We start from the raw sequence: 144,179 nt of genomic DNA, 5'->3' as shown, positions 1-144,179 counted from the left end.
TCCTATGTTGGGTGCATAGATATTTACAAGTTTTATGTCCTATTGTTGCATTGTTCCCTTTATCATTATGTAGTGCCCTTGTCTCTTGTTATAGTTTTTGTTTTAAAATCTGTTTTGTCTAATATAAGTATTGCTATTCCAGCTTTCTTTCATTTTCTTTTGCTTGGAGTACCTTTTTTCCACCCCTTCACTTTCAGCTTGTGAGTGTCTTTAGGTGTGTAGTCTGTCTCTTGTATGCAGCATATATATGGGTCTTGTTTTTTATCCATGTAGTAACCCTATGTCTTTTTATTGGAGCATTTAGTCCATTTACATTTAAAGTAGCTATTGATAAGTATGTACTTATTGTCATTTGGTTACTTTTTTTATGGGTGTTTTAATAGTTCTTCTCTGTTCTTTTCTTCTTCTCTTGCTCTCTTCCTTTGTGATTTGATGGCTTTATTTTATGTTTGGGTTTCTTTCTCTTAATTTTTTGCATGTTTATTATAGGTTTCTGGTTTGTGATTACCATTAGGTTCATATACAATAACCTATGTAAATAGCAATCTATATTAATTTGATTATCTCTTAAGTTTGACCTCTTACCAAAAGCCCTACGCTTATACTCCCCTCCACCCATATTTTATGTTTTTGATGTCATATTTAGCTTCTCTTTTGTGTGTGTGTATCCCTTATCCTCTTATCATGGAGATAGATATTTTTAGTACTTTTGTCTTTTGACCTTCACGCTAGCTTTATAGGTGGTTGATTCACTGCCTTATTGTTTATTTGTCTTTACCAGCAATTTTTTTCTTGATTATTTTCTTATCCCTATTTGTGGGCGTTTCTTTTCCACTTAAATAAGTCCCTTTAACATTTCTTGTAAGGCTGGTTTAATAGTGATAAACTCCTGTAGTTTTTCTTGTCTGGAAAACTCCTTATCTCTCCTTCCATTCTGAATGATGACCTTGCCGGGTAGAGTATTCTTGGCTCTAGGTTTTTTCCTTCAGCAGTTTGAATATATCATGCCACCCTCTTCCAGCCTGTAAGGTTTCTGCTGAGAAGTCAGTGATAGCCTTATGGGGTTTCCTTTGTATGTAACTTGTTGCCTTTCTCTTGCGGCTTTTGGGATTCTCACTTTATCTTTAATTCTTGACATTTCAGTTATACTGTGTCTTGGAGTGGGCTTCTTTGGGTTCACCTTGTTTGGTGGTCTCTGTGCTTCCTGCACCTGGATGTTTGTTTTCTTCCTAGGTTAGGGCAGTTTTCAGCTATTATTCCTTCAACTAGGTTCTCTGCCCCTTTGTCTCTCTCTTCCCCTTCTGGAACACTTATAATGTGGAAATTAGTATGCTTGGTGTTGTCCCAGAGGTTCCTTAGACTTTTTAATTCTTTTTTTTAAATTCTTTTTTCTGTGCAGCTTTGGTGATTTCCTCTACTCTTTCATCCATATCACTGATCCATTCTTCTGTGTCATCTCCTCTGCTGTTGATTCCCTCTAGTGAATTTTTCATTTCCATTTTCCAATTCTTTGTTGAAGTTCTCACTGTGTTCATCTATGATTCTCCCAAGATCAGTGAGCATCCTTATGACTATTAGTTTGTACTCTTTATCAGGTTGATCATTTATCTCTGTCTTGTTTAGTTCTTTTTCTGAGGAATGTCCTGTTTCCTTATTTGGAACATATTCCTTTGTCTCCTCATTTTGCCTACTTCTCTGTGCTTATATCTATGTATTAGGTAAATCAGCTACATCTGATCTTGGAAGTGCAGCCTTATGTAAGAGATGTCTTGTGAGGCCCAGCAATGTGCTTCCCTCTAGTCACCTGTTCCAAATGCTCCAGGGGTGTCCACTGTGTGGGCTGTGTGTGCACTTCTGTTGTAGCGGGGTTGCTTTTGCTGAGAGCATATGGGTAGGCTAGGCCGGCCCCCAGGCTGACTGGTTCTAAGGCTCAGCCATGTGTGGCTGCTATGGTCATTTTTGTGTGTGTGTGTGTGGCCCTAAGCTAATATCTGTGGCCAATATTCCTCTTTTTGCTGGAGGAAGATTGTCCCTGAGCTAACATCAGTGCCAATCTTCCTCTATTTTGTACGTGGGACACTGCCATAGCATGGCTTGATGAGCAGTGTGTAGGTCCATGCTCGGGATCTGAACCTGTGAACCCTGGGCCATCGAAGAGGAGTGCATGAACTTAACTACTATGACACCAGGCTGGCCCCTGCTATGGCCATTTTATTGGGCAGGGCAAGCCCCAGCATGGCTGGTTCCGAGGTCTAATAGCACACAACTACTACTGTTTTGCTGTTAAGCGAGTCAGGCCCCCAGTGTGGCTGGTTGCTAGGCTCAGGGGCTCACAATTGCTGCCAGCCTCTGTTGTGGCCTCCTGCAGTGTGTGGCTGTTGTTGCCTCTCTCAGGAGCACAAATGTGTGGGGCTCACCCACGCGCGGCAGCGCACAAACGTTTCAAGCATTGGAAGGTGGGGCAGATCCTCTGTGTGGCTGTTTGAGATGGCCAGCAGCATGAGTCTGCTGCAACTGACATGCTCCACTGCCCACGGGCCCACACACCCTGCCAATGCAGGCCCACCCCACATGCATGCCTTGCTGGGGTGGACCCACTCACCCTGCTGCAGAGGTCTCACACACTCCACCTAAATTTGCCCGTAAGTTCGCCTCAGGCTTGCTGGTAGGGGGGCCAGTCCTTTCGGTGGGCTGCTGCCCTGGCTGAGCTGGATGAAATCAGTGCTCTAGTGGATGGGGCAAACCCCTATGCTAACAGGCTAAAGGAGGGAATCCAATGGTGTCTGCCAGCATCCATGTCAGCATGACTGAACTAGGTCACAATAATGGCTGCCACCAGTGTCTCAGTCCCTGGAGGGTGGGCCTAGCCACCTCTTGCCTCTCTGAGATGTGCTCAGAGCTTAGTAAATGAGTCTCTTTTACCAATGGACTATACACATTTCTTTCTGGTGTTTTGTGTTGGTTTCCAGAACAGGTGAATCTGTGCACAGGCCTTTTAAGAACAAGTTTTTCTTTCTCTGAAGTTTGATAGTTTTTCTGGGGGTATTCCTCATTGGTTTTCAAAGCCTGGTATTATGGGATCTCATCTCAGTTGTGCTGAATCTAAAGGCTGAGATGCTTATTGTGGCGTAGATCCCACATTCAGATTCCCCTGCTCCTCTGGGAAAAGCTTTGTACCTTTCAGATTGCTTCTGGCTGTGAAGCGCCACGGCTAGGTTGTGATTTTTCCCTCAGCAGAGGTGTATTTCTGCCTCTTCCACCCTTGTCAGTGTTGTCTTTTGTTGTGGGGGTTCTTTTTATCCAGTTTCCAGATCTCTGTCAGAGGAAATTGTTCCACAGGTAGTTGTAGATTTGTTGTGTCCGTGGGAGGAGGTGAGTTCAGAGTCCTGCTACACTGCCATCTTCCCAGAATCTCTGATACTAACAAGTTTTAAAAATATTCTTCACACACATCAGGATGACTACTATAAAAACAAAAACAAAACCAAAAAATAACAAGTGTTGGCAAGAATGTGGAGAAATTGGAACTTTTGTGCGCTGTTAATGGGAATATGAAAGGGTGCAGCTGCTATGGAAAACAGTATGTGGTTCCTGAAAAGATTAAAAATAGAATTACCATATGATTGAGCAATTCCGCTTCTGAGTATATATCCGAAAGAATTGAAAGCACATATTTGAAGAGATATTTGTACAGCCATGTTCATAGTGTCACCATTCACAGCAGCCAAAATGTAGAAGCAACCCAAGTGTCCATTGATGGATGAGTGGAAAGACAAAATGTGGTATATACCTAGAATGGAATATTTATTATTCAGCCTTACAAAAGAAGGAAATTCTGACTCATGCTACAACATGGATGAAATTTAAGGACATTACACAAAGTGAAATAAGCCAGTCACAAAAAGACAAATATTGTATGATTCCACTTATGTGAGACATCTAGAGTAGTCAAATTTATAGAGACAGAAAGTAAAATGGCAGTTGTTAGGGCTGGGGTCAGGGAAAATAGAGAACCAGTTTTTAATGGATACCCAGTTTCAGTTTTATGAAATGAAAAAGTTTTAGAGCTTGGTTGCACGACGAAGCAAATATACTTAACACTATTGAACTCTCAAAAATGGTTAAAATGGTAAATTTTATGTTGTGTGCATTTTACCACAATTTTAAAAAAAGGACTCTCCTGAGTGTGGGTGTGTGAGTGCTACAACAATTTTGTGAGATTTGCAGAAAGGGAGAATTGATGCATTTTATCCATGTTCAGAAAGGTTAGCTAACTTGCTGCAAATCAAATGGTGGTAAGTGGGCTGGGATTGAGGGAGAGGATCAGGAATGAATGCTTACAGTGCTCACTGTAGCACTAATAAAAGTATATCGTACAAGTACTTTATGTATGTTAGTCTCCTCTTGTCCTTACAATAATCTTTTGAAATTGAAATTACTATCTCCATTTTAAGAGAAGGTATCTGAGGTTTAGAAGAGGTAAGTAATTTGCCCAAGATCAAAGACCTAGGAAGAAGTGAAAGCTTGAGACTGAGGTCTGCCTGACTTCAAGGCACAGACGGTTCACACTGTTCTAGATTCAATATTGCCAGGATTGGGGTATGACTGATATTGGAGTACAAACCCTGACCCCTTGCCTTAACGGTGGAATGACTATGCAGTACAATCTCTGTTCCAGGACACCCAGCCAGCCAGGGTTCTGGCTACGTTTAGATTTTACCTGAGACAACAGCCCACAGTGTCCTGGGAATCAGACACTAAGAGTGGGACACTGGAGTTGGATCAGCCACTGACTGGCAGTGAGGACCCATCCTTGGTGGTAGGGCAGGTATTGATGCTCCCTGGCATGCTGCAGCAGTGTCATTGCTAAGACGTTGTTAAGACACATGGGGTAGACTGCAGTGGAATACAGGTGGAAGGGATGCACCGCTGTGTGATACCTCTAGCACTGGAAAGGTATGGGGGAGATAGAACATACAAAGACAGTGGAATTGGGTGGAGGTTACTGGGCACTATGGAAGCATGGAAGAAAGAAAATGGCAGGCTCCATTGGTTAATCTGTTTTTAAGGTCAAGTGTGAGAACCAGAGGTCCTCTTTAGCACATTTAAAGATACACCCTCTCCTCTACCCCACAACCCCAATTACCTTCACCCACGGTGTAGAGAAAGCCAAAGCTCAGGAACAGGACTAAATTTTAAGTGACAGACCTTCAGAGGAGGCTGACTTCTCAGCTGAGGCAGGTTTCCTACACCAAGGTCAGGTCCTGATAGGGAAGGAATGCGGCCCTGAAACTTGAGATGGGGTATACGGGTAAAGTCTCCTGAACTTTCTTGCCCATCCTCGTTGGAAGACAGAGGCCCTGCCCGACCCCCCTTTATTTGAAGACTATGGAAAGGCCTCAAATGGGGCAGGTACTTTACAAGACAATGCACACCCTTCTCGAGATCTACCCCTACCTGCCCTCTTGGACATGAGATCAACAGCTAGGATCAAATCTCAGCCAATCCTGACTGTGGAAGGGCAGGGTCTGCTGTAGGAGGGAAGGAATTATCAGCCAAAAGAGCCACAGTGCCTGAGTAACATGTACCAGCAGGAACCAGAGGTGCTTGCTCAGGAGTGGATCCCGGGGATGCTGAAACAAAGGGTAGGCAGAGAAATTCAGGTAAGGGAGAGGTTGTCAACACTGGGATGCTCTTTGGTGACACAGAAACAGCACCCTGGCAAGGGCCTCAGAGGACTGTTTTAATACCCTGCTGGGACAGCTTTTGGAAGTTCGAGAAAGTGATGCCCTCATTAAATGAAGTAGGAGTGTCAGAAATGCGTGGCTGGGATCAGAGCGTCTAATTGCTGTTTGCCTGTAGACCTCACCTGGCAAAACAGGGTGGAAAATTTACTTCTTTAGAGCAAGGACCAGAATTGCTCTTAGGGAGAGAACTGTCTTTAAGTGGAAGGTGAGCGAGGGTGTGGGAAGAGGGCATGGTTCAGTAGAAGCCAAGGAGACAAAAAAGATAGTTAAACTTTCCAGTGGGAATTGACAGATGCACTGGGGAGGTGAGCTGGGAGCTGGGAGAAGGGAGTGAGGAAAGGAGATAGGAGGGCTGGACACATGGCATGCGTCTGATGTCCAGCAGTGGCCGTGGCCTTTACAGGTCCACCAACACATTGATATTAAGCTGTTGTCAAAGCTGCAAAATACATTCCTCTGTCTTTCCTAACTACTAGTTAACATTCTCTGTCAAACACATGTCTTGGAGTGGGCTGTGTTTAGTGGATATTGAGGAAGAAATCTGAATCCCATGTCTGAGCTAACACAGTCCTGAGCAACACAGCTCAGCGGGACAGTCCCCATGCTGAGCTAGTTTAGTGGCAGCAGGATCTTGGAGCTGGAGCTGGAGCTACCTGGAACAGTGCTCCTGGACTTTGCAGGTATCTCTGCAGTGGGGGAGGGTGTGGGTGGAATTTCCATCATCTACTGTAAGGGGGTTTGAGTTCATCTCACCCTTCAGGAATGACCAGACTCTGAGGGCAGTCTTGGTTCTACTATCTGGGGCTTCAGGGAACGGTTCCTGGAGAAATCAATGTCTCATTGGTTCTTTTCTGAAGAACAGATTTGGCTAAGTAGAGGACAATTTGTAAAATGGTGACAGTGTGAGCCAGGTTGCTGAGAGCTGAGAGATCTAACGGAGAGACGGAAGGCAGTATATGTAGGTGTGAGCTTAGCTATGAGCTGTAGCAGGAAAATGGGAGAGAAGCAAATACAAATGATAAACTGACCCTGGTTGGGCAGATCACTTAATTTTTTCCCATTTGTCTTTTATAAAGAGAGAAATTGGCCAGATGATTTCTGAGTTCATCTTAAAAATTCTATAATTCTGTAATTACTTGTATTCTATAATTTAGCATGCAGATACATTTGTATTAAACCTAATGTGGGGGACCGAATGTCTGTCTGCCTCCAAAATTCCTATGTTGAATTCCTAACCCCTAATGTGATGGTATTTGGAGATGGGGCCTTTCGGAGGTGATTAGGTTTAGAGGAGCTCATGAGGGAGGGACCCACATGATGGGATTAGCGTGCTTGTAAGAAGAGGAGGAGAAATCAGAGCACACTTTCTCTCTCTCTCTCTCCTTCTCTCTCTCTTTCTTCCCTCCCCCTACGATGTGAGGACACAGTGAGAAGGCAGCCATCTGAAAACCAGAAAGAGAGCTCTCACCAGGAACTGGACCCTGCCAGACCTTGATCTTGGACTAGCCAGCCTCCAGAACTGAGAGAAAATAAATTTCTGTTGTTTAAGCTGCCCAGTCCATGGTATTTTGTTATGGCAGCCTAAGCTAAGACATCTACCTACCTCTTCTCTTTGCTTCAGATGCCAAGGCAAATCTTCCATGCATTTTCTGCAGCCTATTGGTTAAAAAGTAGATATTGATCCCTCAGTAATATGAGGAAACTTGATGAATAATAACCACTCCTTAGGAGCAGTGTAGCATAGTAAAGAGAGCTCGAGATATGTTATCAGAAAGGACGCTGGCAGATTCATCATCTCTATAACTTCAGTTTGCTCCTCTCTTTAATGGGAGAGTAAGAACTCCTGCCCCACCAGAGGTTTCTGAGATTCAAGCACAGTTATTTGGACTGTAAATGGCAAACACTAGGTACATGATTATGTTTACTACGACTTTTTAAAAACAGAAACTCAAATACTACAAGTTATTTTATAAATGGACAAATAAAAGTGAATTAATTTTCCTCTTGATACTGGCTCAACACAAGGTTGACATAAGGGAAGCAGTATTGTAGAAAAGAAACCATATTGTAACTTTGAATGACCTCTGATTAACTAGCCCAGACACGCTCTGTGGATTTTATGGCCCCTCCCAGCTGCAACAGATCTTTGTTCTTTTGAGTTCCTTAGGAATGTGATGACCCCTGGGCAGAGAGTCTATGTTGATAGCCGTCATCAATGACAACTGAAAGATCAGGGTATATGGCATTGCTCTGGTCTCTGATGCATATCCAGTAAAACAAAAGACTATCAGGAACTAAGGCCAGATGTTGGCCCCCACCCGGAGATCAGATGAATGCCCCCACCCAGAGACCAGCTTCCTCCCCCACCCGGACACCAGCCCCGTATATAACTGGCCTGTAGTCTTTGTTCTGTAAGATGGGTCTTTTGGACATTAGTCGACCATCTTCCCTCTTGCTAGCAAGCTATAATAAAAAAGTCCTTTCTTTCCTACCTCCTTGCCTCTTGATTACTGGCATGTGTTGGGGCAGGGAGACGATCCCCCCTTTTTGGGTGGTAACACTCTCAGATAGCAAGAGAAAATCCCTAAAATCGACTCTATGGTTTCAGTCACTTCCTTATTTTACTCAATTGGATATCTGTCTTGTTTGGATTGTGATTTTTTCTTTCACTGAGTTATTTAATTTTCAGAAATAGGATTAACGTATGGAAATGAATTAAAGCAAAAAATGTACCATCTCTTCATGAGTGACTAGAACACGGCAATTGAAAGAAAAAAATGTGAATGAGTCAGGGAAGAGATAAAAAGAGGGAGGAAATGAAGAGTGACCGGGAACAATGCTGGTCTTGATTACTTACAGTTCTTACAACATGTATTGTTTAACTATCAACTTTGTGAACAGAAAAAGTGGTTAGCAATAATTTTCCCAAGAAGCAATAGCAAGAGGAATGTGGCGTTGAATTTCAGTTAAGAAATCAAGAGCACAAAAAGGCATATTCATACTCAATCAAACTGAGAAATGTCTCACATCTTAGAGTGATTTGAAAGTATCGTGTTCTTGATTCCCCTGCCCCATGGCAACATATTAGTGATAAATGACATCTCTTATTCTGCACCCATTTCCACATTCCCTTAACTCATTTCATTCTGAAATTCATCCCCCACCTCAACTCTCCCTTACTTGTAATTACCAACTACTGTGGAGGTAATGGTCTCAACTTTGCACCATTTATTTACCTTTGCCACAAAACTCAGATGTAAATTAAAGGAGCATCCCTTACATAGCTCCATGCTAGTTTAGCCTTCTTATTATGGTACCGAAAACACCTTACCCTCTCCTCTCCATTTGGGGATAATAGCAAACATTCTGGTTATTATATCTCATTGCTTATGTTATTGTGGTCATATCAATAACAAAGAAATATAGTAGTTGTCAATACCTGGTCTAGGAGACAAATAGAACCTAGTAGACTTAAGAGACACTTTATATAGCATTATATTATAAATACAAAATACATTGGACACATTGAAGCTATATCATGAGTTATAAATTGGTTAATAAAATAACTAAAAGGGATCATGACATATCTTGCACGTTATAGATAAATAGATGTAAAAGTTTTGTTAATAATTATCTAAGCTTGAGAGCTGGGAAGAAAAACATGCAGCAATTTTCAGTCTGTGTATGGAGCTTTTCCAGTGTAAAGCATTGTTATACGTTTTCCCTCACAAAGAAAAAAAAATAAGCACAGGGCTTATTAAGCAAGTGTGCTTTGGCTTTAAAGGGTACAATGGATTACAGATAATTCTGTACCGGCTAGAGAAATATTTTCATTTCCACTATTGCCAAATCGTTTCTTCCCAAGTATGCAGGAAAGCTTTCTGCCTTAGGGACAAACAGTAGAGGAAAGCTGGTCTTGTTCTGATAGACAGGGGTTGGGGATGTGGCAGGGGAGACGGGGTGGGAGGATGAGAAGACTTAACAGGGCGGCCAGGAGCTGAGGCTTCTTTCTTGCACATCTGACTTGCAGATACTCTGTTTGAGATCCAATTAGATGCTAAAACTTCCACTAAAGAACAAGCTAAGAACTAACTATGTCTCCAGCTCAGGTACCAACTCAAGAAGAGAGAACAAATGACCATACTTCCCACGCGTTTTCAGTCACGTGCATACTGAGGACGAAGTCTAAGGTCGTGAAACTCTTTCATTTGAGGACCAGTATTAAGAGATTAGAGGATGGGCAATTTCTCTTTGTCCCTTTGTCCATAAACCCAAATAAATAGGTCCATTTTTTTTTCTTTTCTGTACTTAGTATTAAAGATATGTCAGTTTAGCCCTGAGATGTGCTGATGGAGAACTGATGTAGGCTGTCTGTAACATTTTCAAGTGAACTCAGAGTCAAGTTAGTTATGCTTTCATTTTTGGGGGATACATCATATCTTGTAGGCAGTGGAAATTATCATATTTCATTTTTACTTACCAAATGATTCAGTATTCTTAATATCATTATTCAAAGAGAATTTTGAATCAGGGACAAGTTTTACTATTTTTCTACTCTTATATCTTGGAGAATTTGCAATATAGTGAAGTTGGATGGAATGCCTAAATTCAGAGCAGTGACTGAAAATAAATAGACATAAAAATCACCAACCAAGCATAGAAAACAGAGATCTGCTTAAAGTCTTTGTTTTTACTATATATAATTATGGTTTTAAAAAATTTCTAGAACTTAAAAAAAGTTCTAGTTCATTGCACACAAAAAAGCAGTCAATTTAGTTTACAAGGAAATGGGGAAAACTGCCGAGTTTGAATTTTATTTTTTTTCAGCGTTCAAAGTCATAGAATTTCATCAACTCCTCATTTAACCTTGCATCAAAAAGGAGATAAATTCTTTGGGAAGCAGGTTTTTAGGGATCCCTGAATTATTGCAGAGCTATTTTCTCTCAACATTATTCACTTCCCCAGAATTCATATCCAAATTGTCCACTGTTGGAATTCAGATATTCAGAGTTGACAACAAAGTCTGCCTCCTCTGATGTATGCTTCTCAAGTGCCCTCATATTAATCTTCAAAGAACTGTACCAAAAACTCATTTGGGATGGAAGCTATAGTTTTAAAATAGAAATTGATGAAGAACATAATGTTTTATATTTTGTCTACAGTTAATCATCACTTTTCTCATCACCTACAGGGTTTTAAAAATAATAAGAATAAGAACCAAGCAAAAATAAGAGTATCAAATAACAGGAACATCACTTTAAGCCTCCCCGACTCCTTCACTCTAGATGCGGTGGAGAGTGAGAGATTGCAGTTACTGGAAGACCTGAAGTTTCTGCCTCTTCTTTTTCTTTTTTTTTTATAATTTTATTTATTTATTTTTTCCCGCAAAGCCCCAGTAGATAGCTGCATGTCATAGCTGCACATCCCTCTAGCTGCTGCATGTGGGACGCGGCCCCAGCATGGCGGGAGAAGCGGTGCGTCGGTGCGGGCCGGGACCCGAACCAGGGCGCCAGTAGTGGAGTGTGTGCACTCAACCGCTAAGCCACGGGGCCGGCCCTCTGCCTCCTCTTTCTAAAGTGCTTACTACTTTACTTTAAACTTTGGATCTTGGTTTTAGAAAGCAAAGGATGAAATGTATTGAGCAATGAGTTTCCTCTCCTCCATCTTCCCCGTCTATTGAATTCATCTGATCTCAGGGATATCCTGCAGGGCGGTGGACTTTGGTCAACCTTGCAGCATGACCCCATCAAGCCCACAGGGCTACTCTGTGTGAGACAAATGCTGCTCCCTAAATGTCTCATTTTTTCCATAAACAAAACCCTGATTTTGTATTAAAATTCTCTTTCCCCTGATTTGAATCTTTGTTCTGTCGTTAACTATTTGGGAGACTGTATAGCACAGCAGTTAATAACTCAAATATTAGAGTTAGATAACGGTAGATTTGAATTCAAACTCCCACACTTAATAGTTCTGTGACATTGGACAAGTTTATTCAACTTTTCTGGAGGGGATATTAATAAAATAAATAAAATGGGGATATTAATATTTATCTCATAGGGTTGTTGGGAAAATTAAATTTGCATATTATCTGACATAATTATGTATGTGACATTGGGGAAAGTTTTTTTTCCTTTTTGGTTCTCAATTTTCTTTTCAAAAACCATTGAAATAATGTTGCTAATATTTTATGAGTTTTTGATTTATTGGGAAATCTTTGGGTTACTTTCTAGTGTTTCTGTGGACTATGATTCCAATATGGTGGAGAAGACTGTATTCATTAATTTAATTCAAAGAAAAATGCTTTGGCTTCTGCAATTAATAAGTAAGATTACTATTTGTTTATGAGAGTACATAGGTCTGGTGACATTACTAATATTTTACCATAGGCAAGTTATTTAGCCTTTCTGAGTTTCATCTTCAAAATGGAGATAATAACACCTACGTCACATAGCTGTTTTAAGAGTAGATGAAATAATATCTAGAATGTAATTGACAGTGCCTGATATATACTAATGTCTAATAAATGGTAAGATTGTTGCCAGCCCTGATATCAGTTCCCCTACATTACACCCAGCACATATGGGGTTAAAACCAAAAGCCCTCATCCCCTTTTCCTGCTTGTCTAAGTTACATTCACATGTAAATATTGTTTTTCTACTTTGTATCCCTGAACTTCAGGAGGCAGATAGAAGTTACAAATTGTTAAAAGCCCAGATGGCCTCATGCTGGGCTCACACTGAAGTTTTGGCAACTACCCATTCTTGAGGTTTGCTACAAGGAAACTGATATCCAGACAATATCAAGAAGCCAAAGCTTCCCAGACCCCAACTCCTTGGCTTCCTGGCGCCAGAATCCACCATCCACCACGGAGGCAGACAACCAAGGACACCCACCTGCGGATTCTCTTATCTTGCCATCCTCCTCCCTGCCAGCAGCCTCACAAGGCCAAACACAGGCTGGTGGGAGAGCACCAACCAGCAAGCCCACAGGCTTCCCCTCCCTGCAAGCAGCCACATTCCTCACAACCTTTAAAACCCCTTGCCTCCCCTCTTTCGGGGAGGTGAGACGAATTTGAGGGCTCATTCTCATCTCCTGGCTGATGTCACCTGAAATAAAAACTCTTTCCTTGCCATAAGCCTGGCCTTCCAGTTTTTATTTGGCCCCTCTTGTGTGTCGGGTAAAGCCCCTGTGTTTGTGTCTGGTAACAATATCATTTTCATTATTATTATTGAATGGAAAAAGTCTAAAGGATTTATGACAAGTTATGTGGAGGAAAATGGGTCAGCCTGAAGAATGTAAATGATCAAAAGAAGTCATATAGGCACTCTATGTACAGGTCAGAAATATGCATTGTTCCTTTGGAATATATGAAAATTCCCAACTTCAGGCTGACAGTCCACTTATTTTAAGCAAATTTTGGTGACTCAAAATTCTAGGCAAACAGAAGGTTCACATAACTCTTTGGATTTTGTTATAGTATGTTGGGCCTTTAGTGTTGAAAGAGGAGTAGGCAATTTTTGGCTTAGTGTTTAAGCAACAGACTCTGCTTTTTACGCAGTCACTTGCCTGCTCGGAGCCTGGAGTGTTCTCCGTAATACCGACTCTAAGGGAGGGCTCCCTCCTCCATATTTGAATCACCTCCTGACTAACGCACATTTTCCTACCCTCCTTTGATCCCACACTTCATGCTCGTTGTTTCATTGGCACAGATTCTACCGACATCACTGAAACTTCTCTTTACGTCCCCCTCATTTTCTTTCAGATACCATCTTCATTAAATCCATCTAGAAACCCTGCCCAGTGAACCACAGGACCAACAACAGCCAGATCTGGAAGAGAGAGAGGCAGATCTCCCCTGGATTCTTTGCTGGGTAACCGAAATGAGCAGTATTAATCACTCCCCAAACGAGTGGTAATTTCTTTTACCATAAAATTATTTTTCATGACATAAGCAAAACATGTTTTTGAACAGTCAAGGTTTCACTGGGTTAGTGTTAGATGGTATTTGATTAAGGGACACAAATCCCTGAGTCCTTTGTCGTGGTACATATAATGTTTCCCTTTCATCATTTGTTCTATTTCTGAACATGATTTTTTCCTGAAGCCATTAGCCGAAAATGGAAAAACACCTCTGTCTTAGTCCATTCAGGCTGCTGTAACAAAATAGCACAGACTGGGTAGTTTATAAACAGCAAACATTTATTTGTCACAGTTCTGGACACTGGAAGTCCCAGATCAGAGTGGCAGCCTGATCACGTTCTGGTGAGGGACCTCTTCCTGGTTCACAGGCTGGCATCTTCTTGCTGAGTCCTCACATGGTGGAAGGGGCGAGGGATCTTTTTGGAGCCTCTTTCATAAGAGCACTAATCCCATTCATGAGGACTCCACTCTTGTGACCTGAGCATCTCCCAAAAACCCCACCTCCTAACACCATCACCTTTGGGAGTTAGGATTTCAACATATGAATTTTGGGGGGACACAAACATTCAGGCTTCAGCAACCTCTTAAACCTGTTGCTTTCTACCTAAATTCTTTCCCTGTCTTGTCCTTTTTTATAGAAGGTGTTGCCGCCAGGCAGCAACCAGAGTTCCAGTTCTTAGATGTGCACAGGACCACCCTGTGTTGAGGCATTTCAGGGCCCTGAGTTGTAGCCGTGTAACTGGTTCCCTCCTGGAATGGAGATGGTCATTCTACCATATCCAGTACTTACCCTCAACCCTCTCATCAGAAACCCTGCAGCTTTGTAACTGTAATGTCAGAGCCAAAATAGAATCTTCTATTTTATCTAAAATATTAGATAAGGGTAGATCCCCCTCCTATGGGTAAAAGATATGCTTTATAAAGAATTGAGGACATTGTTCTTCAGTTCTCTTATAGAAAATGATTGCCTGAAGGAAAAAAAAGGAGAGGTTTGAAGGTAATTACTCAAGAAAAGGCTCTCTGTTTTTCCTCCCTGCGACCCTTGGGATGTATTTGGTATTTCTCCACCTCAAATTTCATTCCTTTTGAACGTTTCAGTTCCCATTTCCCTCCCACAATGTAGACAAAAATCTCCATTCATGCTGCTGAAGTATCTTGCACTGAACTGCCTGGATTACAAAAAAGCAAGGCTGTAGCGTGGGTCAGCGCCTGCGCTGTGACCCCAGGAGGGAAGCTGACTGCCGGAATTAGGAAAGGTGTCAGGGAGGGGGTGGCGCGTGAGTTGGGCCTGAAATAAATTTTAGTAGTGGAGCACCTGAGAGTGAGGGGAAAGGAAAAGGTAAGCAGAAGGAACGCAGCAGGAGAGGACGGAAGTCAGGATTTCTGGATGAAAGGACAGAGAGCTGCAGGAGGTGGTTTTGGCCTGGCCCAGGCTTCATGAAAGGCAATTGTGAGAGATATGCTTGTGAAAGAGGACTGTGGACAGGCCCCTGAAGATTCTCCCTGCCAAGCAAAGGAGAGTTAGTGCTTTATTCTGTAGGCACTGGGGAGCTGCTGAAGGGTTCTGAGCAGGGGTGTGATAATAACACAGTCCTCTATAAAAGTGAATTTGGTAGTGGTAGGGAGGATGATTTGGGGAGGAGGAACTGGAGGGGTGGTTACAAAGATATTGCTTTTGTTCAGGTAATAAGAATTGATGGACTCAACCAGGAAAAGGGCAATGGGCATGGAGAGATGGGAATGGCTGTGACAAACACTGCAAACATAGTCTTGTCACCGGTGCATTCCCTAAGCAGCTCAAAGGAAGTGTGAAGATGCTTAACTCTCCCTTGTTGTTGTTTTCAGAGCTATGTCAGGAAGAGATACCAGCATCAACCAGCCTGAACCAGCTCGAGCCCTGCTGCAATGGCAACGCCTGCGCAGGTGACCTGAAGATGACCAGAAGACACCCTTTCCCTCATCTATGCCCTTTTCTTCATCTTAATACTATAATCTGCACCATAGGAGGAGCCTACGCCTCATTAGCATAACATGGGATGTATGTGAGAGCATGTTTTCAGACTGCGCCTGCCCCAGCTAATACCCGCCTCTACATGTGATGACAAAACTTCCCTTTTCAGTATTCATTCCCCACCAGAAATAAGAGGACCTGCTTCCCTTTGTTCAGGGAGCACCGTGACTTTGGAAATGATTCCTCGTGGTCTCCTACTTGCTGTAAATATATTTTACTTTTTGTGACAACTACCTCTGGTGGAGAGTCTGATTTTTAACTCACCAGAGAGTAAACTCATTTTGGTTGGGTAGCAGCCTCATCAGGATGAATTAATTGCATGGGATGTGCATGTGGCAATGAAGAGGAAGAGGAAAAAGGTGAATCCAAGGTTATAAGCCTGGGCAACTGCAAGAATGGTGATCCCGTAAACAGAAACCAGAAAGGCAAGAGCAGTGGGTTTGGGAGTTGAGACACTTGAGAGAGATGTTATGGACACTATGGACAAAGCTTGACAAGTATTTTAGATCACAACAACAACACAACTTCAGCCTAAAGAGAAGAGGGTTCAAGTGCTGTAGAGAGTTGAGAAGAATGAATTAGAAGAAAATGCCCACCTTGCCACATTTGGAAGGAAGGTTAGTTTTTAAATCGTCTCAATCCATTGGGCTCAGCTAGGTAAACTTCTTCCTAGAAAATCTCTTGGGAAACTGTGTTTATAGCTCCTTACATAATCATCAAATATTTACTTTCTGGCAAGGAAATTTTATGCCAAATAAAGATTCCTTATGTTTATTATTATAACTAAGTAAAAATAAATGCCAAACAAGGTGGTTTTTAAAGTTAAAAAAAAATTACAATGAAGAGCTCTTTACTGAGTCCTATTAATATTTTATTGAGGAGAGAGCACTATTTACTTCTGAGTAAGGGTCAATTATCTCTGTCAGGGCAGTTTTTATTGCAAAACAATTAATTTGCTCCTTCCTCCCACTTCCAGGTCTCCCGAGGTCATAATTATAACTCAAAAAACCTGCTATGGAAAACACGTAGATTGCTTTATTTTGTGTTTGTTTTTAAGTTCATTTGAAAAAAAGTCATGCCAAAAAATATTACCAGTTTAGTAGGTAATTTTAACATTAGGCTATTTTTGTAGTCCTCTTTCTAGAGTATTCATTTCCAGGATATGGGAATATGCATAGTTATACACTTAACACCATAACAGGGGCTTCAAATATTTTGCAAAAGTAGTTACTTGTTCAGCACATATTTGGTATCTATGTACCAAATGCTGTGTTAACTGCTTGACAGGAATTCTTTCATTTATGTCTATAACAACTTGCTGAAGTAGGTATGTTACTACCTTTGATCTTCATTATTTGGGGCATCTGTATTTGCAAATTCACCTACTTGGTAAAATTCACTTATAACTCCAAAATCCATACTCGTGGTACCTTCACGGTCACTGGGAGACACGCACACGTGCAAGAGCAGAGAAAAATTTGAGTTGATTGAGGTACACATTCCCAGATAAAGTAGAACCAGCCAACACTCCACCCTCGTGTTTCAGCTCTCATACTGTAAACATGTATCATTTTTGCGATCTATTTAGTGCTACGTTTTTCACATCTTTTTTTGCTTAATGTTGGTGACTTCGTTGTTTAAGAAGTCCCCCAATGGGGAGGCCAGTGGCGTGGTGGTTAAGTTTGGTGTGCTCCACTTTAGCGGCCTGGAGTTTGTGGGTTTGGGTCCCAGGTGCAAACCTACACCACTCATCAAGCCATGCTGTGGAGGCGTCCCACATACAAAAAAATAGAGGAAGGCTGGCACATATGTTAGCTCTGGGCCACTCTTTCTCAAGCAAAAAGAGGAGGATTGGCAACAGGTGCTATCTCAGGGCCAGTCTTCCTCACCAAAAAAAAAATAGGCCCCCAAGCATAGTGCTCAAGTGCTGTCTAGTGTTCCTAAGAGCAAGAAGGCTGTGATGTGCCTTATGGAGAAAATAAGATGAGTTAGATAAGCTTCCTGCAGGCACGAGTTATGGTGCTGTTTGTTGATCGTGAGTTCAGTGTTCATGAGTTAACAATATATGTTAAATAAGGTGTCTTTAAACAGAAACACACATAAAACAAGGTTATGTATTGATGGGTTGATGAAAATATTGTGACTAGAGGCTCGCAGGAGCCTAACCACGTATTTCGCATAGGACCAATGATTCAGTGTTTGCTGATTCAGCATCTGTAGCAACTTTATAGAACATCACTACCGTGAATACAAGAATCAACTAGCATCTCCATTTTTGTAGATGAGGAAGCTGAGACCTCGAGGCACGTGACCAAAGGCTTTCAGAATATAAGTGACGTGACAGAGCTGGGATTCAACTCAGCTCATTTTAATCATTTCAGTTCTCTGTTGCCTCCGAAATTCTAGTGTAAAATTGTTCTTTTGCTCCTTCCCGTAGTCTGTTGTTTATATTTTCTACTTTAGCCATTCGAATTCTGAGAAACATGTCTTCCACTTAGAGTTTGAAACGTCTCATTTCCTGTCTGCACTGGTGCGTAAGGATTGGGGCTGGCCCTTCATAACAGACTGGTGCTGGGTATTCTGGACTTCTCAGCTACCGTGTTACCCACTCCCCTGAGTCCACAGGGCATGAGTTTCTATAGCACCTGGAAGTGTGGGCAATAGGATGTTGAGGGCAGAGGAAAAGTTAGTCCACCTATACGGTCAAAAGAATTGTCAACCTTTATTCTTACCCCCAGGAATTCTGAGCACAGCACCTGCAGGAAACCTAGTGTTATTGCCTACATTTTATTCCCGGGCCAACATTTTATTCCTTGGCTCTTTGCTTCAACCCTCCAGCAACATTAAATACTCATCCAAAACTTCCTGAAAAAACGAATCTGTTTTCAACTGCTTAAGGGAACTGAAGCATTATAACTTGTTAACACAAAAGTGTTAGAAATTGCACACATTTCTGCTTAACACAATACAAAGTCAACACACATACGTTAATTTGCAAGCCTTTGCTCTCCCAGAGCTCTGAGCTTCCAATAACTGATATCTACACTCCCAAATTTACTTTGTTGTTTTGGAAAGTACTTTTTTCTGAATATAAAACTAACAACTATTTATTGTAAATTATTTGGAAAATATAGACAAGCAAAGAGAAGGCTAGAGAAGGTAGTTAGTTCCATCACTCACATATAATCCCTCTTAGTGTTTGGGTGTGTGCCCTTTTAGTTTTTCTCGCTTACAGTTTAGATGGTACAAAATGCTGCATTCCAAGCTTTTTCACTTAATGTTATACTATAAATGTTTTTCTACTTGTTGAGATATAGTTATTACTATCAAATGATAGCAAAATATTCTAGTGTATGGTTTCACCACAAATTATTTAAAGATTTTGTATAGCTGTATATTCAGGTTGTTTGCTTATTTTTTTATACTATAAAACAACTCCACAATATGAATCCTTGTAGCAAAATCCTTGCTCAAATCTCTATTTTCTTTGGAAAAATTATTAGAAATGAAACTGGTAGATCAACAATATGCACATTTTTGAGGCCTTTGATGGATTTGCACCCAGCTGCAGTGTAAATATTGGTTAGCATCCAAACATCTTTTACTCTTGAACTGACTTTCCTGCGTGCCAGCAAACGTATTAGTGGTATAGCGGACAGGCAGGGTGAGGCTTAGAGAAATATACTTCAAGGACAGTGTTTTAGAAGAAAAATCACTACTTTTTAAATCTTCCAAGTATTGATGGCAGAAAGATATGGGCAACCTGCAGCTAGAATGAATGTGTGTCTGTCTGTGGGGGCTCTGTTTGCTTGGTAGCAGTCATAAGGGGCCCATTTTTTCCCTCAGAGAGTTCCAGTCCATCCTGATTTAGGAGGATTACTTGAACTTGCCTCGAATAGCTGCTGTGATGGGATAGTGACTGTTGACCACCTTACAATGATTTTCTACTCAGATCCTGCCAGTTCTCGTTTCACTGGCCAAATTCCCAAACAATACCCATCTACAGCTTGGAACAAAGTAATTTTTGCAGGTGTAGCTGCTGCAGGGTAGAGCTCCATTGGGTGAGTTTTCCTTGGTGATGAAAAAAGAATCATTTAGTACAGAAAGTCTGTATCTGCAGCTGCAAGTATCTATTTTCATCTCTTGGAAAGATAACGTTGTGTCATCAGTGTACAATATCATTGGCTAACTTGTCACCATTATGTCTAGAGAAAACACCACCATCACCATCACCACATCAGAGAGAGTAATTAATGATCAATTCTTATGACAAGATACACGTAGTTTACATCTAGCAATAAAGACACGGTCAGGACCACTCAACTCCCCCTCCCATGGTGTAAGTGTGAAATGAATTAGATCCTGTAAAGTGTAACACACGGTTTATATGTCAGACCAAAATTTCTTTTTGGAATCTGAACAAATCAGATGGCATAGAGCATTAGGATTCTTCCCTTTCACCAAGGCAACTTTTATTGTGCACAGTTATAGTTCATGCGTGCCCAGATCTGTCACAACGACAAGAATTTGGTCCTTCCTTTGTCTTCTGAGTAGCTGGTGGTGGCAACAAATGGTATTTACTTCCAGAACTGTGCTTGCAACTAAAACTCACTTATGCATTGGCAGGCAATTCAAATGCTGGTTGTCAGAGCGGGCAAAATTGTGTGGTAGGCTGTCTTTGAGGCCCCTACCACCCCTTCTTGTATACTTTCTTCATTTTCTTTGCTTCCCACTTCCTCTCTTGCAACCTGGGTCACAGAGAAGGATCTGCTAAACAAATTTTCACTAAGATGATAATAATGTATGTTACTCCTCCTAGGAATATTTTAATTTTAAAGTAGGCCCACAAGACGAGGATGCCCTTATCCGAAAGGTAGTTAATTTCCAATGCGTGCTTCACTGCCGTTGCCATATGTATGTACATGTTTATAGAGATGTATATTTATTTTGGTGGTAAGAGGGTGAGAAATGTCAGAATCAAGAGTAGGAGAATATATCTCTCTAATGGAGTTGTTTTTATTTGGCCCGAGGGATAGTTGATTAATCTGACAAATTGTCAATGTAAACAGCCATGTGGTTGTTGAAAGAGTTATTCCTTTTCATTTATAGTTCTGTATACCCCATCCGTTCTCCTACTATTACAGGAGCAGAATTTAGAAGCTATAAAGATTTGATTACTATTAAAATCACTGACTATTTTCCTGCATTGTTAAAAAAATTCTTCATGGTTCATTTCAGCAAATTTCTGCTTGATTATACTGGAAATGTTTCTGCAGCTCGTTGTTTTCTCTTTGAATTAGGAAAAAATTTGCTACAATTCCTAGTTGCTAGTGGAACATACAGGATTTTAGGAGCGGTACAGAAGAGAAACGTACCTGGTCCTCTGTTTACACTCCAGCCCTTTCTGTTCTTTTAGAATTCAAATTTCTTTTTAGGTACATATATCTACTCGTAAAAGGTAAGGAAAGATTGAAGAGACTGTATTCAAATAAACAGGAGCTTTTCTAGCGTGATTTTATGGTACATATCTTTTAAATTATTTTATGCTTTTTTATTAAGAAGAAAATTGTACTTTATCCTTTTGGTAATACACAGTATACATTCGAATCTACAGGAAGCATTTCATATGTTTTTGCCTTTAGTTTTGTTTAGAGGAGTAAACTCTCAAAAAATAGTTAAGAATAATTTCTTTGTTCTTTTAGGACAGTTGTTAGCACATATTGCACAGAAAAAGCTGCATAAGCATTTTCATTTTGTCACCCAATTTTTAATGACTTTCTTTTATTTCAATGTACCAGGAGCTTTTCTTTGGGTGGATCAAACTACAAGGGTTCTTCATCAATATGAGAAAATAGTTCAGTGCCACAAAACAGAACGTGCTTTGTAGCTTTCGTTGAGTTTATCTACACAATTCAGTGGCTACAATCCAGGTAATGTAATAAATATCACACAACAAGACCAAGACTCTGGTCAAAAGTTCTTAGTTTCTTAGCCTGTTTCTGAAGAATTCATTTAATTTCTCAAGTTGCAACAAATGTTGCTCTGATGTTTCTTTGATTTATTCTCTCCAAATACCAATAGCATTCATCGTATGGAGTTCTATTAACACATTGGCATTCCGTTGTTTTCTAAAATGAATCATAGCATTTAGAAAGGGCATTAACATCACCACCACCACCATCACTACCAAAGTCAACATCTTGATTCTGGCTTGGGTTGAAGTAAATTCATCTTTCTGGGATTTCACAGAGCAAAGGTGGAGTGAGGAGGTATCTCCCAGTCATGCTGTGGTTTATTAAAGACATGGATCCACAGAGGATTGAACTTGCAGCACTTCAAAAATGGGTCAGGCCAGCCAAATTAATAATTAATTAGCAAAAGAAGTTCACCATTGAAATTGATGGGAAACTCATTGGAATTTGTTCCTGGATCTGTCCAGGTAAAAAGCTATGCTCTGTTTAGAAAAAGACCTTAAGTGCTGATCAAATGTCAGTCCTTGAGGGATTAGGGCCTTATCTTGTAGCGCCATAAAGGGATTAAAGAAAGCATATGATGAGATTTCTGGAGAAAGCGTATAGTATTCATTTAGTGAGAAAAATGAAAGAAACAAATGTAGATATATGAATGTTTTATAATGCAGAACTCAACCAATTCAGTTACAATTTTCATGCTTACATCCCCAGGATTTGGGCACTCATCAATCCAAGAAGTATACGATGAGTGCCTACCATGTGCCTGGTGTTGGGCTAACAGTTGGAGATAAAAGGTGAACGAAAATCTCTGTATTGAAGTAGCTTCCAGCCTTGTGGGAAGATAAGACTTCACCTAAGTAACTATGGAAATTAAAAGAGGCATGAAAATTGCTGTGGTATCATTATGGACTAACTCCAGCCTGGGGAAAGTTGGGAAAAGCTTTGCAAAAGAGATGACATTTGTTGGAGCTGAGTCTTAATGAGCAGGAGTTGGCCAGGTGGAGAAGAGAGGAGGCGTCACAGGCAGAGTGAACAGCACGTTCAAAGGCATAAAGCAGAGCTTCTCAAAGTCCATCAGAAGCACCTGGAGGTGCTTTCTCAATGCAGATTCCAGGGCTCATGTAGATATATTTGGAATCAGAATCTCTGTGGGTAGGACCTGAGAATTTACATTTTGGCAAGCATTTAAATGTATTCTTAATGCACTCTACAGTTTGAGAGTCATTGGCATGAAGAAAGACAAGAATTTCTGTATTTTCCCCCAAAAAAGGCAATCGTACAATGGAATGTAGAGATTCTGCAGGATTTCAGGGACTATGGTAGACTGAGTTGTTCCCATATTTGTAAAAGTTTTAGGGATCTGGTGGTCAGTGATGTGCCCGGACATCCCCTCCAAAGTACTGCATCTTACTTTCTACAACAAAGAAGGAATCATAATGCCTGTTGGGCCTCTTTGGGTTTTAGAAGCAGCGTATTCCACAGCTGGGTATACTGCTCCAGCTCCAAGGGAGGGGAGCAAAAGGTGACCTATCAGCTTTGAATGCGGCTAGAGTAGGAAAGGTCTCTGCAGCAAGTGTTGGATGTATGAGCAATAGGAAAAGATGCCATCAGTGTGGAATTTGTGGCAAGCCTCAGTGGGAGAACCACAAAACAGGTCCCTGGAGTTCTGGAGAAATGCCATTTCACCAGCACCATAGAATTATATGGTTTTTGAAAAACATCTCCTGGTGTGTTACTGGGCTCTGCTAGAGACAGAATGACTGACTATGAAATACCAGTGACCACTCAGCTAGATCTGTCCATCATGAGCTGTGCAGACCTAGTAAATCATAAGGTCAGGCTGGCCCAGCAACAAGCATAAGATGAAATGGGTACATCCAGGATTGAGCATGAGCGGCACCAGTGGGCACAAGCAAATTACATGAACAGCAGTCCAGATCCCAACGCATCCACAACTGTTGTACGGTCCTCCCTTGGCTTACACTTACGGCTGTATAGGGGATCCTACAGGAAGAAGAAAAAACGCAAGCTTGCTTTATAGAGGGTGAGCTTGGTATATGGGGGCAAACTGCAAATGGATGGTGCAGCCTCACTCAGAGGGGGCCTCAACAGAGTGTGGTGAGAGAAAATCCTCCCACGGGGCCGTGCACTTGGTCAGCCACTTTATAATGAAAGAGAAGTGGCCTATGGTTAGGAAATAATGAGAATCATGGGAAATAGTGACTGGCTTGGCCAGCTGGTCAGGAGTCTAGAAGGAAAAAGATTGGAAGACCATAGATGCATATGGATGGACTATGGAGTGGGCCTGAATGTGAAGACCTTTGTATCACACGTTAACACTCATGGGAGTATCCATAGAAGAGGCACTAAACAACTGAGCAGACAGAATGACCCAGCCAGTTGTTATCTGCCAGCATCTATGATTAATCACCCTGGTGCTGACATGATGAGCCCATGAATGCAGTGGCTATGGCGAGGATGCATGGGCCCAACAGCATGGACTCCATTTACCAAGACCCATATAGCTATTGCTGCCACAGAATGTCTAAAGTCTGAGAGATTGAACACAATACTTAGAATTGGTGAAACTTTTCACAGGTTGAGCTGCCAACCTGGACAAATCCAGTTTTGGTCCTAGCAGGAATATGATGTGTCTTAGAATTCTTTTGGTTGTCTTTAGACAGTTAGTAAATTGACATGTATTGAAGAGGTCAGCTTTAATACCACTAAAAAAGCATCACAGAAATCTCCTACCAGAAAAGGTGGAGGGCTCATGCTAAGTGCTATGGGTGAGAAGTTAAATTTCTTTAAAACTCCACTTCTTCATCTTTTAAATCAAATGTATCTCAATTACTGTAGGAAAACTCAAAAGCATTAATATTACTTTTTATCAGTTCACAGTATCTTGTAATAATGAGTTAAAATCTCATAGGCTATGCTTTAAAAGACTTTTATTCGAGAGGAAAAAAAAGTGCTGTTTCACAGAAGCCATTGGTCATATAAAAGATCAATTCTATAGCTGGGAAAACATAAGAACATACATTTGTAATGTCTGTAATCTGTCAAGATGGTGAATACATAAAAGTCTAGCTTTTGAGAAATCTATTCTTTGCAGCAGAGTAATTCCAACTGGGAAAAGTAATCCTTGAACCAGTTAAGGAATTATCTGGAGTTTCAGCATCCAGATAAAGACTGTTTATTTGGGATAAACTTGCTTTGGGGTTTTAAGATTTGTAAAACTTTGCCCTGCCTTGTATTTTGAACTTTATTAAAGTGACTGACAGCCAAAAAATTCTCTACGTGATTGTCATAGAGAGACAGCATCTTATATTGAAATCTTGGGAGGTAGTGTAGCTACAACATATGACAAAGGCTTCTCATGTTTTCTATGGTAGAAAATGATCATCTTCTAATACTGTAAGCTAATGGCAGAAGAGGTGTCTACTCTTTCCCCAGGCAACTGGAAGAGAACAACTGAACTCTGAATGCCCAATAAATGATCCAATGGCAAATGGCACATTAAAGAGAACAAGAATTGCCTCAGGCCTTTTCCAAATACTAACTGTGCCTTTAGGAGATCTCTGGTTTTAGAGATTTCAGGAGCAAAATCATCAATTTTTCTCAGGTTGAATTAATGGTTTAAAATTGAGCTGTGTCATATTAGGAACTTACATCTTTGCTTTAGGGAAAACTGAGGTTAACATTTCCTGGGGTTCCAATGCCCTTCTCAAAGTCTTGTACACCTGCCTGCCAGTTCCACGTCTCAGCACGCTCTCAGCTCTCGAACTGTGCTACCCGCTGTGCCCTAAATTCTCCCTGTGTCCTACTGCTTCCAAGTCTTTGCTCTGTTGGAAACCCCCTGTCATCCCTGCCTCCTGAAATCCTACCCATTCTTTAAGGTTAGTTCAAATATCACCTCCTTGAAGAAACGTTCTCTGATCCCCACAATTGCCATCAGTCTCTTCTTGCTAAGATCACTCAGAGCACACAGACCTTACCACATTCGGTTGTGTTAACAAAACCTATTTAGTACACGTGTCTCTCCTCCACATTGCAAGCTGAGGCCAGGACTGCCTCCCCTCTCCTCTCTTCCCCTTCCCTCCCCTGCTATGCACACAGCCTGTGCAGACCTGTGTTTCCTGGATGACAAGACTTAACACAGATCCTTGCCACTGAGGGTTTAATTGTCTGTCCCCCACCCCGACCCCCCATCCCTCAGCTAGACTGTAAACTCGGGGAGGGGTGGTTGTTCTAGAAATATCTTGAGAACCATTGTATCCAGTGTCCAAATCATTTGAAGAACGCCTGACCCACAGAGAGTATTTGACATATATTTGTTGTTGCTTTATCCTTGTATAATTTCTTTCATAGTGCATCAACGTTAACAAATTATTTTCATTTGGGTCAAATTGAATTTATTAATAAATCTTTCCAATCTGTCAAGTGCTTTTGGAAGTGAAATAATATAATTATTGTCTAAGCTCAGTTCAGTTCCTCCAAAGCATAGTTCAGGCACTGTTATTAATGACTTAAGAAATGCTTTGGAAGATTACCAGACTGTTTATATAGTTGAGATTGAACTTCTGGAGGCACTTGGCCTCTCTTAAGTCAGGAAAAGCCACAATGTATGATTAAAAGGAAGGTACACAAATGAACACAGGGTACATTTCTAACGTTGCAACTTTTCCTTTAACAAAGGGATCATTGGAAAACAACTTGTAATCCAATATATATTCCCATAAATGCTCAACGTGTAAAAATAAGGAATTGTAGCAATAATTCCTCATTGTAGCAAAAATAAGGAATTGTGAAAAGTATCATATGCTAAACTAAATAAATTAGAATTGTGTAAAATTTATACCTGTGGTTTTCTAATTTTGTAATTTGTAATAAAGCTGTTGGGATTTGGTACAAGAGTTGGCAAAATGTGTTAGTCCAATCACTGCTGCACCAACTAAATAGCTGTTCTGCAGAGGAAAAGGGAATTTGGGAATCCTTCAACTGAATGGCAGGAGTGTGGGGCATTCCATGTCCTTGGCCACAGTGAAACCCTGTACCCAAGCTTAGAAACTGTTTCCATAGAATAACACTAAATCTTAGAACTTCTCAGATGTGCAAAGCCTAGTTTAAACAACAACATGAATGACACAAACTGGGGGAAAAGGCTGTTACTTTCTCTAAAATAGGCCTTTTCATGGACATGAAATAGGTGATTTTTTTTCCTAAGTTAAAATTTAGTTCATTTTAATTTAAGGTTGCTATTTGTTCCTAATACTTGTTCAACATCCTCCCAGCTGCATAACATCTTTAGAATGTTCTTAGAAATCAAAGATCCAGACTTCTTAACTCTAGTGAAAAGACACAAATGCAGAGATTTTCCATGCCCAAGTACATATTTTGAATTCTGGAGGGGGAGCCCCACAGGCTTCCCCTTTCTAATTCCTTCGTAATCACTCCTTACACTTTCCAAGACAAGAACAACGAGGTTGAAGTGCCATAGGGCTAGTAGTGTGAATTTATTTTGCTTTATTTATTTACTTGGAGTTAGAGCCATTGGGGGAAAGGAAAAATTGACTCTATGCTCTCTGTGAGAATGACAAAACACAAAAGCGAGTATTGTACTTGCTTCCTTCTCTCCTCAACAATCTAACAATACCATCCTCTCCGGCCTTGCACAGGCTTTTTCACTTTCTCTCATATCTCTCTGTGTCTTGGCCCATTTTTCCAAACCCTCTCCTTTTCAACTTTGGAGCCATTATAACTCTTTCGACTGGTCCTTAAATAATTTTGTGCATATTAAAAATGCTTGAATACATCCTAACTTGATGAATATCTTCCTTATTGTAGTTATAGAATAGCAGTTACAAGTGGGGTTTCTGGGGTCAGACTGCATAGATTCAAAACCTGATCCCACTACATACTGGCTGTGTGACTTATGACAAGTTACTTAACCTCTCTAAGCTTCTGTTTCATCATCTCTAAAATGGAGACAATAATCAAACCTGTCTCTTAGGGATGTTATGAAGATAAATGAGATTATGTTTGTAAATAGCTTAGCACAGTGTCTGCCAGATAGCTAGTGCTCCATAAATGTTAGCTTCTGTTTATATGTGGGTTACCATTACTGCACAATCTTCTAATTTTTAAAATTCTATTGGGAATATCATCCTATTCAGTCCTTCATTATAATCATAACTGGGTCATCCTAAGTTGTTCCTGCCGGAGAGGTGCTTCAGGCCTCAAGTTACAGAGCACTGATATTAATTCATTTCTTTTTAATTTATCAAGGGACTTCCACTAGCTACGAATTTAGCAGAGCCCAGAGTCTCCCTGTGTGTCCTTGAGCGGAGATGTAGGAGACCAAGTACATAGGGAAAAAAATACTAATTGCTTAACCTTTCAGCTGTTCATTTTCTTGTTTTTCAAAAAGGCTCTTAGCATCCAGCAAGAGCCAGGAAAAATGTTGTTTTACGTTGGAACTTGATTTAATATGTTCTGGACATAAAACTTTCACTTTCAGCCCCATCAAGTCCAAAATGCATGAAATACAACCTGTAACGTATTTAGTGAGTGGCACGTGGCCCAGAGGTCAAAGGCAATCTGGCACTAGGGGAAATCTGGTTTTGTCCAAAAGTTGCTCTTGCCGGTTGACTTTAGACTGGATGTGCTTGATTGTCACCTTGGTTCTGGGAAGGCAGGAACAGGGAGACTAATGTTGGTCCCTTTGGAGCAGCGAGAGAAAAAGCCTGTCCTGATTCTCTGTATCTCAGACTGAAGCGGCTGTAGCTGAGGCCACAGCTCCCAGTGGGTCCATGCAGAAGGGACAACGGGGGTGCAGCCTACGGTGCTGGGGGGGCACACGCTCTGTCAGTGCTCAGGGGACAGGGTGTGGCCAATCCCACTGCAGGGTTCGGGTCCTGTTTGGTGAGAGTGGGGAGAAAAGTGCTACTTCCAATTTATTCAGGGGGAAAATTGTTTCTCTGCCTTGCTTTTCTCTGTTTCAACTCATTACCTTTCATTGTAGTTAAGACTCATCAAGGGGTAAAATCTATAGAATCTTAAAAGCTATTTATTACAGAATATAATCTAAGGATAAATTCTCTTTTTCTCCACTGTATCTTTACTCAGAAAAAAGTACACATAATGTATTTAAGTTGAAATGGATTTTTGCAGCTGAAATCATAATTCTGATACTAAATAGTTGTTTTAGTTTGGTCCCTTAGTATTTCTGGATGTGTGCTTCCTCAGACATAAAATGAGGGATGTGGAATACATGAGCTATAAAGCCCCTGTCAGATTTAAAAACTTCATGGTTCTGCTAGAGGGTTAATTTATAAAGAAATATGCTGCCCCCCCAGTCAGTTCCAGATAATGCCCTATTTTTCACAAACATTGCTGATATAGCATCTATTTTCAGTTTCCAATGAAATGGAGAAGAATGTGACCCATTTAAAAGCTAGCTCATGAGAGAATATTATCCACCAGTTATCAATCCTCTGTTTAATTTTCTTGATAAGGACTGTATGATAGGAACATTTCTTTGCTGCAAAACTAATAGCAGCCTAGACTATATTTGATAATACTGTACATGCACTCTGTAATAGCTTTGAAAAGTTATTTCATATTTGTTGCCAATTCAATTTGGATGAGTCGAGAAAAAGGAGAAAATTCACTTTTGTGCTCATCTGTCCTGAACTGCTGAACAGTTAAAAAGATATATGGTTTCTCCAGATCATTAGAAACTATAACTGTTAATTTCAATGTGGATTGCTATTGTGTTTATGATCCAGAAATGATTGCTATTGAGATCATAAGAAATTTCTTTTTTAGTTTTAAGAAAATATTCTTGTGTTCATATACATGCTTTCGTGAAATAAGTTAAGGATATATACTAAGAAAGATGGGAGAGTAACTGAATAATTGGAAAGCAGCATTATTTGAATGAATAACTTAGTTCCTGGATGTAGTTTCCTAAATTTCTTCTATCTAACAACAATCTGGCTAATATCTATCTATTGATGATAGTTAAAAGAGAGTGTAAAAATTTGTTTCCTTACAGAGGGAAAAGATTGGACATATTAGGTAACTGATGTCACCAGTTCCTCGTCTTTATATTCAATTTTAGTAACAAAGTTCCTACTCTTGGGTTAGAGGCCAACACCAGATTACATTTTTAAGGATATGTTAACTTCTAAATGCATAACAAAAAAAATACCACAAGATGATAGTACATTAGTCAATAGATATTCTGCACACAGAGAACCTTAAGAATTGCTTTTTAAAAATGAAAATCAACTCATCAATACCAACGGTATTATTCTTAATTCTTTCTAATTTCTGATACCCTGTCCAGGTACACTCCTCACATACACAGACACAGACACTCATACATATACACACATACACATCACATACATGCACACAGACACACCGGCACACATGTGGATACACTAATCACACACACACACACACACACACACACACACTCCTTGAATTGTTGACGGTGGGAAAGGAGGACACGCCCTGCAGAGGCAGAAGTGTCAGGTAAACACATCAGTGAAAGGACTGAGCGGGGCTTGGAAACCAAGCCATGGCCGGGAGCATGGTGTGTGCTGCGCCCTCATCTTCGAAGGCAGCTGTAGAAATAGGTGCTCAGGATTGGGGAGAGCAACATGGGGGTACCAACCAGGGAACATCCTCAGTAGGCTGCTCATGGACGATGCCTCTGCCTCCAGCTCACTTTTGAAAACAGCTATACAGAGAGAGAGAGATGGTGGAGAGTGAAAGAGGGAAGAAAAAGACAGAAGTCAGATGGAGGGTGAGGGAGAGAGAAAGATTGAGGGAGGGGAGAAAGGCACCCAAAGCATTGATATCAGCTAAGTGGAGGGTGACTATGCATCCTGGTTTTCCTCTTGTCCACGTATAATTAGAAAGAGGGTCCCTTCACTTGAAGAGTGTCCCAATATGGATGATAAATTGTTACCCTATATACGTGCCCCAAATGCCGGTAGCATAACTAATGATAGGTCACCAGTCCTGGGACTCTAAAGGGTCAAGTGGTGCAGCCAGGGAAGGAAAAGTGCTGAGCATGTGCAGATAACTTGCACAAAAAGAAAGAAAATGTCACTGCATTTTTCTTATATATTTGTATAATTTGATCGATAGACTTCTTGCCGCTTAGATATGCAGAGAAGTGTTTTGTATCAAAAATTATGATCTTAAAGTTAGATAAGACTTTTCCCTCATATAATTGCTGACATTGCCTCTGTCTTCCTTCTGTCTCAAAGATAGTCCCGATGGTCTTCATACTCTTGTGTTAGTTATCCCCTTCTCTTGAGTGTAGACTCGCTTCTAGTGAACAGAATGGGGCAGAGGTGATGGGATACTTCTTTCAAGATTAAGTTATACAAAGACCCTGGGTTCATCTTGATTCTCTCTCTCTTTTTCTTCCTCGGAAACCTGCAGCCATGTCATGAGCTGCCCTATGGAGAGGCCCACAGCGAAAGGAACTAATGTCTCAGGCCGACAGTTACCAAGGACTGAGGCTGCCAACAGCTGCATGAGTGAGCTTGAAAGCAGATCCTGCCCAGTGGAGCCTTGAGACGACAGCAGCCCAGCCCACACCTTGACTGCAGTCTTGTGAGAGACAGAGGTGACCATCCAAGCCGCACCCAGACCCCTGACCCACAGAAACCCTTAGATGAAAAACGTTTTTTTAAGCTCCTATCTTTTGGAGTAATTTATCACACAGCAACAGATAACTAAAACAAGCACCATGTTTGTGCTCTTACAGGGTTCATGGACTGGCTTCCCTCCCTCCCACTGACCAAACCCGACTAAAGCAAAATCCTACAGCTGGCTGTCAAAGAGCATCAACTGAATGCCTACTGTTTAGTAAGAGGGCAGGAATTCAAAAGAATTTATCAGGGGAATGTCCACAGTGACAGGATTTGTACGCAGGAGAGGCTTCATCCTGGTGAATTTACCCAGGGCAGACTTTGGCTTAGCATGTATAAAATCTAGTGAAACTTCTGTTGGACTTGTTACACATTTCACTTTGCTGGTTTTAAAGCACAGCTTACCTATTCCAGAGGTGACCATTTCCCTTTTTGATAAGGGCTCTTCTCCAGTTTCATTCACTCTTGAGAGGCAACAAGACATGGTGGTTCAGAGCTTGGCTCTGGATCTCAACCTCCTGGCTTCCGGTTCTGGCTTTCATGTTTACCAGCTGTGTGACCTTGGACAATTTGCTCCACCTCTCTGTGCATCCCTTTACTGAAAAAAAATTGGATAATAATAATTTTTACTGTGCACCAATGAACATGTATTTATAAGGACTAGAAATGGTTGACTGTTTTAGGATGCCAAGCAATCAGGAACACATGGAGGGCAGTCCCGCAGGGTGCTTGGGCACAAGGAAGTCATTGTGTGCAAAGTGCTGACAGAGTGAGCACTCTGTGACTTCAGCTACGGTATCACCATATCATTTGGCACAAATATAAAGCAATCATTTTTTAAATCAAAATGCTTTCTCCAGCTGGGACTACTTTCTCTAAGTTTTTGGAATTTGCCACTACTTATGAAATAACCCACTGGCTTAGAGAGTGGTCCATGTCTCAGATTCCTCAAAAGAAATAAGACCTCCCTGGGCAAAGCCTTTAGAAGTCATTTGTATTCAAAGAGTGGGGATAAGTCTTGAAATACTCCAAGAAAAGAGAAAATGCCTATTTAATAGGTGAGATGAGGACACTACAGGATGGTTTATGGAACTTTGGAAGAACTGCAATTTGTAAAATAAGTGAGGCTATCGTGGAAAAGTCAGTTCTGTTAGTCAAAGAAGGATGTGATTTAAATTTCAGTTTTCCATATAGAGGAGATGAATATGTATCCAGTGATGGTGCACAGATATTCACAATGACCTCGTTTCATAGATGTTATTAATAACAGTAGTTTTCAGTGGACTAAGGAACATGTATGTATAGGATGCTTTGTTTATAAAGGCCTAGAAATGGATTATCTGCTTTGGAATTAAAACCCACCCACCCATATCACAACTTTCACAAGAGGCTTGGGTGTACTGCTCCCAGACTTCTTTCTTTCTTCTTGGTTCCATGATTCTACCCCCGCTCTCTGATTTCCTGCTTGCTGCCTTCTCTGATCTATCCAGTCTTTCCCACAGCTGACTCCCTTGCTCCATGCGCATGCTTAAAACAGGATGTGGAGGCGCTAGAGGGTATTGGTTGGAGCCACAAATACCTATGCTGGTGATGAGAATGTGAAGTCTGCCCATAAGTTTCCCACAAGTGCAGGAGTAGACATGGAAAAAAAAATCTATGAATGAATATATATATAAACCTACAGCAGGTCCTAGACCCTCGAAGTGTGGTCCTTGGACCACCAGCATTGGCATCACCTGGGAGCTTGTTAGAAATGGAGAATACCAGACCCAAAAGCCGATCTACTAAATACAGATCTGCTTTTTAACAAGATCCCAGGGATTTTTAGGAACACTAAAGTTTCAGGAGCACTTCCTGAGGAACATATTTGGTTAAAACTCAGGTTCTTATAGCAGTGTGGCATAGCGGTAAAAGCATGGAACCTGAGGCTAGAACGCCTAGCTTCAAATCTCGTCTCCACCACCTACTCTCTGAATCATACAACTATCTTAACCTCAAGACTCAGTTTTCTCATTTGTAAAATGGGAATGATAACAGTACTACCTCACTGGATTGTTAATTAAATGAACAATGGTAGAATGCTTAGAACAGTGACTGGCACATGGCAATTAAGTGCCATATAAGTATTGGTTAGACACGTTTTTCTAAAGCTTAGTGTAATATGATAAAAATGCTCTAGAACTTCTTTAAACAGTAAATTTATGGAATGATTCCCAAGGCCTACTTGACCACTTTCTCCACGTTCTCACCTACTACTTCCTTACTGCCTCTTCTGCGCTGCATCTGAGCCTTGCACATATTTCTACTCCATTCTTATTACTCTTCAATGTAATTATCTGTTTATTGCTCCGCCTTCCACACCAGACTCTGAGCCCTTGGAAACAAGCACTGTCTCTTAGTCTTTTTGGTATCCCTCCAGAGTCTGGCACAAGTAGGTGATCAACAAATGCTTTTAAAATGAATGAATAGAGGTTTGATTGATCACTACTTCCTAATCTTTCTCAAGGCCCAGGCATTTCTTCGTTTTTCTCATGCATTTTTCTCCTTATATCATTTTAACTCCATCAACAGATATTTATGGAGAACCCATTGTATGTAGCTGTATATATTTCTTGGTTTACTAAGTACATTCTCACATCATTTATATCATATTTGAAAGTGGTGCCTGGTAGTCCTGATAATGCAAAACCCAGCAGATTTCTATAACATGGTTATTCCAGGGAGGAATTTCTGCTCTAGGTAAGTTTAAGCCCCGTGTCCTTCACTAACAGCAGGATGTGACTTCATCCAGTGTTAGTCCCTTTGGACACATGTTACAGCATCTATTATGCACCTAGTTATTTGGTCCTAATTAAGGCATACGATCCTATCTTTGAATACTCAACAAAATAGTAGCAAACCAAATCCAGCAATATACAAAAATGATTATATACCATGAGAAAGCAAGATTTATTCCAGGAGTGCAAGGGTGGTTTAACATCAGAAAATCAATTAATGTAATACACTATATTAATAGAATAGAAGACAAAAACTACATGATCATCTCAATAGACACAGAAAAATATCTGACAAAATCTACCATCCTGTTATGATAAAAACACTCAACAAACTGGAATAGAAGGGAACTTCCTCAAACTGATAAAGAGAATCTGCAAAAAACTGTCAACAAGAATCACACTAAATGGTGAAGACTGAATGCTTTCTCCTTAAGACTGGGAACAAGGCAAGGACACCCACTCTCACTACTTCTATTCAACATCACACTGGAGGTTCTCCCAGGCAGGGAGGATGGGGGTGACTGCTAATGTGTGCAAGGTTTCTTTTTGAGACGCCAAAAATATTCTCAACTTAGATTATGGTGGTGGTTGCACAACTCTGTAAATACACTAAAAACCATTGAATTGTACACTTTAAACAGGTAAACTTTACCTTATTTAAATTATATTTCAACATAACTGTTAAAAAGTCATTACAATACAAAATGACAAATGGCAAATATTATAATAGCTGCTAATCTTTTTCTAAGCACTGAGGGTGTGCTGGGCAGTGCATAAAACTCTTTAAATACATTATCTCTGTAATCACATATAAGGTAAATGTTGCCATTACATTTTACAGTGTTTTACAGATGGGGAAACTGAGGCTTAGAACGTTCAAGTAATCCGCCAAGGTTACACAGCTGGCAAGTCATGGAGCTGGAATTCAGCTCTAAATTCTACCAGGCTACAATGTACAGTGAGCGCAAAGAGGAAGGATCTTCCAAATTCTACTGTTACTGAACTCATGCTCTGATTATGAACCATTTATGCCATTACTATTCTACGGACTTATACAGGCCAGTTCCCTTGGTATGAAGTGAGGGACTAGACTTGGAAGAGGGGGCTCATCTGAGTCATAAAAGATTCTAGAAGCGGGCTGAGCTGAGACACGGATTCAGGCATGGTGAGATCACATACCCTCTCATTCACCTACAGCAATGATAACAATACTCTACCCAAGCAATCATCAGCACACACATGCATAACAGTAAGACCATTCACTTCCTTCCACTCCTGGGAAAACAACACAGAGAGGGATTTGTAGCCTCACATTCTACCTCTTGCAAAGCAACCTAGCCCATGGAGAGTGAGCATTCGTAAAGAAGGGATAGGACTATAGCAGGTGGAAAGGGACCATGGGAGGAGGTCTTCCCTTGTGTTACAAAAAGGCGAGAGACTCAATGAGCACTGAAGCACGCACTACTTCTGGTCTCTTCTTCCATGGAGGCAAAGGGGAAATCTTTCACCCTCACTCACTCTCTCTAGCCTCCCTTCTGTGACCTGTCTTTACTCTCAGGGCCCTTGGACATTTCTTTTAATGTGTTTAAAAACACTGAAGGTGAAAATAGGGAGGACAGGGTGAGAAATCCGAGTTTGCTGGGCTCACCACCACCCACAGCTGCACAGGAATGTGGCCTCCTGTGGAGCTAGGACGTTACTACTGGCCCCCCAGGGCCCTGAATAGGTTTCTTTTGAAAATTCCTATTAGTGTTTTTTAATTACAAAAGTAAGTCATCTTGTTTTTATAAATTTAATCCTCAATTTCACCTACCTGTTTATTTCAGAGCAATTTCCCCATTGTTCTACTCTGGGAAAAACTTAAGTCAACTTCAGGCACTTGAAGATAGCTGTCTATGAGACATCTAAAAGGGAAAACAGAATAAGCTGAGAATAATTTTTAAATGATTCTAAAAAACAAGTGCATGGAGTCTTGCACATATCTTTCGTAAGAGGCAGGGAGTCACAGAAACAAATAACACAAAAATTGTGACGTGCATGAAATCAGCACTACCAGCTACTGAAGACTTTCTCTGCCAGCAAGTTAGGTGACTTCAGAGCAGGCTTACGGGGAGCCAAGGAAGCTTGGACCCAGGGGTCCTCACCTGCACGGGGTCCTTTTCAAGGCACCTAAAGGGGCTATAACAATTTTATATTCTTCATTTTATAGTCTTTCGAGGAGAGTAATGTTATTGAAATATATCATTACATAAAGAAGAGTGGACAATTTTGCATTATTCTTCCAAAAGACGATACCCCACTCTCAGATGTATAAGTTTCAGGCCCCATAACATCTGCGTCAGCCTCTGCTTGACCTTGCTGCCAGAGAGAAATTCTTTCCCTCCTTCCTGTCTCCCATCGCAACCATGGAAGTGGATCCTGCTCACCAAAAGCCTCCCTGAGTTCTGAGTGGTTTTGGTATCCAGTTTACACTTTGACAAAGACATAAAAGATATGACACTCAGGCTGGCAAAATGTGCTCAAATTCTCAACATTAAACTTAAAAGGCATTAATGTCTAGGAAAAAATCTAGCATTTGAGTTATAAAATAAAAGGTACAGGATTCGGGAAACTTGGCTAGAGTATCACCTGTGAAGAAAAGAAGTGAGTGTTTTGTTTCACCATAAGCTCAATGTGTCAGTAGTGCTAATGAGGTTATTAGAAAGCCCTAGAATTATGAGAGGTGGAGTAGACAAGCATAGAAGGGTCCACTGTGCTCAGATCACATTTTGTCTATCATACTGTGTTCTGGAAATCCTATTACAGGAGTGTTAAAGTATAGTTTTCAAAAAGGTAAAATCACAAAAATAAAATGAACATGTCAAATATTTTATTTAACTCATTAATTAAATCCACTTAAAATGAGATTTTGACTTACAGAGAGATATATTCTCTGCCAGACAGAATTCGTTTGCATTGCCATGAACAGGAATCATTTGCATTGCTATGGGCATACAACATTTGCATTGTTACTCATTTTCTGTAACTTAAACTCTATCTTTACAGATTTGTAAAATAGCTTAGTCAATCAAAGGCATTCGGAAGTGCACGCCCCTATAGAATTAGATCATCCCAGAAGGTCGGTAACAATGCCCTGAGCTCCACCGAAAGGACATCAGAAATCACTTTGGCCCATTTCTAGTACTTGGACCATTTTTCCTACATGAGGGATATTACCAAACAGGACAAAGTTTAACAGAGAGTAACCATGAAAACAGAAGCTCTTAAAATCACACATTATGTGAACAAATGAGGGTACCAGGGATATTTTCAGCCTAGCAAAGACAAGACACGTTGTTGACACTAATTCAAGTTATAAAATACTGAAGAATTGTCATGATACAAAGGGTTGTCCTTATTCTGTGTAGTTCTGGAGGTCAGAACCAGGATAAAGGAAAAAAAAATGAAAAGAAAAACAAAACAGGAAGTTACAGCAGAGCAGATCTGCATTCTATATACGAAAGATCTGTTCAGAAATGAAAGTAATGATTTTTGGGGTCCTCATCAATGAAAATAATCAAGCAGAAGTTATATAATTTTCTGTAGGAATTTTGTGGAGCAAATTTTTACATTTTTAAGGAGTTTGCTTGAGAGCAGTGTTAGCCTAGAAGTTAGCCAGTGTTATGCTAGAAATATAATGCAACCCTATGTAATTTAAAATTTTCTTATAGCCAGATTTTTTAAAAAAAGAAACAGTTTAAATTGATTTTAATAATATACTTTGTTTAACCTGATGTATCCAAATCATTATTTCAACATGTAATCAATATAAAAATCTTAATGAAATCTTTTATTTATTTATTTTTTGTACTAAGTTTTCTGAAATCCAGTGCGTATTTTACACTTACCAGCATGTCTCAGTTTGAACTGTCCACATTTCAAATGTCCAACAACAATTTGTAGCTAATAATTATCTTATTGGACAGTACAGGTCTGGACCACTGCTTCTCAAACTTTAGCCTGGAGGACCTGTTACAACGTGATTGCTGGGCTGCAGCTCCCGAAGTTTCTGATTCAGTGAGTCTGGAGTGGAGCCCAGGAATTTGGATTTCTAATAATTTATCAGATGAAGCTGATACTGCTCTTCCAGAGACTACACCTTAAAAACCACTGGTTTAGTCAAACCTAAGATCTTTTCACATAAGGTGAGAAATGCTTCTCTTGACAATGGGTATACATTTTGAACATTTGTCTCTTATTTTTGTGAGAGAATGGTCTTTGTGCAGTAAAATGGAAACTTTCTGGGTTGACTCCAAATGGTTCTGCCTTTCTCAGTCTTTATTGAAAGTTTCCTCTATTATATCGTTTTCTCATTCTTGATTCCTGAAGTTTTATTTGCATTTGGCTTTCGACAGAAGTACTTTTACAAATTTCACTGAGAATATACAAACATTAATGTAAGAGTAAGTCAAAGGTGGAGTCTAAGTGTCTTGTGTTCTCGTAAAGGGCATTCAGCGACGGGACACCATTTCCCAATGTATTAGACGTCAGAGGCATAAATATCCCTGTTTTTCTTTTGTAACATATCCATGGGCTATTGAACCCACGAATTTATTTAAATCTTTCTCGAAACCATGAATTTGTCAAACTATATGATAATTTTTTGAAGAAAGTAGACCTTTTTATTTTTCCTAAAATTACATCTTTTAATCTCCAAGAGGAGCTTTCTTAGATTTATTATTCCAAAACTTGGCAAACGCACCTATATCTAATTTACTGAGACTACATCATTTCCCAACTAGAAACGTGTCTAGATATCTCTTCGGGGACTTTAGTTGGAGTCTTATGCATTGGTGCTTATCCATCGGCTATATCCATCTATATGCATGAGGAATTCCTTTTTTAACATATGCTATCAAAAGCCACATTTCTTGCACAAGTTTTTTGGTTTGTTCTCTTAAAAACTATCAGTTAGTACCAAAGCTGTTATGAAAAGAAAAAAAAAAGAGGGAGAATTGCATTTCAGTCTACTGGAAAAGGAGACAGGCCTGGAAAGTCTTGGTAGCCAAGAAGACAAAAGCTTCTTCTCAGTAGATACAAATTAATACAGATCTTTATTTTCATGTAACCAAGAAACAAAAGCTTTTTCTCCTTCTTAGGAAGTTCTGGAATACAGCAGGGGCCATTTTCTCGCAATCATCACAAACGCGCAAGGTTTCCATCAACTCCAACTATAAATAGGCTTGGATGTGCTTGCCGGTCAGGAACACCAGGTTCCCATCAGGCTTCTGTTACAGAAGGGAAGCGTATTCAAGCTGGGATGAGTCTCAAGGAGGACAAGAATCAATGGTTTAGAAACATAAAATAAAAACAGTTTCAAAATGTAAATTGAAATTTTACAAAGCTTTCCATAAAAAAGAATTAATTCAGATGTATTACGGCTCAGAGATGCCATGTAAGAATAGGATTTGGACCTTAAAGTATGTAGCGTATGAAACAATATATTTCAGTTATTTTGGCTTGGAAGTGTTCTAAATCATTCTCAGCAGAGCCAGAATTTTCATTTTAGAGTCAAACTTATCGAATTTCCAAAACATTTGTTAAAGATTATTTAAAAAAAAAAAGATTAAAATCTGGTCATGTGAATTAGTCAACAAGAAATTTTTGAGAACCTACTGTGAGCCTGACTCTTACTAGGTCGTGGGGACTCAAAGATGAACAAAATGAAGCCACTGTGAGCTTATGCTCAAGCACTAGAGAAAGACATGTACGCAATGATTATGGTGCAAATGCTTTGAGAAGAGCACCTGCTTTTGTGGGAGTTGGGGAAGGCTTCATAGGGAAAAAGAATTTGAGCAGACTTTTGCAGGCAGTAAGGGGCTAATGGGGGCTGATGAGGGGGGAACACGAAGAGGAGAGAGAGGTGCTTTTCGTTTGGGTGGGAGGAACACCATATGCAATACATATAATTGGAAATACACCGTATATCTGCAGACCAGAAAGTATCTTGTGTTGCAGGAGTTATAGAAGAGACTGATTCAACCCAATTGAGACAGACCCTGTGTGGAGCGCATGGAAGTTTTGAGAGCACAAAGTTTTCAGAGCACATTCAAGATGGAAAGAATCTAGAGGATGGGAGAACAGTAAGCAGGCAAATACAGCATCCTGACACTCTTCTGTGTATGACAATGTAAACTGTATAAAACAGATGGTGAAACTACTAGAGTCATTGCTGAAAGTGTTTGGATTTTCACTGCGTCATGAATATCTAGGATAACCCCATCAATTCCGAGGGAACTCTTATGGAGCTCCTACTAAGAGAATCCCAGAAAGTGTGTTGTCAGAGAGAAACTTGGAAACCTGGGGAGCAAAAATTAGAAGAGAAGAGAGAAGATTGCTAGAGTTCTAGGTTGGGAATTTCTAGCTGAAGAGAAATGTTGAAAGACTACCAGAGTGGAAAAAATGTCAAGCATCAAAAAGAAACCTGAAGCTTGATTCCAGTCTTTGCTTTCCATCAACTAGGGGTGTAAACTTGTGGGAATCACTTAACCTCTCTGAACTCTGCCTTTAAAATAAAGAGATCTGCAAGATCTCTTCTGTTAGGAAAAGTCATGAAAGACATTTGATATGAGCAAAAGAGATTCCTGGGTGTCCTTTCAGTGGAAATCTGGGGTTGTCCAAGGGACCCTCGCAGGAGAGTCTGATTCTTTGGGGCTGTAAATCTTTGATTGTTTTTGACTGATCTATTTTGCAACTGTGTTGAGATAGAAAGGTGCCTTAAAGTAATTAGTTTATAAATTTATTGAGCTGCTACTATTGGCTGGGAACCTACTAGATCCTAGTAATGCAAAGATAGATAGATGAGATAGGTTTTCAATTAATTCCTAGCCTAGAAGAAGAGACACATACACTCACTGATATTGACTCTTCCTTTACCTGTGCTCCTACAAGCTCCCCCACCCTCAAACCACCCATGAATAGGGAATAGGTCAAAGAAGGAATGTTATGCAAAAAGACATGGTGGGCATGAAAAGAACCTGAGTATTTTGTAGTTAATGATAAGTTTTGTGTGGTTAGAGTTTTAGGTTAATTACGGAGAGTGAATTTAATGAGGTGAAGTAGTAAGATTTGGTCAACTTTTTAAGGGCCTTGCATTCCATACTAAAGGAAGTGGATCTTATGTACTGTATGCAGCAGGAAGTCATCAGGGATTTTTAAGTAGAAAAGAGACAGGATATTATCTTTACCATTGATATGGAAAATTAGCAATAGAGGAGAGAGAGTCGGGGCAGAATTGCCCAGGTGAATGCTGACAGATTTTTGAACCATGACAGTAGCTGTGGGGATGAAAAGGAAGGCAGGAGTTGAGAGACATGTTTTGAAATGGAATTAACAGGACTGAATTAGAGAGGAATATTGGAGTTGTGAGAAGCAAAGTAGTGCAGGTTGATTCCAAGCTTTCTACATTGGATGAATGGTGGCTTCCCTAGTTGTGACAAGGAATGTAAGAAAAGTGAGATGGTGAGGGCAGGTGGGGCGAGTTGGGAATGAATTTAGTTGTAGACGAGATTTGGGAAGTAATGCAACAATGATTATGAAGCTAATTTATATTTGTATAATTATTTACAATTTTCAAAAACTTTCATATGTATTAACTTTTTTTTTTACAATTGTGAGTTGATGTTTTTATAGTATCATATTTTTACCTTTGATACAGAATAGAATGCTACTCTTGTCAACGTCATTAACATATGAATGTGGATAAAGCAACGTCTATGAACGTGAATGTGTGTGGCTCTTTATACAGTGAAGGCACACAGGTTGCCCTTTGGTTTACAAGCAGAGCTTTTGTAAATCAGGCTTTCCCTGTCGATGGCTCTCTGGGAAGCCCAAAATCTCCTCACCTGTGGGATCTTTTCCAATGGTCATACCATGATTCATAAAGCCCGTTTCTTAAGGTCATTACTTGAGGCATTCTGAGTGTGGGTACACTATTTTCAATATTGTAAGCTCCTTGAGGACAAAGACCATTTTTACTCATCATGGTATCCGCAGCCTTTAGGACAGTATCTACCACAGAGTACTTAATCAATAAATGTTGCTTGGATGAATGGATGTATGTATGAAAGAGCACGTTCAAGGGATGAAAGCTTAGGTAGAGCACTACAGTTGCGGTACGGACAGACTGCCTGAAAGAACCTTAGGACTTGGTGTTTGTATTCTCATTGTTTCCTTGAGGGTAGTTCACACGTGACTTGGTCTTTTGAAAGTGCATAAGAAGTGGGACAGGAAGTGCGCAGAAAGTTCACATCTCAAACAATCTTCTTGCTTTTTTCCCATGACCTCAGCTCCTCTGGTGGACTTGCTGATTACTTCTCTGGTAACTGAAATATAAATATCATCTCCCTATCTATGTGATCATTGGTTAAAGAGGGTTATGGATAACTAGTCCAGAATACATGTAGTTGTCTAAAACCAAATGATCTTGAAGTGAGATATCTAGAGTTACCTGCTGATTACCAGCAGGTCCTATTTTTACCTATGGTCTCAAAGGGATATGGTCAAGTTAGTAGGACACTCAATACATTTGAAATCCTTAAGTGATGGATTGTTACCATATTGTTTTACATTCTTTGAGCAGTCTCACAAATGAGCAAATCATAAAGACTTTCCTGAATACAATAATCATAATAAGAATAACGTGGACAGTATCCAAACTAATAATGATAATGATCAAATTAACTCAAATGTAAAATGATCTAAGAAAATATGCAGGTCATATACACCAAATATCAGCTTCTTGTAATTACAACAATAATTACATTATTTGAGTGCTTATTACATGCCAGATGCAATCAGTTTTGCTACAATGTGACACATGCATTCCTAACAACCACTGTGCTATGCAAAATTAGCAATAACAATCACAGGGCTTATGGAGAAAATGGGTTTAGGGGCACAATAACTCAAAACCTTCATCAGTTACACATTAAAAAAACCAAAAGAACCTAATGAAATGGTGACAATTTTTTTACACATGTTCAAAAGTCAAGAAATGCATAAATGTTGAAATAATTATGGCATTTTAACTTGGAAAAAACCTGATGTTTGCTTGTGGAAGTGGGTGTTAGAAGTTGCAGCTTGTGAATTACTGTGAAGGGGTGGAAGGTGGGTCACCGGAAATCTGACGGAGAGTTGTAACATCGACGAGGATGGCTCGGCTCCTAACACATGGTGGACTGAGGTCACTGGTGGATGTTTGAGATGTGTGCACATGTGCATTCTGTGTATTTCCTACCCAACTCAGTTCAACTGGGTGAGGTTTCTTCATTGGTCTAGTGTTTTCAGAGACAAAAGTGACAGGAGCAAACTGGAAAGTCTTGTTGTGCTCAAATTGTTCCCTCATGTATCACCTGCATGGGAAAAAATTTGCATTTTCAAATAAATATTCCAGTAGAACTGACTGTTCTAGTTTAAGTGCTTAATCTCTATTAACTCATTTAATCCTCCCAACACCTTTTTGGTTTGGTACTATTATTATCCTCATTTTACTGATGAAGAAATAGTTGGGTAGCAAGTAGATGATAAGGAAAGTAGAGCCAATAATGACATGTAGTCCGTGGAAGCCTGTAGCTAATAGAAGCAAAGAGAGGTTAAATAACTTGATCATGATCAAAACTTATTAAGCGACAAAGCCATGGTACTATATTGTCTTTTAACATATTATATCATGCTAATGATGATAATACATTTAATAAGATGTTTCCATCAGACTTTTGAAGAGGACCACTTTAAATAATTCTTAATATCTGATAATTATTGCTTCTCACCTCAATCTCTCTTGTTGTAGTTTTAGTCTTTTTTTCTGTTCTCCCCCTTGTCAAGGTGGGGAAGATCAAGCCAAAATGTTATATGTTACTGCCCCTTAAATAATTAAGGCCCAGTTGAAACTAGTGCAGTCAGTCTTGTTTAGTGCTTAGTATGTGCCCAGCACCAAGCTAGGCTTTCTCTTCTATCATTGATAATTATGCTAAAAGCAATATTCAGTGACACCGAATCAATGGGGTTCCAATCATAATGTAAACATGCTGTGCTCCATTAGCGTTAAAAATGTTTATTGCTTTGTGTATTTCATTAGTGTCCCCGGTTCCTCCTCATTGCACAAACTTTTTATGGAATAGAAATATTTAATGTAAAACATCTTGAATGTTTTCTGTGTTTGAGGACCAGCATTTTAGATTGCTAAGTAGGCACTTAACAATTCATATCCCATGGAGAGTTGGTGGCAAAATGGATGGATGAATAATTAATGACACTTTGAATGGGCTTTTTGGTACAACAGGGGCTAAAACCCGACTCTGAGGTGAGGGGTGGGGAAGGGTCACAGAATGAGCGTTGGCTGTAGAGTTGGTTATACCTGGTTCTAATCTTAACTCCTCCACTTGTTAGCTGTGTGATTATGGGTGAAGTACTTAACTCTCTGAGTTTCAGTTGCTTCCTCTGCAAAAAAAATACCTTTTGTCATATTATTATGAATTAATGAGCTAAATCACATTATACATATAATACATAATAGGGGAATCACCAGCAAATGAGAGAAGACTCTGCAGTCCATCAAGACACCAAATCTTGGATTGTTAGTCTGAGCGGGACAAGCCTGAGATGGAAGAAAAGCTGAGGTCTGGGAGAGGGGTTCCACAGGGCATCAAAGCTAGAGAATGGGCCAAAACAAACAGAGGCCAGAAGGACAGAGAGGGGGAGGTCAGACCTGGAGAAAGCAGAAGTGGACCAAGGCACGGCTGCAGAGTAGGGCTGATTTAGGAGCAAATCTTTTCAATATGAGATTCCAGCCACTGATTCCCTTTTCTGTACCTAAGCAGAGTCTTAAAGTTATACAAAGAATGTGCAACACAAAGAGTGAATCTTAATGTAAACTTTGGAATTTAGTTAATAATAATGTATCATGGGGCCGGCCCTGTGATGTAGTGGTTAAGTTTGTGTGCTCTGCTTTGGCAGCCTGGGGTTTGCAGGTTCAGATCCCGGGTGCGGACCTACACACCACTTATCAAGCCATGCTATGGCGGGTCCCACATATAAAGTAGAGGAAGACAGGCACAGATGTTAGCCCAGGGCCAATATTTCTCAGCAAAAAGAGGAGGATTGGCATCAGATGTTAGCTCAGGGCTAATCTTCCTCACCAAAAAAAAAAAAAAGTATCATTGATTGTAATAAATGTACCACACAAACTCAAGATGTTAATAATAGAGGAAACTGGGCTGAGGTGCGGGGTGTATGGCAACTGTCTGTACTTTCTGCTCAATTTTTCTGCAATAAAAAACTCCTCAAAAAAAAAAGTCTATTAATTAAAAAAGTTTCAATGTTGTATGTCTCTTTTTCCAACTTGGCTTCCTTTACCCTTTCCTTTTATTTTATTTTTATTTTTTTGCTGAGGAAGTTTTGCCCTGAGATAACATCCTCTGCCAATCTTCCTCTTCTTTTATGTGAGCTGCCACCACAGCACAGCCGCTGACAGACCAGTGGTGTAGGTCCACGCCCGGGAACTGAACCTGGGCCACCAAAGCAGAGCGCGCTGAACTTAACCACTAGGCAACCAGGGCTGGCCCTTACCCTTCCATTTTAGACCCTTCTGGCCCCAGCCGTCAAGACTTGTCCAGCATATCTTCCAATTTGCCCAGCGGCAGGACACAATAGGGCTGGAGTGTGCATTTAAGTTGGTGTCAACAGTGTTCCCACAACTCATGGTCTCCTGGTGGTGGAGACAGGGCTCTGAAGGCAGTAGGTTTGGTGGTTCAGAGCACGGGTTCTGGAGAGAGACAGACCTCAGCTCACTTACCACCTCTGCGGCTGTGGCCAGGTCTGATCTTTGGTTTTTTCATCTGAAAATGGGATGATATTATTAAGGCTCTTACGAGAATTAAAGGAAATAATCTATGGGAGATGCTTGGTGTAGTATCTGGTACATAGTAAGTGCTTGTTTCAGTTTCTATGCTGCATAATAAACCACTCCAAAGCTTAGTGGTTTAAAACAATGATGTATGATTTATGGTGATTCCATGGGCCAGGAATTCAGGCAGGACTCAGATGGGCAATTTTTATGCTCTGCATACTGTCAGCTGGGACCACGCACTGGCTGCATCCGGCTGGTGGCTAAGCTGGACTGGAAGGTCCGAGAGGGCTTTACTCACTCATCTGTGCCTCTGTGCTCCTGTGTGTGTCACCACGTGGCTAGCCTGGGCTTCCTCATACACAGCAGGCTCACAGTAGTAGGGTTTACATGATGACTGGTTTCTGAGAGCAAAAGAGGAATTGGCCAACCCTCTTAAAAGCTAAGCCCGAAACTGGCACAGGGTCACTCCACCACAGTCTATTGGACAAAGCAAGTCACAAAGTCAGCCCTCATTCAAGGGGAGGGGAAGTACCCGTCCCCCCCGAAAGGAAGGGCAACATGTGCCTACAAGAGGGCAGGAATTATGGCAGCCATCTTTGGAGAAAACCACAGTGCTCAGTTACGATGTTCCTGTGAAGTGGTTTGCCATCCTGCACAACAGGCATTCCTGCATCTCCTACAGCCAACGGCAGGCTGTAGGGAGGAGCGAGGTGTTCCAGTTGCTGCTGGAACGGGAGCACAGATGTGGCCAAGGGGCCATTGCATCTTCTCTTAATGTCAAAAAGGACTGAATACCTTTTCGGTATTGTTGTTCTGTCAACAGTACGAGCTCATCTAAGCACATCTATTTTATTTCATGTCACAAGATTATTTTGAATCTTGTTTCAAAAAAATCATTAGAACAAATATAGACATACTATTTAAATGTGTCATTTCGTACTTCTATTCATACTATAGAAAAAGAAAATAATCTTGATCAAAAGGTGAACCCAGGGGCTGGCCAGTGGTATAGTGGTTAAGTTCGCGCACTCCGCTTCAGCGGCCTGGGGTTCGCAGGTTCGGATCCTGGGCGTGGACCTATGCACCGCTTATCAAGCCATGCTGTGGTAGGCATACCACATAAAGTGGAGGAAGGTAGGTACAGATGTTAGCTCAGGGACAATCTTCCTCGGGAAAAAGAGGGGGATTGGCAGTGGATGTTAGCTCAGGGCTAATCTTCCTCACACACACACACACAAAAGGTGAACCCACATTGCCTTCTGTATTCGAGTTTTTGTTGTTTTTCCTTTCAACTGGTATGTCCTTCTTACCTCCTTTCCTCCTCCCTCTGTGGGCAAACGGGCACTTATCTTTCAAGACCCACTCACATGTCACTTCATGAAGCCCATATTGACACACCTGCCAACAAGTAAACTTGATCACTCTCTTTTTTGTGGTCCCACTGCACCTTGAAAGCTTCTACCTTAGTAATCAGAACTTTTATTGCACTAATATATTGATAAAGGCTGATCAGATCACTGTATGGCTGGTGGTACAAGGAAACTAATTCCTGAGTGCCTATCATGTGCTACATGGTAGGAATAAGATGAACTCGTGCTCTTGGAGAGCTCACTGTCTATCGAAGGAGAAGGTCATAAAAATACATACTTAAAGCACAGTTTTCATTCCAGGGCTAGAGATCTGTACAGGGTACTACGGAAGCATTTTAACCACTTGAGTAGGGGTTTCATTTGGAAGAATACTAGCAAGGGTCCCTAGAGAAGGGAGATTTCAGAGTGATCAATATAATGATCCCAAACATCACAACTTTAGCTGCTGTTATTTTGGTGCTGAAGTAGACGTAGGGTCCCCGGCATAATGGGTGTGATCTCAGAGAAGTGAAGAGAGCTATGGCCCATGTCTTCTTAGAAGAGACAGGGATTTTCTACAGATAACGGCTTTTCACTGAGTGGTGGGATTGTGAGGATCCTAGTTAGGGCCAGGGCTTCTAAGAAATTTGCAAGGTGTTGATAAGGGCACTGTTTTAGACTGTTTAGTTTCCTTGCAGGCCAGAGAGGTACTTTTGATTTGAATAGAAAAGACATGCAAGAAAAGCATTTGAGCAAATGAAAATACCCTTGAACTCACCTTTACCTGATGGGCTACTGTAACAGTCGGCTTTTGCTAGCATATGCCGCTGTAACAAACGACTCCCAAATCCCAGTCGCTTATAAAACAAAGGTTTATTTCTCACTGACATTACATGTCGACTTCTGGTTGGCTGTGGCTGTGATCTATGGGTCTTCTTCATTCCAGAATCCAGACTGAAGGAGTGGTCCCTTTCTTGGACGGGGTAATTTTGGGCAGAGGGACAAAAATTATGGTGGAACCACATTCCTAAAGCTTCTACTATGAAGTGGTGCATGCACTTCTACTCATATTTAATTGGTCAAAGCAGTGAGGTATAATCTCACAGAGAGGGGCAGCAAATGACAGGAACAATAATACAATTCACCACAGCTACTGAACTCCAAGACTAAAAGCTGATGGTTCTGAAGACAAAAGACCATGAAGAGGTCAAACAAAAGTAGGCTTATAAATGTAACTTCAAGCAGGCAAAATATAAGGTTAATCTGTTGAAGAAAGAAATATGAACGAAAGAATCAGGACTTCTTGCCTTATAAATAAAGATTAAAACTTTCAGAAATCAAAATGTATATAATGAGGAAAATTTTGACGTCTTTACTGACAAAACAAAAATCAGAATAATAAACTAAACAACATGAGAAGTGTCTTACTTCAGACACGAGCCCACTGAAGCACACAGTTTTTGAGTAATCTAGATAGGTTTTGGCAGGTCACAGAAGATACTTCGAGGAGAAAATGGATCTACAACGAGCACTTCCATTATTCAGCATCATTGCTCATACCTGGAATGCTATTCGCTCACTCATTGTTCACCAAAATCCTATTCGTCTTTTTTGGTTTGCCTCAAATGACATTTTTTCCAAGAAACTTTCCTTGATCATTCCCATGTGTATGAACTGCGTCTTTGTTAGATATAATGGTACTTGTATCTCTATTTAACATATTGCCTTTATTATAGTTAATATAATTTACTTTTCCTCCAAGAGAACTGTAAATTCCTTGCAGGTAGAAACGGTGTTTTATTCATTTTGGGGTCTCCCACAGTGCTTAGTGTGGAGCAGTGCACGTAAAGGAACACAATTCATTGTTGTTGAAGTTCAGAAATTTACAATCTGGTTAGAAGCTATTTAACACGAATATTTAGCTCTATCCTTGGTGTTTACAGAGCATAAGTTCGCACAAGAAGAAGGTAATAATTGTTTATGAGTACTCTAGGGCCAGAACTCACCAATCCAATCAGAAAGCTTGGTAAGGTAGGCAGAGGGTGAGAAAAGATTGGGAGGAGAGAGCTGTGTAGGTACAGGATGCTGTGAAGCAATCTTAATATCTCTTTGTTCTTTTGACTTCTAGACTAGCCTGTCCCTTTTAGCTATTTCTATTTATATTCTTTTAGTAGCAAATAGTAATTAGTTATACAGGCCTTAGTTTTAATAAATGGTTCTACTGATGTGATTTGACCTCAGCTATGCAAACACTTCAAGTGAGTAATATAAATTTAATTTAAGGAATCAAGTATGATATTAGGTTGAAATGCATTAAAAATTATATAGAGGGATATGTGGAGTACTTATGTTCATAATATAGAACATGAATATTTTTAGATTCTCTGATATTAGATTTAGACGTGCTTGTTCTATTTTGTAAATCAAAGAAATTGGCCTATATCTTTGATCTGTGTGTTTAGGTTTTATGGTGACAGATACCTTATAACAACTAGAAATAGAAATTCCATCTTTAGTGATAATATAGTACAGGGACCGGAGAAGAGAAGGTCTTAAGGTGCTGTTAATTAGCAGAAATCTGAAGCACACAGTCTCAAAGCAATTAAGGCTGTTAATTGAATATCTGGATGCAGAGTGGAACGGCTCATGTGTTGCTGGACAGGGTATGCTAGGCTTGCAGAGAGGAGTTACATTATACACACGATGTTGAAATATCAGAAAGAACAAATATGGGTAAACATGTTTGTCTAGTAGTTAACTGCATTTATGAATGGTGATATATTGTTGGCTATAATGAAAATTGTCTGTTAGCTGCAAAATTCAATATTAACAATTCAATCTTTCAGCCTATCTGCTATAAATAAGACATACCATTTACTCACGGAAAACTGAGTTTTTTGCCATGGTGATTTTGCTGTCCTCTGGTTTGGTAAACATCACTATAATTCATGTGATACTTTAAATGCAATTGGTGGTCACACAATGACTATGATGCAGCATCTCGGTACATCCGGCGGCAGAGAGAAATGAATACTGCTGATGAGCTCAGGGTGGGAAAATGATTTTATTAAGGAAACTTCCACGGGATCCATTAGCTGCAGTATGTGATTAATGTGTGAACATACTTCTAAAAAGAAAGTTTAATAAGATTTCAAGATTGAGAAAAAGTTTTCAAGAAAGGAAAAAGAAATGAAATGCTCCTTTTAGAAGAACTTCAGTGGGAAGTGGTTAATATTTTGGGTAGTGTTTATTATTTTTAATAGCTATAACTTTAGGGTAGACTTCTGCTTCTGTCAAGCCCAGGCTTACTAACATGCAGAGGAGAGAGGCTATCTACCCAAGAAAATCCAGAAGGCAGTGAGTGAAGAATGAATTGTCTCTCTCAGACTGTGGCTCAGTCCTCTGAATGACAGACTTTCTGGTCTCTGCGATAAGGGGAAAGAGAAATTACACGAATTACATGAAATGCACAGGTTATCCTCAAAGCTAAAGTTGACCAATAGTTTTCACCTATCTTGTTAAATGTTCCAAAATGTGGCAGATTGATAGGTTTGAGTTTTTTTCCTCCTCTTTCAGTCCCAATCCACTTTCTGGAGAAATTTCTAACAGCCTGTGAAGTGGCTTTTTAAAAAAAAAAAGTGGAGGGCTGAGCAGGTAGTGAAGGCTAGGAGCACAGAACCTGAAAGTCCCCAAACTCAGCATCTCCATCCTTATACAGAAATTAAGCATTCACAAGGATGGTATGATTTAGGAGTCCGCTACTCAAACTGCTAACAGACATTTTGGTGCATGCACAGATCATATAAAATAAATTTTACTTAAGGTCCAAATCTGGGCTTACTGCTAACAGACATTTTGGTGCATGCACAGATCATATAAAAATAAATTTTACTTAAGGTCCAAATCTGGGCTTCTTATGCACACATACTTTCCAAAACTGTGGAATTAACCTGCTTAGGGGTTATTGGTTAAAGCTTTCAAAAACGGTTGGAATAGGGGGCTGAAGTCATTAACACTGGATTGGCAAGTATGTTTAAGAGGTAATAATACGACCGCTTTGGATCAGGAAAGTTCCTGTTTGTTATGCAATGTGTGCATTTCATTATTTACATGATTCCACTAGCCGATCGGGAGCTGTGTACACAGCAAGCTGCGCCTGCAGCAGCACCCGAGTCTGAAACCAAAACCAAACACGCTTTCTTTATTGCCTTTCATAACTCTTTTGCCTTTGAAATAATATTTTTTCATGGAAAATTTTTCCCGAATTATACTTACTTCTCTAGATTACAACGAATTTTTTCTTAAATGTTTTTAGGAACTACAGGTTTCTTGGAAATTTTTCTATACTCGTTTCCACTGTGCTCCGAGGACGAATCAAAAAGCAAATACTACTCAGTAAAGAAGATTCCTAGCGGGGAAACTTCATCTTGTTAGGGCGTCTCCCAGCCCTCTCTTTTCTCCTACCCAAGACAATCCCTCTCTTCCCTTCCCACCCTCTCTCCTTCTTTTTGGTATTTCCTGGAGTAAGGATGAAAATAAATAAGAGTAGACAGGCCTTGGCCTGGCCCCTGCTCACAGGGGTGCCGAGGTGACCTTAGGCGACTCGCGAGGTTCCAGACGGCAGCGCCGGAGGCCGAGCAGGAGCAGCCCGTGTGGGAGGGCTGGACGGGGAGTCTACCCATCCGTAAGGGCGGGGGTCTTTCTGCCGCTTCCGTGGCTTCGGCAGGAGCCCCCGGGCCTTTTCCTGCTGCCCAAGCCCTGGCCCCCCGGCCGTCGAGCGAAGGGGGCGGATCCTCCGGCGCCGGACACGCCCCGGCCGGGTTTATAAGCCGCCGGGCTGGCGCTCCCCGAGCTGCAGCTTCTCGCGCGCTGCGCCGGCTCTCGGGACACGCGCCCCGCCCGAAAACTCCGGCCCAGCGCCGCTCGCACGCGCGCTCACACCCACCTGCCTTTCGCCACACGCGCTCACACTCGCGCGCTCGCACCCCCACGCGCTCACACTCACACGCGCACTGTCACACGCTCACCCTCCACTCCGACGCGCTCACACTTAGACACGCGCGCTGACACTCCCACGCGCTCCCACGCCCACTCCAGCCCGCTTGCCCTGAAGAGGCGCAGGCCCCGCCGGCCAGAGCGCCCAGGGGACCCACGGTCTTCCCATGGCTGACCTGAGCTTCATCGAAGACTCCGTCGCCTTCCCGGAGAAGGAGGACGATGAGGAGGAAGAGGAAGAGGGTGTGGAGTGGGGCTACGAAGAAGGTAACTGGCCGCGTGTCCAGGTGGCCGGGGTGCCGGGATGGCGCGTCGGGATGCCGCGCGCCGCGTGTGTGTCCCGTCTGCACCCGCGTCCCCTCCTTCCCACGTGGGCTCTGTCGCTTTCCCAGTCCCCTGGCCAGTTTCAGGGCACAAGGCGCTCCAGGGAGAGCGGGCGTGCCCGCCCCTGCGCTCGCGTGGGGAGCCTGGCCTTCCTGCCGGGCAGCAGTTGGCACCTGCCGCCTTCCGGAGGGCGAGCTTTAAAGCCGCGGCTGTGACATTTCTCTCTTCCAAGTAGCTAAGAAGAGTGGCGTTACGTTTTACTGAACACATTGAGAATACCGTGTTAGTGAAACCATTAGTTTCTCGCTTGCAATGAGGGCCCTGAGGGGAGAGAGTATTTCTGCCTCTTCTCTTTTCCTGAAGGATACGAACAAGGCTCAACTTCTAAACATGTCCTCAATTTCAGGCTGAATCAGTGGGCTTGGCGAGAAGGGGGCTGACTTTTGAAAAAGTTTAGTTTCCTAAATTTATCCCTGGGTGTGTAGGTCTCCTAATGGAGCTGACCACTATTGCTGATGCTGACTACATATACTGAAAGAAATGTGTAATATATAATTTTAATTATAAAAATATGGAAGAGTATATATGTATGAATACATAGGTATGTGTATATTCACATGCACACTTGAAAATACCGCATTTGCACTTCTGATAAGAACTGTTTATTCACTAGCATCAGATTTATGGTTTTTGGCTCTCACCAGGCATTTTGAGAGTTACAGCTATTTTCCAAGTACTGCACATAATTGGGCTAATGAGCAGAGGAAATTTTTGTGGCGTTATTTTTTTTCCTAATCACTTAAAGATGACCTAAATTTCCTAGGATCATAATTATTACATCTATGTGGACAAATACAGACAGAATATTTTGTTAGTCCAGGATTTTATATGTGGTGTTTGATAACATTAGATCATTGAAAATATGAATGTAAAATTCACACACATTTACCATATTTCTTCTATATAGAGGCAGTCATAACCCTCTTAATAATGTCCAGGGTCATAACAGTGTTTAAACCAGTTTTTAGGTGTTAAATTTCACTGTAACATATTTTTAACCTGTTCTAAATTTGCTTCATTTTGTCCTTAGGTGTTGAGTGGGGCTTGGTGTTTCCTGATGCTAATGGGGAATACCAGTCTCCCATTAACCTAAACTCAAGAGAAGCTAGATATGACCCCTCCCTGCTGGATGTCCGCCTGTCGCCAAATTACGTGGTCTGCCGAGACTGCGAAGTCACCAATGATGGACACACCATTCAGGTTATCCTGAAGTCAAAATCAGGTATTTTAGAAGACGCTTGTGTGTGCTCTTGTAAACTAGAAGTCATCTTGGAGCTAGTGAACTCTCGTTTAGCTTGTATGACCTTAAAGGTAGGCATGACCTAGCTCTATTGTCAGGATACCTTTATATATTATAAAGTGTAGTGTTTGGAATTATTTTCTGAAACATTGTTGAAAGGATAAAAAGATGAAATTATGAAGATGTCAGTTTGGTTGTTCTGTGTTGTATGATGTTACTGGAACAATCTGAGTTGGTCAGCATATACTTTGTGGAATTGGAGAAAAGGTATACACAGGTGCACCAATCAGCATTTTGTCCTAAATTGTTGATGAGCTTAAATCATTTACGTAATCATAATTCTCTGTTTTACTGCATTGTAAAACTAAAGATTAGGATTTATTGACATAATCTGGCATTCAAGGTAGACTTTTCAAATTAATTTTCTCTACTCTGTTAATATGACAAGGAGAATTTTAACTAATATCAATCAAAAACATCCTCTAAATTCAGCAAAAGACTTAAATAGCAAACAAAGCTCTTGCTTTTATTTATTTATTTTGTAACTCCCCTCCTCCCCTCTGAACCTATTTGAGATGGATCTGAAATGTGTTGTGGAAAAGATGTTGGGTAATTATCAAGGAAATTGGTTTTTGGCTTAAATGGATGGGAGAGGAAAGCAGAAGTTTAAAAATTAGCGTTGATATCATGCTTTTCATAGTGAATAATAACTATATTTCCCTCTTGGAAAGAATGTAAAATTAGAGTATGTTGAAATATTAGGAAGTGCTTAATAATCAGAGACTGTGCTCAAATTAATTCTGAATCGATAATCAAACTGTAAAATCTTTAGGTTTGTTGTTGTGAATGTTCCTGAGCTTCAATTTAGAAGCTATGAGATAGTCATAGATTCGTGTAGTCTTCCCTGCTCGTCTGAGTTTAGTGAAAAAATGGGCATCACCCCAAACAGATTCTAGGTTTTATATGTACTTAGTCAGAGTCAGCTTCAGGTATACATTTAAACTTAAATGGGAATTTTTTTTTGGGGGGTTATCTATGATGGGACATTATATATTACTTTTTAAATATGTAGTAAAATTATTGAATGCTGACTTCTGGAATATAAAAAACATGTGTTGGTGTGTTGACATGCTTTTGTACTTCTGGAAATAAAATATTTATATATCTATACAACAGAAGTGCATTTCCCATCAGGCACCATGGTGAGTGAGTGTTGGTTGTATACAAATGGATAAGACGGTTCTTGAGGATTCATAGTTTAGTGAAAACACAATCCTTTAAAGTGTTAGTGTGAACATGCTGTGGTAAGTGTTAAAAGTATTATGGGAACATAGAGGTGTGACTGAATACAAATACTGTAGTTAAGACAGTGTGTGTCCATTCTTTTTTTTTTTGGTGAGGAAGATCAGCCCTGAGCTAACATCCATGCTAATCCTCCTCTTTTTGCTGAGGAAGACCGGCTCTGAGCTAACATCCATTGCCAATCTTCTTCCTTTTTTTGTTTTTTTCCCCCCCAAAGCCCCAGTAGATAGTTGTATGTCACAGTTGCACATCCTTGTAGTTGCTGTGTGTGGGACGCAGCCTCAGCATGGCCAGAGAAGCGGTGCGTTGGTGCGCGCCGGGGGATCTGAACCTGGGCCGCCAGTCGCGGAGCGCGCGCACTTAACCGCTAAGCCACGGGGCCGGCCCCAGTGTGTGTCCATTCTTGATCTAAGGTCATATTTACTCGATCAAATTGAATTTAACATTTTCTTCTGGTACCTTCCCAAACATTCACAATTTTCCTTGGCCCCCTACTTTACCCCAACGTCGAGACTATCAAGCAATGTCTCTACCCCCTACCCATGAGGTAAGTTTCTTCCTTACGTAATTTTTTTTTGCTCTTTGATTCTTCTCCATCCTCTATGCTGACCATAGGGGATGAGCTGTCTGTCTTTCTATCGAGGCCTAATTTGGTTTTGTTTTTTTTTTTTGTGAAGAAGATCAGCCCTGAGCTAACATCCATGCCAATCCTCCTCTTTTTGCTGAGGAAGACCGGCTCTGAGCTAACATCTATTGCCAGTCCTCCTCCATTTTTCCCCCAAAGCCCCAGTAGATAGTTGTATGTCATAGTTGCACATCCTTCTAGTTGCTGTATGTGGGACGCGGCCTCAGCATGGCTGGAGAAGCAGTGTGTCGGTGTGTGCTCGGGATCCGAACCTGGGCTGCCAGCAGCAGAGTGCGCGCACTTAACCGCTAAGCCACAGGGGCTGGCCCCATCGAGGCCTAATTTGGATACACATGCCCCAGACCCCTTGCCCCTGCCACCTCGGAAACCTTGCTCCTTCAAATGCCCCGTCTCCTTTCTGCCACTAAATAATTTCTTCTCTATCGTTTCTTCCCTTTCAAAATTTCTCCAAACTTAAAAATATGTAATAAAAAGTACCATGTCTGGACCAGTTTATTCTTTTTTCTAGGATATTTAAGCTTCTCGAAGGAATAGTCTGCAAGGCCTGAACACCCTGTCGTTCATTTATTTAATTCAAGTTTTATCTTTATCAAAATAGAATATAAACATACTTTAAACTGTTGACTAGTACTGTATTTCTTTCTGCCTCTGGTTATACGCCACCCCCTCCCCACCTAAAACTTTTTGCCCTGATAACAGTCACTTTCAAGTCTTAGCTGTTTCTTCTGCTGTCACCTCCATACTTCTTAATAACATGTTTATACTGTCATGCTTTGATAATTAAGATATCTATGAATTCCCTACTATGAACTATGAGGCTAGTTCTCTTATTACCCTGCCCCATCCTGGTTTTGCTCCCTTATTATTGTCCCTGTGTACTTAAATTATAATTTTTATGTAAATTAATACTCAGTGTTTTTATTATTATGACTAGGTAACTGTTGTTTCTGGCTGAGATGATATTCTATTTCCTATACTGGATAAAATGTTGTTTTTTTTTCCCCCCTAGAGTTAATGTATTTTTGTTTATTTACTTTTTGATTTATCTCTCATGATTTCATTTCCAAACTCTCTGGTGGATGGCAAATCTTCTCCTAGTGCATTCAAACACATTTTGTTGTACTTCCTTCCCTCTTGTCCATCCTTGTCCTTCCCTCTTCCTCTTGGAGGCATCGCTTCCCTTTCTTCTGCCCTGGTCTGGACTGCTTGCTCTAGGCTTACTGTGCAGCGTTGCCTGCAGCTCCCTGGACCTTGAGCCTAGGAAGTCCCTTTGCTTGTTTCTTGTGTCTAATTCCATGTTTCCTGGATGCTGTGACACCCTCTTGTGGGGTTGTTCCTTCAGGGAGTTTCTTGCTTTATTCTCTTCTACAGTTCATCTTCCGGTAGCTTCCTGAGAAGAAGGGAATGTGAGGGAACCTGTTCGGATACCTTGTGTGTCTGCGAGCATCTTTATCTTTAGTACGCTCAGACTTGTTTGGAGTTTGCCTGGGTGGAGCAGTCCAGGCTGGAAGTATTCTCCCTCAGATATTGGGTGTCATTGCTGTGTTACCTCCTGGCTTCCGGTGTTGTGGTTGAACAGTTTAGCAAACAAATCTAATGCCATCCTGCTTTCCACCCTCCCTCCCTCTTTAGTGTCGTGCGACCTTTTTCTTTTTCTTTCTCTGGAAGCTTTTACAGTTTCCTCTTTATTGCCATCGCTTTGACAGTTTGCAGCCTATGCCTTGGCGTGGGTCTTTTTGTACTCTCTGTGCTGGGTACTTGCTGGGCCTTTTCAATCAGGATAATCGTGTCTTTTATTTCTCAGAAACTTTCTTACATTATTTTATTGATAAGTTTTCTGTTTTTCTTTTTTCTTCTTTCAGTAATTCTTGTTTTCTCTTTGTCTTTTTCTTCTACTTTCTTTATATTTCCTCAACTTATATCTTTCAGACTTTCTATTGAACTTTTAACTTCTGCTCTTATATTTTTAATTTGTAAAAAATTGTGCTTATTCTATGATTTTTTTTTAATTTTTAAAATACAGCATCCAGTATTTAGCTCATGAATTTAGAATCTTTCCTCATTCTTTTCTGTACTGCTTTTTTTTCTGTTTCCTGCATGCCTCTGTTTATTCTGGGTTCCTCCTTCTATTTGTTTTGGCCTCTCTCTTTTATATTGGAGGGTCTCCTCAAATGTCTAGTGGTCCTTGGCTCTTTGTTTATATTTAGGAATGGGTTGAAAAGCGAATTAGAAGCTCTGTGCACATGGGCAGGGATTGAGGTCTGGTAGACTTCTCAGGCATGTGATCAGGCATGGACCTGGCCATATTGTTGGATTTCCTAGGTTTTATCAATTTCTTTGGGGAAGGAGGTGTGGGGCGCACACCTGGCTGTCAGCAGCTGGTTGTGGGCCACAGGCCAACAGAGTGGTACATTTGTTACAGTTGGTGAACCTACGTTGATGGACATGTCATCATCACCTAAAGTCCATAGTTTACATGAGGGTCGTTCTTGATGTTGTACATTCTGTGTGTTTGAACAAATACATAATGACATGTGTTCACCATTATAGTGTCATACAGAGTAATTGCACTGCCCTAAACATCCTCTGTGTTCCACCTGTTCATCCCTCCCTCCCTGCCAACCTCTGGCAGTCACTGGTCTTTTTATTGTCTCTATAGTTTTGCCTTTTCCAGAATGTCGTATAGTTGGAATCATACATTTTGTGTAGCCTTTTCAGATTGGCTTCTTTCACTTAGTAATATGCATGTAAGTTTCCTTCGATGCTGTCTTTTTAAATAAAAAATTCATAGAAATTAAAGTTCACTTCATATACACCACTCTATTGAAACCTTAGGCTTCACGGAGGCTGCTTGGTTTTTTTCTTTCTTTCCGGTTTTTTTTTTTTTTTTTGCTTTGTTTATATTAAAAAATAAGGAAGTGCCAAAAAGAGTTACAACAACTGTAGCATGATTTAGATGCTTAACCTTATTAAATGAAAGCTTTTAACATAATCCTAATGATATAGTTCTTATATATAATTCCATCTGGATACATTGCCTTGATTTAAATTTGAGCCATGTCATGAGCATGCCCCTTCTACCCCCATCCCTCTGCTAGAAATTTCCAAACCAAGGTCATTGATGATCTTCTCAACCCACAATCAAACAGGCATTTTAAAATTCTTAAAATACTTTAATTCTGCTGCATTTGCAATGGAAACTCTCTCTCCTGTTGGTCTCAGTGACACATCACCTCCTAATGTTTCTTCTTAGTTTTGACTGCCTTATCTCTGTCTGCTGTTCTCCCTTATCCTTAAATAAGGGGATTTCTCGGGGTTTCCCCCTCAACCCTCTTCTCTTGTACTATATGCACCCCGTAGGCAGTGCACCCATACAGCCTACATGCTGCTTTGTTCAGTGTCCTGTTTTCCAACAAGACAGCAAATGAATTGAGGAGAGGGCTGGAGTCATAGACTCACTGAGTGGAATGGGCCCCTGGACAGCGCTAGTCCAGTCTCCCATCTCTGACCCTCTGGCAACTGGCTGGGTGGCCTCAGCTTCTACAGCTCAGTAAAAGCAATTCATTCCTCACTGAGGAAATCCATTTTGCTTTTGAGTAATTCCAAAGATCAAAAAGTTCTGTAATCTCTTTCATTGTTTCCGTTTTGGGATTCTGGACCTGTGCAATACAAATATAATTGTACTTTCACATGACATTTTTTAAAATAATGGCTACTGTCATCATATCATGAAGTTGCTATTTTTCCTTTCAGGCATACTTAGTACCTTCAGCTGTTCCTCATATGGTAGTCCTTCATTCATCAATACTTATTTATTGATCATTTACTATAGAAGTTATAAACTCACTTGTCTCTGAGAGCCAGGCAGGTACTATAAATGGAGGGCAGCCAGGAGAGTAAAACTTGTAACTAGCTACTGACCCTCTACTTTATCTGAAGTGTTGGGAGGCAGTAGGGACTAGTGGGGATTGTGGGAAGTCAGCAAAGTTTGCCAGATGTTTAATGTGTCAGGAGAAGCTGGAGGTGTGGACGTGTGAACCAAACACACACATTCACTGGTTTTATCTGCAAGGTGCAGTTGGCAGTCTTTGTTTTACCTTATGCAAAGTGTTACATGCTTCGGATCAGGTAAATATAAATCAGACTCAAAGCCTGCCCTCAAGGAGGTTATAAAGGTAGGTTGTGAAAGATGGGTATACAGAGAGAGATTATTTTTGGCTGAAATAATTAGGGAAGGATTTGTGGAGGAAGTATTAATTGCAGTTACCATTGCAGTGTGGATAGCATTTGGATTGGGAAGATTGGGATGTGTAGGAAGAGAGGGCAGTGTGCAAAAAAGACATGGATATGGGAAGGTCTAGAGATCGTATGAGGAAAAGTAAATCCTTAAGTATATCTGGAAGAAAAGATTCATTCATGTTAAATGAGGTTAATAGAGAATATAATGGAGAGGCTATTTTGGAGCAAATTCATGAGGGATCTTGAACCAAGTCTAGAGTATAACCTTTTTTTTTCTGTAGGATAAAGTCATAATTAGCATGTTGCTTTAGGAAAACTGACCTGGCCATACTGAATAAGATGGGATCTGAGAGAGCTTGGGAGCCAGTTTGAAGGTTATTGCAAGAGGTTCAGTTAACCAAGACTGCGGCTGTTGTGTTGGCAGTGTCAGTGGAAAGGAAGGGATGACAGAGAGAGATTTCTGAGATGCTGTCTACGGAACTTCAGTGATTGATTATGTGCAGCAGGGCAAAGGAGAGAATTGTCGGAGGGATAGGCTGACGTGGAGCCCCTGTGACTGGATCACATTTTGGATCCTGTTACCCTTCCTCAACCTCTCTGAGCATATTTCACGGTGGCAGAGTGCAAACTACAGTGGAGTTGAGCCAAGCATCACATTCCATTGTGACCTGACCAGACTGTCGGTCCTGTTATGTCCTTAAGCATGGAGAATTTTATTAAGGCTGTCACATATATCCTCTAATTTCTCTCTAGGACACGTAAATCACTGTACCACAAGAATCTGAACGTTTTAGTGTACACAGGCAAATTAAAATCGAACATACAGTGGTGTAAAGAGTAGCTGAAGTATAAAAATGTAATTATTGATTTCTAGCCTGAGTGGTTTGATACTTAAGTTGTGAAAAAGTGTGAGACTGCCCAAGCTTGTGCAATAGAATGTCATTCCATCTGATGACAAGCAGTGTGTTAGAGGTAATGACATTTTTAATGGACCATCAGTAGGGGAGAAATTGCTAATCAGGATAAGTTATTTGTGCCCTTCACTGTAACTTATTATAGAAATCTTAATTAGAAGATTTTACTTCTGGGTCTTTTATAATTCTCAATATTAAATTCAGGCTAGGTTGTTATTATTATTAATCATACTTTTTTTTTCAAAAACATGACAACGTTTTGTAGTGCTTCTTAGCAACCCTGCTAATTTAAAGACAAAGTTGTCAGAAATATCTTAAAATTATTTTCACTTAAGAAGAGGCTCTAAATTGTTTATTTATATGAAATGTCAGGGTTGAATTTCTCTATGATTGTATTTATTATTAGCTAACTTTGGGGGACTTGAATTACCTGGAAGGTTGCCTTAATCTGCTTCACTTTGCTTGTGTAGACTCAGCTTCACTGGCCTTCTCTCCATACTGTTGATGGCATCTCTGCCCTTAAGAGCTGATGATATTTATTCTTTATTATGAAATAAAGCTGTAAGTTAAAAGCTAAGACAGTGAAAGGTATTGATGTTTGCTTTTAAGACTTCGAATGTTAAAAAAGAACTAATTAATACTATTTTGGGAATGTTTTATGAGTACATTTGGGATTCTTTAAAAGTTAAACTGAGGTTATAAAGTCTTTAAACCTAACGAGAATGAACTGTTTGGGCCTTTGGATCCTCTTGGGGACACATCAGGGCCCCCTAGCGTTGGCTTCCCTCCACGTTGGAGACGTGGCTCTAGTGGGCTCTGTCTTCTGGCCTTGCTGTCTCTGCCTGGGCTATGACAGCAGCTTTCTAACTGGTTACGCTTGCCCTTTGCTGGTCCACCGTCCGTGCAGACATGGGGGTAATATTTCAAAATGCAGAGCCAGCCCTGATGGCCTAGTCGTTAAAGTTTGATATGCTCCGCATAGGCGGCCTGGGTTTGGTTCCTGGGTGCAGAACCACACCACTCATCTGTCAGTAGTCATGATGTGGCAGCGGCTCACATACGAGAACTAGAAGGACTTACAACTAGGATATACAACTATGTACTGGGGCTTTGGGGAGGGAAAAAAAAAAAAAAGAGAGAAAGATTAGCAACAGATGTTAGCTCAGGGTGAATCTTTCCCAGCAAAAACAAAAAGAATGAGGGCAAATTAGATATTAAAAAAAATAAAATGCAAAAATATTAATCCCCAACTTAAAATCTATCAATGATTCCTTCCACAATAAACGCTAGCCCCTAAGCATAGGCTGTAGGTGCCCTCCTGAAGCTCACGTCTTGAAGCCTGCCTTTGGCCAATGGTAACCTCTAACTTTATTCTCTTAGAACACACTCAGGCTGTTTCGTATTTCTGAGCCTTTCTCAGCCTCTTCTCTCTTCTTGGAATGTACTTTCTTCTTCTCTTAGTTTATTCTTCAAGATTCTGCTTAGCTATCATCTCCTCCAAAAGTCTTGCCTGGCTTTCTGATGCCCCCTTGCTTTTGTCTTGGCCTTTGCTGAGTGCCTTCCTGGTGCCTTGTGCACCTTCCCTTACTACTTCCGGTGCAATCTATTTCAACACTTAAGTTTAGTTCCGTAAGCCCTGAGAGTGCCTTGCCAGCGTTGAGACAAGTTATGTCCTTCTTTTTATGTACTCAGAGGTCAGCACAGTGCTGGGCAGGGAGTCCATCTCAAAACGTGTGTGTCGAACTCAGATGAAATGAGGGAGAATAAACCTTGATCAACAGCCTTTGAACTTCTAGCAAATTTGTTTTCTGCAAAGGACTATAGAAGCTTAGATAGATTTAGGTAAGTGTATATATATCATGCCTTCATGGGGTTTTCAAATTTTGCAGAAGCTTCCGCAAGGAGCTCTTTTTATGTCTCGTAAGCATAATGGCCATGCCTGTTAGAGAGCATTAAAGAAAGTGGAGGCAGTAGCAATGGCATCAGTTTATTTTATATTCTTTTCACAAGTTTTTTATTCTGAGGAAGTGCAGCATGTCATTGGTAAGAGTTTCATGTTTCATTGCAATCTTATTGAACATAATGACCTCACAACTAGTAAACCTGCCATCCAGTGACAAAATATCGCTCAGCAAAATTCGATATTCATAAATGTAGGAAATATGTACCCATTTTGGTATGACTGGTTTCCTTATTTAAAAAAAATCTGTAAAAAGGGAGAATAATGCCTTAAGAGGACGTTGCCAAATGGGTAAAACAGAGCTACTATTTATTTTTAGTCTATAAACACAATCATTCTTGGGGGATGAACAGGTAATGCTCTTACCTGGCACTTCATAAAATTCTGAATTCAGTATTTTGCCATGTTTTATGGCTTTGCACAGCCGTGTGATTTTAGTGTGGCTTAACTTTGGATTATTCATCTGCAGCAGAACTGAAAGGCTCCCAGAGTTTAATTCCTGACTGAAAGCTGCCTCTTTGTCACCTGTCTCTGGGGACCAGGCCTGGGCAAAATGCTTCCCTTCTTTGTGCTCCTTTTCAACCTGATAGAATGTGAGCTACATGAGGATCTTGTTTCGTTGTAATTGTATTGAACGTGATGATATCACAGCTAACAAACCTGCCACGTAGTGACCAAATATCACTCAGCAGAAATTTGATCTTCATAAATATATGAATTTACATTTCATCCTAATAGAATGTAAGATCTGTGAGACCAGGGAATTTTGTCTGTTCTGTCAAAATCATTGTATCTTAAGCACTTAATACAGTGCCTGGTACAGTGTAGGGGATCAAAAAGTGTTTGTTGAAAGGATGAGTAAATGGACCCCTGTGGGCCCCCATGGGCCTCTCTATCAAACAGATCTGTGCAGTTTGAATTTCCAGGACATTTGAAATATAAGCTCAATCCCCTAGTTTTAAACTAAAGGCTTCATTCCTGTTAAAGAAATATTGGGCGTGGATCAAGTCGGGGGTATATTTTTGAATTATGGATCTCTTTTTGGTCTCCTGAAATCGCTATCAATATCAATTGTATCATCCATTTCTATAAGAAAGTACCGGTGGACTCTCAGTATAGTTTCAGAAACACTGTGTGTATGTGTGTGTACTGAGTGTACATGATGAAGAGGTTTTGGGGAAAGGTTTTTTTCCAATCCTCTTTCCCATTTCACATGTGCTTTATTTCACAGTACTTCTTTCTTTTTCCTTAGCAATGTGAAGCTAAGCCTCCTCCAAGACAATTTTTTGCCTTCTTTTAAAAGTAGGGTGTTAGAGAACCTCGGGTCAGGTTACACTGCACGTGTGAGGGGCGTGTTTTCTGGTTCTGATGATGCAGACTGCGGAGGTGGGGTACATGGTGGGTAGACTAGGCTTCTTTCCTGGTTTTTCTGAAGACCATATTTGGACAGCCAAGGGAAAGGCACAAGTTTTGAGGTTATTCAGAAACTGTGATACTCTGGTTGGAATAAGTCGTACCTTCTTTAGTCCACAACATGGATGGTTATTGAAGATGCAATGAGCCTGCACTGCAGTTCTGGATATCTGTAACTCTTTTTGACCCATGAATTAAAAAAAATTCTTTTTATTGTCGTGGGAAAGAAGATGAGGTGTAGGAGGGACTGTGGTTTAGAAATTGAGGCTTCAAGAACTCACTGTTTTTTAGTTCATGCTCACAGATACTGAAATTTGGGTTTCCTTGTCCCTGTCTCCCCCTGGGATGTGGGTCAGAAGTTTGGATTTCCAGGCTCCTGGAGCTTGCTCGCTGGGTGACTAGGAGAGGTCATGTTTACCCCTCTCAGCCACACTCTTCTCAGAACCCTGTCGATGGGGATGATAACACTGACCTCAGCAGATTTGTTGTGAGACTTAAATAAGACCAAGCATGAGGAGGAACGTTAAAATCGTGTGAGATAATATTATCCTAGGGGCCATGGGTCTCATCCCCCTCTCCCCCTCGACGTGAGGCACTTGAAAAATTAAAATTGCTTTCTGCTACTGATGTTCTTTTTCTTCTTCATTTGAGCTGGTAGAAAGCTTAAAACCAAATTTATAGGGCACTTTTAGCAAGGACTGCATCACACTCATTTTGTGCGAGTGTCTCACTTCTCCATCTGTTTTCTGCCTTTCTCTCTGTTTTCCCTTTGCTCTTCTTTCTAATTGTTGCTTTCGGGGTGTATTGTATGAATCTTGATGTAAGCAGCCTTAAATTCTTTTTGGAACAAGTTATTAGATGAAGAACCAAGCAAACAAATAAATATCGCTGCTCCAATTCCCTTTCTTCTCCTTTGAGTCTTAGAATAAGGATGGAGAATGAAACTCTTCCTCAGGAGAGCAGCTTCGGTGCTGTTCCTTCTTCCACAACGGCACCCAAGTGTCTTTCAAAGAGACCACTTCTGGGGAATGGGGGTGAATTTTGTCAGCTCCTTGACTGCAATAACCTCTGATTCTTAGCTGATACCATTTAGAATTAACAATTTTTATAGGAAAAATACAAACAACCTTTGTGTTGAAGTTTATTTATAGTAAACTTTATTTCAAGTTTTTACAGGTGATATCAGGGAATGTTTAACTAGAGAAAATACTTTGTTGCTTCAAGACAGGCTCTTATACAAATGTATTTTTTATCATCCTTTAGAATACCCTTGTCTGGGACATAAAAAAAAGTTCTGGGTCATATCTGGAAATGAGAAATAGAGACAGGGCCCTGTAGAACTTATGTTAATATTTTAAGTATTGTTAATATTTTATCACAATTTTATTTTGTTTGCATTGTATGTGCCACTGAATGGTAAATTGCTTTTTAAGTGTGATTTCATTGTTGAAAAATCAGAGTGGCTTAATAATAATTCTCTTCATGGATAATTTTGTTAGCTTACACCTATTCCCTAAATTGAAAGCCTGCTGGTTCAAATGGATGATCTGTAAACAAGGTTTAATTTATTCATAGGTCTATAGCAAATTATTGGTCAGTCTGAGACTCAACCACATTCCTGTCACCTGATCAGTACAGGGAGCATAGCTACTGCATTTGTATTCTTTGTCTACTCCTATACCTGAAACACACAAGAGGTTAACATGTACATATCATTACCAACTATTTCAGAGTTTTTGAACTCCTGTTGTATCTGAATGGCCAGTGCAAGAATTTCAGCCAAACCAAGATAGTGTAAATCCATCTCACAGTTGTGTTATATTTCTCATTTTGGCTACATGAATTTAATCTACAGAGCTCACGAGAGCTTTTTGGCAAAAAGCTTCCCCAAAGTTTATAATGTTGTGCTGATGAATATTTTTGAGATGTAATTAAATAGAATTTGTTTTCTTTTTTCAGTTCTATTGGGAGGTCCACTGCCTCAAGGGCATGAATTTGAACTGTATGAAGTTAGATTTCATTGGGGAAGAGAAAACCAGCGTGGTTCTGAGCACACGGTTAATTTCAAAGCTTTTCCCATGGAGGTAAGAATAACAGATCATCTCATGAAACTCTTGTTGTTTGTATAAAGTATTCAGTGTTTTACTGAAAATGGTTTAGTTTAAAAGTAGATGGATAGCTCTTGAATTTTATCACTTTATATTAAAATAAAAAAGTGCTTAATGAAATGTGAGGTTGGGGCAGCAAATGAAGCTTCCCGTCGACTTTAGTGGGCTTGGAGAATGCACATGGGCTGTTGGCCATAGGGGTACTCTATGCTATTAAGTGTCATCCTAGTATTATTACTGTTATAGAAATTCTGCTGCCTCTGCAAATTCAGTAGGTCACTTTTGTAGATGCTATGAGTAGATAATAAGCTGAAAACAAATAACTTTTGGAAAAACCTCAACAATAATTAAAAGTCTAGTTTAGCTCTGATTAAAATTGGTAGGTTGGTTTTATTCATCCCAAGCAATTAGAGAGAGAGAGAGATTTCTAGAAAGTCATTCTTTTGTCTGAAGAATTCCCTCCCCCATTATCTTCTTAGTCAACTCCTGCTCTTTCTTTAATATCTAGTTGAAGTGTCATTTCCTCCATGGGACTTTTTCTGAGTTCCTTCTTTAAGCAGAATTCATCTCTCGCTCTTCTGTGCTCCCAGTGTAGTTGGTAGTTTGCTGCCATGGCACTGATCTCATGGATTGTAACCTTAGGGTCTAAAGTATCTTTCTCACTAATTGTCGGCTCCTTTTATGGACTGAAGTGTTTGTGTCGCCCCTAAATTCATATGTTGAAACTCTACCCTGCAATGTGATGGTTTTAGAAGGTGGGGCCTTTGGGACGTGTTGAGGATTAGATGAGATCGTGAGGGTGGAGCCCTCATGAATGGAGTTAGTGCTCTTGGAACAATCCAGAGAGAGCTTGATTCTCTGCTCTCTGCCATATGAGGATGCAAGGAGAAAACAGCCATCACAGCCAGGAAGTGGCTTCTCACCAGACACCAGGTCTGCCGACACCTTGATGCTGGGCTTCCCAGCCTCCAGACCTGTGAGAAATAAGTGTTTGTTGTTTGAGGCACCCAGTCTGCAGTAATTTGCTACAGCAGCCCAAGCTGCCCAAGACAAGTCCTGAAGACAGAGTCTCCCTCATCCTCCTTTTCACTCACATCATTTAGTCCGCTGCTGGGTACATCACAGGCAAACAATCCGTGGTGGGGAGATTGAGGAGACGTCCTTGGTGGCCCAGGCCTTGTTTATATTTCCTTCTGTAAGGACCTGCCGTTCTCTCCAGGAAATAGCCCTTCAGTGGTATGTAACCTTATATTTTTGTGGCTTCTGGAATGCCAGTCCTCTTTCCTTGTCGTTCTCAACTGCACATATAGTTAGTTAAGTATGGATTGCTCATGGCCAATACCTCATCCAGTCCTGCCTCAGCGACTGCAAAGCACTACTGTATAATCTATATAAATGATATACGTGCCTTCAAGAATGAAGTTAGAGAAAGTACTTCTCAACATTCCTTTAATTATAATTTTTAACAAAGTCCTTTTCAAAGCTCAGGATATCCCTTTCATTAAAAAAGACTCAGGTCTTAAAAATGAAATATTAAATGATTTAAGAATGGAGGGAAAAAAGCCGAATGGCAGTGTGTTGAAGAGTATAGGAGGTAGGTGATAGGACAATGAGAGAAGACAGCTTCCTTCGCCTTGATGGGGAAGGTTGGGTTTTCAAACGTTAACTTTCTACGAGCTTTTTTCTCAATGCCTGCAGACATTGTCTCACTTCTACAGCCTTAAAACAATTCTGCCTTGTCACCTCTGGCTACTGCCATGTTCTTACCCAACCTGAGAGGGAAAAGTTCACACCACAATACATCGAAGAAGAGAGAGGACAGGAAACAAACAATCCAGAACAATTAAATCCACTGGGTGGTGGAGGGCAAAGTGAGAGGCAGGAAAAGCATTCGCCCTGCCTTCTTTGGGTTTGAAAGGCCATTTCATCATTTTGTCAACCAGCCCTGAAAGGCGTACTCTAATAATCAAAAATTTTAGGGACAACTGGAAATAATTGGATAGGCAACAACTTCTGGATGGGAATTCAGCGGCTTTGCTGTGAGACACAGAATTTACTGCCTTGGGAGCGTTTAATGAGATTAGGTGAGCCAGTGATGTGTGCTCTTTGCTCTGCAGTCAAATAGAATTTCCGGACCAAATGTTCAGATTGGTCCTGCTACTTGGTGGCGTTTTAACTGCTCTGGTCCGTTAAGCACAGGTAATGGTTTGTTTTGAGTGAAGGGTAAATTCTCGTAGTGAGTCTTTGTTTCTGCAGAAATGTTTATATTTAGGATAATGGAATTACTGACTGTAATTTTTCCAAAATAGGTGATGAATGATATTTATATTCTTGGTTATCCCAGATTATCCCTGATCCAATCCTAGAGAAAATACTTGTATCAGGCATCTGATGTTTGTTTAGTGCTCCATCCTGTTGAGCGCATGAATGCTGTGGGTGTGCAGAATTAGAGGGAGATGTCTGCAAGCCAGGTTTTTAATTTTTTTAAAATGGAGGCTGTGAATAGTGAGCTGGGTTTTAAGGAGGAGAGGTGAAAGAGAGAAGAGAGGGCTCCACATGGACTAGTCCAGGAGTGGGAGTGAGATGCTAATGTGGAGTTAGGTAGATAACTTGCCACTAATCCTCTGGTCCTGAGCTGCCATCAAGGGCCACCTTGAACACAAGGGCATGGCCAACAGGACAGAGGCAAGTGAGGGGACCAGGGAACCTGTTGGGTACATAATTAAAAAAATATTTTTTTGAGGACGCTTTCCATATTTTGTTTACATTTTACAACTAACTTTAATCTCCAAATCACATATGTCTATATATTTCCTTTTTGTTGATTTCACTTAAATGGATGGTTTATTAAACAAACACCGTAAACAGATATTTACCATGTCTGTTACATGTAATGCAGGAATGGCTTTTAATGGAAATTCATCAACCTCCCCTCTTGACTTGTAAATGCAGACATAAAAACAATCCTGAATATATTGCTGATACTGCTAGTAGCCAGCAACCACATTGCTTCAAAAATTAACACCATTCGGGCCTTTTAACAATTTAAACTGCAGCTCTCTTGCTAAGCAAGATGAATAAAGCATACCATTTCTGTTTTTCCTTCTTGAGATTTTTAGTTTTCAGAAATACGCCTGTTTCCATGGCTATCTGACATTTCTCGCCATGCTTTCTTCTTGTAAACCTGAATTCTATTATGAATACTCCAGGTTTATGCTTACATGATAGTGCTTAACAAGAGAAAAAAAAATTGTGCTGCATTTTTCTTCCTGTTCTCTGAAAACATAATGGTTTGCATGTCTTAACTATATTCTTAGAAATTTCTGGGTCACGTCTATCAGCTGGAGTTCTTTTACTTAAAGTGTGAGTATTTTGCATTGTGATGTTTAATCAAGACAGCACTTGAATGGAAGGTTGTTGATTTAAGACAAGTTTGAGATCCAAACAAATTAATTCCTATATGTTTGTCCTTCTGGTGGCTGTGGAAACTTCATATTTTCTTTCAATGTCATTAGATGTCTTAGCTCTTGGAGTCCATCTTTGAAGCTGTATGAATTTTGCCATTTTACTAACTCTGGTATATGCCATGTGTCCACTATTCCAGTAGAATTATTTATTCCATTCATATTAATTTTTGTTACAAATCTAACGGATGGAGGAACTTCTAGGTATTTAGGTTCACATTCAACTTTCAGGCTCTATATTCTCTTTTCATCATTTGTCTGTGGAGACTGTTATCTTCTTTGCCACTTCAAGTTAGCCTAACTCTGTGGTCTGTATAACTCTTGGTAAATATCATTAATCTTTACACATGAATCGCTACTTTCATACTTCTATGGGAGAGTATCCCAGGCATTTAGATTTTATGCTGGATCAGTAAAATTAAAAAAAAATTAGAGGATGGGGAGACCAACAGCATGGCTAAGTTTTACTTTTTCCAGATAAGAACATTACTAACTGTCTTATTGCCTGAGCAGCTATTGCTCTGTGTGCTCCGAAAGGGCTCATTGATAATTGCGCCACATGCCAGCTGTTTATGGAAAGTTGAGTACATTAGGTAAATAGAAAAAAAAAAACTGAGTTTCATTGTGCAGAGCAAGATTCTTTAATTGTAAAGAGTCCAGGCCTTGGTTGCAAAATAGGCCAATAAAACATTATGAAGAATATATCTCATAATATAGTGCCAATCCTGAACATTATATCCCATCCCTCCAGTACCCCAGGTCTCCAGGTACCCTACATTTTTTCTTTTCTTTTCAGACAAGTAGTAATGTCTACTACTTAAGTGTTCTTTTAGTAAAAATGACCTGGCTTTTGGGGTTGCTGCCTCCCTAGTTATTTGCATATTCACCTGACAGAAAGACATTTATTTTTATTCATTTATTTTACTACTCTGAAGAGATAGCAGGAGTAATTTGCCTGTTGTTAGTGAAATGATGATCTTTTCAAGTTATTTTACTTCCATGAAGGAGAGCTTCATGTTTGTGAATCTCTTCCAAAATGGACACTTCCATTGACTTTCCAAGGAAATGTAATAGGATGACTTCAGTGAGACAGAACATGATGAGGATTACACATATAAGATATGTAATTAAAGAATTTATTTTTAAAAGGAACTTTAGAGACCAACTGGTCCAAACTCCTGTTTAACGTAGCGGAACTCTGAGGCTCTGAAAAGTTAAGGATCACAGGGCAACTTATAGGAAACCATAATGTATGGCCTGGATGAAGAAGAGTGTATTTAAGTTCAATATTCCATTTAAGAAAGAATTATCCTTTGCTATTGGTCTTTTCTCTAATGGTTTAGATTGAAAGAGACAACACAACAGTCTTTCACCTTCCAAAGCCAATTCTTACTGGGAAAATCAACTCTAGCTTGAGATTTTGTTTGCAACGATAGTTAGTACTTTGGATTGAGGTTGCTTTATGGGAAGAAAAGAAAGCTTGCCATTAAGAGGTGTTAAGACTGATACTAAAGGAAACAATTTGAAATTTGAGTGTTCGCTTCTCTGGGAAGTTTTGTTATTTTGACCAGAAAAAGGAACATCTTATCTCTAAATATAATGATTTATTATGGTTATTATGATTTGGCATCCTGGACTCTTCCATAGCGCTAGCAGATTGAGCATCACAGATAAATAGATGAAGGAATTTGAACCTTGTGCTACGGTCTCTTCAGTGGTCATTATTGCAGAAACTCCCTTGCACAGTGGATTAAAATAAATAAAAACAAATTTTATGTTTCCTGAATTCTAATGAACACTTGCATTTTTACTCCATAAAATTCATGGTTCCCGCTTTGATTCAGCATGTTTATTTTTTCATTTATTAAAATGTATTTAGTGCAGAAACCTCACAGTTCACTGAGTAGAAAATAAATTAGTGTTGAACAAACAGAAATGTTCTTTCAGCCGTACCACATGATGTGGCGTGATTCCCACTTAGAAAGAGAAGTGTGTAAGGCAACCTGACCTTTGAGTAGTCACTTTGAACCTACCTTTGATTTTGCATTTGTAAGTATTTCTTTTAATGGACTATTCTTTGTCATTGTTTGAAGATGTATAAAAGGTTTTTTGGCGAACTAAATTTGAAAGAAGCATTTATATTGTAGCTGATTTTATGATATAAGACAAATTTGTACAAAATGAAAAATTAGTACCTATAAATGAATATGATATATAATTAATTTGTAGGTGGTTATAGACTTGCTGCAGATAGAAAATATTTTAAATTGGGTTCTAACTGATCTAAATTTACAGTAAAATACATCTCCTCTTAGTATGCCTTCAGATAATAAAGAGACTGATTTAAATATATAGTCCATAACCAAGTGTCCATCTTTAAAATAACTCATTTCTACCCATTCATCCATTCGTCCATCTGTCCGTGCATCCATCCATCCATCCATCCCTCCAATCAACAAGTATTTCTTGGGAACCTACTGTTTGGGCGTTGGGCTAGGTGCTGGGGCCACAGCAGTGAGTGCAGTAGAGAACTCATAGAGCTTTAATTACATTGGAGTAGTTCAAATGCAGGGTGTGATTTGTCTCCTCCCCCCTTAAATTGATGAGTGTTTAGAAGATATAATTGAGTGTTTCTGTGGCACTGAAAGGGCCTCACTCCCTCTACCCCGTCTGTGCAGTATGTAAATTTGGCCATTAGAAGCTAATTAGAGGAAGATTTTGAAGACATTTATGAGAAAGCAAATGTGTTATTTGACGTGTAAGTGATTGTCAACCAAACAAAATATTTAGTATGTGAAAGGCACTGTGCTAGATATAACCTTGTTACAAAATTAGAATCAGTGAGACACAGGATGGGAAAGCTTTGCTGGTGAGGAAGAGTTAAGAAGGGTCTAGGTTCTGGGAAGCTGCCAGAGAACATGGGACCAGTGCTGTTGCGGCGATGAACAGGGGACTGACTGTGTGGGAGGGAGTCAGATGGGTGTAGTTGAAAGAGTTTAGGATCCGGAGTCAGAAAAACCAGGATTTAAATCTGAGCTCTGCAACCTTGGGCGGGCTAGGAAAGCTCTCACAGCCTTTATGTTCCTGTCTATAAAAAGGGCTAGAAACTAGCTCAGAGGCTGACAGAGAGTAAACCCTTCAGTATGTATTTCCCATTATTAGGAAAAGATGGGAGGAAATCAAACAGGCGATGTGGTTATGATGATAAAAATCTAGTGAAAATATCCTCAGGGGGAATTTTGTTACTACAAACAAGAAATGCAGAGAATATGAATGGAGAAAAAAGTTTGAAGTCTTTTTTGTTTTTCTTTAAGACTCCTTTAGTTGAGTATATTTTCATTTACAAATCTAGTCGATATGACATTTTCTGGTTATTTTTCCTGACACATCTTTTTATGATTATTATGCATGCATATGCAGTAGAATTTATATTATCAGCTTATTTCATAGTGAAAATCAAGTAAATATTTCCTGGGTGAGATAGTTGATTAAGAGTAAGATAAAACTTCTAAATGAATAGAAGGTTGTTAAGAAATTTTTTTACTCCGTAAGATCTTAACCAGTATAAAAACTGTCTGTCTGTTTGTCTGTCTATCTACCTATCTATCTGTCTGTATTTGTATTTAAGAATGACAATTTAAAATGGCACAGTGATGTTAGTAAGGTAATTGTGCCCTGGCCACTGCTTTGCTGTGCTTGAATACATTTTTTGTTTTAGCTTCTTAGAGCTCAACACAACACAAACTCCTTATGGAATATTAAAACATCATACCATGCATCCTATGGGAAACTGGACTTTTTGGTGCCGTGGTTCCCTAGAAGGCAGCTTGCTCTGCTGATGTAAATTATTAGTCGGGGAGAGCTACACTCTGATTCATTCACCATGGCATTTGCTATTGGACTTCGTGTAGTTGTCTGAACCTCAGTTCTTTCATTGGTCCTTAAAGCTAATACAGTTGTACTCACCCTTATGAAATTTAGAGAGAGGCTATAAAAATTGATAGTGTAATATTATAGGAGGTACTTAGACTGAATATCTCATATAGTGGTGGAAAATATTGTTATTAAACACAATCTGATATTCACTTAAAGTGCTTTATAAAAGCATTTTAAGGGCATAATTAGCTGTATTGGATGTAAATGTTGTAACTTAGGACAATATAGTTGTTTTGTGTTTTTTAAGAAGCCTTGAAAAGGATAGAAAACAAGAAATCCAGATTTTAAACTGTTGAATATAAACATTAAGTATAGAAGGAAGACATTTACGCTTGTAAGACCTGATAAAATGAAAGATGGACCTTTTTGCATCAATTAATGTTTCCCTTAGGAACGCAAAGGCAAGTACATTCTCTAAACCCAGCTTAACGAATCACTTAGAGCTCTGGGTGAGAGAGTTTATTCAGTGGAACCAATTTATTTGATTTCAGAATTAATGCACTTCCCATGCATATTCCTTGGTGAGCTTTATAAATTTGTGAGTTCTCTGAGGAGATCCCATAACGAGATCCCATAACGAGATCCCTTCTCCCTAGCCTGAGTTCTGAACAAATTAGGAAACAAGGCATTATTAGAGACGTCAGGTGGAGAACAAAACATCACCTCTATTGTGGAGAGAACTACATAGGAGACATAGAGTGAGAGAGGAAAGGGTCTGCCTACTCGGTTATGGGCAGTGGGGGGAGAGGAGAGGGAAAGGGGATGAGGTCCTAGGTAAGGTTTATTAGCCTGCTCTCTAAGGGCAGCTCAAATTTCAAAAGAAGAAAAAAAGAGGGAGGAGTTAGTTGAAGGAATGGAGGGGAAGGCTTATCTTGTTTAGGGAAAATCCCTCTTTATAGGAACCAGGAACAGGGAACAGGCATTTCCTGTTAATAAGACCAACTCTTCAAAATTCTCCTACGTACCCTTTAAAATTCTATGGCACAGGACACTAGCAGGAGACCAAGCACATCTGGGAATCAGTGAAGGAAGTCCCGTTTCCTTTTATTGCAGGTTTTTGTTCTGCATCTGTTTACCATCTGGGACCACGTCCCTTTTTGCTTGCTGCTCCATTGTACCTAAGATCGTCACAGTTTTCCACTTTCTAGAAGGAGTTGAGGGGTGGGGTGAATAAAGATTTTGAAGCATGTGTAGGATTTAATTTTTTCCTTTTTTCTAATTTACTTGGATGGGTTTTTGCCCAATTTACCCTCTCGGCTTAGGCCAATTGTTTAAACCAAAGATACAACTGAGTGTGGTTTAGGGATGTTTCACTTGTCAAAAATTCTGGCCTGGGTCCAGGGCTTAAATCATCAATCCTATTACGAATTTGGGTTGTATGGCCCTGGAAATATTTTGCAATAATTTTTAAAAACAAATATCCTTATTCTCCTTGTTATGGAGAACAAATATTGTAGATTTTTATCAGCGGCCATTGTTCCTAATTAACTTATCAGCCCTGACATGCCTTAACTGTGTTCCCAATCTTGCTGTTTTCTGATTAATCTAGAGCTTGACTGTATTCAAGAGCTTGACTATGTTCCGTCAGTGGCTTGGTTCACAGTGGAATAAAGCCTGTACCATTAGTAATGTCTGTTACCTTTTCCTCAGCTGAGCTCCAGTGGGCTGCTTTCTTTGTAGCTCTCTCTCTTCCAGAGGCTGTTTTCCCCGTGAGCAAATGAGAAAAGAAAGATTACTGAATTTTGAGTCTGTTAGAGAGGCAAGATGGAGTGGTGGATTCCGTTCAGTTAACAAACCTTTGTTAAATATCTGTATTTAAAGGCAAACCCTGTAAGAAATCCAAAATGTAGGAAAACAGCATTTGTTTCTAATGATTCCACAGTCTGGTTGGAAGAAGTGGAATTAAGACAAACGTGAAAAGATAATGATCGGAAAGTTAAGTGACAGTGTAAATCAATTAAAAACACACTTAGGAAGCAACTACTGTGTATTTGCTTCTGTGGTTGGTGCTGAGCATTTGTCAATAAATGAGAAATAATCTAGATCTAGAAGAAGTTCACATTCCCAGTGGGGTAACAGACCTATTAAAAAATGGCTATTGTACGTGAAAAAGCTTTTAGAGGACGAAATATAAAGGGAAACACATCACAGAATAATTGATTTCTACTGGGCTCAAGAAAACTGTGGAAAGGAGTGGATGTTGGAGCTGGGCCTTGATGATTGAGTAGGAGTTTGCTGGATAAAAATGACGTGGAAAAAGAAGAGCTGGATGCGAGAAAGTGGTACGGGACAAATGGATAGGGCTTGATGAGGAATGAGAAAAGGCCAGTATGATGCTGAGAGATGGAACTTGAGTAATTGGAATAGTGATGGGACAATTAGTAGGAAACAAAGGGAGTCAGAAAGTGAGGTACCATGGTGGGGAGAAGCTGATGAATTGGGATTAATAAATGATACTATTTTAACAAGCGTCACTTTACGCAATTACTATCCATATTGTTTTTAATCCCAGAACACTCTCAAATTAGTTAAAAAACAACAGTAGTTGGGGTTGCAGTTCTTTGAAAAGTTGTGAAGATGCCCTTAGCTATAGGGAGAGTGAAGAGATAAAAATATTTGAAGCCTTATATAATTTGAGTCTTAATTAGAGCAATGCTAATCTTTCTCCACACAACAGAGGAGTGAATTAAACTAAGGATTAACTAGATTTTAGTTTTTATTTATTGTTAATTGGAGTTGATTTGTGTTCTCAAGGGAAAACGTTTTCCACTGTGGAATTTTCATGCCCTTGTTTTAGTCTAGTGGTCTGAATTTATTCGTCTTCACAGGGTAATGTGAATTTCTGCCTGGGTTTCCTAGACAACACCCCGCAGAACCTCTCCTCTTGGGTGTTGTTTTTTGAGGGGATTTTTCTTGATATCTGTACTCCTTGGACTTGCTACAGCTTGCTCTTGTCAATTGCTGTTCCCAGAGTGTCTCTCTTCAGTCACACCCTTCCCGTGGCCCATGTATTTTTCAACATAGATGTCCATATCCTGTCAGTGTGCCTGATGGCTCTCATAAGTTTCTGTATGTTCAAGATTAAAGAAAGTGGCAGAAATAGAAAAGATAATGACTGTGAAAGCAACAAATGAAGATACATCAAATTACATGGATATTTACATTTACAAATAGCTTAATTTTATAATGTAGAGACTTTATTTTGAATTTAGTATGAAATCCGTATTTGTGCAAGTAACACAGAATTTGATTTTAGATTATTAGAATTTGTCATATTGGCATCATGGATCCGGGTGAGCTAAAAGCCTCCGGAGAGCTAGACTTCTGGCTTCTTGACTCTGGTTACATTTGAGCCCGCTCTGTGAGAAGAATATCCCTTGGTTGTTTGAGTCTAATGTCAGAAACATGTAGGTTGTATCTCATATTGAACAAATATTGAATCCTGTGGGGACAAAGATTTGAGAGAATGGCAGATGACTTTGCCTTCCTCTCCCTCTTTTTGGGGGACTTTGGGAAGATAGTAGGTGTGAAATTGGGCTGATCAAAGACTATTATTTTTTTGGAATGATATTCAGTAAGCAGGCACGTAGTGTTATGCTTGTCACAAATGGATGGAGATTTTGAGCGGGAGCCTTGGGGGCTCTGTGTGTTGTGACATGACATGGGGATGCCAGGAGGGAGAGAATTGCAGGAAGGATGTCAAGGTCAACCGTGGTCATGCTGAATTGCAGATTGGTAGAGATTTTTATGTAATTAAACTGAAAGATAGATTCTAGGAATTTTCATGTTTGTATATTTGGTTTGACTGCTAATAGAATTTCAGTTCCTGGGCTATAGTAGGCTTTAAATAAATATAAACAAGTGGGTGAAAGAATAGATGGGAAAGTTCTAGGCATAATACCAGGTGCTGAGGATGTCAGTGGAACGGAGATGTCCTTCTCCCACCTGGGGGACTTTGTCTGGAATATTCTCCCCCTAGAGAGCCACACGGCTTGCTCCTTCAGCACCTTTGGGTCTCTATTCAAATGTCAAATAATCAGTGAGGCTAACTGCTTGCAGTCCATGTCTCTCTTGTCTAATTTTTCTCCATAGCATTTCATAGCAATTTAATAAATATATATATAGTTATTTATACATATGTACTGTCTGTGTATAAACATATAAATATAGCATATAAATAGATTTTATAGTAATCTATTCTAGCTAGAGTTTAGGAATTAAGTAGCTGGAGATAAATTTAGAATGGCAGGCTGGGGACAAAGAATGGAAGCTCTTGAATGTTAGGTTTCCATCAAGAGGCTTTTCGTTGGACAGATGTATGATGTATATGTAGTATTTTACTAAGAGAAATGGGGATCACTGTTCTGTATTTCACAGTTATGAATTTTTCATTCATTCACAAAATATCTATTGAGCACCTGCTATGTATGTTCCAGGCAGTTTTAGGTACTGGGAACACACCAATAACAAAATATGCAAAAACCGCTTCCCTTCTAAAACTTTCCTTCTAGTGAAATGGAATCAACTTCGTTGATCAGAAGAGGTGATGCCCTTTAAAAAATCATTTTAAAAACCAGGCATGATGTTCAGATGATGTCAACTGGGATGATGGCCTTGACAGAGAAAAAGATGGGAGTGTTAGAAACCATGTGGGGGGAGAAATTCAGAGCTTCCTGAGGGCTTTGATTGTTTGGAGATTTTGGGAAAAGAGGAGTCTGACTCCTCTGGCATTGAGCCTCGGTAACTGGAAGAATAGTGGAGCTCTTAAGGAATGCCAGAAGGGAGGCTGTTTTGGTGGAAAATTGTGGTGTATACTTTGATATGTTTTGGATTTGATGGTTCCCATTTGTCCAAGTGGAAATGCCCAGGAAGGGGCTGGAAATGCAGATCTGTAACTCAGAAGAGAGGTCACAGACCAGGATTTATTGCAGCACCTGATGTTATTTACTTATGTGTCTATTTAAACCTGGCTCTAGGTAAATGAGTTAATAAAAGAGCACACAGTATCTTTTCTGCATCCAGTGTCATGGGATAACTGTCGCAATTTAATTTGGTATCCCATCACCAATGCTTATCGCTGTCACAGGAATATGTAATGTTCCTGACTAAGCCTGATCATGCAGTGTTTTACCAAGGGGAAATTATATTCCTGATCCTAGATAATGGCTATTTTATGCCCTTAGTTTACATATTATGATTGCAGCTATAATAGTAACATGTTATCCTTATCCACATCAATAGTTAATCCATTCTTGAAATTTACTAAGCTACCCACCTCAATAATAAACTAATAATAAAATCCACTGCTTATTATTAAGAAATATTAATGTGAATATAAGAGATTTAGGATTAGATTTATACTCCTAAGATTGCCTTAGCTGATTGTACATTTTATGCTCATTGATAACTGCTTTACATTCTGCGTGTCTTTATTTCTCAGAGCATTATAAAATAATACAGAAAATGCCTCATAGAATATTTCTGTGAAAAGCTCTGTATCAGAGCAAAAAGCTTGACTCACTTTTGTCTATTCTTAGATACAACTTTATTTTCAAGAAATGTTACATTTTGTCTATCAGAAGCCCAAATTTGGATTGTAATTAAATTTGTCTTTTATTCATTGTTATTTACGCTATGCGTACCTCTAAAAGATTTTATTTAAGAAACTAATGGAATGGTTTTGCTTAGCATCCTACATCTCTTTTATAGGAGTGCCTTGGTTTCAGGCAAGTAATGGAAGACACAAGCAAGAAATAATAGGAAATTTTTCTTATTATTGCAAGACACATTACAAGAAGCCCCAAAGGGCAGTTCTAGGCTTGGTTAATTCAGCTGCTCAGCTGTATTTCCAAGGGCCAGTTTCTTTCTGTTTTTCTGCTAAGCCACTTCAGGAGTTTGGCTTTTTTCTTTTGATTAGCTCACTCATGGTTGCAAGATGGCTGTATCACCTCTAAGCATCAAATCCTCACAAATTAATGGTTAAAGGTTGTAAGAGGAGAGACTTTATTCTGTGGCATTAAAAAAATAGCTTTATTGAGATATAATTTACATACCATAACATTCACCCATTTAAAGTGTGCAAATCAATGGCTTTAGTATATTTAGAGTGTTGTGCAACCATCACCGTAATTTAATTTTAGAACACTTTCATCACCCCAAAAAGAAACAAGTTATTCCCCAGCCCCTCTGCCCCCAGCCTTGGGCAACCACTAATCTGCTTCCTGTCTCTATAGGTTTTCCTATTCTAGACATATCATATAAACAGAATTATGCAATATGGGGTCTGTTGTGACTGCCTTCTTTGACTTAGCATAAAGTTTTCAGTGTTCATTCATCCATGTTGTAACTGGTATCAGTACTTCATTACTTTTTATTGCTGGAGGGTATTGCATTTGGATGTATATCCAACATGTATGGATATACAATGTTTTGTAAATCTACTCATCAGTTGATGGATATTTGGTTTGTTTCCACTTTTGGCTATTATGAATAATGTGTACATTACAAACATTTGAGTACAAGTTTTTGTGTGGACGTATATTTTCATTTCTCTTGAGTATATATGTAGGTGTGGAATTGCTGGGTCTATGGCAACCCTTTATTTAATATTTTAGGAATTGCCAATTTGTTTTCCAAAGTGGCTGCTCCATTTTACAATCCCACCAGCAGTGTATGAGGGTCCCAATTTTTCCACATCTTGGCCCATACTTGTTATTGTCTATCTTTTTGATTATAGCCATTCTAGTGGTTTTGAAGTAGTATCTCATTATGGTTTTGATTTGCATTTTCCTGATGAATAATCATGTTGAGCATCTTTTCATGTGCTTATTGGCTGTTCATGTATCTTTCTATTCAAATGTTTTGCTCGTTTAAAAAATTGAGTTATTTGTCTTATTATTGAGTTGTATGAATTCTTTGTCTATTCTAGATACAAGTACTTTATCAGACACGATTTGAAAATACTTTCCATCATTCTGTGGGTTGTCTCTTCACTTTCTTGACGGTGTTGCTTGAAGTCGAAAAGTTTTTGATTTGGATGAAGTCTAATGTATCAGTATTTTCTCCTATCGGTTGTGCTTTTGGTGCCATCTCTATTTTTTAAAGTAAAATTTTTATAGATAAGTAACATATAGAAAAGGGCCCAAATCACAAGTGTACAATTCATTGCATTTTCACAAAGTGAACATACCTATGAAACCAGCATTCAGATTAATAAACAGAAGCAGAACCAATATCCCAGAACCTCCCATCATGGCCCTTCCATACCATGATCTTGACTTCTAACGTCATAGATAAGTTTTGCCTGTTTTGGGACTTTATAAAAATTGAATCATACAGCATGTGTTATTGCATGCCTAGCTTTTATTCATTCAGCCTTCTGTTTAAAGATTCATCTACATTGTGGTGTGTACTTTTTGTTTCTTTGTTTTCATGTATAATATTTCATTATGTGAATTTTCCACAGTATATTTTTTTTGCTGTTGATAGGTATTTGGATTGTATTCCGATCTGGTCTGTTGGAATAGAGCTTCTTTGAATAGTCTAGCTTTTTGGTGAACATATACTTAGAAGTGTAGCCTGGGTTATAGGGTAGGTAGAGATCAGCTCTCGTGGATACTGCCAAGTAGTTAACCAAAATGGTTGCACTAATCCATGCTGTTACCAGTTTTAGGAATCTTTTTTTAAGAATTAGGAAATGTTTTCCTAGAGGTCTTCCTCACCCCTATCCTCCAGCGGAATTCAGCTCTCGTGTCGTTGGCCGGAATTTCTGCACATGCAGGTTTCTGAAACAGTCATTCAAGGGAAATGACAAGGCTGTAATATGTAATTGTCTTAGCTTAATCAGCAAGATCCACCCTGTGGGGCTGAGGAGGGGTCTAGCCTTCCCATAAGCACTTGGCCTCCTGATATTTAAATGCAACTGGGGTTCTGTTCGCACAGAGGAAACGGAAGTGGTATGGATGGTGGGTGGAAGTCAACTGTGTCTGCCGAAGGAAGGAACATCCAGTTAAACCAATTAGATGCTTATCTGAACAAGTGACTTTTTACTCCACAAGTTTTCTCTTCTGGAATTATTTTGAATTTACCTGGCGTTTTAGTTTCATGTTAGCTAAATATAGTAAATAATTGCTGAATAAATATTTTCTATGGTGATTGTTTTTCTCATTGTAATTTACATTTTGTTTTTTTACTGATTAAGCAGAAAAGGAGTTTATCACAAGGATGTTGAGTAGCTTCATTGGGAGGGCTGGAGGACCCAGCTAGGGCTCAGGTTCCAGAAACAATGTCCAAACTGCATTGCAAACTGATCTGATGAGGACACCCCTGCTCGGGCCTCTTCATGCTAGACTCTGCAGTTGGCACCACTGCCATTTCTGGGCCTCAAGCACTACATTGTAGCCACTGCCTTCTCAACATCCTCATTGCCCCCACCTCCGGACAAAGCAAGTCCCCTTCCCTCCCTTCTTGGATCAGTCCTGCCTTAGCCCCAGTCTGATAGAGGGGCATCTGATTGGCAGAGCTGGGTCACACATCTGTGCCCTAGAAGCAAAGGACAATGGGAAAGGGAGGTGGACTCAAAACATGAGAAACTCCCAGGATACAGGAAGGATGTTCAAGAGATGCTGGGTGGCTACAAATGTGACAAATATCCAATACAGTGGGTTTGCTGATCCCATTTAGATATGTGATGTCCTCAAGACCTTATCAATTTATCTGGCACCTGTTTCTCATTTGTCATTTGCATAGAGTGACTTTTTTCTATTTATTTTATTGAGGTCACATTGGTTTATAACATTATGTAAATTTCAGGTGTACATCATTATATTTCACCTTTGGTATAGACTTCATCATGTTCACCACCAAAAGTCTAGTTGCCATCTGTCACCACACACGTGTGCCCCTTTACTTCTTTCGCCTTCCCCTGATCCCCTTCCCCTCTGGGAACCACTAGTCTGTTCTCTGTATCTATGTGTTTGTTTATCTTCCACATATGAATGAAGTCATATGGTAATTGTCTTTCTTCATCTGACTTATTTAACTAACATAATACACTCAGGGTCCATCCATGTTGGCACAAATGGCAAGATTTCATCTTTTTTGTGGCTGAGTAGTATTCCATTGTGTATATATACCACGTCTTCTTTATCCATTCATCCATTGATGGGCACTTAGGTTGTTTCCAAGTCCTGGCTATTGTGAATAATGTTGCAGTGAACATAGGGGTGCGTATATCTTTTTGAATTAGTGTTTTCTTGTTCTTTGGATAAATACCCAGAAGTGGAATAGCTGGATCATATCATATTTCTATATTTAATTTTTTGAGGAACCTGCATACTGTTTTCCATGGTGGCTGTGCCAGTTCATGTTCCCTCTAGCAGTGTATGACAGTTCCTTTTTCCCCATGTCCTCTCCAACACTTAGTATTTCTTGTCTTTTTAATAATAGCCATTCTGATGGGTGTGAGGTGATATCTCATTGTAGTTTTGATTTACATTGCCCTAATAATTAGTGATGTTGAACATCTTTTCATGTACCTGTTGGCTATCTATATATCTTCTTTGGGTAAATGTCTGTTCATGTTCTCTGCCTGTTTTTTGGTGGGGTTGTTAGATTTTTTTGTTGTTGAGTTGTAGGAGTTCTTTATATATTTTGGATATCAACCCCTTGTCGGATATATGATTTGCAAGTATTTTCTCCCAGTTGGTGGATTGTCTTTTCATTTTGTTGATGGTTTTCTTTGCCATGCAAAAGCTTTTTAGTTTGATGTAGTCCCATTTGTTTATTTTTTTCTTTTGTTTCCCTTGCCTGAGGAGACATGATATTCAAAAAGATACTGCTAAGACTGATGTCAAAGAGCATACTGCCTGTGTTTTCTTCTGTGAGTTTCATGGTTTCTGGTCTTACATTTAAGTCTTTAATCCATTTTGAGTTAATTTTTGTGTATGGTGTAAGATAATGATCTACTTTCATTCTTTAGCATGTGGCTGTCCAGTTTTCCCAACACCATTTATTGAAGAGACTTTACTTTCTCTATTGTATGTTCTTGGCTCCTTTGTTGAAAGTTAGCTGTCCATACATATGTGGGTTTTTTTCTGGGCTCTCAATTCTGTTCCGTTGATCTGTGTGTCTGCTTTTGTTTCAGTACCATGCTGCTTTGATTACTACAGCTTTATAGTATATTTTGAAATTGGGGAGTGTAATCCCTCCAGCTTTGTTCTTTTTTTCAGGATTGCTTTAGCTATTGGGGGTCTTTTGTTGTTCTGTATAAATTTTAGGATTCTTTGATCTTAATTTACATTTTTATAACAGTATATTTTCATTAGGCCTGCCATTATAAATTGATTGTCCACCTTTGTACAGTATAGCTAGTCCTCACTTTTATCTTCATCACAATGCCTTATTGAAAATGTGCTATGAAGTGCTCACTTATAAAGTGGTGCCATTTTCCCACAGAAACAATGTTTTTATTAAACTTTCATTCCTGTTAAAGGCTTAATAGAAATTAATTAAAAGTATCTAATACTGTGTTATATAAAAGCGAAGACAAAATAACTATACACCTCTATAATAATTTTGGATAGCAAAATTATATTCTGAGTTATGTCACTGTAGAGCAAGGAAGCTTCTTGCTTTTCTAAGGGTCCATCTCAATGAGTACATATACACATAAAAATATAGTTTGCTCATTGATATATTTCATATATCGAAAACAAATATGCTATCTCTCATAAAGACTTTTAGAAAACAATACTTTCGTTTCTATTATTTGAATTTACATAGGTTTTTGGAGACTGGTTTGGATGGCCACGGTGGTAAAGGTGTTGAGTAGGGCAGGGTATGTACTCATTAGACAGCTGTAACTATGCAGACCAGGGGAATGAGAGGTGGTGTGGAGCAGACTGACCAGTGCTGTGGTAGGCAAGATTGGGCATAAGTGAAGTCTTCATTTCCTAGTGGGTGTTCCCATATCTGCCCTCTGAGCATTTAATGTGCTTTCATCATTAATGATTATACTTTTTGGATTATGTATAAAATGTAATCATCTCGTTTTAGATATGTTTTTCCCTCTAAGTCAGTATGAGCTGTACGAAATTGAAGTGCATTGCCATATAAACGTAGGTTACGTTTCCTATCTGAATTGTTGTGCTTTTTCTGGTTCACACCCATTGATGCCTTTCCTGTTCCTAGCTGACCTTTTTTTCCCAAGCTATTTTGGTACAAATTCCACCTCACTCAAGGAAAGTGATACGTTACCTTGTCACAGCGTTGAAAAGAAACTTGGACTCTGTGTTTTAGGTCATTAGTGGTTAAAATCCAGTTTTCTAGAATGTCCTTGAAAATAATTTGATTTGTATTTGGTTCGCTATAGCACAGTGCTAGCAGGAAAGGCTTACATCAATCTCAGGGAAGCATTTGCTGTTAACGTGCAGTCAAGTCGGCTCCGACTCCCGGCCTCTATGAATGAATGATGTCCGCTGTATCCTGTCCTCAACAGCCCTCCTCAGATCCTGCAGACTCCTACCCAGGGCTTCCTTTGTGGAGTCACTGCATCTCATATTTGGTCTTCCTCTTTTCCTGCTGCCTTCTACTTTGCCCAGCATTATTGTCTTTTCCAAAGAATCCCGCCTTCTCATGATGTGCCCAAATTAGGACAGCCTCAGTTTTATCATTTTTGTCTCCAGTGATAGTTCGGGCTCCATGTGCTCTAGGACTCACTTGTTCATCTTTCTGGCAATCTAGGGTGTCTCTAGAGCTCTCCTCCAACGCCATATTTCAAATGAATCCTTTTTTTTTTTATGTCAGCCTTCTTCACTGGCCAGCTTGGTTCCCTTACATTAGCACTAGAAGTGATGTGGTTTATGCTAAGCTTGCTGAAGAATGGTTCTTTATGCAACACTCTTGAGCAACAAGTGAGTTGGATTAGTTTGTTATGATTTTAAAGTAAATTACAAAACTTATATAAATAAGGAAGTACTTTGAGGGGAAAAAAATAGGTGTAGATTTCTACAGAGCTTTTTGTCTTTACGATGAGGGCAGCCCTCCTCTGTTTTCACTTACTTGGAGACGGGGCAGATTCCTCCATTCCATGGTGGAATTCTGTTACATATGTCTCTGCGTATACATTTATTTGTTTAGCCTGTTGAAGTTCACTCTTCTCACAATATTTTGAAGGTAAGGATGTTTATATTGTTGGAAAGTTTTATGTCTCTTGCATTATCTCATGGCCACAGAGTTAATGCAAGATTCATTTTACTGCAATCCTCAGGGAATTGTGGGGACAGCATTAATGCTTATGAAGGCCATCTATGTGCCAGGCACATGCCATATCTTATTTAGTCATTAAAATATCCCTTAGAGGTAGATGTTATATCTATTTTTCAGCTGAATAATCAAGTCAAGAGGTGTTAGATAAGTTGCCCAAGGTTACATTGGTAATGGCTGAGACTCTAACCAACTACCATTATTTTCCCTCCAATATATGCCTTCTCATATTTCTAATAAAATGGTTCTTATTTTTGCTCTAGAGAATTGCAATTCAAAAAGAGAAAGCCTCTGAGTATGCTGTGTTAATAGACAAGTACCTTTTCAGGTACAGTGAAGATTAAGATGGATTTTCTTTAACGTTTTCAGAAAAATGCATTTTATTGTAAATTGTAATATTTTGGATATTGTAATTGGATTTAAAAATTATTGTTCCTGAAAATTAGGTTATTGGACAATGTATTAGGTATATAAAGTTGGAGTATGAAAATTGACAGTGGTATGTCACAGAGAAATGAAATAGTGCTGAATTTTAAATTCAATTAAAATTGCTTTATATGCATTCTTATTACTAAAAAGAACTTATTACTATAACTGTTATCACCAACTTACCTGAAACAGTTAATACATAATTAACCAAATTTGCCACATTTTTCAAAGATTATAGAAAGACACATTGTTTTTAGTGCATTGTATATTAAGGAGTTTGGACTATACTATGTGGACCATAAGAAGCCTCAGATGAACTTTCCCAGGAGGGTGATGTGATCGGATTTGCACCGTGTAACTGTGAGATGGAGAATGAATTTGAAAAGCCAACTTTGGAGGTGTGATGACTAGTTAAGAGACCTGGGCTGTAATTCTTGCAATAGGTTATGGGTATCTAAACTAAGGAATTGCTCATAGGAATAAGCTGAGTGGTTGGATTTGGGAGATTTTAGGGAGGTAGAAAATGACAGGACATAGCTCTTGGTTGTTTGTAAGGGAAAAGGATGAAGAAGAGATTTCTGGCTTGGGCCCATTAACAGAGCTGGGAGCAAAGAGGGACACATAGGTCTGAGGGGTGCTAGAGGGACTTCAGTTATGAAATGCTAACTTCAAAATATTTCAGTAGGTAGTTTAGCAAAGGGGTCTAGAAACAGGACAGAGATTTTGGTTAAAGATGTTGATTTTGGAATTCTGGTCACATAGATGGCAATTGAAGACATGGGAGTGGATAAGATCACCCAAAAAGAATATGACCAATGAGAAGAGCAGAGGTGAGAGGATGGAGCCCCATAGAGCCACCATTTGGGGGGTGTCAGGGGAAGGAAACCAGTAAAGGAGCCTGAGATGAAATGGCTGTTGAGGAGGAGGAAACCTGGAGAATGTGATGCCGTGGAACCCATGGGAAGGGGGCAGTTTGGGAAGAATGCTCAGGGTCTCAGATGCTGTAGAGCAGTCAGGTAAGATTTAGCAGAAGAAGGTTCGTAGAGAACTGGGGAGAGCATTTTCACTAAAGTGAGGAGGAGAGATGGATTTCAGTGTATTGTGGAGGAAAAGGGCAGGGAGGAAGTGGTGATGGGGAATGTAGATAAGTTTTTGAAAAAGTCTGCTGTGAAGAGAAAGTAGTAGGAGGGTATGTGAGGTCAAGAAGTGTTTGCTTTTTTGTTAAGTTGAGAAAAATCCACACATATTTAAGTGATGATGAGAAGGAAGTAATAGAGAGGGAGACATCAAGTCAGAGGCTCAGGAGAGTAAAGAACTGATGAGCTGAAGACTCTCGAGTGGGCAGGGGAAGAGTGGAGCAGAGCAGAGGCAGATGTGGACTCCTAGAGAAGAGCACCAACAACTCAGCCATGGTGTCGAGAGGAAAGAGGAAAGGACGGCGGGACGTCCCTGCAGGAAGAAGAGGCAGTTCCTTCCTGATGGTTTTACTTTCTCCTCCAGGCAGGAGATCTTGGTGTTAGAATATAACGATGTGCACGGGGATTTGCAAACTGGTGGCCTTTGGGGCCGGATTTAGGGATGGATCCAGCTGGCACTGTGTTTTTTAAATTTTGGAATTTAGTCACTGTTGGGCAAGGGGCCGATTTTCTAGTTTTCACAGCTCTGCCTCTCCCTGCTTCATCCCATACTTTCCCCCGTTTATCAGCCAAGTTCCCCGTTTATCAGCCAAGTTCCTCGAGGCCTTGGAATCTGTGACTCTGATGAAAGTGATCTGGCTTTCTATAATGGAAAGCGTTATTACTTATCTTTAAACCTTAAGAGAATAAATAGGTGAGTTCAGGCAGCATAATGAGAAAATGACCAAACTGAGGGTAGATGAGCACACCTTAGTTTTCAAAGACCACACTCTTAAATACAACCCTGCTTACCTTTCTGTTGATTGGCTCCAGCCAGCACTTACTTGATATTTACCAGGAGCTTTCCAGATAATATCTCTTGCCCTTGTAATGACCTTAGACATTAGATAGTATGATATCTCTTTTACAGCTGAGACTCTGAGGGCTCAAGTAATTTTCCCAGGAGCTCGTAGTGAGTAAGAGTGTTCATTCACACCAGGTGTGCTCCTTAGCACTGTGTGCTGTTGGCATTGGGCACAACCTAACTGGATTACTGGCTGTTTTGTGGGTTGCACACCCTCCATTGCTTTTCTCTGGTTTTTGTTGTCTCTATAGAGAACGTTGTTTGTCATTCCTCCACGCATTGTGTGAACATTCACACTGTGAATTCTACCCTGATCAGTCTTCTTCTACTCACCATCTTTGGAGGAGAGAGCTGGCATAGAGGTGGTGGAGCCATACCACCTGGTCCTGGCTCTGTCATTTGTTAGCTGTGCGACCCTGGGCAAGCTACTTCACCTTCTGTGCCTCCATTCCCTTCTTGTTAAGGTGGGTTTTTTGGTGACAGTCGGAGCCTCTACTGTTATAAAGGTGACAGTGAGGGTTGAGTGAGGTAATGTTTGTAAAGAACAGTGCCTGGCAGAGAGTGTAACATTAATGCTCATTAAGTCAATGCAAATACCCAAAGCATCCTCTGCCATTTATATAGCACACTAACCCTTCTCACTCATCTTTTTCTTCTGTTGAATTATCAATTTTATATTTTTATTTATTCACATCCTGGGTTCTTTTTTAAAAAGATTTGAGGTCTTTGTATTTCTAATGTTGAAAGCAATGAACACTAAAACTCTAGATATTATCGGTGCTCAGTAAATGTTTTGATGAATGCTGCCATCATTTCAGAGCTCTTTTGTCAAATGTGGTTCTCATTTAGGGGCAGAAGGGGAGAGAATACAGCCATTATTCACTGATTCACTGTACACAGTGAACAGATGCAATCTATAGACGACATATGCTGTAACACCAGCACCCTTTGACACTCTCTTTACCTTCTTTACTTTATAGAATAACAAATGAAATATAGAGAATTTAAGTTACAGCAATTTAATTGCAGCCATAACCCACTATTCAGATTTTCTTTTTCAGAAAATAAGACAGAGGATATTGGAAAACCAAGAAACCAATGTCAAAGAATCAGTTTTAATTGCTTCTGATCTTACATTAAATATAAAATATATCAAAATGATATTGTTTTTTTCTTTGATTCACATGACTGCTCCAACGAGCCTTTTCCAACCTTTCATAGTGAATTTCCTAAAGGAAGCTTCTTTTTTTGGGAGAAGAGCACTAACAGTATTACAGTGCCCTGTTCCTAAGAGGGCAGCGATATCAGAATAAACAAAAGGAAATTAGAATTCAAAGAGAAAATCATTCTGCTTTGACATTAATCTTTTTTGTAAATTATATAGAACTAGTGCCTTTTGAATTGAGGATTCTGAACCCTAAGAACACTATCAATACCTTTTGGTGTTAATATATTAATAGATGAAGTTGCTCTGAAATGCTCTAACACATCTTTGTATTTCTCTTTTACCTGTCTAAGAAGATACGTAATTAAGTTTAGGCAGACATAACAAGTAGGTGACAGTTAGAGATAGAATTTCAAATAATTTATTTTCCATTCCATACTTCGCAGCGCTTTGTCACTATTATATCTGTCTGCACCTGGAATGTCCTTCTCTGAGTAATAGCTGCGTAATATATTGACAATGACATCTTGAAGTGCAGCAGCACCGGAAAATAATATACGCTAAATCTCAATTTATCTGAAGATGAATGGCTGCTTCGTATAATTAAGAGTGGGTTTGGAGAGAGAGGGTGCTTTCTCTGCTAACTGTTTTTCAGTTATTTAACGCTCCCATTTTCTTACTCAAACATTTCACTGCCAGTTTCCTTCTCTTTTTTTAAATTCAAATACTTAATATCTTCTTTCTTTCAACCTTCAGTATCATAAGCATATGAGACGCTAACTTTTTTTTTTCCTTTTTCTAATAACATAGCTGTTTCCAAGTGCTCTGAGGATGGGTGTTTTGGGTGTGATCGAGCATGGGTGAGTTGAGACACTTGGCTTCTGAAACTCAAAATCCAGTTGGAGAGCTGCTCCAAGTCTCTGTGATTGAGTTTCTTTGGGACTGAGGGAAGCAGTTAAGCAAAGTCAGGACACAGACACCAGGACCTGCTGTTGATGACTCCTTTTCCTCCATGAATCTATACTGTATGGTGGCCTAGCTCAGAGGAAAGTTCTTGATGACTACAGTTTGGCAGAAAAATGGTGTTCAGGTTCAATTACATCTGAATTCACAGGTGCATCGAATACTTCTGATTTATCAAAATTTATAGCAGCCTGTGATTCTTTCAGGTTTTACTTTTGCCCATTAAAATAATAGACTAAAAAATACTAAAAGTGAAAAGTGAATTTTGCTTAAACTCAAGCATACTGATTCTCCTTATTAAAAAAAAATCACTTAGCACTCACTTCAGCTACCTTTTGGTTTCTGGTCTCTGGTTCTCACCGCCCACCTTCTAGGATGAGTGGCCTTGCCCCACTCATTTTTTCCTAACACCTTCACGTTCTGCCTCTGCCCCTTTCATTGTCGTGCAACCATCTTCTCAATAATCTTCAAAAAAAAAATAAAAAAAATACAAAATCTCTTTCTGTCTTCATTTTCTTTTGTTTCTTTGTAGGTATTGTAGTTTTGTTGCTGGTAGAGCCTTAACACTGTTGACCACACTTTCTTCTAGGAAGTCTTTTCTCTTTTGTTCTAACAGGACTTTGGAATTTTCTGGGTTTCCTCCTGCATATTTGATATCCTCCTTTTTCTCATCTCCCCATTTCCCAAAGCTCAGTCCTTGCCTCCTGTCAGTCTCTTTGTGACTCGATCTACAGGTGAACCGACTCTTTAAGGCCATCTCTCTAGGTATCTAGGAACATCTGCAATCTGTGCCTTTAGCCCCTTCTTCTTAAGGCAGTTCTAGTTTTGCACCTCTTACTTATGGGAGACCACTTTGACTGTTCTGATGTAGCTTTCAACTCCTGCATAAAACTGCGCTTATTCTACCTTTGCGAGTGATTTAGGATGGAAACTCCAGTTATCCCATTTCCTTCATATCTGTTGGTTCAAGTTGTATCTCTGTCTCCACCTCTAGTCTATCGTTCTGTCTATCAAATGCCTGTCAAGGCCTAGGAGGATAGGTAGAATTTGGGTAAGTGGCAGGGCAGGGTGGGAAACAGCATTCTAAGTGAGTGGACCATAGGGGAGGGTCTTGTGACAGGTCAGGGGTCACATTGGATTTGAGTATTTTGGGGATAAGATGGGGAACGATAGGGTTAGAGAAATTTAAACCTGATATGGGTAGGAACTAAAGGAAATAGACATTTTTGAGCAGAGAAAATGTGGTGAAAGCTGCATTAAAGAGAGATTAGTTGGGTTTTGTAATGCAAATGATTAGGGGCCAGGAAAGGCCTTGGTGAGTTGGAGATAAAAGGGTGGGCATCCGAGGTCTCAAGCTTGGGACGTTAGGCTCTCCATTGAGAGACAGCGAGAGGGTGCCTGTGAAGGGAATAGATGTCAGTTCTAGAAGGATTCAGCTTGGGGTGACATGAAGCCATTTGAAAGGAAGTGTCCATTAAGCATTTGAAGACGGGAGACTTCACAGAGCTTGTGTGAGTGCACGGGGCTGGGGAAAGAAATTTGTGAGTCATAATTGCCTTTTCAGTTTTTACTGCTTTTTCCATTCCTCATGATTCATTCTTTTGTACTTTAATGCTGTCGTGTTATTTATGTTAATAATAAACCTCATTTATCTTGAAGATAGCTTTCTGTTAGGCTGCCATGAAATCTTCAAACTTATTTTTCTCGGTGACAAATAAATGATTATAAGGCTACAGCTTGTCACAGTTTCATAACTTTGGACAAATTTATCTATTACTGTGAGTTAAGTACATTAAGACTAACATTTCACAGGTACTAATGGCATAGCAGCGTAATCAATTGCAGAAAATTTAAATTTGTGAGCCCTACAGCAGGAGGTCAGTCAAAGATTTTCTCTGAAACTATGAAAGGATGCTTTACAATTGTCACCCTGTGGTCAGGTGTTTTAATGGGAAGGAATGATGGTCATGATGCTGATAGAGTAAGAATGGACCTTTGCTTTTTTATTTCTTTGTAATACATACACTGTTAACACACATGAGGCCACATACACTAAGGCCTTGGTGGTTGGGCAGTGGTGGGGGTGGGGGGAAGAACAGTAAGAAGTGAGGGGGGCTGGCCCCATGGCCTAGTGGTTAAATTTGGTGTGGTCCGCTTTGGTGGCCTGGGTTCGGTTCCTGGGTGCAAACCTATACCACTCATTGGTGGCCAAGCTGTGGGGTGACCCACATGCAAAATAGAGGAGGATTGGTACAGATCATAGCTCAGGGTGATTCTTCCTTAGCAAAAATAAAAAATAAAATAAAATAAACCACCAAAAAACAAGTGAGGAAACGCTCAGCTTTAATTGTTATAGAAAACCACTTTCTTCTACTCTGACATACTCAGGTTGGGAGGAAGCCAAAACCTTTTGCCATTTGAGGGAGAGTCACTGAGGGGACAGTGGAGAACTGCCCATTGTTTCAGTAGAATTCTCGTCCTCTTGTTTTCCAGCTACTGTTGTTGGTAGCCATAGTAGGAGTTAGGGTTCAAACTGCGAGAGGCAGCCCCTCTGCCACCTGTTGTACTGTGTGTTTCCAGGCACCAGGCTCCGGAAGGCCTTAGTGCAGCTGAATGCTGCCTGCAGTCATCTTTAGTCCAGTGGACCCTGAAGGAGGGAAGTGACTGCAGAGTGAGACCATCTGAGTCAAGGCAGCAGATGCAGTAATATTACTCTGTAACCCTTATACTCCTTAGAAATGGCAAGGGGCATTTATATACTTGGGCTTCACTATAAATTGGTAAGCTGCTCTCCATTCTCAAAATTCATCATCCTGCTTCTGTGCCTTTGCTGGCTACATATGACTTATGCTAATGACAGCAGAATGTGACAGAAATATAGGAATAAAGAGAGTACTATGTGAGGACAGAGAAATGTGTGAAGAAACCAAGCTTTTAAGAAATAACTCTCCTTATGTTAAAGAGAGACCGATGCTCCAAAGAAGCTAGTAACTTGTGAAGTTCACAGAGCTAGAGAGTTGTGGAACGGAAACAAGAATCTAAGACTTGTGATTCCCAGCTCAGAGGTCTTTTATGAGAGCGTGTTGCCTCTAAGAATTTATCAGTAGAGTTGCAGAAGTGCGTGGTGTTCCCACCTCTCCCTTCTGTACTCTGCTGTAGACCAGTCACACCCCAGAGCGGGTCTGTACTGTCAGGCTTTGAAGTTAGTCTTCCGAGTGCCCTCAACTGATAATAACTGTCTGCTTGGACCTCTATTAAGCCTCCCTTGGACTTGATGGGCTGCTCCATCATTTTCTAAAGCATATCCTTACTATCATATGTCTTCCCATTCAAACCCGTTTGTCCCTAAATACTTTCTGAAACTCATATCCTTAATTTGTGCATATGCGTTAATAAATTACATTCATGCACTAAAATGTATTTTGTATCTGTCTAAAGTTTATTTTATGAAGCATAGGAAAATTGAAATTAAAAAGGCATTGGATAAAAATAAATATGAGTAGAAGTTCTAATGTGTTTTTTCTGATCATCAGTGGATTGCTCTGTCCCCTCATTTCCCTTCCCCAAAGGAGAGGTGTTTACTCTTAGGAGAATAAATTCTAAATATTGTCACTTTAGTTGTTAAAGCCCTTTGTCTTTATTCCTATTGCTACTAGTCTTGTTCAGATTTGAACCTCCATTCCTCTCCACACTTTTTTTTTGTTTTGTTTGTGTGTATATATATATATAGAGAGAGAGAGAGAGAGAGGGAAGGAGAGAGAGACAGAGAGAATATTTCTATATCTATCTGTCTGAGAGAGAGATTGAGAGAGAAAGAAGAGTTAAGATTTGTTTTAAGAACTGGCAAGTCCAAAAATCTGTGGGTCAGGCCAAAGCCTGGAAACTCAGGTAGAATTTTTATGATATAACCTGGAAGTAGAATTTCTTCTCCTTCAGGGGACTTCAGCCTTTGCTTGTAAGGCCTTCAACTAATTGGACAAGGGCCACCCACATTATGGAGGGTATCTGTTTTACTCAAATCACAACTGAAAATTACCTTTGCAGCAACATCTAGACTGATGTTTGGCAAGACAACTTGGCACCATAGCCTAGCCGTGTTGACACATAAAATTAACCATCTCACAGCCCTATCATAATTTTTCGGCTGGAACTTTTGTGGTAGCCTCTTAGCTTATCGTCCATCTTCCTGTGTCTAACACTTCCAGTCCATCACCATAGTGCCAGAAGGACCTTTGAAGGAAAGACGTTGGTATGGGGGAGTTTGATTGATTCAAAGCAGTGTAAGTAATAATAATATTCACTGCAGTAATATATTGCTTTAATATTCCCCCAAATATAGTTATGGTAAAATGTAAAGCTCTGTGCAATCAGAACCTAACTTTCCAGAGTCATGTCTCTTGTCCTGCCAGGACCCTCGAGCTATGCATAGTGGTACTCTTAGTTCTTCAAATGCACTGATAATTTTCCTGTCTCTATGGCTTTGCTTTATGGAACAGAGCCAACACTAATATAAGGCAAAATATAAGACGTTAGGAATAAAGAAGGGGCTATGGGAGAACAGAAGTCGATGTGAATAAGTCTAGCTTTTGAGCTCTGAAAAAAACTTCATTAAGATGTTAGGGGCTGAATTGTTTCCACCTCCCCCCCACCCTTGCAATTCATATGTTGAAGTCTTAACTCCTGGTACCTCAGAATGTGACCATATTTGGAGACAGGATCTTTACAGTGGTAATTAGGCTAAAATGAGGTTGTTAGGGCAGGTCCTAATCCAATATGACCGGTGCTCTTTTTATAAGAAGAGGAAATTTGGACACAGACACACACAGAGGAAAGACGAGGTGAGGACACAGGGAGAAGACGGCCATCTAGAAGCCAGAGAGAGACCTCAGAAGAAGCCAACCCTGCCGACACCTTGATCTCAGACTTTAAGCCTCCAAAACTGTGAGAAAATAAATTTCTGTGGTTTAAATCACTCAGTCTTTGGCACTTTATTATGGCAGCTCTAGCACACTAATGTAGGGGGAGTGAAGAAGGGCTCGGGAGCAGAGTGAGCTAAAGCTGAGAGGCAGCAAAAATATTGAGTGTGTCATGTTTGTGGATTGTGCATCTGAGTTACTGTACAACGAGGTTATAGCTGATTTCCGGATCGTATTGAAAATTTGCCTGGTACTTGAATTAACCATCCTCTAATGGTGTGGAAAGGTGATATCGAATCATATTTTGTTTGGGCTTAAAATGAAAGTGCTTCCAAGAGAAGAGGGTTTCTCAGTAAGTCTAGGACAGAGCTTTGCTTTAAAGCTTGGGTCCATTGATGGCTGTGAAAGAAGACTCTCTCTGCCCCCGAGGCGCCAAATCTCAAGGGATTATTTAAGACCCAGACGGTAGAGGGAACACCAGGTGGAAGTGCCAGCATTTTCCTTAATTTTTCTTTTCTTTCTTTTTTTTTTTTATAGACTGTATTTTTTAGAGCAGTTTTAGATTTACAAGAAAATTATGAAAATAGTACAGAAAGTTCCCGTAGAAGCCACACCCACTTTTCCCTATTATTAACATCTTACTTTAGTATGGTGCATTTGTTATAACTAGTGGACCAATATCGATACATTGTCTTTATTTTATTGTTTCCTTGGTTTTTGACCTAATGTCCTTTTTCCGTTCCAAGAGCTCAGCTGTGATACGACATTACACTTAGTTATCGTGTTTCCCTAGGCTTCTCTTGGCTGTGACGTTTTCTCAGGCTTTCTTTGTTTTTGATGACCTTGACCGTTTTGAGGAGTACTGGTCGGGCATTTTGTAGAATGTTCCTCTACTGAGATCTGTCTGATTTTTTCTCATGATTAGACTGGGGTTATGGAATGTTGGGAGAAGACCACAGAGGTGAGATGTCCTTGTCATCACATCATGTCAAGGGTTCGTGCTGTAAACAGGTCTCATGACTGTTGATGTTGACCTTGATCACTGGCTCAGGCAGTGTTTGTCAGGTGTCTCCACTATAACGTTACTTTTCCATACTGTACTCTTTGAAACGAAGTCACCACACACAGCACATGCTTAAGGAGGGGAGACCCTCAATTTTTTAAACACAGAAAAAATGTGAAGCAGTTTTTGAAGAGCGGGTGTGAGTGATGATGTTGCTGAATTATGAGGAGTGGCAAAAAAAACCCAAACCAACGATGCTTTTTTGGTTTATTTGTTTTGTTTCAGAAAACATACTCCATAATGTTGCTATGAGAAGTAAGAAAAATGTTGATTTGAACTTTGTAATTTGTTAAATAAAAATAGATTTCGACTTTGGGCCTCCTTTGTTGATTTAATTGAGGCAATCAGTTCTTATCCGTCCCACTGTACACTTATCTGTACCACTGGGACTCCTATGCTGTTGTTGCAGCCAGGAAAGGAAAGATTAACATTGGTCTGTCTTTCATTATTAATTGAAAGGTTATAGAACATTGTTTTCCTAAAGGCAGTGCCTTGACAGTCACATTTGCTGGGCGGTCACAGTGCATGTGGGTTTTTATAGCCTGACCTCTCCTGGGTACCCTTTCTCTTGTAGGCAGAGGACTTCCTCACCTCCCTCTAGTGGTCAGCTTTATATATCTTGATTTCTAGTTGGACAAATTCAGCAGTAGAAAAATCAAATTTGTGGCCATCCTCCTGATAATTTTCCTTAATATTTTAACATGGTTGCTAATGATGTGGTGATTGAATTTTAGCTATGTCTTTTTGGGTTAGAACTAATTTTTAAATGAGGCAGTGTTTTAAGTAATTATAACTCAATTAAAAGCTATAGTGATGAAGGAAAATAGTGTGCTAGGCAGAAGGTTTACGAGGCCACTGTTATACTAAGAACCTCAGTGGCCGTTTGATTTTAACCAGGGAATTGAATTTGGCTTTCTGCAAGTGTTTTATCAGTGCTGTAGGAGCAAGTGCATATTCTAGATAAACTTGAAAGCTACAGAGCTTTATGAGGCTAGAAGTGAGGAGTCCTCCAGAGCATTGTTTGTCATTCCTTCACCGATAAAATTTTATCTCTAGTGCAGGAAATAGCCTTCTGTTAGAGCTTTACGTCAGCATTCATTATTTTACCACAGCTTTAAAAAGATGCAGCGTTTTCTATAGGATGCAGTCTCTGGATGTTCTTAGAAAGTTGAAGTAATTTACCAGAATTTGAGACTGGCTTTGTACTCTTCTTAGTGGAAATACTGGTACTTGATTATGCAGGAACTAATTCTTTGAATGAGCTCTAGTGTTTGTGCCTAGATCTGGAGTTTTGTTCCACTGAGATCCAGAAAGAATGACATTTAAGGAAAGACAACTAAATCCATGTGAAATTTGTGAGTCTCCTTAGATGTGCCCCTGTAGGACTATAGCAGAACTCGAGAGGCAGCCATCCACTAAGCATTGCTCTGTTTAGAAGTAAGAAGAAAGGCATTGCAGGTGCATGAAAAGATGTTCAACATCACTAATTATTAGGGAAATGCAAATTAAAACCACAATGAGATATCACTTCATGCCTGTCAGAATGGCTGTTATTAAAAAGACAAGAAATAACAAGTGTTGGAGAGGATATGGAGAAGAGGGAACCCTGATACACTGCTGGTAGGAATGTAAATTGGTGCAGCCCTATGGAAAACAGTATGGAAATTCCTCAAAAATTGGAAATAGAACTACCATATGATTCAACTATTCCACTTCTGGGTATTTACCCAAAGAACATGAAAACACTAATTCAAAAATATATATGCACCCCTAGGTTCATTGCTGCATTATTCACAATAGCCAAGACTTGGGAGCAACCTAAATGCCCATCAATCGATGAATGGCTAAAGAAGATGTGGTGTGTATATATATATACACACACACACACACACACACAATGGAATACTGCTCAGCCATAGAAAAGATGAAATCTTGCCATTTATGACAACACGGATAGACCTTGAAGATATTACGCTAAGTGAAATAAATCAGACAGAGAAAGACAATTACAATATGACTTCACTCATGTGGAAGATAAATAAGCAAACACATAGATATAGAGAAGAGATTGGTGGTTACTAGAGGGGAAGGGGGTGGGGAGAGGACAAAGAGGGCAAAGGGGCACATATATATGGTGATGGACTAGACTTTTGATGGTGAACATGATGTGGTCTATACAGAAGTGGAAATATAATGATGTACACCTGAAATTTATATAATGTTATAAACCAATGTGACCTCAACAGAAAAAGAAGGCAGACATTTCTACAGAGAGCTGGTATTAAAGCAGTTGTCTGTCTGTGTCTGTTTGTGATACTCTTGTTGCATATGATACAGTATAGATATAGTTAAGGAGAAGTTGATGTATCTTTGCTTTTCTAAATAGAAGTACATTAAGTAATGAGGTGGCCTGTCTGTTGCTCGCCAGCTCCATCTGATCCACTGGAACTCCACCCTGTTTGGCAGTATTGATGAAGCTGTGGGGAAGTCCCATGGAATCGCCATCATTGCTTTGTTTGTTCAGGTAAATGGTCTCCTGCTCTGATTATTGTATTGTTCAGAGATGCTTATTTCCAATTCATTTTGCAGAATGTGTTTTGTTCTCTCTCGGTTTGATTACTTAGAGGTGACATTAAACACATACACACAGAACACTGATCATTTCAAAATAGAAAACTCGATCTTTGTGGGTCGTGAGAGAGCAGCCATATGCATTGGTAGAAAATCACTCATTTACTTATTAGAAATTTGCTTCAGAGTGGCATTCAGGGTCTTTTGAGAAATGATTTAGAAAATGTCTCCTGAAGGCAGAGTTCATTTTATTAATGAAAAAGAATTTGAGAAAATGTTTTTGGATCCTGGCTTACTGCAAAGTCTAAGAAAAATCAATAGTATAATCATGTAGTAGAGTCCCTTAGATCTTTGTTATTAATAACTTTCACTCCAGGAAGATGATTTGAAATGCCTTATAGAAAACAATGATAAAATAAGACTGGCAAAGATCTTGGTGGATATAGTGAATATAAAGTTTAGATTTGAGCTCTGTGGCAGGTGAAGGATTCTATATAAATTTTGTGAAATGTACCAAAGTGGACCAGATACTTTCAGAGGTAAAAATTTAATCTAGTTTTTTTTTTTTTTTTGTGAGGGAGATCAGCCCTGAGCTAACATCCGTGCTAATCCTCCTCTTTTTTTTTGCTGAGGAAGACTGGCTCTGAGCTAACATCTATTGCCAATCCTCCTCCTTTTTTTTCCCCAAAGCCCCAGTAGGTAGTAGTACGTCATAGCTGCACATCCTTCTAGTTGCTGTATGTGGGACGCGGCCTCAGCATGGCTGGAGAAGCGGTGTGTCGATGCGCGCCCGGGATCTGAACCCGGGCCGCCAGTAGCGGAGCGTGCGCACTTAACTGCTAAGCCACCAGGCTGGCCCCTAATCTAGTTTTTAAGGTGAACCATTTGAACTTTATCTTATCAGCTACTTCATGGGATAAAAGATTTGAGGTGAAAGAGACCCTGGAAATTTTAGGCTTCCCATCTCCCATCTTACAAAAGAGACACCCAAGGGCCAGAGAGATCAAGTCATTGTTTACAGTCACACAGGGATGTAATGTCACCAGTCAAGACCAGAAACCACTGTTGCAACTCTGCGAGGTGCCAGGCTGCCTCTTGGATAACCTGGGTTTAGAGCGGTAACGTTAGCATAGTGGTCTTTAGTGACTTAATTTTCCAAAGAGAGTTGGATAATGGGCCTTTGGAAACTTGCTTTTTTGTGGCATGCATTTCAATAGTATTATTAATTACAGCAATTTTTATTATAAATTTCTTCCTAAGATATTTCTCTATCGATGTTTAAAAGTAGCCATCTTGTTTTAGCCTTTTTATATTTTAAAATTAGTGTCTTGCAAGTATTATACCAGTCATAGAATTTAAAAACAAATCCTGGGCCGGCCCCGTGGCTTAGCGGTTAAGTGCGCGCACTCCGCTGCTGGCGGCCCGGGTTCGGATCCCGGGCGCGCACCGATGCACCACTTCTCCGGCCATGCTGAGGCTGCGTCCCACATACAGCAGCTAGAAGGATGTGCAACTGTGACATACAACTATCTACTGGGGCTTTGGGGGAAAAATAAATAAATAAATAAATAAATTAAATAAAAAAAAAACCAAACAAATCCTTACATTTTTAAATGCATCCTCTTCTCACTATTTATTTCATGGCTTTTTCACAGGCAGGCCCTATATTCCTTCTATTTTATAACTGCATCGTAGAAACAGAATGGAATCACAAAATAATGATAAAAATGTTTTTAATTTTATAAATACATTTTGATAATCTTTAGTATAGTAATAGCTATTAAAGTCCATTTTTTTGTAACCTGAAAAAGTTAATAAATCATCCAAATTTGAGGGTTGATACAGTAAAAGTAGAAGGCAATGTCTTGTTATTAAAAAATAAGAATAAAAATAATAATACAATACAATAAAAATAAGAATACAAATAACTGAGTAGTCATATATAGAAGGGAAGAGAATATATTATTTTCATCTTTGGAGTTGGTACTCAATAAATATTTGTGAGTGGAATTAGATGTGATAAACTAAATATTTTCACTTACTGATTATTAGCATATAATAGGTGACATGGACTAAAAGGGCACCAAATTGGAAGCCAAGAATATCAGTATTTCCTAGAGCCAGCTCGTTCTTGTAGGGAAGGGAAGCTTGAGAGCATGCACACTTGTTCTAACTTTCCATACGTTTGCTGTGAGGAAAAATTCAGGATATCTCAGGAGAGAGTAAAATTACAGGAACTATGAGAGCGAAAGTTCATGAGGAAAGTAGGACCAATCAGGAGTGCCAGCCAAAGCAGGGAGGTGAGGAAATCCTTACGGGGGGTCTTGCACTCAGCTGACAGGAATGGGAGGATGGAGGGGAGAAGGTGAGAGACAGTGAGTATAGACTTCCCTTTCAAGAAGTTTGACTTGAGAACAAAAAGAGGGGTAATAGCTAGTGGTAATGTACAGCAAAGTTCTGTTTGTTTAATTTTGAGATCTGAGATCTGCCTACGTTTTTATTCTGAGTGAAAAGAGCTAGCAGATGTAGAGTTTAAAAATACTGGAGAGAGAGGGGATAGTTGATGTAGAAAAGTCCTTGAGGAGCCAGGAGGGCACAGGATGGAGAGCTTTTGTGGACGGAATAACTTTGGATAGGAGGGGTCCCACCCTTTCTCTGAAAGAGAGGGCCAGGAGGAAAGGGTGGGTACAAATGGGCGAATTAGTAGGTGAAGAAAGGCAGGAAATGAGGGGACTTCATGCCTGATGACCTTTATTATCTCTGAGACCCATGAAGCAAAATTATTTATAGAGCAAGGGAAATGTGGGTGTGGGATTGGGTTTTGAAATAGCCCAGGAAAGTAATGAGAAGAGACTTGACAATCAGTGTGGGAGACCCACTTGAGATTGGATGTCACAGATTGTACAGGACAATGTATTGTGGATTGTTCTCTATCCAGATAGAGCAGTAGAGAATTCTAGCAAATTGCTACATCGACCCATTGCAGAGAAGATGATTTGGGAGGACAAAGGGATTAGAGCATTGAGAGTGGTTGAAGAGATGTTATTCAGTGTAGGCAGGAAGGGAAAGAGACAAAGCCAAGAGGCTCCTGAGAGCCTTGGCCTCTTGCAATCAGAGATGGGAAGAGAGAGAAAAGAGAGGCAGAGCTGGGTGGATGAGAAGTTATGGTCAGAAGGAGTGGTCCCTTGGAGTTGAAGTTTTCAGAGTGAACACAAATCCAGAGTGTGTTCTCAGGATTGGTTTGCTGAGGTGGAATGGGGCTGAAAGCCATGGACTGCGGGGTAGAGAGACAGGCCAGGGAGGGGACGGGTCACTCACATGGATGTTGAAGTTCTCCAGAGTGACAGCAAGAGGTGATGACTACGAGGGAGTGACCAATGGGTCGTTTTTTTTTTTTTTTTTTTTAACTTTATAACAGTTTAGCTTTGGAACAAGTAGAGTGTGATAGTATCAGAGGAGGATGGTCTGCTCAGAGAAGGATGGCCTTGTGCATGTGAGTCAGAGTACCCATCCCAAGGTAACAGCAGGGCACTGGCCACAGCTTTCAGTTCTGTCTCTGAAGGAGACTGCACAGTGTCTACTCGAAAGGCCTCGGAGAGCTGTGGCCCCGGGCAAACCCCAGGGGGTTCACATAGACCCGGAGGTGGTGGGAGAGCTTGTCAAAGATGCGGAGTCATCCTGTTCCGGAGGGCACAGTGGAAAATGAGAGGAGATCAGAGTTAGAAGGGGAAAAACACAGGGCTGTGCAGGGCTGAGATTCTAGGAGAGGAAACTGACCAGAAGGTTTGCATTTTGGGTGATGGTGAAAAATGGCAAAGGTGAGAGCTAAGAAGTTAATTGGTCTCATGGTTCCTGGTGGACTCTTGGCACCAGGTTGTGTTGTCACCTGGACTGCTATAGGATTTAGGGGCTGAGATGTGCAGAGTACCATCTATACTTGCTTTTTGGTTGTTGTAACCTCTTCAGATAGCAATTTGGCGAAGAAGGAAAGGAACGAGATGGAACAATAACTGGAGTTTGTTGCAAGATATAAAATTTTGCCCAGAAAGTAAAGAATCTTACAGATAGAAGGAGCCAGTAATAGTTACTAAGTGCTACTATATGTAAAAACTGTATTTCATACTGTATGGCATTCTGAGTAAGAATAATAATGGGTGATATTAATTGAATTACGATGCCCCATGCCCTGTTCTAAGTTCTTTGTTTGATTTAGTCTTATCTTCAGCTCTATCACTTTTATCCTCCCCACTGTATAGTTGAGGAAGCTGAAGGACACAGAAGTTAAGTAAACTTGCTCAAGGCTAAAAAGTCACAATCAGAACTCAGGCAGCTAATGCAAATGACCTTGCTCCTGAACCACTGCGTTATGCGGGTTTACAACAAACGTTCAGATGTGGACTCTTCAAAGACTGATAATCTGACAGGAGGTGTGTGAAATGAAAACAGGCACCAGCTGTCAGCGTAGGCATTCAAATGCTATATCATGGTTAAACCAATAAAACAGAGACGGCCGTGTCCCCTGAAGATCGGATGAGGGCTTCTGCCTAAAGGTCCAGGCTTTTGCACTCATGAGTAATTTGGCTGAGGCATTTTTTTTTTTTTTTTTGACTTAGAGCATTCATTTTCTGTTTTTAGAGCCTATCTAGGGAATTGCAACCACTTGGAACATAGTTAAAGTCTTGATTATTTTGAACTGACTGGCCGATCTTAGATGATGTAAGTTTCTTGTCTCTGTTCTTTCCTCTTTGGTGCCCTTTCTCCTAGTGGATTTCACAAGTGGTTCGCTTGGAGAGAAACAGAGAAGGTGAACATGTTGACAGCTATTCTAGCTCCTTATTGGTCGTAATCCAAAAATTTATGTGGAAGAGAAAAAGTGAATGATAACAAATAATTGTTTATCCGAGGTTATAAATTAGCTCTGCTATTACTGTCCTCCATTATCATGGACCATCGAAACTTGGTTGAAAAGTAGAAATCAGAATACACTTAGGATTTTTAAAGTTAAAGTCAAGAATACTTAATATCAGATTTTTTTAAAGTCTCAAATTCTTTGGAGCTTTTTATACACTAAAAGTATGTAATGATATATAATGTTTTAAAATAGAAAGCTGTGAACAGCATATTCTGATTTGTTTAAGAATAAAAAAGTGATATTGTCCAGTGGGAATCAAGAAATGTCCTGATTTTGGTGACTTTAACATATGAAATCACTTACTCACTTTTCTGAGTTAATAAAACTTTTTCAAAATTGATAAAATCTTTGTAACATCTTTGTAACAGTAATCTAGAAATACCGAAGGTAAAAATGGACGAGTTTGGGCTTGTGATGAATAATTTTAATTCAGAAATATCCTTGAAATGTTTATATTGCAATATTATATCATTTGATATCTACAGCACAGTGGGTGATACCTGTACACAGCAAGAATGAATTTAGAATGGATTTTGGAAATGTCCAAGAGCATATCTAATCCTTTATTGTACTAGCTTCTATTACAACTTTAATTGTGGTTAGTAGATGTTGACTTGGTTATTAATAAAAAGGTCATTTAATTATTCCCCAAGAAAGACATTCAGGTGGACTTAAGCCTTGCTTCTGTTAGTTATTTTGAGTAAAAGCTAAGCATTTAAAAATTTTGTGGTTATGGATTATGCTTGACATATTTCAGATAGGAAAAGAACATGCAGGCCTGAAGGCTGTGACTGAAATCCTCCAGGATATTCAGTATAAGGTAAGTCATTATTTAAAAGAAAATGCAAATACTGGTTGTGAAAGAGGTCCCCAGGACCACCCTCAGGCTCGATGATTCACTAAAAGGACTCACAGAAAAGCTGTTATTCTCATGGTTGTGGTTTATTACAGCAGAAGGATACAGATGATCAAAAATCAGCAGAGTGAAAAGATGTGTGGGGCAAAGTCCAGGACAAACCAGGCACAAGCTTCCAGGTGTTCTGTCCAAGTGGAGACCCTTGGAGATGCACCTAATTCTCCCAGCAATGTGTCACAGCATGTGCGAAGTGTTACCAGCCAGGGAAGCTTGCTCAAGCCTTGGTGTCCAGGGATTTTATTAGGGGTCAGTCATGCAAGCGTGTAATGCCTGTGTGACCGACCTCAGCTACTTTGCTTCCAGCCCTCCCACTCCACCCTGAGCAACACCAGGCATTCACTATCAGTCACATTGTCAGGATAAACTTTATCTGGTCAAACTTATACAGCATGGCCTAAGGCCATGGGCATAAAAACACAGGCGTTCACTGTAAATATGGCGTGGTTCAAGGGCTCAGAGATTATTTGCCAGGAGCCAGCCAAGGGCCAGTCTTGAAGACAGGTCTTTTTTTGGAATATCTCGGATTAAGCAACCCAGGCCTGCTGAGTTAACCCTGTCCACCCATTGGTTATAGGAAAATGTGTAAATGAAACAAAAATTGTGGCAACCATACTTCAAAGTATTTATGTAAAAACAAAAAAAGACAAGTACACGTAAGCCGTAAGATAATATATCCCAGAGAAGGTGGTTTAGATTGCTCTGACCCTGTAGTGATTTGGCCCAGCATTGCTGGGAAGCTAGATTCTGTTATAAACAGTATAAGCCTTTTATGCTCACACTGAGTCAGTTGAATCTGAGTGACCTTGGTGGGGGAGTGGTTTAATCCTGTATGGCTATTGGAGATACAGCACAGGGATCCAGAGACCCAAGGCCAATCCTAAAATCAATCTGGGAATGAGGTCTGATTAGCTCTATACTAGCACAGGCCCAGGGCATCTTGAACCAGGTAAGAACCTCTATTGGAGATCTCCTGAGCAGGCTCAGAATGAATGCAGCTACCGAGGGAAAGCACAAGCTAGTCGGAGAAGCTGGTAGAAAGGGGGCGAGGATACATTTTGACTGACATTTGTCCAATATGGGTCAAGAAATTTTGCTTTCTTTCTTCAGCTACTAGGATATCAGTCATTATGGAATATAGGAGGATGGCGAGAGGCAAGAAAGCTGGATTCTTTAATGTGTCAAATGGTCCCTAAAAGTAAGAAAGAGACTTCGAGATTATGCATTAACTTTCCCCGTTATGTCTGTGTTAGTAGCGTAATCTTATGAAAGACATAGCACTGCCATGCCAGGTCTGTCTGCCTCTAAGGCCAGAGCAATTTAAAGGGCACTATTTAAAATAGTGATCTTAAATGTGAATTGTTGAATAATGGCACAAATATTTTATTGAAATTTAAATCTAGCTTTGATAAAAGTTGATTGACATTGAATGTTTACATCCTAGTGTCAGACCTTCATCTCTGGAGGAGAAGAGCATCTAGAATAGATCCTAGAGCTGAGTTACCAAGTCCAAATGGGACCAAACAAGAATTTGGGAGCCAGGTTGTAATGCCAAGAAGTTAAGAGCTGAGATCAAAGCAGCAGGAGGAAAGTCATTGCAAAAGAATCTCCTAAGCCAGGGTTCCAGCGTTTTACCTCAAGGCCCAAGTCTCTGGTATGGCTGTGCTAGGAGCAGGAAAAGTAGCTGACGTGGGACAAAACGGACACTAGACAGACAGTTGTAACTTTCACACCAGAATTATAGGGAAACTGAACTGTGGTAGTGAAGAAAATAGCCATAGACATAGAGCAGGAGTATCTTGTCGGAACCAGCCACTGGTACTCCAATGAGAAGACAGAATGAGATACCTACAGATCTGTGGGGTCCAATGATGCCTTTCAGAAAAGACTTCAACCTGGATTTTCAGTGCTAGTAAATTTTTTATTCTCAAATTTAGAAATTTTATATTAACATGGAATAAATTTTTTTCTTTTTCAGGGGAAGTCCAAAACCATACCCTGCTTTAATCCTAACACTTTATTACCAGGTAAGAATTCATCTGATTACGTAAGGTGAATTTTAATTGTGTGGCTATGACTGCATTGTTTCCCTCCAAGTATAGATAACTATATATTATTAGTTAATAAAGTTTCTTTACAATTTGTTTTCTCTGTAGTAGGTTCCAGTTTCAGATTGCTCTAAACATGAGAGTAAACTTTTTAAAATAATAGACACTTTGCCACTGGTTCCATTAATCCATGAAGAATTTTCTTTGGATTTTCATTTGTAAAAATTGCTACCTCTGTGTCAAGCACTAGCGTAATAACATAACCTTGATATACTTCTCAGATTGTCAGTGAAGTTCTTTTTAATCTCTAGAGTGATTATATCTAATTTTATGAGGTAACCTCTTTACAATGATACTATTATTTAGCTGTTATTCTAATTGTTTAGCTATGTTTGATCAGGTAAGAATTGTGTATAAATTACTCAGAATAGAATTTGTAGTTAAAGGTTTTGTGCAAAATTTTGGTCTTCACATTTCTTTGCCTAAAGTATATGAAATTTCTTAGTGTTTCAAACAAAACCAAATAGGTGAATGCATTGAATCTTCTACTTTCTACATTTAATTGCTCTACAACAAACCAGTTTTTGCCATATGTTGAATATTTACCCATCATATTTAGTCATGAATTCCTCTAATACAGGGCTAAAAGATTTCATAGGAATGATTTCTTTTGTCCTATCATAATATGATTTTAATATTTTGCTGTTGAAGAAGCAATATAAAGGTAGCCAGAACAGAATGGTTAAACACACAGACTTTGAAGCCAGACTGCTTTTGTTTGAATCCTGGCTCGGCCAGTTATTAGTTGAATGACCTTGGGCAAATTATGTAACCCTCTATGGTTCAGTTTCCCCATCTGAAAAATGGGGCTAATAATGGTACCTATCTCATTGGTTTGTTGTGAGAGTTAAGTGAGTTAAGGTAAAATGCTTAGAATAGTGCCTTGTATGTAGTAAGCATTCGATAAATATTAGCTGTAATCAATCAGGTAAATCCTCCAATAAAGTAAAAAGAAAACCATGGATACATGTCTCCTAAAGTGACTAAACTTGAAATATATATATATATATAAAGTTTATATAGCCATATTTGGATATGTACAGTATATGTAATCCGTTGATAGAAATCACTATAAATGATAGAAAAAGAATTCATCATGTTTTCCATTGATTATTTTCTCCATGATGATTAGTTTAAGAATACATATGTGAAGGTTCTAGTTTAAAAATGGCATCAGTTTGAGAAGTGTTATTTGGACAGTTTATAATTTTGAAAATTATTGTTGGAGTCTTGGAAGTTATTATTAATTAACTTGCCTTTTTGCGACCCGTCCGTGTGGCTGCACAGATCCTCTGCTGCGTGATTACTGGGTGTATGAAGGCTCTCTCACTATTCCACCTTGCAGTGAAGGAGTTACCTGGATATTGTTCCGATACCCTTTAACTATATCCCAGCTACAGGTGAGTGCGTACTTTAAATCTTTCAGTGTGAAGTTCTGAGTTAAAGGTTAAATGTTGTTTCTGTAAAAAGGAAGTGTCTGTTTTATGTTTCAGCTCCCTTTCGGTCAGTCACATCTTTGCTGATGAAAGTTAAATGTCTCGACTGGTGAAAGCAATTGAAAGGTCAAGAATGAACAGAACCCGGCTATCATTTATGATCTGTATTTTCAAAGTCAGTTTTTATAGAGTAAATAGAAGTCACTGAAATAGTCAGACTTTTGATTAGTCTGGTTATTCCTTTATGTGGGTTTTCCCAGGCATGGAGAGGGGGGAAGTCTTGGAAGCAGAGTGACAATGCTGGTTATTTCTGTAAGTCACACATGGGCTTTGTAATCATTCTTCCTTGGCTTGCACAGGAAAATTCTGTGTGCAGAGAGGTGAGGGAGCTAGAAAGAATGCCCTGGAAAGTTCTGGATTGTTCTCTAGCCCCACTTTTGTTCACCACCCTCCCACCTTGGGCTCTGTGTAGGTGCTCTAAGTGCTAATGCGCAGTGGGTGGGGGCACCAAGGTGAATTGTCACTGGGGTGTTAGCTGGTGGAACAGGAGGCAACATTGCTATAAGGTGTTTAAACAATGATGTTGATATTATTGCAAAAGAGGTGCTTTAAATGTCTCCTCTCCTCCAGGTACCAAAGGGATGTGTTCTGGAAGGCTGTGTTTTCTCTTTATGATCAACCTCAAAAGGCCTGGGCCATACTCTAAATAAACCAAGTTTCCTTTAGTAATGTTTACAAATTTTTATTGTATCCCCTATTGTTTTATAAGAAGTTCAAGTTTACTAACTACTCAGTAAAGCCTTCTTTTGTTTGCCCTCAAATCTTTAAAATCCCTTTTTCAACCTTTAACAGTTTCTTCTTATTTCTCTTTTTCTAAGGATTAATTTTAAAAGTTCCCCATTCAGCTTCTCCATCCTTTTATTATTTTATAAACTTTGATCACCCCACCTTTGGGCCTTCATGTTTTTAATATGACAAATCGTAATTCCTTTATTTATTCATTCATCTATTTGTTCTTACAAGAAACTATTCCTGCATGCCAACTGGGCACAGAGGATACGGACATTAAAACACAGTCTTTACCCTCAAAAAGTTCACTGTAGAGTTGGGGAGGCAGAACGATTATACAGACAGTTATGTTAACTGTAGTAAGTAAGACACTGTGGGAACACGTGGGAAAGAAACCCAAGCCAGACTGGGAGGTCCAGGGAATCATTCCTGAAAAATATTAGGAGTTAGTCTGGTAAAGGAGCAGGAGGAAATTAGAAATTTGAGTCTAATGTTAAGAATAGAGGTTTGGACTAATGGTATATAGATTTGGGATTTAACAGCAAAGATGGTAGCTGCTGTAACAGATAAACCTCAAAATTCCAGTGGTTTATCACAGTAGAAATTTATTTCTTACATAAAATCCAACATGTGTTTCTGATTCACAGCGAAGGCTTTTCTCTGTGCAGTCATTCAGGGGACCAGGTTGAAAGATGCTCTGCCGTCTTCAATGCCTCACTGCCAAGGTTGCCCCAGGTGTGGGCATATAGCCAGCAGAAAGGGGAAGACTGTGAAGGATCTCGAGTGGGGTTTTTTAAGGGCCAGTCCTGGAGATGGTGAACATACTTATGCTTGCTTCCTCTTGGCTAGAACTCAGTCACATGGCCATACCTGACTGCAGGAGAGGCTGGGAAGTGCATTCTAGCTTTATGTTCAAGAAGAAGAAGAAATGGATTCGAGATCAGATCAGCTCAAGTTGAGGAGGAGACAAGGGAGCCCAGCTGAGTGCAAAACCTCAGCATAGGGAGAGGAGATGACATCATGCAGGGAACTAAGAAGGACTTGTCCAAGGGGCTTGAGGAGAGCCAAGAGTGAGTGATGTCCTGGGATCCAGAACAGAAGAGAGTATTTCCAAAATGTGGAGGAGGGAGGTTAATAGTGACAAATGCTACAGAGACTTTAAGTAGGATGAGTGCTGCCCACCTAGGCGGCAAATAACTGCACCTTATGAAAATGGGCCCAGATGCCCACTGTTGGGTCTACACCCTTCACTTGTTTTCCTTGGCTGTGTGTGTTCACTGCTTGATCCTAGTATCTCCTCTGTCGCTAATTTTTGGCTTCCCTTCTCCAGGACCATTCCTCTACCATCCCTTCCATTATGCTGCTTCTGGTTGCTCCAGGCAAACACTCTATCTAGCCCATCCAGCGAGTTTTTCTTGAGGCTCCTACCATGGAGAAAGGTTGCATTTCTTTTCAGATTTGTTTCATCATTGCAAACAAGATGCATGAATAAGGACTATAATTGCCAATTAAGTCATTATTAACTGAAGTAAGAAGTTTCTATAGAATGTTGAGCTGAAAGGAGAATGAGACCAAGCATAAATACAGACCATAGACTGTCTTTCAAGAAATTATATGGAAAAGGCAAGGAGGGATTTAGGGACAAGAGTTAGAGAATAGCAAAGTGTTTTATGTTTTTTAAATTCAGATTTTGGAGACAATAGAAGCTTTGTAGGCGTAGAGGAAGGAGCCAGAGAGTAGAACAATCAGTCTCATGATATAGTGACTGCTGTTATCATTCCCAGTTTTTAGATGAGGAGACTAAGGCTTATGGGGATTAAGAAACCTTTGCCTGCATCACACGGGTAGTAAGGGTAGATTTGGGGATCCAGCTCAGTTCTGTGTCATATCAGTGCTGAGTGCTTAACCACTGGCCCCTTTCAACTCTTGCCCTTTTCAACAGTACAATTCTTTGAGACCCTCTTTCTATATGAGACCTTGTCAAGAAAATCTTTTTTTTTTTTATTGGTTTATAACATTGTAAAAATTTCAGGTGTACATCATTGTACTTCTATTTCTGCATGGACTACATCATGTTCACCACCAAAATACTAATTACAACCCATCACCACACACATGTACCGAATTATCCCTTTCACCCTCCTCCCTCCCCCCTTCCCCTCTGGTAACCACCAATCCAATCTCTGTCCCTATGTGTTTGTTTATTGTTGTTATTATCTACTACTTAATGAAGGAAATCTTAATAGTATTAGAGAAAGTTTCTACCTTTTCATCCACGTTTCGTGTCCCCAGTTGGAGGATTTTGGTTTCTGTCAGACAGTTAGAAACACAAACCAAGACCTTCAAAGGCTGAGGCCCGTTGTACAGAGTTAGGATCATTGGCATAAAAGGAGGAGCCGAATGACACAAACAGATGCCAAAGAAGAGAGATGCACAAAGAAGAGGAGAGTAGAGAAGATGGGAGGACACCGTCCCCTGGGACGTTCTCCTGAGGGTAACCTTTGCTTTATAAGAAAACCCTTCTAAGCTGGTGGGGTCCTGTGGGACTTAGTACCCTCCATTTGCCATCTGGTTACTCCAGGTCACTTCTCCCGCTGACGCCATGTTTCTGAAGCAGGGAAGAAGTTCTAGGATTAGCAGGCGGGCACGTGAAGGCCATGCTTGCTGTTGGCCGCCCCATCCTGGTCACACTGTGAGAGACTGCAACCTGAGCTGTCCTGAGCTGGGTGGTACAGTTGCTATTGTTCTGTGAATGACATGTGTATAAAAGATCAAACAGCCCTCTGCATTTACTTTTCCTACAGTGTGATTCTAGGACGATGATACACACTGTCTTATTGTTGCTGCAAGTAGCACAAAATCTTAGATGACTAAGTTTCAAAGCACTGAGGCTTAATGTACACTATGTTTTGTGATACTGGGGATGCATTCAGTGGCCTTTACATGTCTATGATCCTATTAATACAAGCAATTAACTGATATAATAAGTTAATACACATCGTAGTCCTGTCTCCCTTTATCCTTGTCACAGGCAGGTGTTAGAATGTGGAATTGCTCCTTTGAGACTGATGTGGATGATTTATTCATTAATTCATGCATTTATTTATTTATTTATTTTTGTGAGGAAGATCAGCCCTGAGCTAACATCCATGCTAATCCTCCTCTTTTTTTTTTTTTTTTTTTTTGCTGAGGAAGACCAGCTCTGAGCTAACATCTATTGCCAGTCCTCCTCCTTTTTTCCCCCAAAGCCCCAGTAGATAGTTGTATGTCATAGTTGCACATCCTTCTAGTTGCTGTATGTGGGACGTGGCCTCAGCGTGGCTGGAGAGGCGGTGTGTCGGTGCGCGCCCGGGATCCTAACCCAGGCCACCGGCAGGTGAGTGCATGCACTCAACCACTAAGCCACGGGGCCAGCCCCTTATTCGTGCATTTATTGATTCATTTGGTAATTATTTGACATTTTCTATGTTCCAGGCACTGTAGTAGGCACTGAAAGTGGAGGGCCGATAAGACCTGGTTCTATCCTCAAGGAATTCATCATCTAGGGGGAAAGGCAAATATGTTCACATTTAAAAAACAATAATTTCATGTGAACGGTGCCATGGTATGACGTGAAGATGGTCTTGTGGTGTCAAATAAGAAAGGTGCCTGGATGAGATTTAGCCATCTGGTAGACCTTCTCCAGGCCAGGTAGTGGGGGTGTGTGGCATGGGTGTTAGTGGGCACTGCCAACAGGGGAAGAAGTGTCTGCAGAGGCAAGAGCACAGTGCCTTGAGGATGTACACTGTTATTGTAAAGGGCCAGTGGCATGAGCTGAGATTGGAGCGGGCCTAGCCTTCCTCAGAGAGCCTTGATGTTGTGCTGCGGAGAGTGGACTTTCTCCTGAAGGCAGCAAGGAATCCCTGGAATGTTGTGAGAAAGAGAGACATGGCCAAATTTGAATTTGAGAAACATCTCTGTAGCTACAGTGTGAAGATGCAGATCTGAGTTAGGATTGTAGTTGAAAAGAAGTGAAATGAAAGGAAGAGAATGATTGTAGAAATAATAGAGAAGTAGAATCAGTAGAATTTGGTGACTGATGACATAGGAAGGACTTCAGGGAGGAAGTCCTTGAGTTTTGGCTTGGGTGACTGGTGAGCGTAAGATGTTGCCCTTCACCATAATAGGGAATAAAAAAGGAAGAGCAGGCTTTATGGAGAGTATTGTGAGTTTATGGTTATAAATATTGAGAGTTTGAGATGCCTTTGATACATCCAAGAAAGGTCAATAATATATCGGTGGGGATTGATGCCATAAGTGTAGAAGAGGAGATCCTTCAGGGAGAGAAAAGAAGTGATGCAGAGAACTGGGGAGTGGCAGCTGATAAGGGACGTGCATTGGAAGAATCGTCCCCAGGAAATGATTTAAGAAGTGGGAACATCACATCAGGAGGTTGATGTGAAGTCTGGAAGCCAAGGGAGGTGTGGTCTGCAAGAAGGAGGGAGTAGAGACATGAAAAGTGTCAGATTATGCACACCCATTAAGTTAAGGACTAAAACGTATTAATTGGATTTAGCCACAAGGAGAGGTCTCAGACTTGGAGGTGAAGTAGAAGCTGAGGGTCTATAGTCACATTTGTTCAGTTGTTCAATACCCCGTGAACTTTGTTTAGGGGTAATTTTCTAAAAATAGATAAAACCTTTCAGTGAAAAATAACATTTTTCTCTAAAACCACAAAATTTCTATTTATTAAAAGTCAGGATTAACCTTGTTGAGCCACAAAAAGAACATTCTCAATTCCACTTAGTATTCCCTTAAGGATTCCCTTGCAGGCATGGCATTGTGAATGTTCATGCCGAACTGTATTGTGAATGTTTTGTAAATGCGAGCTATAATGTTTCTCTACCATGTTGATCAGTATGTCATGCTAAAATCCAGAGACAAATCATCATGTCTTTGTGTCTTGCTGGTTTCAAAGGGAACCTTGCTTTGTATTGTCCCTCCGAGTAAGGCCATGACAAAGTCTGACCCTCACTCACTAAGTCATGCTCCTCGATTATGGAGAAATAAGCCGTATCTTCCTAATGGGGAGCCAAAGCCAAAGGAATGTGTATTGGAAGGAATATCCCCAACTGCTCTTGAAAATAGATGACTTTCCAGTTAGCTATAGCTTTTCAAGAAGAAAGATTTAGATGCTATTAGCCCAAAACTCCATTAGAACATCTGTTCTGAGGGCAACAGTTTTAAAATGTACACACATGCTCACACACATACATGTATATTAAAACACAATTTAGAGTGATTTAGAAAGAAATTGTAGTCTTAGGAGAGTATAAATCAAGCTGTCCTTGACTTGAATGTTTCACTGTTGCTGCTCATACGATTTCAGAGAAAGTTGAGCAAAAATAAAAAAGGTCCAGAGAGGGCAGTAAAAATGAGAGAAACCAAAGGGAGAGGATGTACTTCTAGAATCTAGACCAAGAAAAATCGAGAAGCCTTGTATTATTGTGCTTAAAGAGGAACAGAGAAAGGTGGGGGTTTGATATATAAAATAACAAAAGGAATAGTGAGTGGCAGGCAGAGTCTCTACATAGCTGATTATACTGAGAAATATGAGACTTTGTATTGAAGAAAAAATGTTTCCTCTTATATCATAGGGTTAACATATATAATTAAGTTGCTGGGTATTATTATGGAAACAATTGGTAACTTGAAATACATCATCTGCCGCGGGATAATAATGTCTGCACTAGCAACATTAAATAAAAAGCTCTAAATCATAATGCTTTCCTAGGAAATGCACGGCAGCTCCATTCGAGGAAGAGTAGGCTTCTGCTGAAGTGTAGTGTTGACAGTTATGCCTATCGTGGAACATTTACATCTTCCTGAGTACTGAGCATTCTAGAATATGGAACTGGAAGCCCCTGCTTAGTTGAATTGTTCATATTATTCCTAGTTAGCATACCATATGCTAGGAGAAAACAAACCCACAATTGGATGGATTTGAATGAGTGTAATTTTCTTTTTTTTAATGATCTATAACCAGTAAATTACTTTAAGATAAACAGTGGTCTAAGCATTAGGAAGCAGAAGTAAAAAAACCTTTTTTCAGCTATATTGTTATATTTGGAAATGAGATTCTAAGAACAGAATAAAAATACCAAATTTCATCAAATCTGACAAGAGAAATTGTAAGACACATTCTAATTTCACAGAAACTTTAAAATGTGAACAATACTCAGAATTGATAAAATGTGGTATTTTGATATAATGGCATATGTACAAATGTGTGCACACACACAGAAATGATTGATTGTTAAGTTTTACTCTCCTTTTCCCTGTTTTTTTCCCCCTTCTTTTTCTGCATTTTCCCCTTACTTATCTTTTTCTATTTCTTAACTTACCTACTTTCTCAAATTAGATGTATCTTTGTTTTTTCTTTTCTCTTTCAACTTCAAGTAACACCAGTGAAACAAAGGAATATGAATGTGTTTGTTTTTCACTCTGTGGATGTGTCTGTTAGAACTTGGAAAACCATTTTTAATCTTCTGTTCTTCTCTGCTTTGCCTCGTCTTCATCCTTCTCCGTTCCATGTGTCCTATGGATAGAAAAGCCCCGACAGCCCGAGGTAGGGCCTGGCGTGTGCTTGGGCTTTGGGGGCTGGGAGCACATCTGGTCCTGGCAGCCGAGGCGGTCTGACGACGTCCAGGACTCAGCTGCAGGCCTTTCTTGTCTTCATGCTCCACATGGGATTTGAGGGGCTTTTGACCCTAATGACCAAGTTGTTGCAAGGCCACAGCATGGTCATGTTTGAAAATGATTTTAAGTGATTTGGAACATTTGTTGTAAATTTTCTTCTGTATCTGTGATTCTCAAACTTGAGTGTGCGACAGAATCCCCTGAGGGTTTGTTAAAACACCGATTGCTGGGGCCCACCCCAGAGTTGCTGATTCAGCAGGTCTGGGGTAGCAACTTCTTCCAGGAAGCACACTGTGAGAACCAGTGTTTCTTATCTACCTGCATTTATCTCCGTGTATAGCTTAGATGAGCACTCTAACACCAGAATACTGTTTCTGAAGGGCGGCACTAAACCAGCCCTGTCCAGGGGAAACACGATGCGAGCCAAATATGTAAGGTTAGATTTTCTAGTAGCCACAGTAAAAAAGTCAAAATAAAAGGTGAAATTAGTTCAAGTAGTATATTTTAACACAATATACCCAAAATATCATTTTAACATGTAATCAATTTGAAACATCATGGGTGAGATTTTTTACATTCTTATTTTCATACCAAGTCTGACCTTCGGTGTGTGTTCTGCACTGCTGGTGCATCTCAGTTCAGGCTAGCCACATTTCAACTGCTCAGTGGCCACAGGGGTCTGGTGGCTATTATATTGGACAGTGTAACTCGAGGATTTTCTCTCTCTCCTGGGAGACTCTTTCTTTCCTTTCTTAAAATGTGTTATTTTTAGGCTATTGTGGGAAATTTTGTATGTATTTCCTCAGTGTCTTCTATGACAGAGAGCACTTCCCTGTGGTCAGGAGCTCTGTAATCTGTAATTCTCTTGTAAGTTTTGGTATGTGTGGCTCATCAGTGACCATCGTAGAGTGATGATGAGAAGACTAGCAGAGACCAGGGCTGGGGATTGGAATAAGAGGAAGGTTTACATCAGTGTTACTGGGAAGAGGATGTTCTCCTCTCCAAGCTCTTTCTCAAAAAATTAGAAAGATCAGATTAAGGAGTCAGTGACAGAATGAGGATTGGTTTATGGATAAGAAGTCAGTAAGAGAGCAATGATTTTAGAAAGAAAGTTAGATAATGGGGTAGAAGAAAATGAAACAAAAACAACAAGGTTGCAGTACATTAAAGGTAGATATATATATATATATATATATATATATACTCTCACTATATGTACATATGTATGGACTGTTTAAGTATAACTTGTTTTTGACTCTTTTATTTGATTGCTACTATAAGGAATTGTATTACTCTAATTCATATATTGTCATTGCTTGATGATAAAAGAAAATGAGAACACCAATTTTTATGTGTTTTCTTTTTTAACACAATGACTCACAAGATGTACGTCAAAATAAGTCTATTAGAGGATTGCATAGGAGCTTGGGAACTCCTAAAATTAATAAGTGACAAACCTCCAACCCTGGAAATTAGCCTTTTAAATGCACTCATAAAGAAAGCAGTTTTAAAGCTGAACTTGGAGTGAATGATCTGGTTCATGAGTCAGTGAAGGTTGAAATAAATGTCTTAGAACAACTGGAGTGCAACCTGGGTCCAGAGAACGGTGGCTGTTCAACTCTGCTACCTTTGGAAGATGAGGATTTGTCTCTCAAGTGTTGGATCTCTCTCCTATCTCTCTCTTTTAAGTTGGTTACAAACAAATACCATATTTAAGCTGAGTAGCATTAAAAATCGATGAAATCGTACGTGCCGATATGTGTGATAGAGTCTCTGTACTGCCCTGACATTTGAATTTGTTGAATACTTTTATCCTGAAATATTATTCTGTTCATTTCTCACTATCTCTCCTTTCAGTGTGGGATAACGCAGTGTGCACTTAAAACCATTTGAAGTGACTAAAGTGTTTTGAGGGGTGGTTACTTCAGAAAAATTGGCATTTCAGAAAGACGTGTTTTTTCCCGCAATCTCTGTTGATGTTTGAAGTCTTCAAAGTGTTGCTATGATCAGAGAAAAACATTTCTTGTGAAATAATTTCCTCCAAGAATGCAGTGATTTGAGACTGGCTGGCTGTTGATTTAGATCATCTCTTCTAGAAGAAGCTGTTTTCACAGAATCTGCTTGAGGCTGAAGCCTGAGGCTTGAAAGGTTTATCTTCAGTTCAGAATATGTAAATATAAAATTAACCTAGCTTTAAAATAAGCTTCAAAATCAATAAAAAATGGAGTATTTCTTAAAATATGTTTAGGCAGTAAAGTTTTTTTTTTTTTTGGTGAGGAAGATCAGTACTGAGCTAATCTCTGCCAATCCTCCTCTTTTTTTGCTGAAGAAGACTGGCCCTGGGCTAACGTCCGTGCCCATCTTCCTTCATTTTATACGGGACGCTGTCACAGCATGGCTTGCCAAGCGGTGCGTTGGTGCACGCCCGGGATCTGAACCGGCGAACCCCGGGCCGCCGCAGCAGAGCGCATGTGCTTAACCGCCTGCGCCACCGGGCAGCCCCTAGGCAATAAAGTTTCTAGTCCTCATTGCTCCTCAGTGACCCTGTCCATGGTTTATAGATTCTGGTTGCAGCTGTTACATATGATAACGTGTAAAGTGAATGCAAGGAGAGGTGACTTTCTATTTTTTCAGTCCATTGGTTTATTATTTCCAGTCTATTTTTTGCATATAAAATTGTAGCTAAATATTTATCTCAAAATGCTAAAGGTTTGACTTCAAAAGAAGTTGCGCAGGTATTTATTAAACACTGCTTATGTGCTTGGAACTATGTTGGAAGATTTTCTTAAATTATGTTATTATTATACCATCCTTGCAAATACTGTTATTTCATCTCCATGTACACATGTGGAAACTGAGGCTTAGAGAGGTCATTTGCAGCTTGGGCAGCAGAGTCAGGATGCGAACTGGCCTTCTGATGCTGAGCCTCTGCCTTCACCTTCATATTCTTTTTTTTTGAAAAACCATAGGATCCTCGGACTGACCAGCTGCCTTTCCACTCCATGCTTGGGGAAAACTAAGTGAAAATACATTCCACAAATAATTGCAGGGAGTTCTCATGCAGTCTTGGCTCTAGAAATTTTCCAGATGTAGCAAGCAATAGGTGGTACCCATATTCCCACTCTAAGAGTCTGAAAAGTTCTACTGAGAAACTGTTATGTAGATTAAACAGCTAATTGCTTATCTGACTGGCATGTCTGTATAAATACAGCATGTAGTTATTATAAAAAAAGACAGGACAGTCACAGTCGGGTCAGACTTATCCCATTTAAGGAAATCAGGTGGTATTTGGAGACATGGAAAAATGAAACATCAGCAGTCAGATTTCTAACCTGGGTGCTAATCTAACAAGCCATTTTATTTTCCCCCGGCTCTGTTTCCCAACATGTATATGAGTGGATCGAATTGGAATCTTGTGAGATCCAATTCTTTTGGAGTCAGGGAACCTGTTCTTAGGAAAATGCACGTGTAAAATTTTGCATACCATTCAGGGGTTTCTTGGGCCCCCTAAAGTCTCTAGGGGTTTGAAGACTTTTATTAGAGCCCTGAATTAGTTATCTCTTGCGTTTCATTTTACTTATGAATGGCAGAATTATCTGGCTGTGCTGTATGAAGAACCTTTGTAGATATAACCCTGTGAAACACAGATGAGGAACTTTGGTGGATTGATGCTGTTCACATCACATTTGCTCAACATTCTGCGATATATTCAGGATCTAGATTCTTCGGAATTGACTAGAATTTCTGAAGAGGTGGTTGTGGAGCTGGGAAAAGAGCGGGTGGACTTGGAATTGTCAGATCTAGCTAATTTGGAAACTTTCTTAAGCTCTCTTGCCTCAGTTTCTCCTTTTTTGTAATGAATGAAGAATCTATCATGTGACTATGTGGCATTTAAGTGAAATAACAGATGAGGAGCAAATCAACTAACAGATGGGGAATGAGTCTGATGAATGTTCATCACATGTTTGCTTGTTGCTTAAATACTTCTCAGAGGGTCCTGTCTAGCAGTCTGAGTTCTTAGGAGGTGCAGACCTGGCAAGTCAGAAAAACTGCAGTGTGGCTGTTGGGAAAGGTCCCTCAGGACTGTGGGAGCCACTTCTCACGTAGTGGGAAGCCACTGGACCTGGAGAGGACACCTGAGAAAGGGAGATGAACTTGAAAATTGATATTGGTGAGGGAAGAAGTTGGGCTTAAACTTTCAGAAAATCAGAGGTGTTCTTTGGACCTGTGCTCTCCAAGGGGCTAGACGAGCAGCCAAGAGAGTCTTTCGATGAAGAAAACCTCCATCTAATAAATCTAACATCTAATCACTGTTAACATACAGTGACATCAGAATTCATTAGTTAAAGGTATACTTGGGAAACATTTAAGAACACTTATTCATTTGTTCACTCTTTCTTATTATGTTACAGAGAGGCATAAAAGCTTTTTGAGAGAGGTGTATACCATTTTTGTATTAACAAATCCAGCAGATTTCTATGCGTATTTGGGTTGTCTGGATACCTTGATTTCTCTGCTTCTACTGTCTTCATTTATCTTGCAAGGATCTTAACTTGTCTAATATCTTACGTCTGGAAGAATTATGTCTATCTCTTTTTGAAGTTTAATTTTAATTTTCTCTTTCTATATTGTTGTAATTTATGCATAATTTAAGTCATTTACGAAACTCCAGTTTTGTTAATGTCTGGTAAATGACTAATCTATTTTGTTCTGCTTTTATTTTTAGATTGAAGAATTTCGAAGGCTGAGGACACATGTTAAGGGGGCAGAACTTGTGGAAGGCTGTGATGGGATTCTGGGAGACAATTTTAGACCCACTCAGCCACTTAGTGACAGAGTCATTAGAGCTGCATTTCAATAGCCAAAGAGAACAGGAGCAAGTCCATCTTCATCTGGGTATGTGCAGATTAAGTAAGGAAAATGGGCACGCAGTTATGTAAAGCTGTCACACCAAAGTTACTCTCGTGGTGATCCTGATAATTAAGCAATATGAGTGCACTTTATTTTGATAAAGTTTATGACACATTCTCGAGCCCCATTAATTACAAGTGAGATAGTTTTCAAAAATTCCATATTATGCAGTGTTGAAAAAAGCTACAATGCTTATATTTTCCCACCAGAGTAGCCTTTAATTCCAACTTTTGCTTTAATATTAGCCTTCATAAGGGCAGTCACCCTGAGGCAGAGAAACAGTGGTATGCAAGTATCTCTTTAGTACTTTACTATGTTGAACCCATGAAGCTGCAGTGGTCACCTGCTGATGACTGAGGAACATAAAGGACGGGACTAGAGGAGTATGTGAGCCCCAAAGCTGACCCTCAGCTGTCTAATGCAGATTTGATGTCCTGTTTATCGGGGTAGGTGAAGGCCGATCTGGCATGAATGAAAATACTTGTCCTATGGAAGTGCTTTTATTTGATAGATCAAGAAGCACTTATTAATTATCTGAATGTGGTATATTTCTTTCTTGATTGAAACATAACCTGTACCTTTTAATATATTGAATTCAATACATGTATTCCTTACCCTTAAGGAGCTAACAAAATAAAATGTCACAAACATGTAAAAGATAAAATTTACATAAATGACTGTACACTGGGTTATTTCTTCACCTTGCAAATTGCCTAAGAGTGCATACGTAGGTCAGTGCACATCACTGGCCAGCACTGCTTCCTACAGAGGAAGGCATCTTTTGGAACCGTTCCCCAGGTAAGCAGGACAGAGCTTTGACTGCTTCATGGGCCGTTGTGAGTATGAACTCACATCCTGTGTGAGTGGTGCAGTGGACTGGGGAGTCACAGATGAATGGAAATCTCTGGCCCCTAGTTGCTCACAGTCTCATGAGCTCGACGGTCGACATAGGAATTTTTACAAAGTGAACATTTTGTCCACGTTTCCAAATCCATTTTCCCTGCCTCTCCATTGTTACTACACTGTACGGACCCAGCGCTCCAGCCAAGCTGTCTTTTTTCTTCTGTGAATTGCTTTGCTCACACAGTCCTTCCTGCCCTTCATTTTGCTTATTAAAATCCTAGTTGCCCTACAGGCCCAGCTCTAATACAGCTCTCAGCATGAACTCTCTGCTTCTCCCTTAAATTGTACCTCTCATTTCACATTCTTTAGTCCATTTAGCAATTTGTGTATTTCTTATTTTGCTCTGTTAATTTCAAGTTCTTAAGAGTTGAAACATGTTTATTTTCTTTGAATCTATCAGGACCCATAACACTGTGTGTCTTGAATGTCTATAGGCAAATTAGAAGTCTCTTAGAACTATGCATGCCCTGGATCAATTGACCACGTTCTAATCAGTCATTCATTCTCAGTGTCTAAGTTAGCCAGCACGGTTCATCTCCCCCTTCTTCTAAGTTGCTTTTGGTAGGAGTGAGAAGAAGCTTTCAGTAATTCATGTATGGTAACAATGAAGAAAACCCAAGAGTGCTGGAAGCTAGGCCTTATAATGAATTAGCTAAAAAATTAAAATAATATTTAATCAAAAATCATTATTGAGCACCTGCTGTGTGATTGGTTCTGAATGCACAGGAGTGAGAACAGATGTGGTCTCTGCACTCACAAAACTTAGAGTCTGAGGTAGGGAGCCTGATGATGGAAAAAGAAGCACTTAAAAAATATACAAATTGGGGCCGGCCCCGTGGCTTAGCGGTTAAGTGCGCGCGTTCCGCTGCTGGCGGCCCGGGTTTGGATCCCGGACGCGCACCGACGCACCGCTTCTCCGGCCATGCTGAGGCCGCGTCCCACATACAGCAACTAGAAGGACGTGCAGCTGTGACATACAACTACCTACTGGGGCCTTGGGGGAAAAAAATAAATAAATAAAATTAAAAAAAAATATATACAAATTGTAATAAGTTCCATGAATGAGAAGAACAAAGAATGTAGTGAAGGAGATTACAGATAGAGGGAATATCTTTTGCAAAGGCCCTGAGGGGCTACTTCCTGTGGAGGAGGTAAGAATTTGATACACTGAGGTAACCTGAAAGAAGGTGCTGTGAGTCTGGGGTGTAGAAATCGAAGGGGGGAGTTAGGCAGGGACCACATTTTAGAGGGCCTTGTCAGCCGCATTAAGGCAACTTTATTTCGTTGTTGATGCATTGAGAACCTATAAAGACTTCTACTCAGGGGAGTGGCCTGATCTCATGAATGTTTTTAATAGATCATGGTGGCTAGAAAATGAATGGATTGGGTTATAGTGGGCCAGGGCAGGAGTAGAAAGGTATTTTACAAGTCTGCCGAGATACCAAGGTGAAAGATACGGAGGCTTAGATACTAGAATAGGAGCAGTGGAGATGGAGAGAAGTTAATGTATGTGAAATAGACATTCAAAGTGATATCTAGTGATAAATTGGATGAGGGTGGAGGGAGATGGAAATATCAAAGATAACTTCTGGGGTTTGGGGCTTTAGAAACTGTGTGAATAGAGTGCCATTGAGTGACAGCAGAAAAGCTGGAGGAGACTCTCTATGGGTTGGAAAGATAAAGAGTTGAGTTGGAGCACGTTGAGTGCCAGATGCCTGTCAGTCACAATAGTGGACCTGTCGTGAAGGCAGCTGGAATTTCGAGAGTGGAGATCAGAAAAGAGGTCTAAACTACTGAATGTGGGAGTTGTTGGCATAGAGATTATAGATCAAGATGTATCTATATATAATGTTCTAATGCTACATAGAGATTACCTCATTAAGTGTTCACAAAATCTTATGTGAGACTTGACAGACGAGTTAACTGAAGCACAGAGAAGTTAGGTCACTTGCCCAAAGTAATGCAGTCATTGAGCAGCAGAGCTGGAAATTGGACCCAGGCAGCCTGACTGGCAGAGCCCTTTTTCTTAACCACTACATGGCAGAGGTCAAAGAGCGTCCCCACACTGTCAGTCAGGGTGGCATGACAATGCATGTTATGTTGCAGCTGGCGGAAGATGAGTGTGAAGGGAGGGGGCAGAGATACCATGTGATAGCAGGTCTTGATAAACCAGGCTGGTAGGGGAGCAGAAAGCTGCAGCAATAGAGAGGGGATGGGATGGAGGGAGACTTTTTAAACAAAAGAAGTACAAGAACTTTTCTGTATGCTGAGGGAAATGAACCAGTAGATGGGAGAGGCTCAAGATGCTGTTTCTCAGCAGGGCTAATCCTAGCAGTGAAGTCTCTGAAAAGTTGCAAGGGGATAAAATCCTAAGCAGATGTGGAGACTGGCTTTTGTTAAGAGAATGGACACTTTCTATGCTGTAACAGGAAGGAAGAAGGAGGTGATGGTTTATAGACTTAGTGTTTCCATGGCTTACTTTTATTATTTAAGGAAGAATGGGGTAGTAGCTAGGAGGGGTGAGAGCAGCGGGGAAGATGGGAGATTGGAGCAGAGTGAAGGTTGGGCTTATAGGAGTGACCCAGGAAGAGGAGTAGGCAGTGAGGTGCGATGAGATTTGGTGAACATGAATTTATGAATGTCTCCAGTCTAGGGTTAGTATACTCTCTGTGAATATCAGCAACTATAAATGACACTTTTTATGAAACAAGATTATTGCCTTGAATTTTTGATCCTTATCTGGTCTTAGATCAGGGTTGCCTTTCTCTAAATGTTTAAATAACCATCAATGTTTTATCTCTGTCTTTCACACACACACACACACACACACACACACGCACGCAGAGACTGAAATGTTTATGAGATTATGTATATTTCAGATACTCCATATTCATTAGGAGGATAATGTGTAGTTTTTCAAAGTTTTAGATTAATTACAATTTAGGTATTTTATAAAGGAGAATGGATTTATGTCCTTATCTTGGTGGCTGAAATTACTTAAAGGGGGTTATTTTTTCAAAAATTCCTAAGAGTGGTGCAGGAATTCTTTCAAAGGTGACTCCAATTCTGACTTCATCCTTTTATGAATACATTTTTGATCCTTTTATCTTGAAATGTGTAATACAAATCTAGTCATAGTTCTACATAAAATTATATTGGGAAATCAGACTTATGGATGTATGCTTTTTATTTGATATTTAATAATACTCTAAGGCAGGTAATTCAAATTTTTATTAAAGTGAAATGATTTGACAGTCTGACTTCGAATTTAATGCATGAATGTTTCATTTAAGCTCTCAGCACGGAAAAAGAGAAAAATTTTTTTCTGATAGTTCTCTAAAAAATGTTTAAAATAATTCAGATGTATTTTAGCTATGTTTTACTAAAATAACTTTCGTTTTTGGACTTAAAATGACATTTCTTTTTTTTTGCATGACATGTCTAGATGTCTGGAGGGCTTTGATAACCAAGACTTATTATTCTTATGAACAATCTGTGACTTTTTGTATTACCATTTAAAAGTATGAACTATGGTTTTGTACTTGTTTAAAGAATTAGCGTATAACTCACCCAGGTGCTGGAAATTCTTTAGTTCAGCAGAGCTAGTTCAGATTCCCGGAAGCCAGTTGGCATTAAATGATCCTTTATGCGTTGAATTTTCTATATGATGTAGGAGAACCAAATCTTAATAACAGCAAACAAAGAATAAGACCAAGCGTTAGGTTCAGTTTACTTGTTGCTCTTGACATAATATTGGTACTAACCTCTGACGACATGATTATTAGCCTATTTGTTTCATTAAGTATTAGCCTCTTTTTAAAGGTTCTTCTGGCTGTTCAAAGACTTGCCTCTTTCCCCTGTGACTCAGATATTGTTAAACTGCAGATGTGTTTACAGTAACTATAATTATTTATTTTCTATAAATCCAATGCCATGAGGCTCTTTAGTTTCCTTTTTCCCCTTAAAAAGGGAAAATACAGATATACCCCAAAAGGTCAGAAAAAAACAAACAAACAGTAAAATGGAAGAAGAAAGAGAGGGGTTATGAGGCAAGCATCTCTGAATGATCTTTTTGTCAAAGTTGCCCTTGTTTTTCTTTCTGGGTCTTTGAAGTCATCCTTGACTGGTTTGAACTCTCCCCACATATGCTTTTGCAATTAATAATATTGTCTTCTTAGCTTTAATAAAGCTATAGCTAGCATCAATTTCATATCAGTTTTCTTCTATAACCGAAAAGAGTTATAGGTTAGAAAAGGATAAGGCATTATAGAAAAGGAGGGGGCTGTGTGCGGAAAGCAGGAATGTCAACTCTGAATGACCAAGTAGGTAAAAGCTATTATCCTTCCAGGATAAATGGAAAGCTCAAAGCCATATTTTCAGTCAATAGAACTTGGACTCTCCTCACTCTAATAATTTAACATGATGCACAGCATTAGGATGAGAAATGAAAGCTCAATGGATATAGCTGTTTTCTATTTACTGTAGCATATGGAATTTCCTGAAAATGGAATGGATTTCCTAAAGGATTTCAAAATGATTTCAGGAAAATGCCAAAATGCCAAGGATGCTCAACCTAGCTATTATGTTTTGATTATGTGAATAAAAATTGCTGTTAACCCAAGAATGAAAAATATCAATGCTGTACAGGCATTTTTTTCAAGATTACTAAACAAGAAAAATAATCTCTGGTTCCAAATCTGTCTTTTTTAACTTTTTATGTTTTAGGAATGTTAATAATTTATTGTGGATAAAAATTCCTGAATGATTTAGTTTTTTTCTCCTCCTATGAATTTAAACAAAATTGTGTTTGGAAGAAGAAAAGAGAACATTCTGCAGTCATGAGCCAACTGGTATGTTGAGCATTAGTATATTCTGATACCTTAAATATAGTAGTTTTCATGATTTTAAGCCTAAAGAATTTATTTTCCATAAAAAAATCACTGAGACCAGGTTATCTCATCTAAACATGTTGTATTATCCCTTTTACCTCATTGATGCTCATTTTTGGTAATTTCCTCAAATCAATTTTTTAGCTTCATTTTTCTGTTTTGAGACTTAAGAAAACCTTATAAAGAGGCATTCATTTCAGTTTCCTTGTCATTTACCTACTGTCTATTCTCTCCAGTTCCTCTTTTCCATGATGAAGTTCACAGAGTCTTAGGAAAGCAGAATCATCATAGATGAGGGAACTACAAAATATAAAATCTCAGCAGCCCAATGAACTTTCCAGGAGGCTGCTTCCTAGTGGAGTCCCCACGCTCAGCCTGGGGGCCTGCTCACTCTGTAGGTGACTCATCTGCACCCATAGCTTCTGTTACCACTAAATGTAGATGGCCCACTCATTTATATTCCTAGACCAGGTCTCTCTATTAAGTGCTGGAATTGAATGCCCAGCTGTCTGTATGACTTTTCTTTTGGATGTGTCAAAGGCATTTTAAACTCAATATATACGAGATTGAATTTATCATCTTCCTTCACAGACCTGGCTCTTTTCCAGTTTTCTTAGAAACCCAAGTCGTACTTGATACCTCTCTTCCTCACCTCACCTCAGGTGTCCAATTTATCATTTAGTTCTGCAGATTTGCCTCTGATAGCTCCCAAATCCACCTGTGTCTCCATCTCCATCATCACAACCCATCAAGTTAATATCATCTGTCATCTAGACTGTTACAAGAGCATCCTGCCTCTCTTCTACATAGGATTGTTAAAGATTCATAAAAATAAAAGACATGGATGACATAGAGCACTCAAACTTGTGTGTCAACTCTAATTGATTGGTATAAGCTGCCTTGAGAGTGTTGAGAAGGATTCTGAATCCACATCTGAGCACAGTGGGAAAGAGTGACATGACTAATTGGCACCATCTGCCATTGGGGGTTGGTGGTAGTATTGTAGTTTGTTATTGCCATCCACATGAAAGGTAGTGTTATTGGCATCTGATGTAAATGTCTCAGCTATTAAGGTGCAGAGATTTTGGAAAATGGGCTTTGGAAAATTTATCTGCATTAGATCTACTGATGTGTAGCTTGGTGTTAGCAATTACAAACAGGTGCAGAAACATGATGAAATGATTGAAGTCCCCTGATTTACCGTCTTTTTAATATCTTTATTTCGTTATGTAGTAGTTATGGTCCAGATGATTGTACATAGTGAATTGCTTACATATAGGAAACTCTAGAAAATCTGACATCTCAGCATGGAAATGAAATAGCATGAGAGTGAGGAAAGGATTATGGCATGGTAGTGTGGAGGAACTTACCCCAGACCTTGTGATTAGGAATGGAAGCCATCTCCTCAAGAAGGGAAATGGGAAGTTAGAGAAGAAACCATATAAGAGAAAGGTAGATACTGACATGACCCTCACAAGGGTGAGAAATAATGTATTTAAAAATATTTTTAATAAAAATATGCCATACAAAAAATTTGTTCATTTAATTATATAGGTCTTACTAACTAACGTACTAACGTAAAAATAGGTTTGCCTTATTCTTTTGGCTACTTCTGTTTTGATTAAACAGTTAAAACTTGTTTTGATAACATACAAAGCTAAAATAATCTAGACAATGCCCAATATCTTGGACAGAATCTGAAATATTTGGTAGATAATATGGAGGTTTTCCCAGTCAAGAAATTTGCCAGTAGGTAATACAGTCTCAAAATAAATTAATTGTTAAAATAATGAAACCACTTTGATTCTGGATGAGTCTGTTTTCCATTACAGTACTTCTTGAAACCCTACCAAAATTTTTAAATTCTTATTGTACTTTTAGTGGTTAGAAACCATAAAGGTCTTTAGGGCTTGTCTGCAGAAAATATTTTCAGAGACATCTTAGAAGCATGGACTTGAACTGGATCTCAAAAAGTGATTTAATCTAGTCTTCTGCCTGAAGAGGTCTTCAACTAAATTATTCCAGATGGTTGCTCCCCATAGCTAGATACAAACAAGCAAACAAATGTTGTCTGAGAATACCTACTTCAGAGTTTTCTTCTCCTGCATAATACAGAAAGGAAAAAAAATAGCCCTCATGAAATCCTCTGTCTGTAAGATATTAGCTGAATTGGAATGCCATTTTGATAGTAATATTTTTATGGTTTGCTGTAAATAAATATTTTTGATTAATGTAGCTGGTTATATTACAAGTATTACAAGATTTATGTTTTTCTTCTATTTGCAGCATGTGAGAATTCTTGTAACCTTTTTGTTGCAGAGGAACTCACGTAATTTTTCACAGATATGAATGTTCATTCTGATTTTAGTATGGGTACAACCAGCGGTTCTCTAATGGTATCTTTTCTTTAAAGAATGATTGTATTTAGTGGGTCCCAACAATAAAATCACTGTAATGAGGAATAAAATGTTATTAATCATCTAGATTAGTCATTTATGGCACATTCTTGTATCTGAAATATTTCCATAGGAAATAATGCTAAAACCCACATTTACTTATAATTAGACGTAATACAAACCTTCTCTCATTATAATAGGTGCCCAAATCCCAATTCAACTTAATTTCATTGACTTTGATTTCTGGACTAAAAGCATTAAGCTTGAACTAGTGAAAAATGTATAATATGTGCATTCAATTAAGAAGTAATTAGATACTCAATCACCCTTCCAACACACCGGGGATTAGGGAGGAAGGAAGAAAAATGTGACACACTGTAGTGTATAAAACAGTTCTGTTAATTAGTTTAGTGCTAATTGAGATTGAGAAAGTGTCAAGTATCATAACATAGGTTTACTTCTGAATAACTTTATAAGCGAAGTTTAATGTTATGATACTTTGATGCACAGTAATGTAGAAATTACCAAGCTGTATGATTTATCCTAGAGTTTTGATTAGAGTTTATACAGTCATTGTAAGTTATACATATTAGTGAGTGATGGGAAGGAAACGAACGAACACTTTTTTATATTTCAGATGTTCTGCTGTATTTTATCTCATTTAATCCTCACAACAATCCTGTGAGGCATATGTTTTTATTTTTATTTTAGAGATAAAGAAACTGAGGCTGAGAGAGGTTGAGTAACTTGCTCAAGGTCACAGCCAGTAAAGTGCAAAGCAAGGATTCAGACCCAGGTAGGTTTAACTGCAAACCCTGAGCTCTTTTCACGATACCGCATTTCAAATAACAAAGGGCAGAAAATTATGAAGTCCTTGTATATCTTTGCCTCCTTATCTCTTTTAGATAAGTTCCTCGGAATGAGATTTTGGGGGAAAAAGGACATGCATGTTTTCGTTTTTGGTAACATATTGCTAAAATACCTTCTATAAGGGTTTTCTCTTAATTTATGCTTGCACCATTGATTGAATATTTTCTAGAAGGTGTTTTTGCCATTTTATAAAAAATCAATCACTCTGTATACTTGCCACCTCTTTCTCATCTCCTTTTTACTCCTCACTTTCTTGAAATGTGTTCATCTCCGTCTACCGATTGAAATTGCTGTGGCAAGAGTCACCAGTGATTTCTTTCTCTTTTTGTTCTTTGTTCCCATATCTCCAAATATAATACATGTTCATGGCAGAAAATTCAAACAATACAGAACAAAATGAATAAGATGCAAACGTCTCTCAAACTCTCCTCTCAGTGACGGCCATCTCCAGCTCTGGGGTCTTCTGGTGAACATGGAGGCTCCGTAGCACGGTGGGGGGGCGGCTCGGGTTCCATTCTGATTCCACCACTAATTAGTTGTGTGACCTTGAGAAGTTACTAATATCTCTAAGTCTCCTTTTTCATCACTTAGAAGAAGGCCATCATACTATCCACCATCATAGTATCCACCTCATAGGGTGGTTGTGAAGATATGATGAGATAATGTTGTTAAGTGCTTAACATGTTTTTGGTCCACAGTGTAAGTACTCAGTAAATGTTACCTTTATCATTATTTTTGCCCATTTGATGTCTCTCTATGCCTATATCTCATATGGATATGTAGACATACAATGTTCCTTATGGGATTATATTATACAGGTTATTTTTCTGTCTGCTTGATGATATATCTTTTCATGTCATTGAATAGATATATATGTCATACTTTTAAATGATTGTACATAAGTTGCCTTTACGTATGTACCAAAGTTTATTGAGCTGTTCTTCTATTACTGTACATTTAGGTCATTTCCAGTATTTTGCTATAATCAACAATACTGTGGCTAACTTAAGCATCTATTTCCTTAAAAAATTCTTAGAATAAGATAACTGGATCAGAGAGTTAATTGTAATATATATAAATGCAAATTGATCTCCCCAAGAGTTGTATCAGTTTATGTTCCCACTAACCATGTGTCCAACTACACAATTCTCTATACCAACGTTGAGTATCTTCAATTTTTTAATCCTCGCCAGTCTGATTAAAAATGACTTTGTAGTTACATTATATTAAGTATTCCTGTGAATACTCTGTTTTATTCCTAAATTTCCTCTTCTGTTCCATTAATCTGTCTATCCATGGGCATCAAACACAATGTTGGTGGCATTAGTGTAACTTTCAGGGTTTGGTAGGACAAGATCCTTTACTAATCTCTTCGGCAGAATTTTTCTGGCTATTTTCACATGTTTAATTCTTCAAGAAAAACTATGGGAGCATTTTATCAGAAGGATTGAAATAAATAATAAAAGAAAGAGAGGGTGAGCACAAGAGAGCAAGAGAAAGAGAAAAAAAGAGAAAAGAATCTTGCTAGAATTTTTCATTTGGATTGCGTTGAATATATAGTTGAGCAAAATTGATATCTTATAATATTGAATCTTTCTATCAAGGAACAATGCATAGGTCTATGTTTATTAAAGTTTTTTGTGTTCTTTATACATATATAGTTTTCTCTTCTCACTAAATTTGCTAGAGGATGTGCGTTTGGGCTCTGGAGTCAGCTGGGATGTGGCTTGATGGGGAACACTGCCCCTCCACTTGCTGCTCCACAGCTTGGGCAAATTACTAATGTTCTTTCAACCTCAGTTTCCTCATCTATGAAGTGGAGATACTAAGAGTCATTCCTCCTAGAGATGTTGTGAGGATTAAATGAAATACGGTAAAATGCATAGCGAGGTGCTTAGCAGAGGGTTAGCATTCAATAAATGTGACCTATTACTATTATTGTTGTTATCATCAATTTTGATTAGTGCAGTTTTCCATTGTATTTTTATATTGGTTAATATTTCTTCATGGAAAAAATAATTGCTTACGTTTGTCCTTAGTTTTCTTACTAATCTTTCATACAGTTCCCAATAACAATTTAGCTGATTGTTTTGAGTTTTCTAAATAGACCGTGATCACCTCGGTAAATAGTGACAATTTTGTCTCCTCCTTTCTAATTTTAATATTTCTTATTTTATTGCACCAGCTAGTACTTCCAGAATAATGTTAAATAATGAACAGTGATGTCTGGTACCCCTTTCTTATTTCTGATGTGCTTGGATTTCTATTTCCAAATCCAGTGGCATCTTTCCCTCTCTCTTTCCTTTGAATCTTCAAAAGCATTTGACTCTCTTGACCTTTTCCTTTCTCTTTGTCCTTTCTGTCTTTATTTTCCTTCCCCATGACCTGATACTGTTATTAGTGGGTATGTTGAAAAAGAAGGTGGCTGTATGCCCTTCCTTGTAATGGAGGGACATTTATTTTTAACCTTCTCTGGTGTGTATGGCGGTATTCTAGGGGCTCTGTGAAAATATAAACCTAATCAGACAAAGACTCTCACTTGAAGGAGCTGACAGCCTAGTGTTGGGAGTAAATCAGGTTCACAGCTAACTCCAAATCAAAGCAGCACGTGAAAGCAGCACCGAGAAAGTGTTCTACTAGTGTACAGGAGAAGGAGACCACTCAGAGAGAGAGAGTGGCCTAGCATATTGCTGTTTCTTAAAAGACTCTTATTTTGGAGATTTTACACTGAATTAACTTACTTAAAGAGGTTCGCTTTAGTGGGTTATCAGTTAGCCGAGCCAGACTCAGTGGAACGGAGGTCAGCCCTGTGACCTGCTGCGGCCTCTGAGAAGGACGTGTGTGCACATGTGCTTTTTTATTTTTGATAGCTTTTCAGGAAATTCTCCAATAGTGATTCGATTTGCACTCATTCCCTAGAGTATCTTCATAGAAGGTAACTTAAGGTTCAGAAATAGTCACATGAAAGATAGCATCTGTTATAATTATATTGAAATAGCTGATGATTTAGAAGATTTCTTAGGATATGGCCATACTTCAAGGTCTCATTATGAACAATGATCATTGTGCAATAGAACATTTCCTTTTATAATTAAGCTTTCTTATTATTTATATGTAGATAAATGGATATTTGGAGGAAGTCCAAAGGGGAGAGAGTTAGCCTGATTACCTTTGTATATTCAAAGTGTTATTTATTTAGATTAACAAATAAATTTATATTCAGATTACCAAGTAATACAGTTATTGTAGAAACTTACAAAGTACACAATGTATAAAAAGGAACTTTTGTATCAAATAATGATAATCCATTGAACATAGGCAATTAATTTTGTTTCTACCACAAATTGCAGTAAAATAACAGAAAAGAGATTTTTTTTTTTGGTGAGGAAGACCGGCCCTGAGCTAACATCCGATGCCAATCCTCCTCTCTTTGCTGAGGAAGACTGGCCCTGGGCTAACGTCCATGCCCATCTTCCTCTACTTTATATGGGACGCCGCCACAGCATGGCTTGCCAAGTGGTGTGTTGGTGCGCGCCGGGATCGGAACCGGCGAACCCTAGGCCGCCGCAGTGGAGCGCGCGCACTTAACCGCTTGCGCCACTGGGCCGGCCCCCCAGGGAAGAGATGTTTTTAAGTGCACAAACCTACAAGCATAGAGAAAACAAAAGAGGAGACAACAGCAGCAGTATTGTGGAAGCTGGAAGCAGATGGTTGTGTGGTAATGGATGTAGCAGATGTGAGGAACAAGCCTGTTTACGTGACAGAAACTCTCCAAGTCCCAGGAATTGGTGGCAACAGATATCTCTAGAAGTTGAAATGAAAGGAGGCTAAAATCCTCTGTATTGGTTAAAAGCTGTTTGAGAAGCAGTTACATCTCCAAATCCCCTCCCAATCTTTGGTGGATACCTGGAGATGCTTATCCTCTGGAGATGATGAAGAAAGTCTCTCTATTAGGGTAGAGAGGCACAGTGGCGGATCAGGATACCTTACTGAAAATAGGGTGACTGAATAACATCCTCATACTTCATGTTCCCCTCCTCCCCAACTTGGCCTCCAATATACTGGCAGAAAGGCCTCTACTTAGCCCAGGAGCTGGCAGGATCTTTCTGGAGAATCTGAAACCTAGAAGCTTTTCTACAAATAACCCAGCTGGCTCATCCTATGGTGAGGGCATGACAGAGAAGCACCTCCTGTATACTTGGAGCCTCCACTCTGGTTTTCTTGTGGTGGTTGTTTCCATTCTTAGGTATGGGCAGTTAAGGGTATTTGAAGAAAGGCTATTCTGCGTAAGAGCCCAAAACACAGAAGAAGGCAGGATATAAGAAATAAATACTTAGGAAGAGAAAAACCTTCTGAATCTTCAGAGAGGTATAAGGAAAGAAATTACAAGCATAAAACAGGAATAGGATGCTATTAAGAATAGGAATATTAAAAAAATCAAGCTTTTGGAAATTGAAACATGATAGCAGAAATGAAAAATGTTTATAGCAGAATCAGGACAGAATTAAATCTCTCAGAAAGTAGCGCAAAAAGAGGAGAGAATAAAATAAAATTGGAGGACCGGTCCAGGAGGCCCATTATCCAAATAATAGAAAAACTGGAGAGAGACAGAGAAAATGGAGAGAGGAAGCAGCAACAAAATCATTCAAAACATTTTCTGAGAACTCATGGACATAAATTTATAAATTTTAGGGACCCACTGAATTTCCAGCACGGTAGATCAAAATACACAATCACTATCATTGTGAAATTTCTGAACACTGAGGGAGAAATTACGGAGAAAGAAAAAGTCAAACTGAAAGAACCTAGAATTTGAATATCAGACTTCTCAACAGCAACACTGGAGGCTAAAAGTCAGTGAAGCATGACCTTCAGAATTCTTAAGTAACATTACAACCCACGTGGAATTTCTTACCCAGTCAAACTTTCAATAATTTGAAATGACTTTTGAAAGTCATTTTCAGATATCAAGGTCATTGAAAATTTATTTCCCAGGAAGCTACTGGGAGATGTGCTTCACCAAAATGGAGTAAGCCAAGAAAACAGATGTGGGATTCAGAAAATAGGAAATCCAACAAAGGAGAAAGGCAAAGGAGATTCTCAGAATGATGGTGAAGTGAGGTTGTGGGGGCATAGAGGGTCAGTTCAGATGTGAGCAGATGAGAAGATTCTAGAAGAGCTTTCTCCAGGAAGATGAAATTGATAGACTGCATGATGTCTTAACTTCTTGAGAGGAGAGTCAGGCAATTGATAGGTAGTTTTGGATTGAGTACATAGAAAACTAAAGTGGAAAAATCCCAAGATAATTATTCACTCGAGAGAAAAAAGTTACGTAGGAAAAGAAAATCAATGACACATGGTTATGCGTCACTTAATGATGGGAATATGTTCTGAGAAATGCATCATTAGGCGATTTTGTTGTTGTGTGAAAATCAGAGAGTACTTACACAAATCTAGATGGTACAGCCTACTGCACACCTAGGCTGTATGGTACTCATCTTATGGGACCACCATTGTGTACATGGTCCATTGTTGACTGAAATGTTGTTATGTGGCACATTACTGTATTAATACATGTAGTTCAGCTCTGAATAATATTTAAATCATCATAATAATAGAAACTGAATATTGATCCAGCCCAAATTACTATATAACCGTATTGGGAGGATGGATGAAGGGAAGAGTTTATGTGTGTATGGGTGATGTGTGTGTGGGGTGGGGCTGACAGGAAGAGAGAGGATCACATCTTTATTTCCCCTGGGAAAAGTCTACAGACAGTATTGAAATAGAAAATTGAAAAGGAGCAATACAATCACACTACTTAGCTCAATGGTGTTAATGAAATAATCAGCTAAAAGAGTTGAGGAAGTGGAAAATGGTGGCATATGGGACAGGGGACTGATAATTTTATACCAAACCTTTTAGAACTATTTAACTCTTTAAACTATGTGCATGTATAATTTTGATACAAATAAAAATATTAAAAATACAAGCAATTGCTACTGCCATTTTGTTATACTTTTTTTATGTATGTATGTACACATACACATACAAATACCCACCCACACATACACACGATGCATTTTTTGAGTGTTTGCTTTGGGTCAGATATTACATTGGACTTTGGGAACACAGTGCAGATGAGATAAGTATGATTCCATCCCATGAAAACGTTCTCTGAAATGCTGAAAAGTAAATTTCAAACACTTTGTGGAAAATAATAGACCATATGATAGTTCAATTTTCGGCTAGTGAGATGTTTGTAAAATCAACGGAAATCATCACTAGTAGTTCAGTTATATGCCTGGGAGGCACTGTTGTCACGTTATATCTGTTGTCATATTGTCACACAAAACCTACAAAGTATTGATATCTGAAGCTCAGGAGGGCCAAGCAGATTGCCTAAAATCTTACAGCAAGTTGGTGGCAGAGCTGGGATTTGAACTCTGGTCTTCCTGCTTCACATCCATACCCTAGATTGTGATCAATTGAAACATTTTTCCAGGTAATCTGATATCTGCAATGAACAAGATCAAGCGTCCGTCTTTGAGGGAAGCTAATATAAAGATCATCCTCAGAGTACCTTGGCATTGAGAGGTGACATTTTCTTTGTTTGAAAGACATAGAGGAGAAAAAGCTCAATAAGCATAGGGTATTATCTTTCTTTTCTTCCATGAGGGAGATTTTAGCAGAGTTAGTACTTAAATTCACCAGCAGAGTCCACACTCAGGTAAATTGGAATTCATTCAGCATTTATTGAGCACCCTGTAAATCAAACCCTTAAAAGTTCAAAAATGAATGAGACACCAGTGAGCACATGCATCTATTGTGCCGTGGATGTATGTTCAATGTTAAAATGCCTTGGGTTAAGACTACACCTTGTATGACTAGAGTGATTGCATATTTACTTACCTATCTTTTGTTTAATTGATGTTTTGGACTTTGGTAGCTTAATTTTTAAAATGGTTGGATATATTCTTAAAATGAAATTTCATTACTTTCATAAATGTGGAATATTTGCCTCTAGACTAGCCTTTCCCAAATGTGTTCTGCAGAGCCTTGGTCCATCAAGGTGTTTGTTAAATCAAGAGGTGACGGTCCACATAAATTTGGAGAATGCTGGATATAATATCCTCTTTTTGGAGATTTGCAATAAACTCTGAGACTCTGAGATGGTTTTATATGAAAGAACCATATGTTACTATATGTAACCAGTGTTTCCAAAATTTTTTCAAACGTGGATTCATTTTTTTGGTCAACTTGTAGAGTTACGTGGAACGCATTTTATGAAATGGAGGATTCCAGATTATTTTCCTTTTCCAGAAAATTCATACATTGTGATCTTCAGACTCCTTTTAGCCGTGAAACGCTGTGGCTTTACAATTTTAATCATCAGTCAGTTTCATGTCAGTCACTTTGATTTATAATTTGTTGGGTTGTGTTGGAAAACCCAGAGTTGGTGTGTTAAGAATATGCAGATTATTACCTGCTGAATGAGGAGGCACAAGCGACCCACAGGGAGTTGGCAGATAGCTCTCTCCTGGCATCTGAGCTTCCACTTTGTGGAAGTGGAAACCCTGGGGCCGTTTTGATTGAAGGTGCAGTTTCGATACACTCACACAAAGGAAGTAAAGTCACAAGGTTTATTACTTACAAATCCCAGAATGGGGGCACAGTTAACCTTGGGAAGGGCAGTTCTCCATCCCAGGTCATGAGTAATCAGGAGATGTAGAGCAGGGTAGCAAGCACCTATTACTTATAAGGTGATTGAGGCAGCAGTCACTGATTTTTTGAGGGCTCAACTCTGAGTGGTCTTTTTAAAAGATGCCCTGGGAGAAGCAAGGTGGGAACTTGTGGCAGGAATCCTAATCTTTGGTCCTTATCTAAGTATCTAGACTCTGGGTGAGAACAAGGTTGTCATACTGTAAAATGCCTACATGCAATTCAGGCATGGGTTGCAATTGTCAAATATACATGTAAACAATGTCCTATTTTACCCTTGAAATCATATCTTTTTTTTGTTTTGTTTTTGTTTTGGTGAGGAAGATCAGCCCTGAGCTAACATCCATGCGAATCCTCCTCTTTTTGCTGAGGAAGACCGGCTCTGAGCTAACATCTATTGCCAATCCTCCTCCTTTTTTTCCCTTTTTCTCCCCAAAGCCCTAGTAGATAGTTGTATGTCGTAGTTGCACATCCTTCTAGTTGCTGTTTGTGGGACGCCACCTCAGCATGGCCGGACAAGCGGTGCGTCGGTGCGCACCCGGGATCCGAACCTGGGCCGCCAGTAGCGAGCTTGCGCACTTAACCGCTAAGCCATGGAGCCAGCCCTGAAATCATATCTTTGATGCATAATCTTAAAGATATGATCATGAGTCACTATCTTCTTTGAAATGTAGTTTGGAAATATATACCCCAGCATTATAAATATTTTCTATTAAATTGTTCCAGAAATTATGTATATTTATATGTACATATGCATACGTGTGTGGACGTGTATATGTGTATATGTACAAGCACATCCACACACACATCATATATGGACAATTTTAAAGCATACTCCATTGTATCATAATTTATCAAGGAAGGAAGTAATTTGGTGTGTTTCCAGTTTTTTGCTGTAGTGACTATCCCTACACACAAAATCTTTGCATGATTGGACGGTTACATCTGTATGTTAAGCTAGAAGTATAATTCTGGGTCAAAAGTATATGCATTCTAAATTTTAATAGCTATTCATTGTCCAAAAGGTTGGACCAGCTTACATTTAGCAACTGTATGAAAGTGTCAGCTTTACCTCTCCCATCTCTGGCAACACAAGTAGATGTTATTGAACTAAAATCTTAGCTAATATCGTTTTACTAAATGGAAATTCATTATCTCAAAAAGTACTATTATTTCATGTGTTACTCTATAGTTATTATTTATCCATTTATTTAATAGAATTGTAAAGTTATTTGGGGACTAGGAAGAAGTCTTTGTGCTCAAGCAGTTACCATCTGTGATTACTATGCATGAAATTAATGACAATAACTTAAAACTTTATTTTATTATTAAACATGATATATAAATTTTTTCTTTAGAAAACAATTCAAGCATTAATTTATTTATTTTGATTGAAAATATTTGTTTCTATGAAATTTTGCTTTAATAGATTTAATAGATTTGCTTTAGTAGAAATAAAATATCATAGCCTTTGTGGAAAAATTGCAGAGAGGAGGCACTTGAGCATGAAGATATTTTTCAAAGGTCTACATTTTCTTATGACATTTTTAGTTTTTACCGTGTCTTGTTGGACTGTAAAAAGACTTTTCAGTCTGCTGTGGAGAAAGTCAGTAACATAACTGATTCATTTTTTTTGCGTGAAGGAGGAAGACAATGGTCCTATAGTGCCCTTGGATGAGAAACGGAAACCTTTGAGCTGCAGCTTTGGTTTATCCTCAAATCCTGCGTTGTTTGTCTTCGTCTAATCCAGCTGGATGGACGTCTGTGACAGCTGCCAGTACACATGCTCTAATGAAATATTTGAAATGGCTGTACCTTCAAAAGAAACGCCATATTGTATATCCACATCACTGCTGCTAGTATTCATATTTTTGCACATACTGTTTATTGCTTATGTGTAGAAGAAATGAAACTAGTTTTCGGGGTTGTTATTAATATGAATATATATATCATGCATTAATATTGAGACGGGAAAAATACATTTTCAGCGTTAGCAGTCCTTCGTTTCCTGTCTCCAATGGAAAATTCACTCATTCGGAGAATAATGTAATTCTTGATAATAAAATAGGAGTTTTGATCAAGAACAGCTTCAAAATGGAGTGTGGAGGATTAATAAAATCATGGCTCATGTTATTTTTCGGCCCTCATACCGCAATTAATGTCAGGCTCGTCTGTTATAGAGTACAATTTGGGAGTTAACGCAAGAATGTAATGCTCAATTTATATATTACTTTCTTAGTTAAGGGATTTAATTGAATATATGAATCTAATTGTATTTGTTTGACGTATTAGAAGCTGTGGTGTCTAGGAATTTGAGAAAAGTATAAGAAATAGAATAAAAAGAAAGTGGGTACCACACACTGGGAATAGCTTTATTTTCCATGATAAAAACAAAAATTTAATAGATCCTGTAACAATTTAGTGTGGTACATTTTGTAAGACTTTAAAATATTTTATTCTATGGCTTTCTCTTCTTATGGAGATGTTTCTTTCAAAGATGAGCAAAAATATCCTTATTTTAATTAATTTTAAGTGCTACTGGCAAATTTGAGCATATTCTTAGATGCAGTTAGATGTGACAGAATGAGATAATTTATGTAAAAGAGTGCCTGGCACAAAGCAAGTACTTAATAAATGTTATTTGTTGTTGTTATAATTATTGTTGTAAAACTAACGACTTCAATATCATAATCCCAATTTGGACGGGTTTTGTGGTGCAAAATATCTAAATTATAAATAGAAATAATACAGATGGAATAAGTATGTGTTGAGAGATTTTAGATGTGTTGGGTAGCACTTGTATAATGAAAGCATTAAATACAAATAAGAATCACACCACGCATACCTGAAATCAGAAGTGAAGAAGCTTCATGGTGGAGCCTTGGGCAGGGAGAGATAGGGCCAGAGCTGCAGCAGAGTGAGGAAAGCCAAGGCTTGTGAAGGACCAGGATCTGTCAGTAGCCCTGGACCACATTAGGGCAGCATCAAGCAGAACCTCTGAGAGGCAGAGAGAGCTCCTAGAGTCTTCCCTTGTGTAGTTTTTTACATACAAAAATGAAGAAATGGCCAATCATGGTTACAAAAACTGTGGCACATTTAAACACTTCTAGACAAAAACTGATACCACACACTTGCCGAACATTGGCTGCAGGTGTAGCCTCATTTGTAGTTCACGTCAAAAGACGAAATCTGAATCTTGTTGTGAATGAGAGGCCAGTCAGATGGTGGCCCGGCACTCCTTTGGTAGGCGCTGCCTTCAGGCCCTGGAACGAAACAGTACGCAGGCCCCCAGCCTCTCTGCTCCTGATGGGTTGGTACTGCGCAGCGCGGGACTGTTCTTGGACTTAACTTCTAATACTTCTTGTAGTCTCCAACCATCCTTCCCCGAAAAATGCAAAATAAGCACATCAACAAACTAATTCAAATGACTTTCATGGTATTATCTATTTGCTTATATTTCCCCCTCCAAAATGCTTTTTTTATTGAAACAATCAAATTTATTTACTGTATATTTTCTGAGTCAAAAGACTGAAATGAACTACTCGGTTCAGCTTGTGGTGTCTGTTGGTGAGACTGTGTGGAAGCTTAATATTCTTTAATATGTAAAACCCCTTCATTCCACAATTAGATAGCTCAGACTTAGAATATGAATACTGTTTATAGTGATGCTTTTGTAGGAATAAACTTGAAAGGGTGATTTGTCAGTCAACAAAAGTGCAAGGAACTGATCTCAAATCTATCTTGTTTTCAAAGTGGCATGGGAAAGAAAAGTAAAAGTATTTGATGGACCCTGAAGGGAAGGAGCCTCCCAAAGCAAAAGTGTGTGTGCGGGAGGAGTTAGCTAGGGATAAATGACAAATTTCACAGATCTTGAAATTTAATTTAGGGTAGATTTTGTTTACCTAACAGGAAAAAAAGGCAACAAACTGAGGTGTGTTTTCACATAGCTTACACATATATAAGCACCTGACTCATGGTAATTAATGTTCCTGATGGTGTGTAAAGTAATATTGTCTCAGAAAGTTTGTCAGTTAATTTAAGTCTTCCTTTTTTTTTTGTGGGTCAGTCTAGCTAAAGACTTGCTGATTTTGTTGATCCTTTCAAAGAACCAACGTTTGATTTAGTTGGTTTTCTCTCCTGTGTTTCTATTCTCTGTTCATTTAGTTCTGCTCTAATCTTTATTATTTCCTTCCTTCTGCTTGCTTTGGGTTTAGTCTGTGCTTTTTCCAGTATCTTAAGGTGGCAGGTTAGGTTATTGGTTTGAGATCTGCTTTTTTAATAAGGGCATTTGCAGTTCTAAATTTTCCTCTAAGCATTGCTTTGTGGGCATCCTGTAAGCTTTGTTTGTTATGTTTTTGTTTTCTTTCATCTCAAAGTATTTTCTAATTGGCCTTGTGTTTTTTTCGTTTATCGAGTGGTTATTTAGGAGTGTGTTGCTTAATTTCCACATATTTATGAATTCTCAAATATTTATAATTTCCCTCCTTTGTGGTCAGAGAACATAGTTTGTATGATTTCAATCCTTTTAAAGGTATTGAGGCTTGTTTTATAGCCTAGCATGTGGTTTATCCTGGAAAATGTTCTATGTGCACTTAAGAAGAATGTGTATTCTACTGCTGTTGGGTGGTGTGTTCTATGGATATCTGTTAGGTCTAGTTGGCTTATGGAGTTATTCAAGTCTTCTATTGTCTTGTTGATCTTCTTCCCATTTCTATCTATTATTGAAAGTAGGATATTGAAGTCTCCAACTATTGTTGAATTGTCTGTTTCTTGCTTCAATTCTGTCAGCCTTTTCTTTGTGCATTTTGAGGCTCTGTTGTTAGGTGCATATATGTTTGTAATTGTCGTATCTTTCTCATGGAGTTATCCTTTCATCATTATAAAATGTCTCTGTCTCTGGCAACATTTTCACTTTAAAATATACTTTGTAAGACATTAGTATAGCCACTGCAGCTTTCTTATGGTTGCTATTTGCATGATACATCTTTTTCCATCCTTTTACTTTCAACATATTTGTATTTTTGAATCTAAAGTGCATCTTAGTAGACACCTTAAAGTTGGATCTAGTTTTTTCATCCAGCCTGACAATCTCTCTGCCTTTGATTGGATTGTTTAAGCCATTCACATTTAATGCTATTGTTGGTATAAATGGATTTATGTCTGCATTTTATTTTTTGTTTTTTACATGTCTCCTGTCTTTTTTTTTTGGTTCCTCTATTCTTCCTTTATTGCTTTCTTTGCATTAAGTGAATATTTTCCAGTGTACTATTTCAATTCCTTTAATGACTTTTATTTTACTTTTTTGTGAGTTTACTTTCTTAGTAATTGCTTGAGGGCTTACCATATACATGTTAACTTATCAGAATCTCCTTCAGATTTATATTAACTTGATTTCAGTGAGATATTAGAAGTGTTACCCCTATATTTCTCTATCCCCTCTTTCCACTTTTTGTGCTATTATTATTCCACATATTACATATACATGCTACAAACCCAACAAAATATTGTTACAATTATTACCTTGTATAATTGTATGTCTGTTAAAGAAGCTAAGCCAAGCAAGGAGAACAGTATATATTTATAAAATTTCTCATGTTAACCTTCTTATTTACCATTTCTGGTTTTTTTAATTTGACCTTGTGGATTCAAATTACCATCTGGTGTCATTTTCTTACTCCAATATTGCCTTGTTCTCACCTACCTCCTTTGTGTGTTATTGTCAAAATTGTTACATTTCTATGTGTTCTAAGCCTAACAGTACAATTATATAACATTGTTTTATACGGTTGCTTTTTAAATATGAGAAGAAGGAAAGAATATGCATTTACACTGTCTTTTACAATTACATAAGTACTTATACCAGTGCTCTTTGTTTTATGGTGTGGATTCAAACTACTGTCTGGGATCACTTGGATTCAGGCTGAAGATCTTCCTTTAATATTCCTTGTAAGACAAGTCTGCTAGCAACAAATTCTTTTAGTTTTTGTTTATATGGGAATGTCTTTATTTACCTTTACTTGTGAAAGATAGTTTTGCTGAATGTTAGATTCTTGGTTGACAGTTTTTTCTTTTAACACTTTGAATATGGCATCCCACTGCCTTCTGGCCTCTCTTGTTTCTGATGAGGTGTCAACTATTAAATTTAATGGAGTTCCCTTCTGCATGACAAGTCATTTTTCTATTGCTGCTTTAAAAATCCTTCCCACCCCAGCATTCTTACTATGATGTATCTGGGTGTGGCTCTCTTTGTGTTTATCCTACTTGGAGTTAATTGTGCTTCTTAGATATGTAGATTAATATTTTTTATCAAATTTGGGATGTTTTGATCGTTACTTCTTTGAGTACTTTTTTCTTACTTCT

At 39.4% G+C, this 144,179-nt stretch overlaps 1 protein-coding gene and 1 pseudogene across 1 annotated transcript; one reads left to right on the top strand and one right to left on the bottom strand.

The window, feature by feature from the left end:
* The first annotated feature begins 52,307 nt into the window (after positions 1–52,307).
* Positions 52,308–140,868, top strand: CA8 (carbonic anhydrase 8). Its single transcript, XM_058528753.1, has 9 exons — positions 52,308–52,602; positions 53,750–53,941; positions 66,393–66,517; positions 99,150–99,245; positions 104,962–105,024; positions 107,096–107,144; positions 108,513–108,625; positions 120,855–121,024; positions 139,463–140,868. Exons 1-8 carry the CDS (start codon positions 52,503–52,505, stop codon positions 120,987–120,989), a joined length of 873 nt encoding a protein of 290 aa, XP_058384736.1. The 5' UTR covers positions 52,308–52,502; the 3' UTR covers positions 120,990–121,024; positions 139,463–140,868.
* Positions 69,991–85,713, bottom strand: LOC131396681 (ubiquitin-conjugating enzyme E2 variant 2-like; annotated as a pseudogene).
* Positions 140,869–144,179: the final 3,311 nt, after the last annotated feature.

Source organism: Diceros bicornis, chromosome 33 (genome assembly GCF_020826845.1).
Source record: "Diceros bicornis minor isolate mBicDic1 chromosome 33, mDicBic1.mat.cur, whole genome shotgun sequence".
Lineage (NCBI taxonomy): Eukaryota > Metazoa > Chordata > Mammalia > Perissodactyla > Rhinocerotidae > Diceros > Diceros bicornis.
Note: the sequence above shows the minus strand (reverse complement) of the source record. Positions and strands in the feature narration are given on the sequence as shown.

What these genes read in the sequence shown, in the direction of transcription:
- CA8 (XM_058528753.1), top strand. Translation starts at nt 52,503, where the DNA reads ATGGCTGACCTGAGCTTCATCGAAGACTCCGTCGCCTTCCCGGAGAAG. An exon ending in TCAAAGCTTTTCCCATGGAG is followed by an intron (nt 66,518 to 99,149) that starts GTAAGAATAACA and finishes GTTGCTCGCCAG; the next exon opens with CTCCATCTGATCCACTGGAA. An exon ending in TCCTAACACTTTATTACCAG is followed by an intron (nt 107,145 to 108,512) that starts GTAAGAATTCAT and finishes GTGGCTGCACAG; the next exon opens with ATCCTCTGCTGCGTGATTAC.